General features: G+C 45.5%; 3 protein-coding genes across 7 annotated transcripts in view; 2 read left to right on the forward strand and 1 right to left on the reverse strand.

The window, feature by feature from the left end:
• LOC120937344 (armadillo repeat-containing protein 1-like) overlaps positions 1–2,518 on the forward strand; it is a 26,618-nt gene extending 24,100 nt beyond the window's left edge. Inside the window, exon 6 of the mRNA XM_040350487.1 lies at positions 1,462–2,518. Coding sequence (XP_040206421.1) covers positions 1,462–1,653 — 192 coding nt within the window. The 3' untranslated portion in view covers positions 1,654–2,518. The remainder of the gene's footprint in view (positions 1–1,461) is intronic.
• Positions 2,519–12,317: 9,799 nt separating this feature from the next.
• Positions 12,318–70,759, reverse strand: BCLAF1 (BCL2 associated transcription factor 1). 5 transcript variants are annotated; one of them, XM_040350491.1, is made up of 13 exons: positions 70,628–70,718; positions 64,242–64,286; positions 61,747–61,860; positions 59,568–60,479; positions 57,281–57,907; positions 57,026–57,195; positions 48,915–49,020; positions 45,862–45,952; positions 43,023–43,195; positions 37,812–37,947; positions 22,675–22,824; positions 21,469–21,663; positions 12,318–12,777 (listed from the first exon to the last, which is right to left on the reverse strand). In XM_040350491.1, exons 3-13 carry the CDS (start codon positions 61,836–61,838, stop codon positions 12,772–12,774), a joined length of 2,658 nt encoding a protein of 885 aa, XP_040206425.1. In that variant the 5' UTR covers positions 61,839–61,860; positions 64,242–64,286; positions 70,628–70,718; the 3' UTR covers positions 12,318–12,771. The 5 variants fall into 5 exon arrangements, with proteins under 5 accessions (XP_040206425.1, XP_040206423.1, XP_040206422.1 ...); XM_040350489.1 differs by lacking the exon at positions 64,242–64,286 and having other exon boundaries at positions 22,675–22,821; positions 70,628–70,758; XM_040350488.1 differs by lacking the exon at positions 64,242–64,286 and having other exon boundaries at positions 70,628–70,758.
• Positions 70,760–123,386: 52,627 nt separating this feature from the next.
• Positions 123,387–144,179, forward strand: part of LOC120937346 (vacuolar protein 8-like) — a gene marked incomplete in the record, with an annotated part of 68,156 nt that continues 47,363 nt past the window's right edge. Inside the window, 1 exon segment of the mRNA XM_040350493.1 lies at positions 123,387–123,837. Within this exon segment, the coding sequence (XP_040206427.1) occupies positions 123,612–123,837 (226 nt within the window).

Here is a 144,179-nt window from a genome sequence, read left to right on the forward strand (position 1 = left end):
GAGGAGGGAGAGGTGTGTTTCCTCAAATGCACAAACTCACTCACTGGACACTGGGTAGCTTTGTGTGCCCATTGATGGCATAGACATCAGGTAGCAAGCTTTGTGTGTCGGAGTGCAACTGTAACTGAAGACGGCTATCTTCATGGATTGAATGTCGACCTATTCAGCATGGACCAGGCGAGAGTTGTTCCATCTATGGGCAGGCTGATTGTACCCAAGTCGATCTGTCAATCAACTTGGGTCCAATCAGTCTGTCAGATTACCGCAGGGGCGGCTATAGCCACTAACACTAATAATTGCGTTCTGCCAGTCGGAAAGGCCCCAGCCCCTCCCCTGGCGGGAGAACATAATAGCACTGATTGACACTGTTGATGGCAATTTCCTTCCACTCATTGTGGAAGGAAAGAAAAACAAATTGTTTATAGGTTGCTTAACTGTGCTGGGGTGTGAGCTGTGTGTGCTGGAGGGAAGATCTAACTGGTGGCAAGGATACTGGAGTGTGTGTTGTGCACCGAAGTGCTGGTGTCTCTAAAAAGCTCAGGCTGGACTTCTCCTTTAAATTGGTTCTGATATTGCTGTTTTACTAACCTGACAGCTTATTCTAAATAGGAAACCTTCATTTTGTTTGCAAATCTTAAAGATTCTAACCACCAGCAAGAATAATTCCTTGCATTTAAAGAGCACCTGTCATTTCAGATCCATCATGGCAGTGCCTGCTAGCGGGCATCCACTCACCTGCTTCCGCCACATCCCTCACCTTTGTGGTGTCATTGCCTCATCACCAGTCATCCCATTAAAGTGAATGGGACTGTCGGTGAGTCAACAGCAGGTCAGAGGAGGAGCAACTGTGGGACAGATGACAGTTGCTCATTAAAAATTATGATTTAAAGTGGAGTTCCACCCTAAAAATGAACTTTCTATTAATGGCTTACCTTTTAATGGTAAAAAATGTTTTTTACTCACTTCTATCTGGCTGTTGCTAGGCAGATTTCGTGATCTGCCTAGTTCCTGGTCCTAGGTGGTTCAACTTCCTGTCTTAAGACCCCATTGCTTCCTGGGAAATGACGACACTCAGTTCCCAGGAGTCTTTGGGCATTACTGTGCCTAAAAATCGCCCAGCATGCACCTCTCCCTGAAAACTAGGAAGAAAAAGGAACTGGGCTTCACATGCCCACACATATGATGGATACGGTCACAACACGAGCTGGAGGATATAAGGCAAGTGTTTGCAATGATTTCTGGAACGATTGGGGAGCTATTAATATGTTTTAGGGACTATTTAATGTGAATTGTTTTAGCTTGCAAAAATAATTATGCCCAGAACCCCGCTTTAAATCAAGCCTTTTTACTAGTGATTTAAATGAAATCCACTCTGCACAGAAGTACCTTAACATTCTTAATTTTGTAGTGGAGCCATTCCATTTTAGCTAACATATGGTATGTGATGCTTTGTCTATATAGGTATATCTCCCAATGCCAAGTGAAAGTATTCCAGTTGAAAAGAATTCATGCTTGCCAGACTATTTACCAGAAGAAGAAAGTCCTCAGAAAGATGTAGAGAAAGCTTTAGCTCGGCCAGCATCAAAGGAACAGAACGGTGGAAGCTGGTTTAATGCGGCAGCAAATTTCCTCAGTAAAACATTTTACTGGTGACGCTCAAATCTAGATGTTATCTCGTGTCTAAAGTATTTCATTGATCATGTCTTGTCTCTCTACATTTCCTCTGATATATATGTACACAAAGTCCGATATAATAGAACACTAGTTTTGCAAAACATCATATGGTATTCGTGGGTTTAAAAAGAAAAGAGGAAGAATAGCATACAGTTCTGCCTGTAAGGGATATAGTGGAGGAAGCCTTTTGAATTTTTCATCTTCATTACCCTGGTGAAAACCTCTTTACTACTCGTAAAGTAACATGGTTTCTGTTGTTAAAAAGCAATAACAGCCATAGATTAATCAAGTTTAGTGATTTAAGAAACTGGTAGGTTATATGTTGTAGATGTGAGGTATTTCTGTCAAGAAAAAAGTAAACTGTAATTTAAAGATAATCTTGCCGAAAGGACTTCACATTGGTTAGCGAATACAGTACAAAATGGTTTACTAAAAAGCTTCTAATGCTATAAATAATAGATCTTTTCATGATGCCAGAAGGGTTTTGTGAGGAGGATTAAGCAGACCAGGTCTAATTTAAGCCAAAATGCCTTGAATTCCAGCTTATTTAGTATAGGTTTATCTTAAAGCGGATATCCACCCAGAAATTGAACTTCCGTGGATTAGACAACACCCCGCTCTCTCTCCAGTACCACATCTGGCACCTTTTCAGGTAAAGAAAAGATAAGATAGGCTGCAATCACTTCACTGGATGTATGTGAGGGTGTACAACCACTTTAAATGTTGTGTCGCAGTCATAGAACAGAACATCAGCCTTCTAAAGTTGGTGCTGTTTTTTTTTTTTTTTTTTCTTTTTCAATAATAATTTTATTGATCAAAAGTTTGTGCATACATAACTTAGTCATCCAAAACAGGAAGCAATTAAAGCGTAGTTCCACCTAAAAATTTAACTTCCGCTTAACCCACTCCTCGCCCCCTTACATGCCACATTTGGCATGTAATTTTTTTTGGGGGGGGGAGTGGGGGCTTCAGGAGAAGGGGACTTCCTGTCCCACTTCCGTCGAGGAGCTGGAAAGGTGATTAGCTTAATCGCCTTTTCACAGCCCCTCCCTGTAGGCGAGCGCCTGTCCAATGGAACCGCGCCGCTCGCGCATGCGCAGTGGGTGCCCGGCCGTGAAGCCGAAAGCGGTCACTGCCGGGTGCCCACACTAGGAATGAAGACGCTGGCCGGCGAGGGGGGGCGAGGAGCGGAGCCCCGGCCGGCGCGTTGCTGGAGCCGTGGAGCAGGTAAGTGTCAGTTTATTAAAAGCCAGCAGCTACACTTTTTTTGTAGCTGCTGACTTTTAATAAACTTAAAAAAAAGGTGGAAAACCCCTTTAAAGACAATATAGAAAGAAGGCACATTAACATTAAAACAGGGAGTGTTCAATATCTTACTGTGATCCGCTATATCAGCTTGTCTATTGTGTTTTTTTTTATTTTATTTATATCCCCTTCTGGCACAAGACTGTTGTGCCTGCATGTCCTTGAGGTCAATAGCTCCACTGCAAATGCTCATGCCGTTTTTAGGGGGGGTTGGAGGAATCTGTTCTGTCTACTGCCAACAGTCTAATTCTCTGCCTTCTTCTGGGAACTCTGTTAGTCCTTCGGTTACACACCCTTCCTTCCACCTATTTAGAAAGGAATTTTCTGCCTTGTCTGACTATAGGGGCAGGATCTCGGTAATTTTGGAGTCCATGGATTACAGGTGTCAGCTGCCTCTTTAGTCTCTGCCCCTGAGTCAGTCTCTTACTTTTGTTCTTGCGGCTGAGGAGGAGGTAGTCGAGGAAGTGCCCCTTGCTACCCCTGAGGAATCGAATGAGATCTCATCAAAGCTTCCAGTGCTACTCTTATTGATGCGGTATCATCATATTTAGCATTACAGCAGCCCGAGTCTGCTCATCCTAAGGTTTAAAGCATGGGCTCTGTAAAATTGCCCAACCCTGCCAAGACATTTCTAGTCCACTCACTTTTAGAGTCTATCCGACTTGCCTTACCCTAAAAAACTTTTCCCCTTCTAAGCATTTTGCTTAACAATATCCTTTTGAGGAGGGGTTTTGTGCAGAAATGGACAGTTCCTGTGGTTGACCCAGCCACTTCTTGAAGTGTCACTAAACTCGCATCATAAAAAAAAACGATCAAATGCTGTATTAGATGCGGTCCGTACTCTGTCACTATATTTGATTTCTGTAGAACACCTGATTGATCCTGCTGTTCTGTTTCCCCCTGTATGTTCAAGTCCCCAATGCAGCTAGGGATTTTTTTTTAGAGTAGTGTTGGCAGCTCTGCACAAGCTGTTTTCAGTGAGTCTCTCTGCTGAGCATTTCCTCCCTAACACATCTAGGCCATGTGACTATAGAGCCACACATGTGGGCATATACACAGTAGTATAGGACTGCCCCATTCCCTCCCTGCCTGTGACTGGCAGAAATCCACCCACACAATGTTATTTCCACAAAATAATAAAGATTTGATTTAAAAAAAAAAAAAAAAAAAATGTCCCGCGATCGGTGCCTGGAGCTGAAGAACGGGGAGAGCTGTGTGTAAACACGGCTTCCCCGTTCTTCACTGTGGCGGCGTCATCGATCGTGTGATCCCTTTTATAGGGGGACACAATCGATGATGTCACACCTACAGCCACACCCCCTCTCCGGCTTCACTGCCCGGTTCCCTACGGCGCATGCGTGAGTCGCGCTACGTCTGCCGATTGGCTCCCGCTGTGTACTGGGAGCCGAGTGTTCCCAGAACACAACGGGAGGTGACGTCATGCCCGCAGTTTACCCGAGCCTGTGTGGCCGGAAGTGGGTGCAAATACCTGTCTTTAGACCGGTATCTGCACCCCCCTCCCCCTGAAAAGGTGTCAAATGTGACACCGGAGGGGGGGAGGGTTCCGATCAGCGGGAGTTCCACTTTAGGGTAGAGCTCCGCTTTAAGCTCCCCTGTCTGGAGCACACTTTTGTCAGAAGAGATGGACCTTTAAACCAAGTCTGGCTTCAAACCTTCTTCCTAAATGAAAGTAATGCTCTACATGCCACAGTGGAGAGGATGTTTTTCAGCCTTCTGGGCCCAAGATGTTTTGGGTCTAGACTAGAGTGTCATGTCCAGGGTTTAAAAACTGGAGTTTCAGACTCCTTCCTGCTTTAGAATTTGCCTTCTTTGCCACAAAGATGGGTAGATCTTCCTACTGCTTGTTAAATGCTCCTCTCTAGGGGAAACATTACCCTAGTTCCACATGAGGAACAATTTTAAGGTTTCATTTTAAACCTGTTCACAAAGCAAATGAAGGTCCTGCCCATTCAGCTTTCCGTGCTCGCACTTTCAGTGAAAATTCCTCAGTCATGCTACACTGATTGAATTTTTTATCGTTCTGTTCACACAAATAGAGCTTTATTTTCGTGGTATTTATTCACCACTGGATTTTTATTTTTTTGCGATTTATGAGGGAATTAAAAAAAAAACTATATTTTCTACTTTCTGTTTTAAAAGAAATCAAATAAAATCTAATTCTGTCAAACTTAGGACAGAACGTATTCTGCTACGTTTTTGGTAAAAAAAAAAAAAAAAAAATCCTGATAAGTGTATGATAATTGGTTTGTGTGAAAGCTAGAGTTTACAAGCTATGCTACGTATTAGTGAATATTTATCAATCCTGATGTAATGACTGCCTATCTCATTTCTTGAGGCCCTAAATTGTCAGGACAGTACAGAACCCCCAATGACCGCTTTACCTAAAGATGACAGTCCAAGGTATTTAGTAAGAGGCATAGTGAGGTTCCAATTTTTTGCCCGCAATAGTTTGGAAAATTAATATCCCTGCCCCACAAAATTGTCATATTAAAGCGGGAGTAAACCCAGCGATTTTTAACAGTTTCAAAAAGCAATTACATTTCCGGGATTGCTAACTGTCACATTGGTTGTGCTCTCAACCAAACTGTCAAACCATCCAATGACTGGTGTCATAACTGATCACATGTGCAGCACCATGGCAGTTGAAAATTAAACACAGGCCAAGATGGCAGCTTCCTTGGCTGAAAATGATAGGTGGGTTTACTTACACTTTAAGTTATTTTTCACACACGGTATAGATAAACTTGCAATTACACCTCAAAATGCATTCTGCTACTCCTGAGTAGGGCGATACCACGTGTGAGACTTTTACACAGCCTGGCCACATACAGAGGCCCAAAATGCAGGGAGCACCATTAGGCGTTCTAGGAGCATAAATTACACATTTAGTTTCCAGACTACCAATCATATTTTTTTTTGAAGGCCCTGGAGCACCAAAACAATGGAACCTCCCACAAAATGACCCAATTTTGGAAAGCAAACACCCCAATGTATATTCTAGGAGGCATAATTACTCTTTTGAACATGTCATTTTTTTTCCCACAAGTTTTTGGAAAATTAATTTTTTTATGTATTTTTTTTTTTAACATAAAGTTTATCCATTTAGAAGATATTTCTAACACATAGCATGTACAAAAATGACGCCCCAAAATACATTCTGCTACCACATGTGTAAGACTTTTACACAGCCTGGCCACATACAGAGGCCCAACATGCAGGGAGCACCTTCAGGCATAAATTACACATTTCATTTCCTGAGTACCTATCACATTTTTGAAGGCCCTGGAACACCAAAACAATGGCATTAGATGTGCGCCAGATGATCACGATCAGACAGATGTTTAGTGGGACAGGTGTTGGTGTTTGGGGACACTAGCTGGGTGATCCATGTATAAAAAGCTGTTAAAAAAAAAAAAAGAAACAGCTCATACACACTGATCCCCAGCTTGCAAATCTGCTCTCCTCACTGACTGTGTGTGAAAAGTAGAGCCGATTGCCTGGCAGCAGTTCTCAGTTTACACTACATGAAGGCTGTGATTGGACATAGCCATCTTGTGATCAGGAAGGCCAATCGCGGAGCCCTCCTGCAGAGCAACATTGCCCTGTCTCTGGGGGGACACAGGCACACTGGGGCTCCGCGGGCATGCGATCCGCTTCTTGTGATGTCCCCCTAGGCTGTGATTGGACACAGGGCCCTCCTGCCAATGCGAGATGCAGCATGTCCGGAGGACACACGCATTCGCACGATCCAACTCCTGAAGGACGTTCAGGAATGGATTACTCAGGATGAAGCGCCCACCCAGCTGTTTATGTGCAGTGGCCGGCTGGGAAGCAGTTAAAGAGATCATATTGAAAAAAAAAAAAAGGGATGCATTTTATATATGAACAGTTAGATAATAAATTGAGGAAATTGCTGCGTTAACTTCACTTTTTTTTTTTTTATAAAAAACACTGTAAAATAAAAAATGAGTATATATATTTTTTTAAATTGTAGTATACTCTATTGGGCAGGTTTGTTTACCAATATCGCTATGTGTCTTTCTTTGTCTGTATTGTTTCCATGTTGGAACACCTGTGAAAGTTGTAAGAAACCTTTGCTTGAATAAAAAAAAAATACAATGTTACAGCTGCAGCTCTTCACTTATATGATAGATTGTACTAGCATTACACCAAAACAAACCTGTATTCCAATTGTTTCCTTTTTACGTAAGAGACCTGCCTAAGAGCAAACCACGTAATGCCTGATATTTAGTATTTCTTGAATAGATTCCACCAACTGCTGTCCCTTTATTAAGGCTGCCACTGTGATCCACACAAACAAAAAATAATCAGTTCAGGGCAGAGAATGTATGCAGACAGCCCATCTAAGCAATTGTGTGTGTATTCACTTCAGACTGTATCAGGGGTCTCCAAACATGTTAACCACTTTAGCCCTGGAAGATTTTACCCCCTTCCTGACCAGAGCATTTTTTGTGATACGGCACTGCGTTGCTTTAACTGACAATTGCATGACTTGTACCCACACAAAATGTATGTCCTTTATTTTCCCCACAAATTAAGCTTTCCTTTGGTGGTATTTGATCACCTCTGCAGTTATTTTCTGCGCTATAAACAAAAAAAGACCAACAATTTTGAAAAAAAACACTAATATATATATATATTTATTTATTTTTTTACTTTCTGCTATAAAACACATCCAATAAAAAAATCAAATATGTTCATCAATTTAGGCCAATATGTATTCTGATACATATTGTTGGTAAAAAAACTAAACAAGCGTATATTGATTGGTTTGCACAAATGTTATCACGTCAACAAACTATGGGATAGATTTATGGACTTTATTTTTTACTACTAATGGCAGCGATCAACGCTTTTTAGCTGGATTGCGGCAGAGAATTCCGACACTGTGACACTTTTTGGGAACCAGTTTCACCAATACCGTGATCAGTGCTAAAACAAATTATATGCATTGTCCTTTTATAAATGACACTGCCAGGGAAGTGTTAACATCGGGGCAATCAAAGGGTTAAATGTGTGACTAGGGGGTGCTTGCTGTGTGGGGGGGATGGTTTGATTGGAGGAAGAGAGAGATCCTTGTTCCTGCTTAGCAGGAACACCAGATCTTCCTCATTGAGGACAGCGATCTGCCTTGTTTACATTGACAGACCACCGTTCTGCCTCTCTACAAACAATCGCTGGGTTTCTGGTGGTCGCAGCATCCGCTGGACCCACTGTGTCTAAACACAGCGGAAATGGGTCACCGGGAAGTGTGCCCCAGACTTCGAAGAAGAGAACAACATACAGATGTGGTGAGTGGTCTGGAAGTGGTTAAACACATGGTCAGCTTACTGTCCTTCAGATTTTAGTAGAGCCAGTGGGCATAAAATAAATAGTGCCTGTGGTCAGTAGGAAGAGGCACTGCACCCCATAATTGGCAATAATAGGAATAATGCCCCACCATTGGTGACAGTGGGAGAAATAATGCCCCATCGTCAGTGGGAGAAGTGGTGCCCCATCATTGTTATCACTAAAAGGAATACTGCCCATCATTGTCAGTGAAATAAATAATGTTTCACTCATATTATTGGGAGTAATAGTGTTTTAAATCTGTAGGCGGAATCCCAAAGGAGACCACTGCTCTATATGACCATATGCAGAGGTGAATTCAGCAAAAAGAATGCAAGTATGTGCTGCTGCAGATGGCTGCATTAAAGTGAACACATTGCTTTGCCCGTATTAATGCCAGGCAACTCAAAAGTATAACTTTTTATTTTTAAAAACAGCCTTTAATATAATCTGTAAAGGAGAAATTACACTGGACTTTTTTTTTATTGTTAATTTTATGTGAAAATTATACTATCTGATAAGAAATGGATTGCCCTAATCTTGAAACTAACATTTGCAGAAGTTAGTTAAAATAATCATAACCAAACCCACTTCAATGTCCATATGGCTTGATAAGGCACTAAGAAAAAAAAAAAAACTGTTCCTAACTTTCTTTTTTTTTTTTTTACAAAAAGAGTTCTATTTTTCCTCTTCCATCCCCAAACAATATTTGGAATGTTTTTTTTTTTTTTAAAAAACAGGCAACTACCCATTTCTGGCAGGTACCTGTTGCCACTTCTGCTTGGCTCACCTAGGCAAACCAAAAATAAATTTGCTTGCCTCCAAGCAACCAGAGGATGTGGGTCCCTTCAGAAAGCACCGCATGAAGAGTGTGTGGGGGGGACTCCTTTTACTAAAGGGTTCCTTCACCCCCCTTCCTGCCCAGGGCAATTTTCAGCTTTCGGTGCTGTCACACTTTGAACAACCACACAGTCATGCAACACTGTACCCATATTAAAATGTATTTATTTCCCCCTCACACAAATAGAGCCTTCTTTTAGTTGTATTTAATGCTAAACAAAAAAAAAAGTTAGTTTGTTAAAAAAAAAAAAATTGCAAATAATCAAACTTTCTTCATAAAATTTAGGCCAAATTATAGTCTGCCCAGTGAATATTAGTCTGTGTTAAATCTATAGAGTCCACAAAACTATGATATATAGTATGTGTAAAAATAAATTATATATATACAATTATGTAAATGTATCAATCCTGATGTGCACCCTCACCCATTTCTTGAGGCCTGAAAATGCCAGTACAAATATCCCCAAATGTCCCCTTTTTAGAAAGCAACGTCTCCAAGGTATTTTTACATACTGTCACCAGTGCAGTACAGCATCAGCATATAACTGGTGAGGTGGTAATCAGGGACACACCGGTGACCATATGTGAAAAACATTTTAAAAAGTTATTTTTTCTTGCATTTCAACATTTTTTAACATAAACACACTGTGACCAGAGCAATACAACGTTACCGTAGTCAGGATATTATTTTTTTTCAAATGCACATGATTGCTTATACCAGGGAATTTTACTGTTATAAGCAAGGATGAGCTGAGGTGCGTTCACAAAGCCCACGTGCAGAGCCAGTCAGGAAGTTGGCGCTGCGCTAATCACAGGTAGTGAGACATTGTCCCGATGCGTGGCTGCAGAGATCGGGAAATATTTCACTACCTGTGATTAGCGCAGTGCAATGGTGAATTCCTAGCGGGCTCTGCACATGGGCTTTGCGAACACGCCGGAGCTCATCCTTGGTTATAAGCAACCATTTTTACTGAATGAAATTGACAGTGTTTACCATTGTAGTTAGTTGTGACTGGCCCTGTCTTTACCATGTTATCACTGTGACTAATCAACACAATTAATGAAATGAATCAAAGACATTCATGGTGTGCAATTGTCATCTGAGCTGCTGTGTGTGGTCACATCGATCACATGGTAGTGGCTGGTACACTGATCAGTTATCTGCTGTGTCCCGTGGACACAGCAGATGACAGATCATACTGCAGTGCGGCCCGTTCTAGAAGGAAATCATATGTCCACCTACAACAACTAATGTCCCATCAGTCCATCATTTATCTATAGGCTGGGCAGGAACTGGTTAAACCCAGATCTTTCCCAATTCTTTATATCACCATTTCTACTGTACCATTTCATTCTTAGTTTGTGTGTTTGTTGTAATATACAGTTGTGTTCAAAATAACACCAGTCCAACATCACTAACCAGATCACTGTTTTTGGTAAAAATTATATTTGTACATGACATTGTAGAGTAATAGCAAACCAACAGACCCAACATGCCTGCTGCTGATTCTGTGTAATTGAATCATTAATTGAAAAGGGGCGTGTTCAAAATAGTGTAGAGTTCAATTAATGAGGTTATTCAGGCTGTGAAAAAACAGAAGTCCAGCCTGAGCTTTTTAGGCTGGGTTTCTCCTCTGGGTCACAGGAGTGCAATTCATTTTGCACTCCCGTGACCCGTGTTCAGCAGAGCGGTCTGAAGTCCCGCTCTCTGCTGACGTTACTGCCACCAGTCGAGGCAGCGCGTCATCCTGACTTCCAAGTCTGGATCCGCCAGCTGCCTTGATTGATGGCAGTCTCAGCAAGCCACTGAAATGGCCGCTCCCCGCCCCTCCACAGCTTAGCGCTCCAATGAGGGCTGAGAAGTAGAGCAGAAGCTCTGCTCAGGGAGGAGTGACAACCGAACCCTCGGCGGTGTTTAGTGGCTCGGTTCTCAGTGCAAAGACCCTGGGGGACAGATGCAGCATGCTGCATCCACCAAGGTATGACTAGCAAAAAAAAAACATACTTCTCTTTTAAGTACGAAGGCAGCAAATGTTATACATTCTGGGTATAGCGCATTTCTCTCTGAAAATAAGAGTAAAATGGATGTTCCAGACATGGTTCAGAAGATCAGCGCACTTTGATTAAAAAGTTGATTGGAGAGGGGGAAACGTATAAAGTAGTCCAGAAACTGATAAGCTGCTCAGCTAAAATGTTTTAAAATGGCAACCAAAAAAAATGGAAAACGACCATTCAAATGGATTGAAGAATAGCCAAAATTTTAATTACTTTGCCAATGATCAGTGCCAGGGTGATCAAAAAAGGTCTAAAAGTTACCTTTGAGTACTGTAACATTCATAAGATCCCTACGTGGAAAAAACAAAGCCCCGTAGTCTAGGGGCCACAGTGTGCCCGACTACCCCCCAAACACTGAATTCAAGCCACTGTACACTGTGAAGCATGGTGGCACACGCATCAGGATATGGGGATATTTCTCATACCAGGGATCCATGGATCAGTTTGAATACATCAAAATACGTGAAGAGGTCATGTTACCTTATGCCAAAAAGAAATTGCCCTTGAAATGGGTGTTTCAACAAGAAAACTACCGCAAACACAACAGAAAGCGAGCATCTTTGTTCCAGAGTAACAAGATTAGCGTTGTGGAGTGGCCAGCCCAATCCCCAGACCTTATTCCAATAGAAACTTGTGGGGCGACATCAAAAATGCTGTTTGAGGTAAAATCAAGAAATGTAGAGGAATTATCCTGGGCTGGAATACCTGTTCACAGATGCCAGAAGTTGGTCAACTCCATGCAACACAGATGTGAAAAACAGTGCTTATACAACCAAATATTAGTTCAGTGATTCACAGGAAAGCTAATTCTTCAAGCATTTTTGAGTTTCTACAGTAAATGTTTGAGTTGGTAAAAGAAAAATGCAGACACTGCTATTTTTTTTCGGAAAATGATAATATTCCTTTTTCTTCACTTTCTGTAAAGTAAAAACAAATTTGAAACATATTTCTTCATGTTTTGATTAGACACTACAGTGTTCCCAATGCATTTGCGTGTATGGAAACAAAAGCGATTATAAGGATATTTTAGCTTTACTCACACTATTATTTTTAAACCCAACTTTATACTTGTATTTTTTTAGGCATCCAATTTTATTTTTTCAATACTTAAATATTCAAATCACAAAAAAAAGTGATGCAAATGAACATCCATACGTCTAGTGCATATATTTTTAACAATCTTTTTCAATTACAAAGTCTGTAATTGTTTGCAAAACAAAATCTTTACTCTAAAAGAATTAAACATAGAAGAGAAAAACTGCACAATGTGCACCATAATCCATGGCAGAAACAATCAACAGACACTTAAAAGCAGATTCTTAAAAGTGGACACGGATTAAACAATTAGACTGATCAGTTTTCCTTCTGGAGCCTTGGTGTACAAATTACACTACAGAAAAATGTCTTTTTAAAATGGTGTTGATTTATCACGTGGCAACAGAATAAAAATATGATTTATTTTCTGTTGATCACATAGACTGCAAAATAAAAACATCTTGTGTGGTACCAACTCTTTGTCCAAATACATCACTCCTGCAATAAATAAAAAATACATAGCATTAATTTGTTGTCAGCTTGTATTATATAGAATACAATATATTACAATAAAAAAAAAAAGTCTACTGGACATTATACATTTGTAATCCATACCCAGGAAAGAGAAAGTTACAAAACACATACTGTACATGCAAACACACAGCAGGGAGAGTTCACCACAATGTTACTAGTATTATGTTCACAAATTATTTTGTGCTGTTTTACTTGCACAGTTCACACAAATTGAATTTTTGAGCCAACACTTATATAAGCTTTAGTTGTCAAATTTCTACAGTTCTATAGTTAACAGAAATGAATGCTATATTGTGATCTTCGATCATCTAGATTGATGTATACCATAAAAAAACGATTTTCGAATTCCGAAAGATCTCCTCGATATATGTGCAAAACTAATTTTATATATATATATATATATATATATATATATATATATATATATATATATATTACAGAGAATATACATAAAAATAATTATATATATAAAAGTTTAATTATTTTTATGTATATTCTCTGTAATTATATATATATATATATATATATATATATATATATATTCTCTATATATCTAGATTAGAAACATTTCCCAGCACCAGTGACACCTTAATGAATTGTAATGATTTTTAATTATTAAATTTTTTATTCTTATTTTTATAAACATCATTTTTATATGCATATTAATTAGAGGTCTTTTTATTGATAAAGATGTATCTCTTTTTAAACATATTATAATATATATGTAATTATATATATATATATATATATATATATATATATATATATATATATATATATATATATATATATATATATATATATATATTATTCCCCCATTATGTTCCTTTATTGCCAATGTTCATATTCACTCCTATTATCATAATGCGGTATTGTTCCATAGGTCTGCCATCCTGGAAAAACGTAGGATAAAAGCTTTTCTTTTTGTCCACTAGATGGCAGACTGTCTCTAGTATATATAAATGCATTCATTTGTACAAGTAGGGTTGCCACCTGTCCGGGATTCACCTGAACAGTACGGGTCTTGAATCATGTGCACAGGTTTTGTACTGCTTGACACCCGGACACATTACTCAGCGCAGACTAGGGATAGACCATCTGGGCAGGGGGAACATTAGAACACCTGCCACTGTGGAGACAGCAGAAGAGGTATTTGTTCCAAATACACAGTGCCTGTGGGGTGTGTTAAAAACCCGAAGCTCCTTTCTGTCTCTCTCCCCCCCACCAGTCTCCTGCAGGTAGAGTCTCTCTGATCTCTGACTGAACCCCCCCAATCACCAGTGCGGTGTAGTGAGAGAATCGGGAGGCGGAGCTCACTGTAATTTCTGTCGGGCTGGCTGCTGTTCACACTGAATGCAGGGAGGTGAGCTGGGTTTTTTGTGACAAGTTTCCATGGATGGAAAGTTGTAAACTTTGATGATTTGTTTCACTGATGCATTGAAGGGTTAAGATGCCATTAGAATCGGAAGAGATAGTGAGTGTGTGTGGGGGGGGAGGGGGGAGTCTGCAGCCCAAACACAGCTGACAGTCTATCTCCCAAGCCTGAACACTTGTCTGTACAAACATCCCCAAATCCTCAGCCCAGATAATGTGAAGTCATTTATGATCATTCATGTAACCTGTGTGTATGTGGTCTGATTGTACAGAGTGACTCTGAGCTTGGATAACACAGTGTTGCATGAATGGTCATCCATTAACTTCACATCATCCAGGTATACAGAGTGCTAGGAGCTGGATTACAGTATATAGATATATACTTCTTATACCAGATTGTTTTCATTATAGACATCGCTATCTGACCACTTTTCTTAGCCCCCCCACTCCCCCCAGCTTACATCACCCCCAGACCACTTCATACAGACACCACTCAGAGCTGCTTCCTACCCCCCCCCCCCATCTGAGAGAAGACCTCATTCCATGGTCACTTACCTTCCCTTCTCTACCCAACATCGCTCCCTGGTAACCCCATAGACACTGCAAGAAATCCCTCTCTATACTGCCCCCATCATACCCACCACATTCCTCTCCTGTAAATACTGCCCCCATCATACCCACCACAGTCCTCTCCTGTACGTACTGCCCCCATCACACCCACCACATATCTCTCCTGTATGTACTGCCCCCATCATACCCACCACAGTCCTCTACTGTACATACTGCCCCCATCATACCCACCACAGTCCTCTCCTGTATGTACTTCCCCCCCCCCATCATACCCACCACAATCCTCTTCTGTAAATACTGCCCCCATCATATCCACCACAGTCCTCTCCTGTACGTACTGCCCCCATCATACCCACCACAGTCCTCTCCTGTACGTACTGCCCCTATCATACCCACCACAGTCCTCTCCTGTACATACTGCCCCCATCATACCCACCACAGTCCTCTCCTGTATGTACTGCCCCCATCATACCCACCACAGTCCTCTCCTGTAAGAACCACCCCCATCATACCCTCCGCACTCCTCTCCTGCAAGTATTGCCCCATCATACCCTCCGCACTCCTCTCCTGTACTTACTGCCCCCATCATACCCACCACAGTCCTCTCCTGTACATACTGCCCCCATCATACCCACCACAGTTCTCTCCTGTACGTACTGCCCCCATCATACCCACCACAGTCCTCTCCTGTACGTACTGCCCCCATCATACCCACCACATTCCTCTCCTGTAAATACTGCCCCCATTATACCCACCACATTCCTCTCCTGTAAATACTGCCCCCATCATACCCACCACATTCCTCTCCTGTACGTACTGCCCCCATCACATATCTCTCCTGTATGTACTGCCCCCATCATACCCACCACAGTCCTCTACTGTACATACTGCCCCCATCATACCCACCACAGTCCTCTCCTGTACGTACTGCCCCTATCATACCCACCACAGTCCTCTCCTGTACGTACTGCCCCTATCATACCCACCACAGTCCTCTACTGTACATACTGCCCCCATCATACCCACCACAGTCCTCTCCTGTATGTACTGCCCCCATCATACCCACCACAGTCCTCTCCTGTAAGAACCACCCCCATCATACCCTCCGCACTCCTCTCCTGCAAGTATTGCCCCATCATACCCTCCGCACTCCTCTCCTGTACTTACTGCCCCCATCATAACCACCACAGTCCTCTCCTGTACATACTGCCCCCATCATACCCACCACAGTTCTCTCCTGTACGTACTGCCCCCATCATACCCACCACAGTCCTCTCCTGTACGTACTGCCCCCATCATACCCACCACATTCCTCTCCTGTAAATACTGCCCCCATTATACCCACCACATTCCTCTCCTGTAAATACTGCCCCCATCATACCCACCACATTCCTCTCCTGTACGTACTGCCCCCATCACATATCTCTCCTGTATGTACTGCCCCCATCATACCCACCACAGTCCTCTACTGTACATACTGCCCCCATCATACCCACCACAGTCCTCTCCTGTACGTACTGCCCCTATCATACCCACCACAGTCCTCTCCTGTATGTACTGCCCCCATCATACCCACCACATTTCTCTCCTGTAAATACTGCCCCCATCATACCCACCACAGTCCTCTCCTGTAAGAACCACCCCCATCATACCCTCCGCACTCCTCTCCTGCAAGTATTGCCCCATCATACCCTCCGCACTCCTCTCCTGTACTTACTGCCCCCATCATAACCACCACAGTCCTCTCCTGTACATACTGCCCCCATCATACCCACCACAGTTCTCTCCTGTACGTACTGCCCCCATCATACCCACCACAGTTCTCTCCTGTACGTACTGCCCCCATCATACCCACCACAGTCCTCTCCTGTACGTACTGCCCCCATCATACCCACCACATTCCTCTCCTGTAAATACTGCCCCCATTATACCCACCACATTCCTCTCCTGTACGTACTGCCCCCATCACATATCTCTCCTGTATGTACTGCCCCCATCATACCCACCACAGTCCTCTACTGTACATACTGCCCCCATCATACCCACCACAGTCCTCTCCTGTATGTACTTCCCCCCCCCCCATCATACCCACCACAATCCTCTCCTGTAAATACTGCCCCCATCATATCCACCACAGTCCTCTCCTGTACGTACTGCCCCTATCATACCCACCACAGTCCTCTACTGTACATACTTCCCCCATCATACCCACCACAGTGCTCTCCTGTATGTACTGCCCCCATCATACCCACCACATTTCTCTCCTGTAAATACTGCCCCCATCATACCCACCACATTTCTCTCCTGTAAATACTGCCCCCATCATACCCACCACAGTCCTCTCCTGTATGAACCGCCCCCATCATACCCTCCGCACTCCTCTCCTGTACATACTGCCCCCATCATACCCACCACAGTCCTCTACTGTACATACTGCCCCCATCATACCCACCAAATTCCTCTCCTGTACATACTGCCCCCATCATACCCTCCAAATTCCTCTCCTGTACATACTGCCCCCATCATGCCCACCACAGTGCTTTCCTGTACATACTGTCCCCATCATACCCACCACAGTCCTCTCCTGTATGTACTGCCCCCATCATACCCACCACAGCCCTCTCCTGTACGTACTGCCCCATCATACCCACCACACTCCTCTCCTGTACATGCTACCCCATCATACCCACCACACTCCTCTCCTGTAAGTACTGCCGCCATTATACCCTCCACACACCTCTCCTGCTGTGCATTGCTTTGTACAGCGGTAATACATTAAACATACTACAAAAAAAATGGTGTGTGCTGCTGAAGTGTTCGGGTTTGGCTTGACGAAAAAGGTGGCAACCCTATGTACAAGTCCCCTATGCTCGAAAAAGGAGCGCACCTAGCAACCTACGGTGCATGCTCCAAAACGTTGTCGCTCCCTGTGACATCATCGCGCTCCCACGCTGTTTGTGTCTGTGTCTCAAGCCTCACTCTTTTTTTTTTTTTTCAAAATAACAATTTTATTAGACACAGGGTAACCCCCGAGTCTTAGAGGAGACAATACAAAAAGAAAACTTCAGAACATTAGGAGAAACAGTGCATATGGTATTGCAGCACATTACAAGGCAGACATCAGGGGGGAGCTCGGCGGCTCCCCACTTAAGCGGCTAAACCACCAGCACATTCTGCCGGAAGTCGAAACATAGCACACAAAAAAAAAAAAAAGAAAAACTCTTGAATAGTAGAGACAGAAAATAGATAAAGGGAAGGGATCAGAAGGGAAACGAAGAAAGAACAGGTAGGGGAACTGCAGACGCAGGGAGGTAGGGAGAGAGAAGGCGGGGGAGGGGTGAGGGGAGGCTCGACCCGTGGCTCAGGGCGGATCCTCGTGGCGATGCCATTCCTCCCAAATCTCGTCATGCTTCTCCAATCTATCCTGCAGCCTGGCTGTCATTTTCTCCATTAGCTCGACATCCTTAATCCTGGCGTACAGGTCAGTTTGAGAGGGGGGGGACAGGCGCTTCCAATGGAGAGCGACCAGGCACCTCGCGGCCGTTAATACATGCCTCATCAATTTTTTGGAGGGTTTGGGGATCTGCAGGGGTGACACCCCTAATAAAAATAGTTTTGGGGACCAGGGGACCGGTACTCCCAGGAGGCGAGACAGCAATTGCTGGGTTTCCGTCCAAAACGGTACTATCTTGGGGCAGGTCCAATATATGTGATACAAAGTACCCTTGGCTCCCTGACAACGCCAACACCTATCGGAGCTGGATGGATATATAGCATGGAGAACATCCGGTTTCATATACCAAAAATACAGTACTTTATAGGCGTTCTCCTTGTACAGCGTACAGAGAGAGCTTTTAGCTGCCTGAGACCAGATCGTCTGCCATGTCGCCTCCGGGATCTCCTCCCCAAGCGCCTTTTCCCAACGAAGCATGTATGCATGCTTACCCATAGAGGGGAAGGAGCGAGAGTTTAACAGCCTATATATGTCTGATATCAACCCGCGGCGAGCAGATCCCTCCAGTACCAGTTTTTCGAAGGGTGTTGGCGCCGAAAATTGGAGCTTTGGGGCAAATGATTGCGCATAGTGTCTTATCTGCAGATACCCATAAAACACCTGACGGGGCAAGTTAAATTTTTTTTGCAAATCAAAGAATGAGCGCAGTTTGCGGGTAATAGGGTCCACTAAATGGCCAAAGTGGAAGAGGTCACGCGTCGCCCAAGGAGATGACATCTGGTGGGTCAGACTATCAGGCATCCTGGGGTTGAACAGGAAAGATGTCAGAAGGGACCTCTCCGAGCTCAAACCATACGCCAGGGACAGCCTACGCCAAATCGTCCTGAGGTGGAGCATGGGTCCTAAAAGTCGGCCTGGGTCCACCTCCGCGCCCGCGTTCCACAACAGGCTATTCGGGTGAGTGGGGGCCAGCCATATTTTCTCAATTTCTGTCCATTTGTTATAGGAGCGCTGGGGGAACCAAGAGGTAATGGCGCGTAATTGGGCTGCCTGGTAATATTTAAGCAGGTCGGGGAACCCCAATCCCCCGTCGGTGCGGGATTCAAGCCTCACTCTTAGTGCACACATCGCCCGGACTTCCTAGTTTCCCAGCTGACGAAGATTCCAGGGGATAGTTCAACATCACAGCCTACATCTGCAGTGGATGATCGCCACCTACGGGTCAGCAAGCACTTGTACGCCGAATTCTCTCATTTAAAATGTAAGTGGATAATGCACCTATTGTAAAATTAAAATCACATTGTTCCTGACCTGGTGGCGCCTTCTTTCTTTTGTTTTATAAAAAAACAATTGGCTGAGAAAATACTAGTTTTGGTTTTGTGAGCCAGGCATGTTTGACATTGTACAAGGGTTAAAATGCTTGGTTTTTGCCTACTACATCAGGAAAATATCTAAAGTCTCATACACACATTTTCCGCAGACAAAGCCTCAGACTTTTTTTTTCGAAGGGCGTTGGCCAAAAACTTGTCTTGCATACAAACGGCACACAATTGTTGGCCAAACAAACACGAATGTAGTTACGTACTACATGGTTTTTCCGAGCATGCATGTTTGTACTTTGGACTTTTGTCCGACGGACTTGTGTACACAAGCTCGGGAAATCCAACATTTTAAAGCCTGCCATCCAACATTTGTCTGCAGAAAATCCGGCAACAATTGTCTGATGGAGTGTACAAACGCCTATTTCTGACATTTGGTGTTTACAGGTTAAAAAAATGCGTATTTTTTGCTAGAAAATTACTTAGAACTCTCAAACATAATATATATTTATCAGAGAATCTAGAGAATAAAATGGCAATTGTTGCAATATTTTATGTCACACGGTATTTGTGCAGCGGTTTTTAGAACGCAACTTTTTGGGAAAGAGACACTTTGATGAATTAAAAAAAAAATGTAAAAGTAAAAGTTACGCTGAGTAAATATATACCAAGCATGTCACACTTTATAATTGCACCCACTCGTAGAATGGCGACAAACTACAGTACCTAAAAAATCTCCATAGGCGACGCTTTACATTTTTTTTTTTTTACGGTTACCAGGTTAGAGTTACAGAGGAGATCTACAGCTAGAATTATTGCTCTCGCTCTGACAATCACGGCGATACCTCACGTGATTTGGACACCGTTTACATATGTGGGCGCAACTTCCGTATGCGTTTTGTTTGCTGCACAAGCTCACGGGGACCTTTAAAACGTTTTTTTTTTTTATTCAATTTATTTTTGTAATATAAAATTGTGTTTTTTAAAAAAATATATGTTTTTGATCATTTTTATTGCTGTCACAAGGAATGTAAACATCCCTCGTGACAGTAATAGGTGGTGAAAGGTCCTCTTTATGGAGGGATCGGGGGTCTAAAAGACCCCAAATCCCTCCTTTGCACTTCAAAGTATACTGTGTATTTTTTTTAAACCGGCGCCATTGGCAGCCGAGTAAACAGGAAGTGACGTTGCTTCCGTGTTTACACTGAAGAGACTGGATCGAAGCCATTCGTGGCTTCGTTTCAGTCTCTTGCTAGGCACTGGGGGCAGCAGATCGTAGAACGGGTCTCCCGGTGGGACAGGAGGCCCGGTAAGAGCGACGGAGGCGGGGATGTCCCCTCCTGCTCCTCCGGGATAACAACCGAGCGGCTTTTAGCCGCATCGGTTGTTATCCCTGGAAAGCCAAATAGCCGGCTCTACAAAATGATACCGAATTGATGCCTGCAGCTGCGGGCATTATCCTGGTATAACCCCCAAAAGCCGAGGATGCATATGTGCGTACGCTTGGCGGGAAGGGGTTAACTATACAAAAACATTTTGCCTTTCATTTTGATTTTAAACTGAATGGGTTGTTTTACAAGGTGATCATTTACAATCACTTTAAGTGAGTAATTCAGTCTTAGAAGCACCTTTTGTGTCCCTTGTCCCCAAACCTTCACTACTCACTGATCTTTACCTATCCTCACAGGACTTTAAATGTCATCCTTCAGTACTGTCCCCATTACAACATACCAGTGCCTTTTTTACATTTGATCTTTGCCAACTTGGTGGGCCCACGATTGCTGATATTTTTACGTCCTAACAACCAAGTTTGTACCTTAATTATATTGATTGTGCTGTGATTTGCACAAATCATTCTGTTGTGTACGATAAAAATGTAAAATCTCTAAAAAAACTATCTTTAAAAAACAAAAGACACACAACTCCATGATAACCTACCTTCTCCTCTTTATGCCCATCTTCCAATACTTCATCTTCATCTTCTATAAGACCATCTCCTTGGAATTTGTCATGGGTCCATTTTGGACTGCCTCCAGACTTTTTGAAGGGAAATCGTCCCCTTCCACGTTGGAAGTTGCCACGACCCCTTGCTCGCCTTGCCCAATAATCCACTCCATCATCTCTGTCATCATGCTAGATGAACAAGCCAAACCCAGATTATTATGCAGCCTTAAAACCAAGCCTACAACATACATCCAAACCTTATGAAGCATACAGTCATGGTCACTAAAGTACTTTTCTATATATTTTACACAATGGAAGTACTAACGGATTAAGGAATTGTAGAAAAAAACATATTTTAAGCCCAGCTGACATTGCAGTTTATATCAGTATTAAATACCAGGATCATAAAAACAAAAGATGTTCAAAGACTCAGTTTTTTATTTTATAGAAAGCAGCCACAGCCGATCAGAAATGCCTGCCCCCTACCAGAATGGGGCAAAGAACAACCTTTTGCTGCACTCTTACTGCAGAGGTTTGACACACTGCCTGAGTCAGAACAATAGCTCTGCAATTAGAAAAGGCTCATGCCCCCTGCTGACTGGTGAGCTCTAGCAGGGGAAAAGTCAGACCTCTGCAGAGAGGCCATTGTTTCCACACAGACAGAAAAGGTCATTGTCTGCAGCATGCTGATAGGGGGCAGACTTTTCTACTTGGGCTTCTTTCTGAAGAAAACAAAGACGTGGAACACTTTTGAAGCACCTGGAATGTATTTAGCGAATTTAAACATAATTTGGGCTTTTACATTAGGAGTGTTTATTTCTTGGCTGAAAGTCTTGCACTGTGCTGCTCTGAGAACAGGATACCTACATGTTTGGTGTCAGCAATAAGAAAGGAAAACAATGCATTTTATATTACATTGTTACGAGTAACAAATGCTAAAGAAAAAAGGTTCTGTACACAGACTGCTTGAAATGGACACCATTTGAGACCAAAGTTTTTCATCCCCAAAATGTTTGATCATATCCTTTCAATGATTATTAGCTTCAAGCTGGACAATCCAATAATTTTAATAAATACATATCAAAGTTACTGTCCTCTAGATTTAATAAAGTCTGAGCTAAGACAGCGGCTCATCCAATATTAAAACGCACTGCATTTTGGCTAGTCTGTTCATGCAAAGGTAAAGCCTCAAACACCCACCAGGAAGTATTTCTTGCTTTTAGGGGTATATTCTGGATCCCACTCCTCCTCTTTAGGACGCTTTTGGAAATTTGGCGTTGTATTCACAGGAGTAGAACTTGTCCCAGCAAACACCCCTCGTGCACGACCTCTGCCTCTAATTCGAAACTGCTAAACAATTGGTTTAATTGGCGGAGCGTTCAAAATGGGCATAGACAAGTTTGGTTGATTTACTCATCACAATATACTGTTTGTTGACAAAAAAAAAAAAAGACAAAGAAAAAAAAAATGGATGCACCAATAATTTCCTCTATAGAAATGGTATGCGTTTTTGCACTTTGAGCACAAAGAAAATTTTTTTGGTGCACACATTTTATTCTAATACCACAATTTCCAAATATAAAGCCTAGCAAGTTTTGTGTTTAAAAAACACAATTTTTATACCTGCATACCTCTCTACACACTGCAAGTAATGCTTTTTTCACAATAGCCTACTGCGTTTCTCCCTCTTAAGCGGGCCGTACACGATAGAAAAAAGTTGGAAAAAGCGTTCGATGCGCTTGATCGTGCAACTTTCAAGATGTTAGTGGGCTAACTTTGAATTGTCGAAATGCAATTTTTTATGACAAAAAACATGTCAGATTTTTTTGCACCAAAACAAATAATTTTCAAAACAGTAGTGGAAACAAATTGAAAAACACCTGCACGTGTTTAAATGTAGCCCCAGATTGTTTAATTGAGTGACCGCCTATGTTATCAATTGATATGTCGATACTTGGGCGACATCTATTGATACAATGATGAAGTTATTGCATGCACGGTCCACCGATCTTTTTTTACTGACTGTATTTGTCTAATGATCTTCTAACTGTATATGGCCAGCATTAATCTGCTTTGAAACCTCCAAAAGCACTCTGCATGATGTGACTCAATTGGAAGATGGTTTAACCACTAGAGCACCAGCTGTCCTCCTAAAACGGCACTGGAAAAGTGGCTTTTTGCCCCAGTGGGGTTTTAAAAAAAGGTAAATAATCCCAGTGGCTACTGCTGGCCCCTGCCATCCTAGTGCTGCAACCTCCGGCTGTCAGTGGCAGCCAGGGTTCATTGCCAAATCAAGGAGCTCCGGGACTTCCGATTCTTCATAGCAGTGCAGTGCAGAAGCAAACAAACACTTCTATGTTACGTATACATCAGGAATGTATGGAAATTTTGAGTTGCGTCACCTGTCAGTACAAAAGCTTGGGCAGAACGGTTAGGCCTCTTTCACACGGGCGGACCGATTGGGTCCCCCTGTCAGTTTTTACAGACTGACCCAATTGGACCCTCCATTCGCCTCTATGAAGCGTCATATGTAAACAGACACCTGCCAACATCCAATCCGATAAAAACACAGTTGGATGTAAAAGGACAAGCAGTCAGTTTACACCGACCACCCATAGAAGAGAGCAGCTGTGTGTGTTCATCATGAGCGGACACAGACCAGTTATCCGCCTGCTCAGCAGGGATCAGCGTACAAATTTCCAACTGAGCAGGCAGAGTCATCCATCCCTTCCCCCACCAGCGGTGAAAGGGGCCTTACGATTCAATCCTGCTTCTCACTACAGCAGCAGATATATCCCCAAGTTGAAACAATGATGTTGGATGATCTGACAGATTGCATTTACTGTGCAAGAATTAAATGCTTGTGTAGGGGAGGGCAATGTCATTAACATTTTTTAATCAAACAAATCTGGTAAAAAAAATAGTTGCCATTGTGCTATTCTGTGTCCTCGTCAACAGCCTTAGGCCCCTTTCACATTGGGCAGTGGAGGTGCAGTGACGGTATAGCCGCGCTATTTTTAGCGCTGCTATACCGTCGTATTTACCGCTATATTTGGCCGCTAGCGGTGCGGTTTTAACCCCCGCTAGCGGCCGAAAAAGGGTTAATACCGCCCGCAATGCGCCTCTGCAGAAGCGCATTACGGGCCGTATTACCGCGGTTTCCCATTGATTTCAATCGGAAGGCGTGGTATAGTAGCGATAAACACCCCGCTCCTATACCGCTCCAAAAATGCGGCTAGCAGGACTTTTGGAGCGGTCCTGCTAGCGCACCGCTTCAGTGTGAAAGCCTTCGGGCTTTCACATTGAAGCCTGCAGGGCATGATTTTTTCATGCGGTATAGCAGCGCTATTTTTAGCGCTGTACCGCATGAAAAACGCCTCAATGTGAAAGGGGCCTTAGGTTCCTTGCACACAGGGCCATCCCAGCTGTAGCGCTTCCCTCCTGGCATTTTAGTGCGCACAGGGGGGGGGGGGGGACAGGTTGCAGCATCCAGCCCCACCGCAGGTTGCAGCTGAACACTGTACAAGTGGTACTGGCATTTAGGCACCATTAAGCCACTTAGAAAGAAGGAAGCCCTGTTTAACCATTTGACCTCTTGTACCTTTTCACACCTTATGGACCAAGCAATTTTTACATTTGCACTATGGGCCTTTTTATTTGATGATATTTTCAATTACTTAAAGCTGAACCATGACAAACTAAAAGTCCTCCCTTGCAGTGGGGCTGCCCCCACACTTCAAAAGTTAACTGCATGTTAAGTTTAGGGAACAGAAACAGTATTTTTACTTATCCAATTTTTCGCTCCCTCAGCAGACATCACTCCCCTCCGCTCCAGCAGTGCGCTGGCCCTCTGCGTATATCCAATGCAGGCTAGTGTCCCTGAATTGGTCTTAATGATGTCAAAAGGACCTAAGAAAGCTGGAGTGCAGGGAACGGTCAAATAGCACAGTGGAGGCTGCAGAGAATCGGGCAAGTAAAACTGCATCTCAAAAAATGTGAATATCATAAAAATTACCAGTTACACTTACTGGTAACGGTGTTTCTAGGAAATCTTCCAGGACGGCACACCTGAGAGATAACTGGTCTCACCTGACAGAAAACACAAACAATAGAGGTTAAAAGCCCCCGCCCTTCCCTCTGCTCCTCAGTTGTGACAAAGTATTCACCAACACCAGTGCAAGGGTAAATTCTGTGAGAATTCAAGATCACCAAACAAGGTTTGGGAAGTATGCCTGCCATTCTGGAATAGTTCCTAGAAACACTGTTACTGTAAGTGTAACTGGTATATTTCTCCAGTCATCACTCAGAACCAGGCACCTGAAACGATGAGCAAGAAGCTCAGGCCTACTTTAGGGTGGGACCACTAGCTGTAGGATTTTCCTGCCGAACACCAGGTCCTGAGGCGACAACAGCTCCACCCTGTAGTGCCTCAGAAAGAAGTTTCTTACTTGTCCATGTGGCTGCCTTGCAGATCTTGTCAATAGATGCGCCCGCCTTCTCTGCCCAGGATGTCGCCAGATATCTTGTAGAATAAGCTTTAATGTGACTTGGGACTGGTTCACCTGACTGCTTGGTCTGTTTTATCCATCTTGGTATGGTTGGTTTAGAGGACTGGAGACCTTTCCTCTGGCCACAAAAACCAAGCAGTGGTTGGATTTCCTAAAATTCTTGACATTGTCCAAATAAACTAATAGACACCGTCTAACATCTAATGAAGGTTGCCTCATTTTCATTCTGGGGGTTCTCACAAAATGAAGGGAGGATGATCTCTTGTGACTTGTGGAACTGTGGGGTCACCTTTGGTAAGTACAGGGGATCCTGCCTAAGGATAACCCTGTCTTCTAGAACAAAAAATGCCTTTTAATCATCAGAGCCTGTAAATCACCTAGCCTTGCTTCTGGCAGTTCCGTCGGGAAAACTGGTCGTGTGTACGAGGCATAAGAGGTGATAAATAGATCAGGTTCTAAGGCAATACAAACCTTGAAAGATGGAGGCATTTTCAGGGTTTCCACCACCAAAAGAAAAAGATAACTCTCTCCGTGAGAAATAGAAACTCTTACCGGAAGGAGTGGACCTCCTGTTCTAGCGAGGTCATCTGCAGATATAGCCCTCTGTGGGGTCTGGGATGGATCCTGGTTCCAAAGTGTATACGTAAGCTCTAAACGTCCTCCTCACTCAATGGCCACCACCATCCATCCCCCTTACTCCAAGGGACGATCTCCAAAATGAACGCGGAGCATATAAAAAGGACAAAGGCTCCAATACTGTGTTATCGTTTTTTCAAACACATCCCTGCTGGATGTCCTCAGACATAAAAATTGCTCTGAGGAGTCCCTGCATGTCCTTGGCTGTAAAGGCGTTTCCCAGGCCTAACTTCCTCCATATCTTGCCTGTATCGGGGTCTAGGTCTTTCCCCTCTTCCAGAAAGCTCTGCTCTTGAGACTTTTGCCTCTACCTCGTTGGAAAACAGAGGCAGAAGCTCTCTGGGGACCCCCGTGGGCTACCTTCCGAGGTCCCCTCCCGAGAGGAGGAACCCTCCCTACCTGCGACTTGCTTTACAGGACTGGAGTGTCGCAAGCATTTCCGATTGCAGTGAGAAAATATTTCATAACTTGCGAGGCCTCCTTGCCTGCTAGTTTATGGATACACTTGAAGGCTTAGTGTGGTCCTGCGGGAGCTTGTCATTGCAGTACCAACACCACTTAGACCGGGAGGGAGCTTTGGATTTGGACCTACTGGCAATCCCTTGGGCCAGGCAACCTATTTCTGAAACATAGAAACACAACCACGTTAGCCCCCTCTAAGCCCTCTGTAGTGTTCTTTGCGGGGGGGGGGGAGTGAGGTATAGGGCCACACCTTCCCTTATCCCCCCCCCACCAGCTTGGTAGACTCACCCCCTGTGGTCATCTCTGGTGCTGCAGTCATTTCCGGCCCATCCTCTGTCTCCACCTGTGCCAGGAAAGCCTGCAGGACTCAACCCCTGTCGCCCGCCAGCCGTGGAAGGAAAGGGATGTGGACCCCCGCCTAGCTGCTGTGATTTGGTCTGCTTCGGCATGCCTTGCTGCACATGGTCTGCACCATCTGGCCAGAGTCCCCAAAAATTAAGTTTGCAGACATGACGTCACACCTGGCGCAGCTTCTTTAGCAATGACCTTATTTGACTTACCCTCTTGTGGAGGGTGTCAATGACTGTCTTCTGGACAACTGTCAAGTCAGCAGTCTTCCCCATGATTGTGTACCCTACTGAACCAGAGACCATTAAAGAAAGGCTCAGGCAACCCTTACAGGTGTTTTGAGTTAATTGGCTGATTAGAGTGTAACACCATGGGTCTACAATATTTAACTTTTAACCAATCTAAAAAAAAGTCTGATACAGAATTTTGGGTTTCAAAAGCTGTAAACCATAAAGAAAAGAAAGAAATGCTTGAATTATATCACTGTGTGACAAATCTATATACGTGTTTCACTTTTTGAATTGAATTACTGAAATAAACTTTAAAAATATTCAAATATTCAAATTTTGAGATGCACCTGTAAGTTAACCCTTGCAGCATTTTTATTTATGGCACTTGGCCTTATACATTTTCTTTTTTAGGCATCTGGAGAGAGAGAATAATGGCTACACCTTTGATTTACATACAACAGAGACTATTTGACTATTTAGAAGGGTCATTTTACACAGAACATTTTAACAGACTCTCCCGTTGTGTACTACATAGCAATTCTTATCTGAGGGAAAGGAGCATGTTGTAGGAGGAGTCTCAGAGGCTTAGCCCGGGTTTACACTTGTGCGAACAGAGACATTGCTGTGTTCGCACAAGGAGTAAAAGTGGTTGTAAAACTAAAAAATGCTCCTGTTCCTTTAAAGCATGATCTACAGCAATGTTTCGCAACTCTAGTCCTCAAGTACCCACAACAGGTCATGTTTTCAGGATTTCCCTCAAATGAAATGGCTGGGGTAATTACTAAGGCTTTGATACTAGAGGCCGACCGATATGGGTTTTTCTCTGGCCAATGCCGATATTTAGAAATTGGGGTGGCCAATGCCGATATTTAGAAATTGGAGTGGCCGATGGCCGACATATGTTGCCGATTTTTGCGGCTGATATTTTAGGCCGATTTTTTTTTCCTTCATCTCAGAAAATCTAGGGTGGAGAGGAGGTTATTGTTTAGGGTGGAGAGGTGGGGTGCAGCCTATCAGTAATCCCATCATTGCCACCTCATTAGTGCACACAAATTCAGCCTGTCAGTGCCACATCAGTGCCCAATCGTGCAGCCTATCAGTATCCATTAGTCCCCACCAGAGCAGACTGTCAATGCAACCTGGTCAGATTCAGTGCCACCTCATTAGTACCCACCCGTGCAGCCCATCAGTGTCCATTCGTGCCTGTCAGTGCAACCTCATCAGTAACCACCAGTGCATCCCATCAGTGTCCATCAGTGCCACCTCAATAGTGCCTACTAGTTCAGCCTGTCAGTGCCACCTCATTGGTGCCCATGACTGCCACCTCACCAGTGCCCAGCTCAGTGCCAAGCTCACCAGTGCCAAGCTGTCATTCAGTGCCCACCATTGCCAAGCTGTCACTCAGTGCCCACCAGTGCCAAGCTTATCAGTGCCCGCCAGTGCCAAGCTGTCATTCAGTGCCCATCAGTGCCAAGCTAATCAGTGCCAAGCTGTCCATCACTGCCACCTCATCAATGCCCACCAGTGCCAAACGCCAAGCTGTCACTCAGTGCCCACCGGTGCCAAGCTCATCAGTGCCACCTCATCAGTGCCGAGCTGTCATTTACTGCCACCTCTTCGGTGCCCACCAGCGGAGCGCTCCCGGCCCGTTCTGTCCCCTCGCATGGCAAAAGACCACTCCATTCGTCCCCCCGACAGGCTGCGCGGCTTGCCTCTGCCTCCAGACTACAATCCCCAGAATGCAGCGCGGGCGGGAACAGCCAATCGGCGGCCGCCGCTGACTTCTTCCAAAAAGTCAAGCAGCAGCCGTGATAGCAGCCGTTTAAAATAGACGGTGGGCGTCCGGCCGGGGGGGGGGGGGGGATATTCCACCCAGCACACCCCTGCCTCAGCTCTCGAACAATCGGCCTTTTTTTTAGATGATAATGCAGATTTCTTTAAAAAAGCTAAATATTGGCCGATATATCGTCCGACCTAATTAAAACTGATCAAAACACCTGTGCAAAATAAAGAGATTTTTAATACAGCTTACCTGTAAAATCTTTTTCTTGGAGTACATCACGGGACACAGAGCGGCATTCATTACTATATGGGTTATATGGAGTACCTTCAGGTGTAGACACTGGCAATCTCAAACAGGAAATGCCCCTCCCTATATAACCCCCTCCCATAGGAGGAGTACCTCAGTTTTGTAGCAAGCAGTATGCCTCCCAAAATGGTCCTCAAAAAAGAGGGGTGGGAGCTCTGTGTCCCGTGATGTACTCCAAGAAAAAGATTTTACAGGTAAGCTGTATTAAAAATCTCTTTTTCTTTATCGTACATCACGGGACACAGAGCGGCATTCATTACTATATGGGATGTCCCAAAGCAATGCTTACAATGAGGGGAGGGAGAACATCTCCAAGACAAAAGGATTTAATTTAGAGATATACTCAAATCATAATAAATCCAACTTAGTTGAGAAAAATAATCTTAAATTTTTAAATTTAACTCAAACAAGAGGAGCCCCCGGAATCCGAGGGTCTCAAACTGCAGCCTGCAGCACTGCCTGCCCGAAGGCAGTATCAGTATTCCTTCTTACGTCCAACTTGTAGAATTTTGTAAACGTGTGGACAGAAGACCAGGTTGCCGCCTTGCAAACTTGAGCCATAGAGATCTGGTGGTGTGCTGCCCAGGAGGCGCCCATGGCTCTAGTAGAATGAGCCTTTAATGATACTGGAGGAGGCAACCCTTTCAAGCCGTAGGCCTGAGTGATTAATTGCTTAATCCACCTAGAAATGGTGGACTTTGCAGCTGCCTGCCCCTTCTTGGGCCCATCCGGTAGAATGAACAGCACATCTGTCTTCCGGATCTTCTTTGTAGCTTTAAGATAGGCCTTCATGGCCCTGACAATATCCAAGGTATGCAGCAACCCTTCCTTTCTGGAAGTAGGTTTAGGGAAGAAGGATGGTAATACCAAATCCTGGTTCAAATGAAAACTGGATATGACCTTCGGTAGGAAGGAAGGATGAGGGCGGAGAACGACCCTGTCCTTATGAAAAACAAGATATGGTTCCTTACAGGATAAGGCTGCCAGCTCCGAAACTCTTCTTGCGGAAACTATGGCAACCAAAAATACTAACTTCCTTGTCAGTAGAACCAAAGGAATATCAGCCAACGGCTCAAACGGTTGTTTCTGTAAACTTGACAGAACAAGATTTAAATCCCACGGACAAAGCGGGGATTTAACTGGAGGTCTAATACGTAAGACCCCTTGAAGGAAGGTCTTAACCAGCGAGTGGGTGGCCAGCGGCCGCTGAAACCACACTGACAGAGCAGAAATCTGTCCTTTGATTGTGCTTAATGCCAATCCTTTATCCACTCCTAGCTGGAGAAAACTTAATACTCTATCGATGGTAAATTTGCGAGAAAGCCATCGCTTGGACTCACACCAGCCTACATAGGCCTTCCAGACCCTGTAATAAATCACCCTAGAGACCGGTTTCCTGGCTCTGATTAGGGTAGAGATTACTTTCTGAGACAGACCTCTACCCCTGAGAATCAGGGATTCAGCTTCCAGGCCGTCAAATTTAGATGCCGTAAGGCAGGGTGGAGGATCGGACCTTGCGATAGCAGGTCTGGCCGTAGAGGAAGAGTCCACGGGTCTCCCACTACCATCCTTAAGATTAGTAAGTACCATGCTCTTCTGGGCCATGCTGGAGCTACCAGGATGACTGGTATGTGCTCCACCCGGATCCTGCGCAGCAGGCGGGGTAGTAACTGGAGCGGGGGAAACGCATAAAGAAGTTTTAACTGATGCCAAGGGCAAACCAACGCATCGGTTCCGCAGGCCATCGGATCCCTTGAACGGGATATGAACCTGTCTAGTTTCTTGTTGAGTCTCGATGCCATGATATCCACGTCCGGCACTCCCCATCTTTGGCAGAGTGCTTGAAAGACTTGTGGATGCAGAGACCATTCCCCCGGCCATAGAGTCTGGCGGCTTAAGAAGTCCGCCTGAAAGTTGTCCACTCCTGGAATAAATATTGCCGATATGCAGGGCACATGAGCCTCTGCCCATAGGAGAATCAAGCTCACCTCTCTCTGAGCGGCTTGACTCCTGGTTCCCCCTTGGTGATTTATGTATGCCACGGCCGTGGCATTGTCTGATTGAATTCTCACCGGGAACCCCTGCAATTTTGACGTCCAAGCCCTGAGGGCTAGTCGAGCAGCTCTGAGCTCCAAGATGTTGATGGGCAACTGCTTCTCTGGCTTTGCCCAAGTACCTTGGCGAGTGCAACCATCCAAAATTGCTCCCCAGCCCGTCAGGCTGGCGTCTGTGGTCACTATCTTCCAAGCCACTGGGCTGAAAGACTTCCCCTTCAGTAGATTCTGAGGGTCTAACCACCAACACAGACTTTGTCGGACTCTTGATGAGAGCGGCAACGGGATATCCAAGGCCTGTGGCCTTCTGCTCCATGCTGACAGGATGGCTGCCTGTAGGATGCGAGTGTGGCTCTGGGCGTATGGTACCGCCTCGAATGTGGCCACCATCTTGCCTAGTAACCTCATACATAGGCGAATAGTCGGTTCTTTCTTGCTTAGAACCAGTAGGATTAATTCCTTGATGGCTTTTACCTTCCTCAGAGGTAGGAACACTCCTTGTTGTTCTGTGTCTAATCTCATGCCGAGATATTCCAACTGCCTTGTGGGCTGGAAAGCTGACTTTTCTCGATTTAGGACCCAGCCGAACCTCTCGAGGTATTGGACCGTGAGGGCCACTGCTCGCTCCAAGCCGGGAGACGAGTGATCTATGACTAGGAGGTCGTCCAGGTATGCTAGGATCGTGACCCCTTGGATCCTTAGTTTGGCTAGGATTGGAGCTAGGACCTTCGTGAACACCCGGGGGGCCGTAGCCAACCCGAAGGGAAGCGCCACGAATTGGAAGTGACGCGAAGCCACCATGAAGCGTAGATATCTTTGATGTGGCTGATAAATTGGAACATGAAGGTAGGCATCCTTTATGTCTATGGACGCCATGAAGTCGTCCTTCTGGAGTGTGGCAGCTGCTGACCGCACGGATTCCATCCGAAATGAGCGGATCTTTAGATATGCATTTACCATCTTTAGGTCCAAAATTGGCCTGACATCTCCATTGGATTTTGGGATGATGAATAGGTTGGAGTAGAAACCCAGCCCCTGTTCCAGGACTGGTACCTCTACTATTACTTCCTGGGAAAGTAGATGATCTAATGCCGATCTTAATGCGGCTCCCTTTTCCGGATCGTTTGGAATCCTCGACTTCTGGAAATGAGGAGGAGGAAACCTTAGGAAATCTAATTTGTAGCCTGTGGCCACGGAAGACCGTACCCACTCGTCGGGAATGCTGGCTTCCCAAATCTCTGAAAAGAGTCGCAGCCTTCCCCCCACCTTCGTGGGTGGGGGCGCCCCTTCATAAGGTTGGCTTGGGGGCTGGTTTTGCTGGTTTGCGAAACCACTGCCTTTTGCCTCTAACAGCCTGTCCTTGTGATCTGCTGTTGAAGCCGAAGTTTGCTTTTGCAGGAGGCCGTCGATACTGCTTGGCATTAGAGGGCCCCTGCCCAGGGGAATACTGTCGTTTAAACGCAGGTCCCTGAACCTTCTTCTTAGTTGGCAAGAGAGTACTCTTGCCGTTTGAAATGGTCTGAATGTATTTATCTAGGTCTTCTCCGAAGAGTCGTCCTCCATGGAAGGGGAACCCTACCAGGAGCTTCTTGCATGGGGGCTCAGCCTCCCAGCTTTTTAACCATAAGAGTCTTCTCATATGGATAAGGGATAACGATAAACGTGACGCTTGCTGGATAGAATCCTTGATTGCGTCTACCGTAAAACATATGGCCTTAGGGACATCCGAAAATTTTTCTGCCTGCTGGGCCGGAATAAGTTTAAGCATCTGCTTAAATTGATCCGATAATGCTTGAGCGACCCCAATCGCAGCCACAGCTGGCTGTACTACTGCCCCTGCAGTAGTGAAGGAGTTCTTAAGTAGTGCTTCCAAGCGCTTATCAACTGGATCCTTGAACACCTGTATGTTTTCTACAGGGCATGTTAACGATCTGTTAACACATGAGATGGCTGCGTCCACTGCAGGAGTAGCCCATCTTTTGGAAAATTTTTCTTCCATGGGATATAGGACAGAGAACCTTTTAGGTGGTAAGAAGATCTTATCTGGCTTGTTCCAATCTTGGAACAAAATTCCCTCTAATAGAGGATGGATCGGAAACACAGCATTGCTTTGAGGCGCCCTCAGTGAGCCCAAAGCTGAAACCGTCGATACCTGGAGATCTGGTACTGGCAAGTTGAATGCCCTATGGACCAAGTCCGACAATCCTTGAATCCACCAGCTCTCCCTCAGGGAGACTGCCCCAGACTCCTCTGTATCCGGATCTTCGATCCCTGAACCTACTTGGTCCTTGTCCAAGAGGTCGTCCAATTCCCCTGAGGAAAGGACCTCCTCTTCTGAGGGTCCGCGCTCGGGCGACGGAGATCTATTCCGCTTACTGCCCCGCATAGCTGCGGCTATCATTTTACCCATGCTTTTCTGCATCTCTTTTAAAGAGGTGAGTAATACCTCCTCCGTGACCATCTTAGGGTTGGACTGACCCGCGTCAGCTCCAGCCCCAGATCCCGATGGCCCCAAGGCTCCCTGTGGGGAAAGCAGCGGCATAGCTTTGTCTGAGACCTCAGACTCTCTGGGGGAATCCCCACCTCTTGTACCCTCTGACCCGGATGCCATGGTACAATACCGAGGTACACCTGCTACCTATTGGTATTTGGAACTATAAAAGTTAATTGCCCAAACACCTGTTTGGGGGATAAAAAATGCTTCCTCTCCCCTAGATGACTTTTTTTTTTTTTTTTCGTTTTTGTTTCAAATCCAGGAAAGAAAAAACATTCTGTCCCCCTGAGTAGTATTGCAAAGAAAAACTATGAGATGGAAAAGAAACAGCCTATTTCTAGGCTTGAAAAACAGTCCTCTGAAGACTGCAATATCCTTTCTGGCCACTGTGTGTCCTCGGCGCCCCGTGCTGCCGCTCTGGTCTTTCTCCTCAGTTCCAAAGTATTGAATGGAACAAACAAGGAAGGGCCGCCCCTTCCTTTAAGCCACTGACCCGCCCTTCCCCCCCAGCAATCTCAAACAGGAAATGCCCCTCCCGACAGGGGGAGGGGGGGGGGATTTGGGAGGAAGGGACCTCTCTGTTCCAGCAAACTGCAGCCTGGAACCATGAGGAGGTCAGCGTTTTGCCTGCTTGCAGGCTCTGAGGAGGAAGACTGAATGGAGCATCGCCTGGAGGCTTGCAGGTAAGCAAAGCTCTCTGACACACACATATATTTTTATATAACACAGGCCCCACTCAATGCTTTTCCAACACTACAAGGGAGGTCACATCTTATGGGGAATAATACATAGAGAGCCATCCTATCTTTATGATATGTGACTAGTTTGCCAGATGCAGTGCATAACTTTAGGCATGTCCCCTGTGACCCCCCAGAAAAAAACCTGCTAAGAACCAAGTTCCGCAAGTTTTCCCCTCACTTACCTGCTCCATGCCGCAGGACTTTGCCAAGCAAGAGGCCCAATCTTCCCCCATCTCCGTGGGGATGTCTAGACCTTCAGGCCCTGGGTTCCTATGAAGGATCCACTGTCCTGGGCCCATATAGCACCCTGGCAACAGAAAACTTTAGGTACCCAAAGGTTTCTAAGTTCTGGGCCCAGGGTCCAGCTCTCTAAAAAGAAAAGCATTATGGGCTATACCCCAAGGGTTTGGGGTCCGGTTACTGACCACTTTAGCGCTGAGGCTTTTTTGGACAGAACCGGTAGCTCACCTAATCCCAAGGATGCGGAGGCAAGCTAAACCATGACTAACACCTAAGACACTGGCGTAAAAACTGAGGTACTCCTCCTATGGGAGGGGGTTATATAGGGAGGGGCATTTCCTGTTTGAGATTGCCAGTGTCTACACCTGAAGGTACTCCATATAACCCATATAGTAATGAATGCCGCTCTGTGTCCCGTGATGTACGATAAAGAAAATGGGAAGCCTTAAAACATGACCTGGGGGTACTTGAGGACTGGATTTGAGAAACGCTGACCTATAGCATAGTGCTTGTGCAGTGCAATTTGTCCCATTCTATGCTGTAAAATACCTGGTTCATCCTGCCTGTTCCTGTGTCCCCCATTTGTACTGACCACAATAATCATGGCTTCTGATCCATGATACCATGATCAGTTTACATCCCTCCGTCATCCTACTGTGTGATCAGTCTGTCCCTCTCCCCATCAGTTCAGTAGTCTGAGCCAATCTCCTCCCCACCTGCTGCTATTCTACTGTAGCTGTAAAGTAACGTATATAAATCACATGCATCGGTTTTATGAAGATATAAAGCACAGTATGTCAGGTTTTTATTTTTATTATAATTCTAAATACCTTTCTGCAGTCACGTGATCTCCCTCTGCTGGCTGGCATACAGAGGGGAATCTCTGCTCCTGCTGCTCTCCTTAGATCAGGAAAGAAGAGTGGAGGGAGGTCACGTGACTGCACAGCAGAGCTGTGCGAGAAGGTATTTAGGATAAGATTTTTTTTTTAACCACTTCAGCCCCGGAAAACGTTGCCCTCTTAACGACCAGAGCATTTTTTTGCGATACGACACTGCGTCGCTTTAACCGACAATTAAGCAGTCGTGTGATGCTGTACCCAAATAAAATTGACGTTCTTTTTTCCCACAAATAGAGCTTTCTTTTGGTGGTATTCACAGAGGGGAAGTCACACATGTCTAACTCATGTTTGAAATACATTGCCATCTAGTTTTAATATATGAAATGTCATTGTAGATAGGAACAATTGCAGATTTATGCGTTTAAATATTGCGTGGTTCTGCTTAATAAAAAAAAAAAAAATGTTGAATAAAAAGGTTATGTGTATTAAGCCTGGGGTCAGCTCGGGCGCTGGGAAAACCAGAGAATATGCATACAACACAACTTTAAAATATCTGCACCAGATGTATGAGGACTTATTCACGTTGCCCACATACTAAATGCTCCATTTTAGTGCGCAGCCAGCTGTCATTTTAATTTTTTTGTTGCTGCATTGAACTGTGGTGAGGGTGCAGTAGAATTTGTGTTTCAGCACATGACACGGTTTACTTTTTCATCCAGGTTTCCACACAGCAGTCCTGTGCCTTCCTGCACGCTGCAGCAGAAGACTGCTTGTTGGCTGTGTTGCAATGTAAACAGGGCACATAGAAAACAATTGTTTTCCATGTGCCCTTTAAGTGATGTTTATCCAGCACTGAAAAGCACCACACTGTGTGAATGAGCCCTTAATTCCTGACTTTTTACTGAAAACAAACATGTAGGAAATGGTCAGGTGTGTGTTTGTGCCACACTACCTCAGAATGAAACCATTAAAAAGTTGGTCTTAAAAGATAACTAAGCCCAAAAACAAACATATATATTGCAGCTTATCAGACCTTTGCCATTGGGGGTACATTCGTTTATTTTTTTTCCAGGCTAAGAATATTTTTAGTAAAAACAGAGATTTCCTATTAAAATTCCTATTCCCACTTTGGGTGGTTTATTTCCAAAGAACGAACAGCTCTAATATGACACATACTGCCGTGTTATTTGTGACGTGAACGCATATACACATCTTGGGGGTTTCTAAATAACAGGGAACAGTTTTCGTCTATAACTAGAAAGAACTTCTGCAACAAAGCACACAGTTTGTGTATTGTAATGCATTAACAGTCTGTCTTCCAAGCAAGGTCAGAAGTAGCTTTCTCTGCATGACAGGAAGCCAACCAATGAGAGTGCAGGGTCTCAAACACATCTGTCCATGTTAGAAGTTTTGCTTTGACAAACCTTGCAGCAACAATGTCTTCGATAAGTAAATGATCTGCACTACTAACGCAGTTAAATGTATAACTTGATTGATACATATACTGGTGTTCTATCCCCTCACCACAAAAAAAAAACACAACTGATAAAAGCATGTGTAGATAATCATCTTAAAATACCCATATCCAACTTATCATAGCTGTCAACCGCTGACTTCACAGACCAAAAAATATTTACGAATACACAATTTGTATATTAAGCCTTTATAGCAGTATTACAGGTTCTCTGTTAACTTACAAAAGTTCCTCTGGGCCTGCTGATGCCTTGAAAACCTGCATATTCTTTGGGATCCAAGGGACCTTTGAACTCTTCATCCTTGCTTTCCTTCTTACTGTCCTTATCATCTGAGGGCTCATTCTCTTTTCTCTTTTTGCTGCAATAGAAAAGGAAAATGCACATACAAAAGCAAATCGTAAAAAGTAAAAAAAAAAGAAAACATACTTATAACTACATATAACACAATACAGGCAGATGTATACATTATGCACTTTAACATTATCTGAGCTCCAGTAACTTACTAGACCTAACCTTGTGCCCCGAGTCAATCCAAATAGTTTGCATAAATAAAAGAATAAATGAACAAGTTCAGTAACAGGCTAGGGCACAGTCTCCATTTCTCCCCAGCAATTTTTACCTGTATTTTTAGGGATTGGGATTATTAATTTTCTTTAACCACATGCAGACTGGCTCACGCACATATACATCAGCAAAGTGGCTTGTTCCCGCGTATTGACATACCCGTACGTCAACACCTTTAACTGTCATAGCAGGCACGCGCACCTGATGCGCGAGGCCACCCGCGATCATGGGCACAAGAGCCAAAACAGGGATTTGTGCGCGTAAACACAAAAATCCTCATTATGACGAGAGAAGAGACAGATCTGCTGTTCGTAGTTATTACATTTACACAGTAATCAGTGCATTTTTATAGCTCTGATCGTTGTATAAATGTCAAAAGTGTCTGGTCTGCCGCAATGTCACAGTCTAGCTAAAAATCGCAGATCACTGCCATTACTAGTAAAAAAAATAAAAAATCTGTCTACCTACCTATTTTGTAGACAATATAACTTGTGCGCAAGCCAAACATTTACAAAAAAATATGTAAAAGAATACATATTGGCCTAAACTGTTGGAAGAATTATTTTGGATGTAGCAAAAAGTAAAACATTTTTTTTTCAAAATTGTCAGTCTTTTTTGTTTATAGCACCAAAAACAAAAACCGCAGAGGTGATCAAGAACCACCAAAAGAAAGCTCTATGTGTAGGGGGGGGGGGGAAGAACGTCAATTTTGTTTGGGTATGTTGTACGACCGCACCATTGTGATTTAAAGCAATGCTGGGCCGTATCGCAAAAAATTGCCTGGTCATTAAGGGGGAAAATCTTCTGGAGCTGAAGTAGTTAAATCACACATTTTAATATCCAATTTGAATAGACCGTTTTCCAAGTAATTTACAGTAACAAGGGCTGTAGAAAGTCAGCTCTGAACTGTACTACACGTAAACTCAAGGCTGCAAACACAAAACTCTGCCTCTTAGTTACAAAAGTATTATCACCATTTGATACCCTGAGACCTTTGAGATGTCCACATAAAAAAGTAAACTTAAAAACATTTTTTTTGACACAATATTAAAATTGTATTTGGCAATGTGGTGTCATTATTAAGCATTGATAACCCCAGCGGTCTGAATGTACCAAAAATGACAAAAGTGCAATCAGCCTGTAAATCAGCTAGCTACACAAGACTAATAGGCTTCCTAATATGTTGTGCTTACAGGCAAATTGTGATGGAGTTTCAGAGTGCATATGCATTTGTATATACAGTAGTTACTTTTTAAATGAAACTAGAATAAGTACCTGAACTTGTAACTGCTTGGGAGGGGCAGAAGTAAGGCTCTGTTAACATTTGTGCAAAGCAGTAATGAAGTGACTTTGTGTGCTGATTCTTTATTGTTCAATTAGCAGGATGAAGGCCAGGAGGCGACCAAGCTGTATTATTTCATTGTAGCAGAGAAAAGTCATTCACTGATCTGAGTAGTTCTGCTCTATTTAGCAATTTGAAATCCGCTCCAGAAACTGCCACATTGTTGGTGAAAACTTTAAAGTATAACTAAAGGCAAAACAGTTTTTTTTTAGTTTTGGAGAGGGATCAGAACCTGTCTGTCAGGTCTAATTGCTGTCGGTGAGAGGTTCTCTATTTGTCTTGTTTACCATTATGATTGAAAGTTAAAGAAAATCCTCAAATTTTGGTTTGTACCCAGAAAAGTAATAAAGGAAAAATCTTCCAATGTGGACACTAGTTCTGGTAACCTGGGGGTCTCCAAGGGATTCCCTTAATTTGCAGGGATTTCCGCTCACTTCCTGTTCGGCTATGGGATAGGAAGTGAAGTGAAATCTCCGTAATTGGAGACACATGGGTTATAACCTGCTCTTACTCTGTTCATAATAATAAAAACAGTTTTGCCTATAGTTCTACTTCAAAGTGTGCATCAATGTTATGTAGTTTATCCGGCATGCTGTATCAAGGATGGCAGGCTGACTGTGATGTTGCATAGAAGGGCTAAACAGTGCCTCTGATTCCTATCTAACCTTTGCATTTTTACTAATGATGTCATTATCGGACCTTTACATAAACCTTAGCAGCCGATTTAGCAGGATATTGAAATACTTTGAAGAGGAGCGTTTTCCTTGTGACTGACATTTAAAAATGTACTTCTGTTAAATCTTGTTGGGCTAGACCAGCCATTCTCAACCAGGACTCCTTCAACCATTTTCTATCGGCAACGTGAGCACTTAATTTCTGACTCTCAGATAAGTAGCCACTGACACCCGTGATCTTTTTAGCTATCTGTAAAGGAGTAAATCCCCAATAACAATCACACTAATGTACCAAGAGCTATAGATAGCAATCATTAGCTGGCATATCCTGGGAACAAAAAAAGGTATTTCAATGGTTTCTACAGTATAAAAAAAAAAAAAAAAGCTGGGGTTGAGTCTCCATTTCATTAACATTGTTTGGTTATACCTGTGCTTCCAATTAGCCCTGATAGACGTGAGGGGCAGGAAGGACTGGCCACCATCTGACCACTGTTTATAATCTCACGATCGGAATCCGCTGGGCCCGGCTTCCGATTTTTATTCTGGACTGAGATGCGCTGCAAAAACGCACTGCAAGAGCATTACAAGTGCATGTAAATGCACATGCAGAACTGTACACAATGCAGGGCTTGTGGTGTAAACTAGCACTTACTTTAAAATCAAATGTGATGCCAGCTCCAGATAGGAGAGCTCCTTTTCCTATTCATGTTACACACTTTCCAACTTTGTACTAAAAGGAGTTCCTCTTATCTCAAAAGTATGCAAGCAAAAGATCACAGCTCTGCCATACCCCAAATTTATGAAACCCAAAGAATATACATAAAATAATTGTTTAAACCCACAAGTGTTTTTTTTGCCACTTCTATGCTTTATACTGGCTTTAAAAAAAAAATGCAATAATTTAGAGGATGGATTACATATTTAGTGTAGTACAGGATTTCTCAAACAAGGGTTCCTCCAGAGGTTGCTAGGTGTTCCTTGAGCATAAGCGATATCTGCCTCTCAGATAAGCGACCACCAATACCAATGACTTTTTAGCCATCTGTAGCTGGTGAGCTCTTCCCAATGACCACAAAAATAAGGAACATTCTTCACACTGACCATCACACTAATGTATTGTCAGCTGTAAATAGAATTAGTAGGGGTTCCCTGAAGCCAAAAGGGTTTTTCAAGGGTTCTGCCATATTAAAAAGGCTGAGAAAGGCTGGTGTAGTATAACATCTTTCGTATAGTAAATATTTAGAGAGGTCTTTAGATCAGATCAAAATGAGGGTCAACTGAGGAGGAAAGTAGGACAGAGGGATTTAATTCCAAAATAGTGACAGTTCTGAGTCATGATGTAATCAGTTGCCTATAAGGGTACACTCAATGGACTAGGTAAGTGCAGTCTGTAAGGTTAGACGAATTCTGGGAGGCAGGTAACCGATGCTCACTTCATAATGACCACTGGCACCAATTTTACAATGATTTGTGGAACCCAACATAAAATACAATTTGACCATTACCATCTACTGAAAGAAATGCTCTTAGCTCAAAGCTGTATAATTTAAAAGTGATCCTGTCAGGAATATTATACTGAAGTTGAAAATGCAGGCATGCCTTTAAAAAGGTACAGGTCCTAGGGCTGACAACCTAATCCTTCCTTTACTATTCTGTAAAATGCATATGTATATAAATGATTCCAACACGGATATACTCAAGTTTGTTTCAACATCTGAGTCACCAAGTAGTTATGTTAATGGAAATTTTTTATATATTACCTGTCAACTGTATATCAGAGACAGTCACTGCATCCTTTAATTGATAAATTACATTTTATTTATTTAATTTTGTATAAATAAAATGTATTTTTGATAAATGTTGTGTGTTGTTTACACACCTTAAAATCCCATCCAATTTCTTCATGTATAGTTATGTTAATGGTTGGGGGAGTAGTAGTCAGAATGCTTGCACTTTTAAAAATAAGTCAGCTCTTATATTAACTGTTCCCTTTCAACTTTTGATTTTCTGTATACATAGTACATACCAGCATCTATGGATCCTGAAGTCATCCAAACAGTACACTGTATAAACTGAGGTCTACAGCTTAGAATTACCCCATATTCTGTATATTTATGAAAGCATGGTTTCTATTCAAACTCATCTTTAAATGCAAATCACAAAAAAAGGGAATAACACAAAAATAAATATGAACTGGCTGTTTATGGTCTATAAAAGTCCCTAGTTTAAAAACAATGTTGATCCTGGTCCAATTCACACAGCATTTGGCCCCATTCAAATCTGTGCAGTGGTTGCTGAGCAGCATGGTCAGAAAGCTCTGGGTTTCAGCCAGGAGTGGAGCTACAGCCAACACAGACAAATACAAATATAATTGTATTTCAAAACCACTGCACAGATTCAAACAGGACTAAGTGCTATACGCACTGGGTCTACCGGGAGATTCAACAACAGTTTTAAATGTCTGGAGATACTTATTTAAACAAGTCGCAGAATTCAAGGCACTCGTGTTGCGTTTATAAACATCAGCAATCGGTTATTCGCACTGTGGTGTCATGAGTGGAAAAAGTGCGGAATCAAGCATAACGAACCAGAGTTCTTACACAGAGTTCTAGAAATGTACAGCATTGAAGTCCAACTTCCTGATGTAGCCTGGACAATAGGACATAATAATTTGTCATTTTTTTCAGTTAGCTTGCTATTCCAAAGTTTTTGTCCTCATCCACCATTAGTCGTGTAAAAGACAAATACAATTTTGCTGTAAAACAAACAATTGTGGTTGTTGCCGTTAAAAATCTTTTTAGAATAAGAAAGTAAAGCATTTACAGTTTTAGGTATGAAAGACAATGAGCCTACCTCTCTTCCTTGAAGATCTTAGATTCTTTAAGATCTTTCTGTGCCTTTTCTCGCTTGCGAGAATCACTCGATTCCCGAGAGCATTTTGATTCCCCTCGTTCTTTACTGCGCTCCTTCTTGCGATCACTTCTTACATCAGTTGAGTTGTCATGTCGCTTTAGCTTTTTTTCTACCTGTAAAGTAAAAATGTAAGGATTTACGTGATCTAGTACCAAACATATGGTTTGATTTATAGTAGAAAAGTGATCCAGCAAGTTACATGAACTTGTACAAAGGGGAGGTGGGTAGAGCTATGGCATTTCTCATTGTTGCCAACTGTGCCCAGTTTGCCTAAAAATAGTGACAGATTTTAGAAATAAGTTGCTGGTAGTTTTCACTTTTGCTGGTTCTTTAAAGCGGATGTGCCATGGGAACAACATATTAAAAGCCAGCAGCTACAAATACTGCAGCTGCTGACTTTTAATATTAGGACACTTACCTGTCCTGGAGTCCAGCGCCGATCGCAGCAGAGGACGAGCGATCGCTCGTCTCTCTGCTGCTCCCCCCGCCATCCACGCTGAGGGAACCAGGAAGTGAAGCGCTGCGGCTTCACTGCCCGGTTCCCTGCGGCGCATGCGCGAGTCGCGCTGCGTCCGCCGATTGGCTCACACGCTGTGTGCTGGGAGCCGAGTGTTCCCAGCACACAACGGGCGACAAACAGGATGTGACGGAATGCCCGTCTTTTGCCCGTAGCGTGTGGCCGGAAGTGGGTGCAAATACCTGTCTTTAGACAGGTATCTGCACCCCCCTCCCCCTGAAAGGTGTCAAATGTGACACCGGAGGGGGGGAGGGTTCCGATCAGCGGGACTCCACTTTAGGGTGGAGAACCGCTTTAAGCATAATCATGGTAAAGTCAGAAGAGTATTTAACATACAAAACTATATATACATCTAGTGTAGTAAACATGTTACTATAGAATGCAATGCTTCAAGGATATAGAAGGCACTACTAATATCTCTATGGTTGGTGTTTATGGTTTGTCTAATTTTTACAGATGTTATACACAGTATTTGAATTTAAACTCAATAGCAGCGATTAACTACATATGCAAAACAACAATGCTGATAGAAAAAGAAAAAAAAGATGGGAAATTACATACACAACTACGTATGTGAAATAAAACCTCTATTGTGGCATCTCTCGCCTTGACTACTACAACTCCCTCCTCATTGGCTTATCTTGAATAGGCTAATCCCCCTTCAGTCCATCATGAACACTGCAACCAGGCTCATCCACCTTACAAACCGCTCAGTGTCTGCTACCCCTCTCTGCCAATCCCTCCATTGGCCACCACTGAACCAACAAATTTAATTAAAAATACTAACAATAACTTACAAAGCCATCCACAACCTAGTCCCCAGCTACATCACTAGTCTAGTCTCAAAATACCAACCTAATCGTTCTCTTCGCTCCTCCGAAGACCTCCTGCTCTCTAGCTCCTTGTCCCCTCATCCCATGCTCGCCTCTACAATCCTCTGGAATGCTCTAGCCCAATATGTTTGACTATCTCCTACTTTGTCTTGTTTCAGATGAAAACTCATCTCTTTAGAGAAGCCTGTCTGACCCCCACCTAACAACTGTACATTTCCCCCCCCCCCTCTTAGATTGTAAGCTCCAATGAGCAGGGACCTCTGATTCCTATTGTATTACCTCAAGTTGTAAAGCGCTGCTTAAACTGTCGGTGTTACATAAATCCTAAATAATAATTGGGTATGAACTGTCTTATTAAATTTGTAATTTTACCCATTGGCGCTTCATTATTTATTTTTTAATGGACACTTCTGGTGTACACATTAGGGCCCTTTCCGTTTATTACAAGTCCGTTTACGGACTTGTAATGTATCCCTATGGGATTGCAGACGTTAGCGGATGATGCATCCGCTAACGTCCGCAACCATCCGCGTCCGCAAAGATCCGCTTTTGCGGACGGAAGAAAGCCCTATTTTTCTTCCGTCCGGCGGAACGGATCGGATGAATACGGACACACGGTCCGTATTCATCCGATTCCCCATAGGGGAGAGCGGAGGAGAGACAGGGCGTTCTCTGCACAGTAAGCGGGGACCGCCCTGTCCGCCGACAGCTCAGCGGGGATTAACGGAGGAATCCCAGCTGAGCCAAACGGGCTAACGGAGCGGATCAATATGGATCCGCTCCGTGTGAAAGAGCCCCAATATAATTATAGTACCTACAGACCCAAATATTCCCCCTTTCTCTAAACTAACCATGAACTACTCATAAGAAGATTGCCAGGAGCCGCACAAATATACCTTAGGCTTAGAGGTCTTCTGCTTTCCAGTAGATTGCTACCTTGAGGTCTGAGAAGCAGCTAGCATCAAGAACAGAGCAAGTGAATCAAGGTCCTACATCAACGATAACCAAGACCTAGAAGCAGCAAATCAGCAGGAAAGCAAAAGTCTCCTGGCTACTGTAAGGTTTGTCTAGCATTTGAGATGAGAAAGTCACAGGTACGCTGTAGTCCTTGAAAAAGGAAAGCATTGTCTGAATTGTGTTTTTTTGTGGCAAATTTTAATAAACTGACATTTATGTGATCCTGAAGTTCTAAGCAATATACTTAATACAAGAGAGAACTTGTATTTTAGGCCTCTTTCATACAAAAGAAAATTAAAATAATATAAAAACAATTATATATATTTTATTTTTATTATTTTTTCCCCCTCACACCGACAGTCTCACTATAGTTTTTAGCCCTCTGCCACAATCTCCAGCATACGACTATACAAAGCTATTTCTCTTTCAAAATGAACAGACTCATGGTTAACAAAAATTCACAAATGTATACCTTTACATGCTCTTCCTTTACAACCAAGGTTTGTTCTTCATTCTGAACACATGTCTGTCTTCTCTGGACCATGGGAGACAAATCTATCTTCCTGCAGCAACAAACCGATACATAAAAAGAAAATTCACATAAATAACATTTAATCACAACATACCCAGGCTCTATCAGCCTGGCATTTGAGAGAATTTTTTTTACGTTTTGGGCAGAGTGAGGTGGGATTTGATTCCCTGTCTAGTCTTTACACCTGTCCATGGTCCAACCAGGGAAATCTACATTCACCCCTTCACGCACTGTAAAAAAAGTATTCCCACTGAACATAGAAAGAAAATGCTAAGCAATGTAAATAGAATGTATTCAAATTAACATTTTCTTATTCCCATTTGAACTATTTTGGGGAGTCTCTGAAGGGTTAAATTATAGTTTATTATATCTCTTGGAGACTTCAGTGGTAAGACTATGCTCGAAATTCCCAATGCTGCAGTGTTACTGGATACATCTTTCATCTTGATAGGCAGAATAAAACAGCGGTGTGGAAACAACTCAGCTGTCAGCAACAATGTAAAAGAGATGGGGACCCCAAGACAGATATCAGCAGTCAACAAATGACTCTGTCCACCGGACCTCAACAAAAATCACTCATTGTGGACTGATTTTTAACAAGCATTTTTTTTTTTTTTACAAAACCCAAAAAAGGGTGTATTTGTGAAGACATATTACAATGTTAAAGCAAAGTTCCACCCAGAATGGGCAGCGCGACTCGTGCTTGCACAGTAGGAAACAGGTTGTGAAGCTGCAAGTTTTCACCTCCTGTTCCCCTTAGAGCCCATTCACACCTAGGCGTTTTGTCGCCTGTAGTGGGACGCCCGCTGCCGCCCCGACACGCCAGAGGGATGATGTAACATTGCCCTCTATGGAGATGGTTCACATCTCCACGCCGAACGCCTGCCGCCTGAAAAAAAGTCCTGGGCCTTTTTTTCAGGCGTCTTTCAGCGTTCGGCATAGGAGATGTGAACCATCTCCATAGAGGGGGTGAAGGCTGCATTAAATCGCGGCACAAAACACCGCTATTTGTCGCCGCAATTCGCGGGACAAAACGCCGCGATTTAGTACGCGAGGTGTGAATGCAGCCTTAGTAAGGATGCCAGCGCCTGCACAAGGAGCCAAGGGATTTGGTCGGCTCAGGTTGGGGTGCCAACATCGTGGGCTCCTTGGAAAGGCATGTGTGCTTTTATTAAAAGTCAGCAACTCCAGTATTTGTATCTTCTGACTTAATTTTTTTTCTCCCAGGTGCAACTCTGCTTTAAGGTCAACAACTGCAAAGTTTCACAAAGCACTCAGTTGTTTTGAAAGTGATCTAATACCGGCAAGAACTAAATGGACAAATTAAACTGTAGTTGGGGGGGGTTTCAATGAAAACATGCTGCCTGTAAATATAAATTGCCCAACACACATAAATAGGCTGATTATCCAAAACAAAAATACCATTATGTGCTAAACCGCATCTTTCAACAGACTGGCTACCCTTTATCTTCTGTAGCAGCTCTAGTCAGGTGACCACTTTTCATATGGATTTTTCATGAACACTTCAAGTCTACACACCTTCTGAAAGAGAAACTCCCTGTCCCCAGCCGTATGCTTCTAAACCATATTCTAGTAGGTGGCGATAAAACAGATGACATTTATGCACTCCTCCCATTGCAACATTAAAAGCAGATGATTCGCAATGCAATCATGGGCGTTGCGCTGCGTGAAGACAACCCATTCTTTTTAAAAAGGGGCTTGCAGTGCAGCTTAAAGTGGTTTTAAACTCTCATATACCCAGTGAAGTAAATGGCCTTAGAAGATACATAGATATGAAACAAATCCTCCTACATAAGTTTTACTTGTTAATCTGCAGTCATAACAGAAAAAGCAGCAGAGAGAACACTCAGAGCTTTGGAGACACAAGTAGGCAAGTAAACACTACAGATATACATGCTTTGTTATGATTTCATGACTGAGGCTTAAAAACACTTTACTGTGTGAAAACCCCTCTTAAAAAAAAAAAAAAAAAAAAAAAGGCAAAATTACAGTGTGTTAGGGTGTCTTTCAAAATGAAAAGCACTGCAGTTCACACATGAATGCGTAGCAACCTGCACATTTTATCACTCATTATAGCAAGACAAAAGTGAGTGGCCGTCACTGTATTTTTACAGAGTGGTCCCAAACTTCATTAAATTCTTGACAAAACAACTCTATTACTAGTATATAATGAAGTTATATAAAAATGGCCCTGTCTTATTTCTTTAAGGGGAACTGAACTTTGAGGATCCCCTCCCCAAAAAGGGAGGAAGAGGGCAAAGAACTAGTCTCCAGTGTTGTCTGTGGTCTCCCTGCAGCAGATCTTTTCCCCATTAGTGACGTACAATGCCTTGTTCTTCCCTGTGTCTATATCGAGGTGGCCATCTTAGTAGATGCAGGTTTTTTTTCTCTAATGTCAGAGCCTCCAGCCAGAATAGTGAGCAGCATAGCAGTGACATCTCCTGAAACTGGCAGCCATGAGTAGCCATGCTTAAAGCCAGCTATAAATTGAAATTTGTCTGGTTCAGCAGGGATCGGTCAAATATCGATACATGTATTGACACTTTGGTTGTACACAAGTGGATCTAGCAATCGACTTGTGTGCAACCACCAGCCTTTCGGGTTTTTCCTGAAAAATGTGTGCCACCAGCCACACTAAGTGTCCTGTCAGCAAGGAAGGCCTTTCTGCCAGCAGGATATAATAGCGCTGCAGGAGGGATTCCCCCATCAACTCTGTGTTGATGGGGATATCGAGCCATATTGGAAGGAAAGAAAATTGCATAATCTATGGCTTGCTTTAGATCTGACACTGCAGATAGAGGCTGTAGGTATTCTCCAAATCAGGAAATGCACCATTTTCAATTCAAGACAAAAACATACAGTTCTTGGGGTACTACTTAGGCACAATTAACACTTCTATATTGTTCTCTATACATAGAAAATGTTCACTTTTGAGTTACGTTCCACTTTAATGAGAATAAGTACATACATACCTGTGTATTTCAGGACTTTTTGGATGGGCCACACGTTCCTCTGTGCCGGTCTGATACTCTGCAAACCTCTCATTGAGGGTCTTTCCGTTACCTTTGAAATAATGCTCTGTTGGTTTTAGAGGAGAAATACTATCTCATTAGTTACCGACTCCCAAAACACAATTCCACATTCCTTACAGTGTCACTTGTAGATATATTGTACCTTAGTAACAAAAAATAAATAAAAACGACACACAAAGGGAAAAATCATTATATTAAAACATAAAAAGTATATCCCATTTACCTTACAGTTTCAAATGTTTGTTATACCAGAGTAAATAGGGCTTACTTAATGGTTCATAGTTATTTTACAAGCACCATGTTTACAAAGCAACCATATAACTGGCTAGGTTCCATATGTAAAGACTACATTGCAGTAAAGAGACCCACCTCCCCCAAAAGAATAAAAACAGATAAAACCACAAAGAAAAAAACACACCTCTATAGGTATTATACAGTGTATGCTCCCTTTCAAAATACTTATTCAGTAAAGCAGGGCAAAGGGCACTTTGTTCTATTACCCAAGTACAATAATATCAATAGATTGACCTTGACAGATGTTTTTGTCATGACCAGCAAGATGAATTTCAAATACCTTCAGTAGAGAGAGATATGATGTATTTTTTAGAAAGATTGTTGGCAACAATCTTTAGTTGCGACCACTGCTTTTTATGGAATCTTAGGAGCGAGTAGGCAATTCTTGTTATCCTTCCCTTCCTCTCTCCTGACTACACAAACACTCTCCCTCATTCTATATTTTCACATGTAAATAAAAGGAAAACTCTCCTAACAAAGTGTTGAAGGCTGTCATTGTTAAAGTGGTAGTAAACTCAGTTCTACCAGTTAAACCTACAGGAAAGCCTATAACCTGCAAGTCTTAACCTGAAGGTACTATGAATATCTCCTAAACTTGCACAATTTAGAAGATACTCAAAGTGCATGCAGCCGGTGACATTACCGACTCATACGTTCTGAAGGTCCGGCATACAGTACCAGACCTTCAGAGCCTGTGCCGTAAACACTGGCGCCTGCACGATTGCTCAGAAGTGAAACAGTAAAAGGCCGGAATTCTGCTTTAAGGAGGAGATTGACAATGGCAGGCCCATGTGTCTCTAATGGAAGAATAGGCTGAGACGGCCAACCCCTTCTTGAAAATGGCGGGTACCTATCATGCTTTCACGGCTTCAAAGCTTTGACTCACTGATTCTGATTGACCTCTGACTTTACCGTGAATGAAAAATAATTTGTTTGGGCCAGGCTGAGTGCGCTATATAAAACTGTATGTATCCTTGGTTAAATACAGTGCTGTGCTGTGAAAAGGGAAATAAGAGTCAGGTTGAGCGCTCTCATCAAAAGGTGTGGGTTCTGAGGTTTATCGCAATGGTGATGTTACTTTGTACATGAGACTCGGAACAAGCATGCAGTTAGTGAAGTCTGAATTTGTAGTCTGCCCACTTTCTCCTCGTTAGTGACTAGGTAGTATAGCAACGATGACAGTCCCAGAACTTTCAAACGCATTACAAAATCTCACAGGTTAACTTTAATGTAAAGTGAAATATGGGGGCTAATCTACATTTGTAACAGTCATGCAAGAAATTGTTGTAGCTTGAACGGCAACCTTACTATGGAGGATGCCACTGCGGACTTCTAAAATGCTAGCTGCCTGGCTGTCTTGCCAACCCTCTGGTTCAACACATTTAGGTAATTGACCTGGTTAAAGTATTCAGATTAGGAAAGTTGGAGAAAAGTCAGGGGCCCTTTCTGGCATACTTGATCTGAGATTGTGACTCAAAAATAATGAAGTTAGATGATTCCGAATATCTGCAGTTTAGCAGGAAGAACTCTTGGGCACTTCTGCAGTCTACTTTTTACGAATGAAAACATAGAATGTACGCCACAGTGTGGAGTCAATTTGTGATTAGTTCCCCAAGTGTCCCATATACCCCTCCATCTAAGTAGTATGCCTTTCAGCTTAAAGCGGTAATAAACCCAAAACCAAAAATGTAATTGATGCGGTGGCTGCATTAATTTTCACCTGGTGATCTGGCCAGTAAACACCTGTATTAGAGTCCCCCCTACTCTGGATGAATGAACACGGGGGGGCACAGTAGACAGGAGCATTGTTGGATGTACTAGCAGATTTAGATACACTAACAAATTGAAGCTGAACTCCAGCTTATACAGCAGTTACACAAGTAAATACAGTCAGTTTTATTTCCTTTTGGGATAAACGATTTACATGAATAAAAGCGGATCATTGTAAGCACCCCTGCCAGTGGTAGTTTGTCTGAGCTACACTATATTGTCAAAAGTATTGCGACGCCTGCCTTTACACACACAAGCTTTAATTGCATCCCAGTCTTTGTCTGTAGGGTTCAATATTGAGTTGGTCCACCCTTTGCAGCTATAACAGCTTCAACTCTCCTGGGAAGGCTGTCCACAAGGTTTTGGAGTGTGTCTATGGGAATGTTTGACCATTCTTCCAGTGCATTTGGACAAAAAAGCTTGGCTTGCAGTCTGTTTGAATTCATCCAAAAGGTGTTCCATCGGGTTTAGGTCAGGACTATGTGCAGGCCAGTCAAGTTCCTCCACCCAAAACTCGCTCATCCATGTCTTTTTGGACATGGTTTGTGCAGTGTCATGTTGGAACAAAAAGGAGCCATCTCCAAACTGTTCCCACAAAGTTGGGAGCATGAAATGTTCCAAAATGTCTTGGTATGCCGATGCCTTAAGGAGTTCTGTTCACTGAAACTAAGGGGCCCAACCCCTAAAAAACAACCCGACACAATAATCCCTCCTCCACCAAATGATTTTGGCCAGTGCACAAAAAAGGTCCATAAGGACATGCATGCGTTGTGGGTGGAGGAACTTCACTGACCTGCACAGAGACCTGACCTCAACACAATAGAACACCTTTAGGACGGCGAGCAAGGCCTTCTCGCCCAACATCAGTGCCTGACCTCACAAGTGTGTTTCTGGAAGAATGGTCAAACATTCCCATAGACACACTCCTAAACCTTGTGGACAGCCTTCCCAGAAGAGCTGAAGCGGTTATAACAGCAAGGGTTGAGCAAGCTCAATATTGAACAATGCGGATTAAGACTAGGATGCCATTAAATTTCATGTGTCAATACGTTTGACAATAAAAGAAAGCCCAAAAACAAAAAATGTATGCAGCTATCTCATCTAAGAATTGGTAAGCTGCAATATAATAAATGTATTCTTTTGGATTGAATACCACATTAAAGAGTGTGTTTTGTTCAGTACATAGATATGCATACTGTCCCTTTGCTATCCATACAGTAAATAAAAAAAGAGAGACATAGGTTTAGGCTACAGTGTACTACATTGTCCTGACAAATAACATTTTTTGTACATATATTGTACATTCATAATAATCACATTACTAAAAATCTAATTGTAAGAACAAATGAAAGACTTGGTTCAATGCAGAAGACACATATCATGAACTATGAAATACAAAAAACGTGAAGCAAGCTTTCCTCTTTCAGATAATACAAACAGCTTTTTCCACTTACCGCCCAGCATCCAGCAAAAGTCTCAATATCAAGTAAAACACCTGGAAAAAGCCACTAAAAGGCTAGGGCTTCAAGCTTAATTCCAGTATACTCAGGAAATGTTTGGAGCTAGCAATTCAGAATGTTTGGCCATTTTGCATTTTTTTTTGCATCAGCAACAGTATACTTTATTTGGTTATATTGTGCCATTTCAAAACATTTTCCAGGACCTAGTCATAATGAAAAAGAAATCAACACTGGGCACTTCTAGGTCATGGTCAACAAAATGGTTTATATTCACACACAAAATAACAGTGAACAACAGCTGTGACTACCCCAGGTTATTTAAGAAAAAAAATTCTATGGATCCACAGCATGAGGGGATTTTATTAAAACCGGAGCAGATGTGCATGGCAACCAATTGGCTTCCGTCTTCCATTTTCAAAACTTAGAGTGGTTGTAAACCTCAGACATGAAATATGATCAAAGCATCTCTCTCTCTAGTGTGCACGTGTCTATATCCAGAGCACTAACTGTTATGTCATTCCTGACACCAAGAGAAAAAAGACAACAGGGGAGGGATCTCAAGTAGATTGACACCCTCAGCTCTGTTCCTGTGTGCAAGTTGGCATTCCCTTCCCCTCTACCAATCGGCTCTCAGAGCTCTTCTCACTGAGCTCTGCAGAGTGTAATTTCAGCTCTTCGCCCCCTTTTCTTGAACTCTTAGACAAGCTTTATAATTCAGCACGTTGAACAGATGTAGAGAAGAGATGGCTGCAGATAGACAGGTACAATATAGAGATAGACACATTTTCCTACATATTACCTGAGGCTAGTCACTTGGTATATGTAAGGTATTTAAGGGTTCACAACCACTTTACTTGACCAAGCTGAGGATAGAAGCTGACTGGGTACTATGAATAGCTGCTGCTCCAGTTTCGATAAATTCCCTCCACGTGTTTCAGTGCAGTAATCTAAAGCAGTGTTTCTCAAGTCCTCAAGGCGCCCCAACAGGTCATGTTTTCAGGCTTTCCATTATCTTGCACAGGGGATTTGATCAGTGCCTTGGTAATTACCACAGTTGTTTCATCCGAAGGAATTTCTGAAAACATGACCTGTTGGGGTGCCTTGAGGACTGGAGTTGAGAAACACTGATCTAAAGTAACAAGCAATCACTTTACTTGGGTCAAACTGGATTCTCACCGTTTGCTATGGGCTCTGCCCATATTTACTAAAAATAAAATTAACATTTGAGAGCATGTTGGTGCAGAACTTTATCTATAAGGCCTCATTAACATGAGCGCACACAGTGTGTTCTGGGCCGTTCACCCGAACGTCTGTTAAATTAGGAAGAGCCATTGTGTCCGTGCAGTTTTTGCATCCCTATGCATGCCTTAACACAGCACCTGGCAACTCACGCTGCGTAAACCCATGGGCCATTCACAGTCTACAGGCCTCAGCACCCATGTGAATGAGGCCTAAAACTCAACTGAACTTTCAGTTTAAATTCTAAAAACATTCCCGGTGCATCAAAGTAAAATAAGGTGTTGAACATCTTATAGTTTATTTTCTTCAAGAAGAAGCCACAGCCTGAGTAGAAAGCCTTCCCCCTGTGAGAAGTTGCAAAGAAGGACCCTTGCTCTGTGTTGAAGTAGAGGTAAAAAATCTTCAACCAGCAGGAAGCATAAGCTTTGCCCGAATGCAGAACCTTAACCACTTCACTACCAGATCCATTTTTTATGCACACATCATTAAAATTCACATTTTAGATTTTTTTTTTTTCCCCTAAAAGCAAAGACACTGGAGAATAAAATGCGATTTTTTTTTTATGTCACAAATTAGTGCATGTTTATCAAATGCAAATTTGCATTAAAATGGTGAAGCACAGGTCCAAGCCAGAACAAACTCAATTCCATAATTTTGTGCTCCAGGGAATACCTGCATCTTAAATAGTGTGATGTGGCACCTCTAAGTGACTTCTATTAGGAGAAACCCGTACAGACACTGCCATAGATTCAGTACTTTCAGAGTCACTGACCAAGTATGCAGATTAAGAGCGCCGACTGATGTATGCTTGTTGCAGGCTAATGACAAAGTATTGAAGCCATTTGAAAAAAAAAAAAAAGAACCAGGCAACTAGCATTTCCAGGTCAGGAGGGCAACAAGAAGCTAGGTGGTCAGTAATATACAAGCTTCCAGAGAGTTCAAAGATGCTTTAGTAAACACAGGTTTACTTTAAGTTTAATCCAGTTTGCGACAGATGTCTGTGTCAGAAACACTGATATACAAATCTGAACCGTTTTCAGTAAAGATTTTGTGCCCTGGATGAGATTTTGTGCAGCCGAAGTCTCACTTTGAGGTTTTAGGCAGGGAGCGTCAGAAAGGTTGGGATGTTTTTTTTAGGTTATTTTCTCATGTTTTTCCATGGTAAAGGATTAGAGCCGGTAACATTTTACTACGGATCTGAAAATACATCTTAATTAAAACTAAAGCTTAAACTACCAGTAGTATTTTCCACAGCTGTTGCACTCAGGAAACCAGCTTATTCTGCATCAAGAAAGCCTTAAATTGTTCTCTAAACCATATTCTCCAAAATTTAGCATATAACGGCAATACAGGACCTGGCATATTCTTCTACCCGATGAGAGGATAGCATTTATTACATTTGGCCATTTAACATACCATTAACATACATATAAAAAGAAAATGTCTTCTATTTAGATCAATTCATAGGGAATAAAAACTTCACACTTCTAAATGTAAAGTATCAATAGGTAATTTGTTTTGCAGCACACACTGTAGATGGTTTTGTTGATTAGTAAAACTGGAGCATATGTATAAAGCAACTAGTCTACCTTTTGTCAGTGGGAATGGAAGTTCCTAAACATGCCACACATGTATAAGGTTTGCAGAGCAGGCAGTACATCACAAACTGTATTTGCTGACTAATCTATTTCCAGTGCTGTGTTCCTGAAGCTGGTTCTACTTACCACTGCCGGTCCCCAGCGCAACCATCCTGGATACAGGAGCCAGATGTTGCTTCCTGAGGAAACACAGCCGGATCCCAGAGGCACACAGTGAATGGTCCTGCAGCCTCCTGGGGGATTTGACATGTCCCAGGAGGCTGCAGGGAGGGGGTGGGGCTTGCAAGGGGAGTAATCCTTGCCCAAGTGAGAGCGCTCACCAGTGTTAATTTTGGCAGAACATTTTGATTCAGTCTTAGGACTAAAATGGCATTTTAGTTTTAGTCCCATTTTAGTCTTCTGCAATTGTTTTAGTCGTATTTAGTCTCCAGTACATTTTAGTCGTCTAAAATCTAATGGGTGTAATTAAATTGTAATGAAATTTCCAAAGTCATAATATACTGCTGGAAAGAAGAATCCAATAATGTTATTTATGGTATTGAGGTATGAACATGCACTACAGACCAGTGGTAGTTTTGAAGTCAAATTTAAATTTAGTCTTAGTCTTTTGACTAAAATGCCATTTTAGTTTTAGTTGTATTTTAGTCACCTCAATTGTTTTAGTCGACTAAAATCATATTCATTTAGTCGACTAAGATGTTTTAGTCATTTAGTAGACAAAATTAACACTGGCGGTCACCAGTAAAAATCTGTAGCATCCCCACCCCCCAAAAAGCCTGTAGCTCAGTTAGGGGCTGGGTGGGGTGCACAAGTCGTACTTCTTTGTGAATGGACGTCCGTTTTAAGGTGGGATTAACTCCCAAATGTTAGCATTATTGAAATAAATGGTGTCATACAATACTTGCTGCACAAACCCTGGCAATAATATTGGGGGGAGAATGGATATAAAAAAGGTTAGATCCATCGCCGATATGGCTTTAGACAGTGCCTCCTGATAGCCCACCCTCCCCCAAAAAAATACTCATACTATACTACATCCCTCTGTAGGAGTCCACCCCAAGTATGCTCCAGTGTCATAGCTTACCCAGTTTAAAGATACCTCAACCCCTCACTTGAGTGTTCTGGTCTGCAGTTTCGCCACTCAGGCTTGAGCTCTGTTACATGGGGGAGGTCATATACTACCTCCCTAAGCCTAGGTTAACATTGATGCAATTTTACGATTACAAATTGCATGCCAAATCGGCAGCTATTGTCGGCAATAACAGCGCCCCAAATCGGTGCGGCGCCGCACCAATTCCCAAAAGTAGTTTCTGTACTACTTTTGCTGACTTTGGGGTGCAATTTATAGACATCTGTGCAGGAACCCGCACAGATGTCTCTAAAATCGCTCTCGAAGTCGGACTGACATGCAGGAATGAAATTGTGCAAGTTCACCGAACTCGCACAATTTCAATCCCGCTGTCAGTGTGAACCTAGGTTTAAACCAATATAAAAAAAGACCGACAAGGTGGGAAGGCAGCAAGAAGGTGCCAAAAGAGAATATTCTCCTGGGGCGGGGTGTGCTATTCTGAGTGAGGTAAGTGTCAGTGTTTCAATAGAAGTATATACATAAGTGTAACATTAGCTGCCATCATGATCACTGAGAATATTTGAACAGATAGTGATTTATATGCCAAGCAAATTTTCTTACCTTTGACAAACTGCACTAAAGCCACAACATGGTAGATAAATGATTCAGGAGATGTTTTGCTGGAGAAGGGCACCTTCATATGGTCAAAGATGGATCTGAAATCTTTCTGTCTCCTGACTGAATGCACAAGAGTACTGGCTAGCAGGCGATCACTGGCTAGCGTTGAAGGCCTTTATCAAAAGGCAAAAAAGGAAACAATGCTTAGCTTAAAGATAAAATTAAAATCAGTCCACCTATAAAATCAAGTCTTATTACCTGGCATCATCAAGTGGTACAGCCGTTATCCGAAGCTTGACCTCAGGGCGTGGAGACTCGGATGCTATCATCTTGAGCCTAAGTGGACTTTCCTCCCTAAATAATATATTTTCTTTCACTTCATCACTCTGCTGTAATGAAAGACTGTAACTAAATGGATCTTTTACCTTTTCAGATATGACTGGATCAGGTGACTTGGAATCTTTTTTACCCAAAGGCCTATCATCTCGATCATCATTTTTATGTCTGTCTTTAGAGGACACTTTGTGCCCCTTACTTTCCCTAATCTTTTCCCCTTCTTTAGCAACCTTTGTCTGAGTCTTGGACTTTAACTTTGTCCCTTCCTCCTCAGAAACCCAATGAGATGCAGAGGAAATACCCTTCCCTTGATCGGCCAGCACGGCCTTCCTAAACTGTCTATAATCCTCCACTTCCTCTTCATTTTCAGAAGTTGTTAGGAATTGAGATTTAACAGGCTCTTTTTCAAAGAAGTCTAGAGCATCAGAACTGCCCCAGCTTCTGGTTGTTTCCGTTTTAGGCTTCTCTAAAACCCTTTCCTTTTGACTGTCTCTCTCTCTAACATTTACTCGTTCAATAGGAAATAACCTTGGTTCTTCATCGGTATACCTGTAAAACATTAAAAAAAAAAATATCCTGTTTATTGGCAACTTTATTGGACAATAAAAAATATAAAATATCCAGAAGTCCAACTCCTGCAACTTTAAAAAAATAAAGACATACTTGCCTTCAACTCCCACAACCCCCCCCCCCCCCCAATGAATAATAATTAATAATAAAATAATAAATAATTTTTGCAAGAGGATAGGGGAATACACAGTAACTCACCTTAATGCACAGTCTCACAATCTTGCTCCCCATTCTTCATACTGATCTCCAATTGTTATTCCTGGTGGCCCTCTTGTCAACATCATTTCTGCACAGATCTGGAGGGGACCTGGTTATTGGTAGGCATGTCTGCCCACATTCCAATACTGCAGAGCGGAGGATCATAGCACAAGCTTTCATAGGACTGTGGTGTATGGGGTGAGTATTGCTGTTGGCTTATTTTCTTGCAAGAGTGAGCTATGTGCAGTTTTTGAGCAGGGAAAAGGAAGAGTTGGTGGGGGCGCGCTTTTTTAGGGGCAAGAGATCCACTTTGAGAACACACATTTAAAAATATGCAAGCAAATCCTAAAACCATACAAAGCTAAAATTCAAAAAAAAAATAAATACAAAAAATACAAAAAAAAAAAAAAAAACTTAGTCTAGCTGTGGATTTCTAATTACCTAATAAAAAAATATCTGACTATATCTTGATAGCCGTCTCCTACCATTTCCTGCACAATAGTACTCAAGACATGCGTGTTTGTACTTGTGTACACACGATTGGAAAATCCGACCAGACACATTTGTTGGCGTAAAATTTTAATACATGCCATCCCACATTTGTTGGCGGAAAACCCGACAATTGTCCGATGGAGCGTACAAACGGTCAGAGCCAGCACTAGGATAATCAGGCTCTGCTGCATGTACATATACTGACAGGTGGTTGCATGCCGGCAAAGGGAGGAATGCATTTCTCAACTAAGAGAGAAAGTGAAGTCACTCTCCAAGCTCTGCTGTCTGCCAGAAATAAAAATACAGAAGCCACTAGACAGAAATGTTGATGGGATAAGATCAAATAAGCACTTCAACTGTTTGGAGGCGATTGCCTGAAGTTCACCTTAAATGGGACACTAAAAGGTTCATTTTTTTTTGTTTAAATAACAAACATATTATTATTGCCTTCACTGTGCAGTTCGTTTTGCACAGAGTGAAACCGAACGTCCTTTCCTGGGGTCCCTCGGCGGCTGTCTCGGCTCCTCCCCGCAAGAGCTAGCTCCCTCTGGGAAGCTCTCTCCCTACGGGGTTGCCTCCTGTGTTATACACTCAACTGGCATAGCCGCTGAGTGTATGACTCTGCCCTGCACCCTAGCAGCCGCGTCATTGGATTTGATTGACAGCAGCGGGAGTCAATGGCTGCGCTGCTATCAATCTATCCAATTATGAGCTGATCAGCCATAGAGAGAACGACGCGGGATTGCACCCACGGAGATTCGGGGCTCAGGTAAGTAAAAAGGGGGCTCGGGGGAGCCAGAGAGTGCAAGGTGTTTTTTTCACCGTAATGCATAGGATGCATTAAGGTGAAAAAACCCGAAGCTTTACAAACCCTTTAAATTCCTATATTATTACAATCATGACAAAATATTCAGTGAGGGATTATAGCCGGCTGACATTTATTCCTCACCTTTTAGGTATCTTTGTGCCTTTAGAAGTCTCTTGTTCTCCTTCATCAGTATACACAGAGTAGTGGGAGTGCCCCTCGTCACGTAAAGGCTGCGGTGGTAGCACAGGCTTTGCTGGACTCTTTTCAGAAGGGATGTCAATTGGGCTGTTCTGGGAAGGGCTGTAGCGTGTTGAACTATTGCCAGCAGATCCCGAGACTGATCTTTCAGGGGTGTGGGCAATGGAATGTGAATTCTGAGACAAGGTATCCTTAACCGAGTGGACCACACTTAAGATGGGACAGTCAGACTGGGAAGAGCTCTGGCTGGGTGGTGAGGCAACCTGGGATGGACTGCTAGGAGACCTTGGACTGTTGTCATATGCAGACAGGCCTGCCCAGCTCTCACCATGCAAATCAAGTTTGCCAAGTTCATCTATTGGTTCAGAGGGGTCAAATGCATCTTTATGCTCATCACCAGATTTGTCATTTGTGGGACTTTCTGATTTATCAGCCCCTGCACTTTTTGGTCTTGTTTTCTCTTGAGAAGTACGAGATTTTGTCACTGGCGACTTGCTATAACGGGAAGAAGAACGGGACGTTGATGACCTTGGTGAAGGCGAGGACTTGTAAGATTTCTGAGATCGGCTTCTAGATCTTTGAGATGATGCAGATCTCCTCTTTGGACTTCTGGAGCGAGACCGTTCACGCTGAGGACTCCGAGAATACCTACGGTTCCAAGTTGGCCTGTAACCACCACGATGATATCTGCCACCACCTCCTTGGTAATAACCTCTTGCCCTTCCCCTGAAGCCATAAGGGCGTCTCATTCCTCTATTATTTCTGTAATCTCTACGGAAATCTCTGTTGTGATCTCTGTTGTAAACCCTTTCTCTGCTCCGTGATCGGGAGTATGTTCTTGACCGAGATCTGGAACTTAAAAGTTAGATAGAAAAAAAAAGGTTCTCAGTTTAAAAAGTAAAGCTAAATGACAAGTATATTTAGTCAAACTTCTATAAGTGAAGTAATGTGGTGAAAGGAAACAACTCTACAAAACTAAAGGAGCATGAATTCAGGCACCTGTTATCTAGTGTGCGCCAGAACCCTAAACAACCGAGGAAAGCTTAATTTTGCAGGGGCCAGAGCACTATCTTTGGGGCAGCTTGGAAGCGCTATAAATAGCGCTCCCAAAAACGCCCCTGTCCATTGCAATGAATGGGCAGCGCTTCCAAAGCGATTAAAAAATTATGTAAAACTTGACTTTTTACCTGTTTAGCAGCGCAAAAGTGCTGCTAAATTGCCACTAAAGCACGCCAAAAACGGCCGGCGCTTTAGCAGTGTGAAAGGGGTCTGAAGGTTGTGCTAAAGCCCACCATCCCTACTCCCCTAGTCTCCCTATAGTCCATGAAGTGAGTATAAGGGAATCAGTTGGCATCATTAATGCATTGGCTACTGTTTGCAAAAGAGCTCTTCTGGGTCATCTAAATTAATCAGGCATGTACCTATACGCCTGGAAATACAAGATATAGATTTTATACAGGTTTTACTATCCTGGTGTGCTTTTTGGGATATTTTTGTTCAGAAGTTTAGTGGGTGTAGCAGTCCGTGTCAGCTTTTTTATTTTTATTTTGGGTAGCCCAGTATATTTCTGTATACCGGCGACTCCCCTACAATTATTTTGCTACAGAAAAAGAATATACATAAACAAGGCCTTTGAGGATTTTATCCGTTTTGTTTGAGTTTATAATTGCCTGCTCTGTTTAATGATAATGCACATAGTGGTCCTGCCTCCTTAGCATGCAGTGTACTATGGGGTCACCCGTATATGAGCGCTCACGAGCCAGGCGGTAGGCATCCATAGCACCAGAAAGCCAAGCCCCTGCTCCCTCCTCACAGGCGTTTTAACAGCAGCATCAGCCTATGGCTCCCACTGCCCTCAGTAATCTATGATGAGACCTGGAAGTGATTGGATCGGCGCTGCAGCAAGGACAGCACTGGAGTAGTGAGAGGAGTCAGGTATGCAGTTAGGAATATGGGGGTGGGGAAATAAGGAAGATAGTGGGGAGTTTGTTTTACCCTAATGCATTAAAACGTAAAAAAAAAAAAAAAAAAAGAGGATTTTAGAACCACTCATACAAATAAACCACTTAGCGGATGTGTTCTCTAGAAATATTGCTAGATTGTAAGTAAAGCCCAGATTTACCTGTATCTTTTCTTCCTGGAATGCGACCTTGATCGAGAAGATGACCGAGATTTTGATCTTGAAGAGCGGGACCCTGAATTTGATCTCCCCATTTTTTTAACAACCTTGCTAACCCTGCAAACAATAGATTAGGAGTTTGTATTCTCAGAATAGTGGATGCAACTAAACTTCACACATTGCTTTGCAAATATAATCTGGCAGACACAACAGTAATTGGTAAAATATCTTCGTTTTTAGCTCCCATATGTGCTACTCCCCATTGTGTTCTCCTTCAGGTCTGAAATAGTTATGGATGTAGGAGTACACTATGTCTGACCACTGTGGGGAAAATTATCCTACAACAGTATTTTCAGATTACAGCCTCTCTTCAATAGAAAAAAATAAAAAACAGCTCCAATCACAATACCAACAAAAGCAATGGGTTTGGGGTTTGGGATAAAAACCTTATGCCGCGTACACACGACCATTTTTAATGGTCTAGAAAAAAAAGTATTTTTCGTTTTGATTCTTGTCAAGCCTGCCTTGCCTACACACGATCATGAACAAAAAATGCTCGAGCAAAGTGCAGTGACGTACAACACGTACAAGGGCACTATAAAGGGGAAGTTCCATTCGGATAGCGCCAGCCTTGGGGCTGCTTTTGCCGATTTTGTGTTAGTAAAAGTTTGGTGAGAGACGATTTACGCTTTTCAGTCTGTTACAGCGTGATGAATGTGCTATCTCCATTACGAACGCTACTTTTACCGAAGGTGCGCTCCTGTCTCATAACTTGCTTCTGAGCATGCACGTTTTTTTCACGTCGTTAAAACCAACACACGACCGTTTTTCACGAAGTGAAAAACGACGCAAAAAAATAGAGCATGTTCTAAATTTTTAATGCCCATTTTTCACGTCATAAAAAATGCTCTGGAGCCCACACACGATCGTTTTTAATGACATAAAAAAAAAAAATTCACGTCATGAAAAACAAACGGTCGTGTGTACGCGGCATTAAAGTGGAACTGAAACCTAACACCAGCTCCAGATTCCATAACAAGTGAGCAGTTGCTGCAGGGAAGGAAGCACCAGTCAGACTATGGGAGTCTATGGGCTCCCAGGATTATCAGCCGCTGTCGCAGCTATGGGATCACATGACCATACCAGAGCAGGTTAAAAATGAATACACACAACTATTTTAATACAGGTTAGGCAATATATGTAGAAGGGGGAGGGAACATTTTAAGAATAGTTTTTTCTTCCACTTTAACTATAGCACTGTAAGTGTGTTAGGCCAGGAGTATTTTACCTGTCAGGTGGATATGCATTTGGGTGGCTACGCTGCTGCCCATTGCCTACACGCTACTAAATTTACACCCAAGCACATAAAATATCCTCCCAACAAATAGAGCCCCCCACCTCACCCCCACATATAGGCACATACGAATATAAACACATACGTCAGAGGCCCCCAACGCATGAAACCGTCGATTGCGATACAAGTTACATATCGTCACACACACAAGAGCAATAATTCCAGCACAAAACCGCATCCGTAACGCTAAACCTATTACCTATAGGGGCTTTTGAAGTGTCGCCTATAGAAAATATAGGGTACTGTCTGTCACCATTTAACGGGCGCACACAAATTTAAAGTTTGACATGTTGGGTATCCATGCTTTAACTCAGGGGTCGACAAATCCCGGGCGCCAGGTCGCCATGGCGACTAGAAATAGGGTCCTGGCGACTTGGCTTGGAAGGGGGGGCAAAAAAAAAAAAAAATTTTATTTTTTTTTGAGCTGGCACCATCTGGTGGTGAGCCGTTGGTATTACAAGTTATTACCACCAGATGTGTAAGCTGGCGCCATCTGGTGGTGGCCGTTGGTATTACAAGTTAAGCATTACAAGTTAAACAGCAATTCTAATGTAATTTTTCACTGCCATCTTCTTCCCTCTAATTAGAACCCCCAAACATTATATATATTTTTTATCCTAACACCCTAGAGAATAAAATGGCGATCGTTGCAATACTTTCCGTCATGCCGTATTTGCGCAGCGGTCTTGCAAGCGCACTTTTTTGTGGAAAAAATTACACTTGTTTTAATTAAAAAATAAGACAACGGTAAAATTATCCCCATTTTTTTTAATAGTATGAAAGATAATGTTACGCTGAGTAAATTGATACCCAACATGTCACGCTTCAAAATTACGTCCGCTCGTGGAATGGCGTCAAACTTTTACCCTTTAAAATCTCCATAGGCGACGTTTAAAAAACTCTACAGGTTGCATGTTTTGAGTTACAGAGGAGGTCTAGGGCTAGAATTATTGCTCTCGCTCTACCAATCGCGGCGATACCTCACATGTGTGGTTTGAACACCGTTTACATATGCGGTCGCTGCTCACGTATGTGTTTGCTTCTGCGCGCAAGCTCGTCGCGACGGGGCGCGTTTTCTGGCTCCTAACTTTTTTAGCTGGCTCCTAGATTCCAAGCAAATTTGTCAACCCCTGCTTTAACTCACCTTTTAGAGCTTGACTTCTATATATACTTATATATTGACAATCATCTGTAAAAAATAAATATAGTAATATGAACAATCTCCCCAAAAAAATGTTTTTCTCATTCTGCATTGCAAAACGTTGCTTCTTTTGCAGTCTTCTTCACTTACCACAAAAAAACAAACTAGGAAACAAATAATGCTTTCAACTTCGGCATGCATGTTTTATAACAAGGTTCAAGGGTCATACACAAATATTCAACAATCCAACTCCAAGTAAAGAAAATCTGTTGTAAATTTAAAGGGGTTGTAAAGGTTCGTCTTTTATTTTCTAAATACCTTTTCCTTCAATTTCCCTTCTAAATGTTTTTTTTCTCTGTTTGTGAGTGAGGTGCCACCAAAGCAGAAAAAGGAAATCTCACAATTGGGATACTTGTATCTGTGATCACTAATGCTGGCCATACACTATACGAAAAATCGTTCAAACACATTTTCGGAAAATTTGGCTGTGAGAGCAAGTGACAGTGCATGTAAAGGCCCGATAAATCATTCAATGGGCATAAAGGAATCCGTTTGTTTGTTTTTTTTCACATATACCTAGTGCAAACAGTTTGGCTGGAAAACACAATAACCTTTAAAATTATCGTTCGCAGAACATTTCCAAACTTGTCCTTCGTTTTTTCGGCTCAAAAAAACTTCCCAACCGATTACCGATTTGTGCCCATTAATTGGCACCGGCCACATGGAAGAAAATTGTGCCAAGGACTGTGGGGTCCACACGGGTGTAAACGATTTTTTGAAGGCAATGGCTGGCGTTAGCGCTTCAATCACCACGGTACAATGCTTGATATGGTGTCAGGGTGATTGAAGCGGATTATTTCTATTATTATTATTACATTGTAGTAATAAATGAAATAGTTCAACTCACCATAATGCAGAATCGGTGGGAGCCCTGAGCATGTCACTTGCCATATCACCTGTCACCGGATGTGGAATGTCACTTGCCATGCTGCCTGCCATCACTGCATTGGTGGCAGCACTGGTCCATTTAGCACAGAGGCAGGCCTCTGTGCAGTGGTCGGTTCTAAATGCGCCTTTCCCTGTTCAGAATAGCATCAGCGGTTTTGGCTGTAGAATGGAGAGGAATATGGAGATTGTCATTGCTCATTCTGAAAATGCCAGGTGCCTGGCTGCCATACTGGTCTGAACCCCCCATGTAGATCTGAAGCTGTGCCGTCACTGGCTACACTCTGCTCCCAGGCACAGAAGATCAGACCCCAGGGACAGCCAGACACTTAGCATTTTCAGTGTGATCACTGACAGACACCCAGCAAGCACTGTCAATGGAGCCCCCCTTGTAATATGTCAGGCAGACAGCTGAGGGGGGTGAAATACAAGTCCTAGCACACCCCACCTGTACTCCCACACACAGGGAGTCACATCTCTGTGGAATTGCCCCTCTGTATGTAGCAGGATGTCTCCCTCCTCATTCTGCAGCCAGTCTCACCTGGAAGAAGGTGTCACTCTCAGGCTCCACCCTTGGCCATTCCTGATTATCTGTCGGGGGGGATCTGCTCCGCTGAACAACAAGAGCTCTATGCTCCATTTTCTCACAGCGAGAAGCTGCAGGAGAGCGGTGATGTGGGGCAGGCAGTGAGAGATGATGCAGCACCTCCGACACTGAGGCTGACAGAACACTGGCTGTGAGGGCGGAAGAGTGGTGATGTGGGGGTCAGAGAGAGATGAAGTCATCTCTGCTTGCCCAACCACTTCTTCCATCAAGCTCTATCATGCCAGTTGCTTGGTTCTTTCATGCTGCCTGCCCAGGTGAGCCATGCCAGCCAGACGCCAGCCCCGGCTGCAGAAAGGCCGCGGCTCAGGGGTCAACGACCCCTGGTCTAAATGACAGAATTTCAGCAGATTTTTTGTATAGTGTATGGTCAGCATAAGAAGTGATTTCCCTCACATTGTAAGGATAGCCTAGAAAGAGCGAGTCTACAGGACAGGAAGTGAAGGGAAACCTCCCTAAAAAGAAAAGCAGACAGCGGATTTAATGTGGATTTCTAGGTTTTGATGCACTTTAGTTTCTTTGGGCCACAGTTCACATTATATGCAAATCAGATGCAGTTAATAAAGCATCAGATTTGCATATATGTGAACAGAGCAGCTGTGCATAGTAACCAATCAGTTTCTAGGTTTTATTGTCAAAGCTTAAAGTGGAAAGTCACGCTCTCAATTATCATTGGCTATTTGTAATACTCATGCTACTAGCCTTAATATATAGGAAATTAGGGTTCAGCCTGCCAGTGCTCAGACCCTCCGCTGCACACTGCATCAAATTGGTCTGTATGGCTGTCATCACAGAAGGAAGCCTCTTCTAAAGATGATGCCCAAGAAAGCTTGCAAACAGTTTGCTGAAGACAAGCAGACTAAGGACATGGATTACTGGAACCATGTCCTGTGGTTTGATGAGACCAAGATAAACGTATTTGGTTCAGATGGTGTCAAGCGTGTGTGGCAGCAACCAGGTGAGGAATACAAAGACAAGTGTGTCTTGCATACAGTAAGGCATGGTGGTGGGAGTGTCATGGTCTGGAGCTGCACGAGTGCTGCCGGCACTGGGGAGCTACAGTTCCATTGAGGGAACCATGAATGCCAACATGTACTGTGACATACTGAAACCAAGCATGATCCCCTCCCTTCAGAGACTGGGCTGTAGGGTAGTATTCCAACACGATAACGACCCCAAACACACCTTCAAGATGACCACTGCCTTGCTAAAGATGATAGTAAAGGTGATGGACTGGCCAAGCATGTCTCCAGACCTAAACCCTATTGAGCATATGTGGGGCATCCTCAAATGGAAGGGGGAGGAGCGCAAGGTCTCCAACATCCCTCAGCTCTGTGATGTCATCATGGAAGAGGACTCCAGTGGCAACCTGTGAGGCTCTGGTGAACTCCATGCCCAAGAGGGTTAAATATTGACACTTTGGTAATTTTCACTTAGGGGTGTACTTACTTTTGTTGCCAGCGGTTTAGACATTAATGGCTGGGTGTTATTTTGAGGGGACAGCAAATTGACACTGTTATACAAGCTGTACACTTACTACTTGTCAAAAATGTGAGATACTGTATATATTGGATTTTTTTTAATATACTAATATACAGTAAGAGCTGTGAAAATGTGGAACAGACTCCCTCCAGAGGTGGTTCTGGCCAGCTCAGTAGATTGCTTTAAGAAAGGCCTGGATTCTTTCCTAAATGTACATAAAATAACTGAGTACTAAGATTTGTAGGTAAAGTTGATCCAGGGTAAATCCGATTGCCTCTCGGGGGATCAGGAAGGAATTTTTTCCCCTGCTGTAGCAAATTGGATCATGCTCTGCTGGGGTTTTTTGCCTTCCTCTGGATCAACTGTGGGTATGGAGTTGGGTGTATGGGATTGTATTGTGTTTTTTATTTTGTTTGTTTATTTTTTTTGTGGTTGAACTGGATGGACTTGTGTCTTTTTTCAACCTGACTAACTATGTAACTATACTAGTAATAGCAGCAATTAGCGACTAATAGCAAAACTGCGATAGTATGGCAGGCAATCTGACACTTTGTGGGAACCAGTGACACAAATACAGTGATCAGTGCTAAAAACCATGCACTGTATTAATGATGCTGGTTGGGAAGGGGTTAACATCTAGGGCGATGAAAGTGTGCCTAAGCAGAGTGTATACGGTGAGGTGCTTTCACTAGGGGATGTGTTGGTTTTAATTCCTTGCTTTGCAGGGAGACAAAAACAGACATCTCTGCTGACAGGACAAAGCTCTGTGACCTGCCTTCTTCCTCGCCGATCAACAGGTGCTGGCGCCCTCTGATTATCTTGTGCTGCCAGGGCATGCGCACGCCACCCTACCAGGAAAAGATATATATATATATATATATATATATATATATATATATATATATATATATATAGTGAAACCTTGGATTACGAGCATAATCCGTTCCAGGGGTATGCTCGCAATCCAAAGTAATCGCATATCAAAGTGAGTTTTCCCATTGAAGCCCATGGAAATGAAAATAATTTGTTCCCGCATTGACTTCAATGGGATGCAATACCGCATGCGGCCAGAGGTGGGGGACGCCGGAGAGCCTCGTAAACACTAGGGAAGTGTCGAGGACACCTTGGCTGAACTCGGAAAGGATCAGGAACGGAGTATACCCAAGATTTTCCGAGCAGCTCCAAACGGCGTAGTTCGGCTCTGGAGCCCCCCCACCTTAGGCCAAACGCGGTACTGCACACCACTTTGCTTTGGCTTGAATCCTGCTCGTTTTGCAAGACAACACTCGCAAACCGTGTCAGGATTTTTTTTAAATACATTGCTCGTCTTGCAAAATGCTTGTTAACTGTGTCACACAGGAACCTCGGATTGTGAGTGTGTGTATATATACACACAGTGTCCGACAAACCCAGAGCGCCACAGCTGGGGTATCCTGTGCCTCCATGCGCCGCTGACACCGCCCGTGCGATCATGTGCCTCCGTGCCAGCAAATGAGGCCGCGGCCTTCTGCAGGCCTATGCTTCCTTCAGTGATCTAGCGCCATCTTGTGGTGGCCGTTGGTATGACAAGAAGAAAACCAGCAATGCTAATGGGACTTCCTGCCTGTTTTTACTGCCCGTCCATCTCCTTCCAAAAGTAGAGAAGGAAGTGTTTGCAGCCGTTATCTGGCGCCTTTAGCCTAATGGTGAGTGTGGGGTGGCTGGTTTAAATAGCTTCATATAGCCTTTTCTTGTAATGGCTTTTATTTTATTTATTTTTCAAGAAAAAACTGTTTTTTACATTTATTATAAGCCATCTCCCTGCTTGGCCAGTTTCACACGGGCTGTCTGATCAGGTTCGCCTGTCAGTTTTTCAGGCGGAGCTGATCCGACCCTTAGACCTTTCACACTGAGCCGCCCATAGCGTCGTCGGTAAAACTCTGCTATTTTTTACCGCCGACGCTATGGGTGGATTTGCTGCGCATTTCGTCCGCTAGCAGGGCGCTTTTAAACGCGCGTAAAGCTTTGTCGCTCATTAAAAGAACCTGATTGGTGACCATGCACAGTTGCACCAGATTCTGAGTGCTCCAGTTTTAATAAATCCCCCTCCCCCAAGTTAGGAAAAAACAAATCAGCATGATGCACTGAAATACACAAGGTACTGCACATACCTGCATGGTAATACCGTTCAGGCTAGTGCGAACATAGCCTAAAACTCTGCCGTGTTGCAGATCTATAGTCACTGCAGTCATGTGCTCTTCCAGATGTGTGTTATACATGCTCCCTCACCACAGCACTGTGGTTCCTCCTGCTGACTCTTCTACTAAGGTAGGATCTGGTGGAGGGGAGAATGTATACAACACATCTGGAGGCGTCACATTACTGCAGTGACTATAGATCTGCAACACTGTGGAGTTTTAAAGCGGAGGTTCACCCTAAAAACAAGTATATAACATTACATTCTGCATACTTCCATTTACAGTATGCGTTTTTTTTTTTTTGCTGTACATACCGTATTATTGCATTTTTCCACCCGGCTTCCGGGGTCAACACACTCCCGCGGGAGTAGGCGTTACTATGCAGAGGCGCAGTGTCATGTGGGACTTCGCCCAGATGATTGACGTCTTGAGAAAAACTTCCCCCTCTGCAGATAAGGCGCATCACGATTTTCCAAAAGTAGACGAACTGCGAGTCGGCTCTATACGGCGCCTGCGCACCGACTAGGAGCCGTGTAGAGCTGACTGTGCAGGCGCCGTATAGAGCCGACTCGCAGTTCGGCTACTTTGGGAAACTCGTGACGCGCCTTATCCGCCGAGGGGAAGTTTTTCTCAGGACGTCAATCTGGGTGAAGTCCCACATGACACTGCGCCTTTGCATAGGAACGCCTACTCCCGCGGGAGTGTGTATGCGGAAGCCGGGTGGAAAATAGCAATAATACGGTATGTACAGCAAAAAAAAAAAAAAAAACAGCATACTGTAAATGTTGGAAGTATGCAGAATGCAATGTTATATACATGTTTTTAGGGTGAACCTTCGCTTTAAGAAGATAGTTACTGGAAAAGAATACCTCATGGTCACACATAGGCTCAGTGTCAGTGGGTACACTTGTACATAGGGGCGCACTAAAAGGCAGCACTTGATGTGATACGGCCCGTCTGTAAGAAGTATGACCTCTGCATGGAAATGACAGACAAATCGTGAGAGAAAACCAGCGACGTTTAATCACTTGGGCTGCATGGGAGTGTGAGGGGAGAGTCTGGGCTCAGCATACAACCCGTGTACGCTGCTCGTGAGGTGGAGGCCTATATACTAGAAGATGGCTGCATACAAAGCCCCATGCACAGCGCTCATCCTAAGCAGGAGAAGAGAGCCTACACACCTGACAGACGTGCGCACCTCACACCCGCTCCCGCAGCCAATACACCGCCATTCCTCTTCTAAGCTCAGGCCCGATAGGAGGCCAATGTGAGAGGAACTCAGAGAACCGGAAGTAGAACAGGTGAGGGGGCGGGCACCCCATGACCTGGACAGGAAGGAGCTGTGTTCTGTTCCCATTGCAAGCGGCGCACGGCGTGCTGTCATGTGACTTGGTGGCAATGTCTGATTGGATTCTGATGGTTCTAGACGTTTGAGGATTCTTCTCGCTACCTGTTACAGTTGGAGTTTCCTGTTCACGGGCCAATAGGGGCACAGGATGGTGGTCACATATCAAAAATGTCACACTGCTGTAACTGGAAATATGTTTTTTAGAAATTCAACATATTACTACTGGTCTGAGAGAACATGGACCAAAAAGCTGCAGCTGTTTGTACCTACAGTTTGTGCTTGCATACTTCTTTAACGGCTTCAGCCCTGGTAGGATCACCCCCCCTTGATAAGCAGGCCATTTTTTGCTATACAACACTGTGTTAATTTAATCACTTAAAGGGGAGTTCCAGCCTTTTCGTGTTAATTAAAAGTCAGCAGCTACAAAAAGTTGCCTCTCCGGCCAGCGCCTCCATTCATAGTGTGGGCACCCGGCCGTGACAGCTTTCGGCTTCACAGCCGGGCACTCACTGTGCATGCGCGAGTCGCGCTGTGCTCTATGAGTAGACAGGCGATCTCCTGGTACCTGTCACATGTCCCTGGAGATCGCCTAAAGGGAGGGGCTGCCTAAGGCGCGAATAGAAGTCGCCGAGGCAGTCCCTGGGCGGAAGGAAGAAGTGGGACAGGAAGTCCCACCCCCCCCCCCTGAAAAAAAATGACATGCCAAATGTGGCATGTAAGGGGGCGAGGAGTGCTTAAAGCGGAAATTCCACTTTTGGGTGGAACTCCGCTTTAAGGGCTGGGCCTATTTTTCAAACTTGTTTACAAGTTAAAATCATTTTTCTCTTTTCGTCCATGGACGGGCAAAGCCTTCTCAAGTCTTGACATATGGGTTATGTTCCGTCTAATAGGAGAGGACTAGGCAGAACATGTTAGATATTTAAATACATGTCACTTTAACATAGTTGAACAGCCCCGCCCTGGGGGCGGTCCCTCTGGTCATAACCCCTCACCATGCAGTCAGCAACTCGTTTTTTTCTGCCTAGTAGAGGAGTAGGACCTGGCTCCCTTTGGGCCCAGGGTCCTGAAGACTTTTTTCTTTTTTTATTATTTTGAGAAATCTTCTATCAACTGCCGGCTGGGTGACAGGCTGGATATTATAGATCCTTGTTGTCCCCCAAGTCCGGCCATCGAGCGTGGGCAGACCTTATCTACGTGCTGGGTCGGCCACGACGGACCCCATGGCTCCTGTGGTGGCCGGTGGGCTATATGCTCCAGGGTCCACATATGACTGGGCTGCTGTTGTCTCAGTCACAGTGGACCGGGCCGACAGCTACTCCGTACTGCTCGGTTGTAGGCCTGTCAGGTACGCGCCAGCTGGTCCTCGTAAGTACGATTCCTCCTGCCTCGGCAGGATGGAACAGCTGGGCATTCCTAGGATTAAGGGGTTCTCCTGTCCTCCCTTTCCCTGCCCTCTGTCACCTTTGCCTCCTGCCCTCGCGAGCTTGCTGCGACCGGAGTATACCTGTGGGGGGACTCCAGGTTCCGGTTGGGGACTGTGGGGGTGTCGGGGCCCGCTCTCCTGGGGGGAAGCATCAGCTGCAGCTTTCTCGTCCACATTGTGGTGTTTGGGTGCCATTTTGGTAGCGCTGACGCCATGTTTTCCATGCCTGTTTTTTAACATTGAATTTTCCATTGGCGGCCATTTTGCCATGGCCGCGCTGTGACGCAGGTCTACATTGCAGGCTGCCATTTTCTTGTGGTCCGCGCCCTTTTCTCTGAGGCGTCGGCGGCCATTTTAGATTGGGTTTTGGCCTCTAGCGCTGGCTGGCTTTTTACACGGCGCGAACAGCGCAAACTCACCTCACAGGATTCCTCAGACACACGCTGTGTGCGGATGGAAAGCGGGCAGCGGCGCTGAACGGTCTCTAGCTGGGTGGTGAGTTCCCTGGGTAACCCCCCTGGTCAGTGCAGCAAGGAGGGTGGATTTTATTTTAGTTAAGGTGTCTTGACTTAGTCCCTAAGGGCTGTCAGTGGGCAATATGGAGTCAGTAGCTGGCTTGTCTTCCCCAAGCATTCCAGAGGCAGCAACCAGTGCCCCTGCACCTGCGTTTCCCATGGATACTTTGTCGACTGTCCTGGAGTCATTTGTATCTCCTGGCTTCTCAACATAATCTCAAGGTGTCAAGGTTCGTGTCCAGGTCCAGAGATCCCTGGGCAGACGCGTCAGACGTGTTGGTGGCCTGTGGGGTCAGTATCGGCTAATTTATGCCTTTCCCCCACTGAAATTGCTTCCTCTTCTACTCCGCAGAGTAGAGGCCGAGGGGATCCCAGTGATTCTAATCACTCTGGATTGGCCCCGGTGTCCCTGGTATGCCGACCTTTTGCGCCTAGTGGCGGATGCGCCCTGGTGGCTACCAAAGCGGGAGGACTTTCTGTCTCAAGGTCCCATACTTCATCCTGCTTTACAGTCGCTGGCTTTAACGGCATTGCTATTGAAAGCCAGGTACTAAGGGACTGAGGTCTGTCGGATTCGGTCATTTCAACCATGCTAAGCGCACGAAAGTCATCTTCCCGGAAGATCTACCATCGCACTTGGAAGGACCCAGATCTCTATGTGCGAGGAGATAGAGTGACGTCCACGGGCATATTCGGTTTCCAGGGTCCTGCTGTTTTTAAAGCGCAGAGTGGATCAGAAGCTTGCCTTAAGCACCATTAAGAGACAGATTTCAGCCTTGGCGGTTTTCTTTCAACGTCCCTTGGCGACCCATTCACTGGTGGGTACGTTTGTGCAAGGGGTTTGACATGTGATCCCCCCAATTAGACCACCTCTTCTTTCATGGGATTCGAATCTAGTGCTCTCGGCTCTTCAGGAACCTCCTTTTGAGAACATCAGAGAAATACCTCTCTTGACACTCTCTCAGAAAGTGGCCTTTCTAGTGGCCATTACATCTGTCAGACAAGTTTCTGAGTTGGTAGCCTTGTCTTGCAAGTCACAATACTTGGTCCTCCATAAGGATAAGGCGGTGCTACGCCCGCAGCCTTCTTTTCTTCCAAAGGTGGTTTCAGCTTTTCGCCTAAATGAGGACATTGTACTTCTTTTCTTCCTTGTGTCCTCGTCCGTCGCATCCCAGAGAGGCTGCGTTACATACTTTGGACGTGGTACGTGCTCTGCCGGTGTACCTGTCTGCTATGGCTCCATTCGGGAGGTCAGACTCACTGTTTGTGGCAGTGTCTGGCCTGCAGAAGGACCTGGCGGTCTCGTCGGCCACCATTTCTCGGTGGATCAGGCAGACCGTCATTTAGGCCTATAGCAGACCAGGACCTGCTCCCCCCACAATCTCCAGGTACTGACTATACCCCCTTGGCCCCGGCCGCCTCTCCTTCCTCCACTGAGTCCTTACTGGGCAGGGCGGGAGCCGGCTTCCCCACTACTCCCATGATGGATCCACATACAGGCCTGCTTCTGTCGGTCAGTGAGGCACATGAAGAGGCCCCCATCCCCACTGACTTTCCTTCCATGATGGCTGCTTTCTCCCAAATGCTGTATAAAAACCTTGCACTGAATGCTGCACAAATTACATCCTCCATCCATGCAGATTTGCAGCAATTGGGGATAAGGATGGACACTATTGAGCAGAAAGCTGATCAAGCTGTGGTACGGATTAATCAGAATTCCACCAGGCTACAAGATACAGGATCAATTGGAAACAGCTTTTGCGAAGATCGATGACCTCGAAAATAGATCGAGACGCTACAACTTTAGGATACGGGGGCTCCCGGAATCTGACAAAGAGGTGCAAGTGGCACTGAAATCCCTCAAAAAAGCCTCATCCCTGATATTGCCGAGTACTGCCTTGAGCTGGACAGAGCTCACAGAGCCCTTCAATCTCCCCGATCAGATGGCCTGCCCAGAGACATCATTGTGAAACCGCACTACTATTCAATCAAGGAGGAGGTGATGAAAAGGTCTAGGAACTCTGACAATCTCACTTTGCATGGACACAAAATTCAAATATTCGCTGACCTTTCTCCATATACGGTTCAAAAGCGGCGTGCACTCAAACCGTTACTGCAGGTCCTTGAGGAAAAGGAAATCACATATAGATGGTCCTTCCCTCTCCGCTTGAACTTTTCCTACAAAAACAAAAGCTTTGGTTTCTCCTCTTTTGCGGAAGGGGAGAACCTGCTGATACACCTTGGGCTGATCTCCCTGGATTCTCCAGCATCACAGGCCAGCAGAGGAACCCCCGCTTCCATGAAGTGACCATCGCCTGCAAGCCCGCTGCAACAAACCTGGCTGAAACAAAGTTATAAGCGTTCCAAAGAAAACCTTCCGTTCTGAGGATCAAGCACTCCTGTCTTTCCTTCTCTCCATTGATTGCCCGTCGAAGAACTGACTAAATTTTGCATTATTTCAACAGTTGTTTGCCCTCTTGTTCTGTTGGTTTAGGGCAATTGATTCGGACTTGGGGGGAGGTGGGCATCAATAGCCCCTGCACTCCTGCGGGAGTCCTTACGGCAGGTGTTCTACCAGGTTTCAGTAGTTTTCTCAGTTTATCATTCCAACCCTAGTCAGGGACCTTGTTGCACTGCTCTACCTGGTGGATAGACTGTTACAGTAGCCGCAATGGCCCTTTATTTTTTTATTACAAGTTCTCTTGCTTACTTCTCGGCATAACCGACATAGTGAACATCTCAGGTTAGACTGAGGAAAATGTATATATGATGGGGATGGCATTCCCAGTTATTAGTTACTGTTATTAGATAACTCCCCGAGAGGGACCTGCTTGCCCTCCTGATCCTTCTGCACTTGGGTTGGGGGTAGGCAGGGCCTGCATAGGGCACTCAGTGAGATAGTTCAGTTCAGTCTCCTCTTTCCTAATGGGGCGCTCAGTAATTTGGGAATCATAGGCTCTTTGTTAGCCCTAAGTTATGACTGTTCTGAGGTGGTGGGCTTGTGGTGGACCCAGTGCACCTCCATAGGATCAGAAGCACTTTTGGTGCATCTAGATCCATTTCCGGTTTCCCTGTTGTAGGGATATTCCGATCCTCTAAGGTTTTTGGGTAGGGGTTGGCTTGTCCACTTCGCCCCCAGGGGTGGGAGGGGTCGGGGGACCCCGGGGTTCTGAGTATGCACTGTTTTTTTCATGTATGTAAGGATTTTACATCATGTTTACATTCATAATATCGTGTCTTCTCTCTTCTTCTCCTTTTTCATTTATTTTCCTCTTCTTTTTACTCATGTACCTTGGAGTGTTCATAGGTTCCACAGCGGGTTCCAGTCTACCATCCTAGGTCCTGGGTCCAGGCTTCTCCGATTCTCTGAGCTTACCAGGGAGTACTTCTCACACGGTCAAGGTAGGCTACAGTTACCTGGTATAGATTTTTCCCCTCTGATCCATGACTGATGCACACCCCCCCTCACCATCCCTCAAAATTATCTCATATAACACTCAGGGCCTCAATTCCCCTGTCAAACGCAGGAAACTCCTCCAACTCTATCACTCCATGCACGCAGATATCCTCTTGCTGCAGGAGACCCACTTTCCATCCACCTATAAACCAACATTCCTCCATTAGCGTTACCCACAATTTTTTCTAGCATCCGCGGATTACAAAAAAAAAGGGGTGGCTATATGTTTTGCTAAACACTTTAACCTCTCTCCTTTGGAGACGATAGTTGATCCGCAGGGACGCTATATCCTGGTATCTGGCCATATAGACGGGGAGCTGTACACATTTGTTTCTTACTACACCCCCAACAAGGGACAAAGATCCTTTTTTGACTCCTTATTATGCAAGCTGCAAGCTCACCTTAAGGGGACGGTCTTTATAGGCAGAGAATCTAGCACAGCCTTTGATTTCTCACTTGATAAATCGGCAGACGGTATATCTAAGCCTAAGCGCCCTTCCAAACAGAGTTCTAAAATAGCTAAACTTCTTCACTCTGCAGGGTTGATAGATATCTGGAGAGAGGCCAACCCACACACAAAACACTACACACACTTTTCCGTGCCCCACAAAAGGGGTGGCTATATGTTTTGCTAAACACTTTAACCTCTCTCCTTTGGAGACGATAGTTGATCCGCAGGGACGCTATATCCTGGTATCTGGCCATATAGACGGGGAGCTGTACACATTTGTTTCTTACTACACCCCCAACAAGGGACAAAGACCCTTTTTTGACTCCTTATTATGCAAGCTGCAAGCTCACCTTAAGGGGACGGTCTTTATAGGCAGAGAATCTAACACAGCCTTTGATTTCTCACTTGATAAATCGGCAGACGGTATATCTAAGCCTAATCGCCCTTCCAAACAGAGTTCTAAAATAGCTAAACTTCTTCACTCTGCAGGGTTGATAGATATCTGGAGAGAGGCCAACCCACGCACAAAAGACTACACACACTTTTCCGTGCCCCACAACCCCTTTGCCAGGATCGATCACATATTCACCCACGCCACAACGATCCCTTTAATCAGTAATTCCAGGATTGTAGATTCTCCTCTTTCAGTCCACTCCATGGTTACCTTGACAACACAGAGACCCACGGGACCTAGAGGCCCCCCTCGCTGGCATCTGCGGGAGTCTCTCTTGAGCGACCCAATACAATGCTCCTTACTGGAGGAGGCCATTAAAGAATACTTTCTTATTAATGCAACGAGCGAGGTATCCCCATCTACAGTCTGGGCGGCGCATAAGTCGGTTCTCAGGGGGAAACTAATACAGTTGGCAGCTAAACTTAGGGCGGAACATAGGGCAGACACACTTAAGCTTACAGAGGAATTTCGCACATTAGCAAAAGCTCACAAACGTCATCCCACGACCGAATCTCTTGCTCAGCTAGACAAAGCCTGTGCCCTCCTTAACCTGTCCCTGACGACAGCTGCCGAACAACACCTTTGGTGAATCAGGGATAAATTCTACTCCCAAACAGACAAAATTGGCTCACGTCTAGCTACGAAGCTGAGTCCCAAACAGCGCTCGCTAGCTTTTCCTAAAATCCGGGCGGCCACGGGGGAACTGACGCAGAATCCAACTAAGATTATGGACACCTTCCTACGGTTTTACTCTGACTTATACAAACCAAACCGCACTCTCCCCTAGTCGACATAGGATACATTTTTGGATGATCTCCCATTACCTTTGCTATCTAAGGACCATAGGGATCGCCTAGAGAGCCCATTCACACAGGAGGAGGTTCTAGATACCATTAAAGCCCTTAAACTAGGTTCCTCCCAAGGACCGGATGGATTCTTCACTGGTTACTATAAGAAATTTGGTGCATGTCTGGCCCCTCATTTGACACGGATGTTTAACTCTCTCAGGGATGGAGCCCTTCTGGGTGCGGACTTAAAGGGGTTGTAAAGGTAAAAAAAAAAATCCCTAAATAGCTTCCTTTACCTTAGTGCAGTCCTCCTTCACTTACCTCATCCTTCGATTTTGCTTTTAAATGTCCTTATTTCTTCTGAGAAAGCCTCACTTCCTGTTCTTCTGTCTGTAACTCCACACAGTAATGCAACACTTACTCCCTGGTGTGAAGAAAGCCTCTTGAGGTGGGAGGGGGTGAGCAGGAGGGTCAGGTCGCTATCTACTTTGCAGATAGAGAAAGGAGCTGTGTGTTAGTGGGCGTCCTGACACTCCTACTCGCCCCCTCCCCCCTCAAGAGGCTTTCTCCACACCAGGGATAAAGTGTTGCATTACTGTGTGTAGCTACAGACAGAAGAACAGGAAGTGAGGATTTCTTAGAAGAAATAAGGACATTTAAAAGCAAAATCGAAGGATGAGGTAAGTGAAGGAGGACTGCACTAAGGTAAAGGAAGCTATTTAGGGGGGAAAATGTTTACCTTTACAACCCCTTTAAATTCCTCGTATATCTCAGTGATTCCGAAACCGGATAAGGACACTAGCGAGGTATGAAACTTTCACACTATTTCCCTGATTAACAATGACATTAAAATCATGACCAAAATTCTATCAAACAGATTATCGAGTTTCATCTCATCATTTGTTTACAAAGATCAGGTGGGCTTCATCCCTGGGAGACAGGGTACGGACCAGATCCTACGTGCCATTGATGTTATCTCCCTACTTAAATCGCAATGGGATGGGGAACTTCTCAGAAATGTTTCTTACTGTCAATAGATCTACACAAGGCCTTTGATTCAATAGATTGGTCATACCTGTTTGGTATGCTGGGGAGATGGGGCTTTGGCCCTAGCTTCCTTAGCCTTATCAAATCGCTTTACTCAAGCCCCTCTGCACAGGTACGCCTAATGAGCAGGTACTCAGGCTCCTTCCCCATAGGCAGGGGGACCAGACAGGGATGCCCGCTCTCCCCTCTCCTCTTTGCGGTGGCCCTTAAAGACTTTGGCAGTAGCACTGAGATCGAATCCTGACATTAAGGGTGTGACCTGTGGGCCTCAGGAACACAAATGTGCGTTATCCAACGATGACCTCCTTCTCTTTGTCACCTCTCCCCTAACTTCCACCTGATGATACTTAAGACACTACGGGTTTTCAGTGGGATTCCTGGCTTGCAGGTTAATATGGGCAAATCGCTAGCTATGAATATTTCCGTTCCCCCGGATCTGCTTAAACAACTTTCCAGTAATTTCACCTTCGCTTGGGCTCCCTCGCAAATTCCATACCTGGGAATCAAATTAACGCCTGATATCAATGACCTTTTCAAAGCAAACTACACCCCTATGGTCCTTAGATGTAAAGGAGACATTGGACGTTGGTCCAGATGAGGTTTGTCCTGGTTGGGCAGAGTTCATGCGGTTCAAATGACCCTTCTCCCACATCTTTTGTACTTATTCCGCTCTCTCCCAATCCCGGTAAAGAAACAATTCCTCAGCAAATTCCAATCGGATATAGTCCGCTTTGTTTGGGGTAAAAAAGGATATAGATGTCCCTCTGGTATACTTTTCCTGCCTGAAAACACAGGGCGGACTGGGGCTTCCTAACCTATGGGGTTACGATCAAGCAGCTCAATTGGCGCTACTGTCGACGGTCTTCTCTAGGGGCCCGAAACCTGATTGGCTCGCTATGGAACGACAAGCCACCCCTTTAAATACCATTGATTATCTTCTGGGGTGTGACCCCAAACGTAGACCAGCCATAATGTCACCCACACTCTCTCACTCCGTAAGCCCTCTTTTCCAAACTTTCTGCTCTACACACCCTGATATCCCCCTTGAAGCCCCTAACACGTTTCTAGCCACCCCCTGGCGATCACTCCCCGGAGCTGAAGAACGGGGAGAGCCGTATGTAAACACGGCTTCCCAGTGCTTCACTGTGGCGGCTGCATCGATCGTGTCATCCCTTTTATAGGGAGACACAATCGATGACGTCAGACCTACAGCCACACCCCCCTACATTTGTAAACACACACTAGGTGAAACATAACTCCTTCAGCGCCCCCTGTGGTTAACTCCCAAACTGCAACTGTCATTTTCACAATAAACAATGGGCTTGATTCAGAAAGATCGGCGGATCTTTCTGCTAGTGTAACGTATCTTATTAACGTTACGCCGCCGCAAGTTTTTCAGGCAAGTGCTTTATTCACAAAGCACTTGCCTGTAAAGTTGCGGCGGCGTAGCGTAAATCGCCCCGGCGGAATTCAAATTCGGCTGGTAGGGGGCGTGCATCATTTAAATGATGCGCGTCCCCGCGCCGAACGAATTGCGCATGCGCCGGCCGCGACTGAATCCCAGTGCGCATGCTCCAAATGACGCCGGCAATTCGTCATGCTTTCGACGTGTACGTAAATTACATCCATCCGTATTCGCGAACGACTTACGCAAACAACGTAAAAAATTCAAATTTTGTCGTGGGAACGACGGCCATACTTAACATTGGCTGCGCCTCATAGACCTAGGGGTAACTATACGCCGGAAAAAGCCGACGTAAAAAAAAAGCGCCGGGCGGTAGTTCGTTTCTGAATCGGCGTAAATCCTCATTTGCATATTCCTCGCGTAAAAGTACGGAAGCGCCACCTAGCGGCCAGCCTGAAATTGCAGCCTAAGATCCGACGGTGTAAGTCACTTACACCTGTCGGATCTTAGGGATATCTATGCGTAACCTGATTCTATGAATCAGGCGCATAGATACGACCGGTCGAACTCAGAGATACGACTGCATATCAAGAGATACGCCGTCGTATCTCTTTCTGAATCTGGCCCAATGCAATTTAAATGCATTTTTTTGCTATGAAAATGACAATGGTCCCAAAAATGTGTCAAAATTGTCCGAAGAGTCCGCCATAATGTCGCAGTCACGAAAAAAATCGCTGATTGCCACCATTAGTAGTAAAAAAAAAAAATGCAATAAAACTATCCCCTATTTTGTAAACGCTATAAATTTTGCGCAAACCAACCGATAAACGCTTATTGCGATTTTTTTTTACCAAAAATATGTAGAATAATATGAATCGGCCTAAACTGAGGAAAAAAAATGTTTTTTTATATATTTTTGGGGGATATTTATTATAGAAAAAAGTAAAAAAATATTGATTTTTTTTCAAAACTGTCGCTCTATTTTTGTTTATAGCGCAAAAAATAAAAACCGCAGAGGTGATCAAATACCACCAAAAGAAAGCTCTATTTGTGGGGAAAAAAAGGACGTCAATTTTGGTTGGGAACCACGTCGCACGACCACGCAATTGTCTGTTAAAGCGACGCAGTGCCGAATCGCAAAACCTGGCCTGGGCATTTAGCTGCATTTTGGTCCGGAGCTTAAGTGGTTAAAGTGACAAGAGTCCTAAATGTTTAACGTTAATGGATTAATGGCACCCTGGACCTTTCCCATACCACATTCAAGTTAAAATCCCCATAAAATACAAAAACAACAATTCCATTGACTGTTCTCTGACTGCGAGTGGCTGTTACAGATGCTGGATGCATGGCTGTTTTGCTGGAATGTCTCCTGCCTGGCTGCACACACAGGGTGAACCTATTTAAATCAAGCAGCTTCTACCAGGGTAGCTCTACACATGTATTCAATCATAAAGCCCTCCTGGCTGAATTTACCAGAACTGAAGATCTGCAGCCTTGACATGATCCTTAAACTGACCAAGCCAATATTCAACATTTCTGAATACAATGGTCGAGGCTATAGCTGGCTTAAGATTAGCTAAATGCGAGTCCCATGCCTTTTTTAGAAGGGAATCCACCTATTTATCTATGGCAGGGATCCTCGAACTACGGCTCTTCAGCTGTTGCGGAACGACACATCCCATGAGGCATTGTAAAACTCTGACATTCACAGACATGACTAGGCATGATGAGAATTGTAGTTCCTGAACAACTGGAGGGCCATATTTTGAAGACCCATGATCTATGGCATCCTTTAAAATGCCTTTCTCTTCAAAAGCCAGGCCTGTATGCCTAGAAACTTGAAAAAAAGCTGCATCTAATCTGGGATTTTTGTTCCAAACTTGAGATTCATCCTTATCGAAAGGGAATGTTCTCTTGGGTGATCTAGAGGTAAAAAAAAAGGAGCCCTCTTCAAGTGGTCTCTCTCTCTTTACTGCCTCTAAAAAAACTTTATGTACCAGAAAAACCAGACAGTTTACTTTGTCCAGGCCTTGATACATATTGTACAATCCTGTAACGATAACTGAATTTTTTCCTCCTGAATCTCCAGGGTAGCAAAAACAACTTGTCAATTACTTGCAGGGACAACTTGTACCTAAAAGATCTTCCTTCTCCTCGTCCTCTGAACCTTTCTGAGAGTAGGACAGATTTACTCTTCTGAGTCGCTAACTTTCCAAGGAGCTTAGGTGGACAGCAGAGGGCTGGATGGCACATTATGCTGAATGTCTGACTGTTTTGCAGAAAACTTCTCTAACAAAGAGCAGAAAGAGCGAAAAGTATATGAAAGCTCCTGCTTAATAGGAGCGACAAGTCCATTGCACTTCAAAGAAAATTTCTGTTTCACCAAACTCGCTACACAAGCCTTGCATAATAGCTTGAATCAGGAATCCCTGAGGGTGGTTTTACTGGAGGGACATCTGCTTTTTGGTGGAGGAGGGGAGCGTTTAGTTTTTTCCATGGCTTTGGCCTGACAAAACACAATCAACAAACAAACAATCCATGAACCAAGGGAAAAAAGAGTCACTCCTAGCTCCCCTTGCACCGTCACCCAGACAAAACATCTGCCAACAACACTGCACTCCCCAGAGAAGCAGTGATGGCTGTTTTTTTTTTGAGGGGGGGTTAAACAACCTCCCCCCCTCAATGCGGCACCCCAACCCCCCCCCCCGCCTGTCCGCTTGCTTTCTGCCGGTCCAGCGCTTGCCCCATTTAGGTTGCAGGCATCTGGGCAGCATGTATTTGTGCAGTGGGCATCCATGCAGCCGGTATTCATGCAGCCGAAATTGTGCAGCGAGCATCCTAGGCGTTCAATAAGATCGTCTGTCCTTTCAGCCTGTCATGGATCTGCCCGACCACTAGGTGGCGCTAATCGCTTATCAGCGCACAATCACGCATCAGTGCGCACGGGAGCGCGCGCTCACGGCACGTCGGCGCGCAATAGCGGCAACGGCGGGCACGCGCAATAGCGGCAGCGGCGCATGGGCACGTGATGACGCCATTTTGACGCCAGTTGGGCTATTTAATGGGGCTCATCCCATAGCCTCTTGCTGCTCAGTCAACAGCGTTCCTGTTACCTTACCCAACTTCTGTCACCTGATTGTCTCCTGCACCTGTGAACCCGGCTTACCTTTGGACCCTTCTGATCTCCGCCTGCCCTGACCTCCGGCCTGTCTGACTCCTGCCTCCTCCTTCCAACGGTCTGCTGCCCGCCTGTTACCGACCCGGCTTGAATCACGACCCTGCCTCTGCCTCCTCTCTGTACCTGATCCGCCCGCCTGTGTTTGACCCGGCCTGCCTGACTCCGCCAGCATCTGTACTACAGTACACCTCCCACCTGCTGCCTGCTTCCAGCCATCTGCACCAAACTCCTGTCGTCTGCTGTCTGATCTTCCCAGCATCTCCGCAGTTCCTGCACAGCACCATACCAGGCGCTTGTGCGACTCTGAACTCTTGCGCTCCCTGTCTGCTCTATCAGGGGTTCCGGAGTCAGAGGAACAAGAGTTGCCACTCCCCGCACGTCAGGCTCTGCTCTGTACCAGGTACGTGACAGTACTGAGCAGCCATGTCTGAGCCTGCGCAGGGAGTGGATCCCATGACGGAACTTTGTCGCCACCTGGATGGCCTTACCCAAGCAGTCAGAGCCCTGCAGGAAGGCTATACCCGACTTGAAAATCGTGTCCAGGAACTGTCTACCCCATCCACTTCTTCTTCTTCTTCTTCTGGCGCATCCGCTTCACCTTCAGTTATTATGCTGCCTCCTGAGCCCAAGGTGCCTATGCCTGAAAGATTTGCAGGGGAACGAAGCAAGTTTAGAGCATTCCGGAATGCCTGTGAGCTCTACTTTGGACTTCAGCCACGGACTTTCTCATTAGAAGCCACCAAAGTTAGCTTTGTTATGTCCCTCCTTTCAGGTGAACCGCAGACATGGGCCCATCGCCTGATGGAGCAAAAGGACTTATCTCTTGACCGTTTGGACACGTTCTTTCAGGCTATGTCCCTGTTGTATGAAGACCCCCATCAGGCCGCTACTGCGGAAGCTGCTTTGCATTCCCTCCTGCAAGGTCGCAGACCCGCAGAGGATTATGTAGCTGAGTTCAGGAGGTGGAGTGCGGACACTAACTGGTCTCTCAGAAACTCTCAAGGATGAATTTGCACGTGTAGGGGTCCCTGACACCTTGGAGGCCCTTATCAACCTAACCATCCAAATTGACAGACGCTTGAGAGAACGCAGGACTGAACGTGCCACCGGTCTGAGTCGCCCAGCATGGATGTTGCCTCGGGTACCTGCCTACCCTAACCCGATTCCTCCAACCCCAGTCACTACCTCTAGAAACATTCCAGAACCCATGCAGCTGGGCCTGATCCGCCCTTCCCTCACTTCTGAGGAACGACTTCGACGCCGGACAAACAACCTTTGCCTCTACTGCGGAGAGCCCGGCCACTATGTGAGGACCTGCCCAGCAAAATTCCGTAAGTGCACCTTCATGTCATCTGTCCCCTCACCCGTTGTCTTCAACAAATCTGCTCATCTGGCTGTTCCCGTTTTATTGCAGCTTCCAGGAAGGGATATACGGACCAGCGCCATACTTGATTCTGGGGCCTGCAGCTGTTTTCTGGACTCTACCTTTGCTACTCATCACCACATTCCGTTGCGCCCTAGGGCTGTTGGACTGTCTGTACACTTGGCCGATGGGTCCGTCTTGAAATCCGGGCCAGTTACTCAAGAAACCTTGCCCATCGCCACTACCATCTCGGACAGTCATCGAGAACTTTTATGCCTGGATGTTATTGAATCCCCTCTGTTCCCTATAATCCTGGGCATACCCTGGCTCCAGGCTCACAACCCTCAGATAAATTGGACTACTGGTGAGATTCGCTTCTGTTCCACCTACTGCCAACAACACTGCTTACAGGCGATCTCATCTTCCCCCTCTTTGCTCTGCATGGACTCAGACGTTGAAATTCGCCAATCTGTCCCCGAAGTGTACCATGAGTTCCTGGACGTCTTTAGCAAAAAGGGGGCTGACACCCTTCCCCCTCATCGGCCATACGATTGCCCGATTGAGCTCCTCCCTGGGGCCGAAATTCCCTTCGGACGAATTTTCCCTCTAACTGAACTGGAGCTTGACAATCTAAAGACGTATGTTGACGATAACCTCAAGAAGGGGTTTATCCGCCCTTCTACCTCGCCAGCAGGAGCAGGAATTTTTTTCGTCGAGAAGGACCATTTTCTTTCCGCCCCTGCGTGGATTACCGCAAACTTAACAAGGTGACAATAAAGAACCGATACCCCCTTCCGCTGGTGCCGGAACTGTTCCAAAGACTGGGAGCAGCGGTCATTTTCACAAAACTGGACTTGCGGGGGGCCTATAACTTGGTGCGAATACGGGACGGCGACGAATGGAAGACTGCCTTCCGCACCCGCTTCGGCCATTATGAGTACTTGGTGATGCCCTTCGGGCTCTGCAACGCGCCTGCCACATTCCAGCACTTTGTGAATGACGTCTTTAACCACTTCCATACCAGGCACTTACGCAGCTTCCCGCCCAAGCCAATTTTCAGCTTTCAGCACTGTCGCACTTTGAATGGCAATTGCGCGGTCATGCTACACTGTACCCAAACAAAATTGGCGTTCTTTTTTCCCCACAAATAGAGCTTTCTTTTGGTGGTATTTGATCACCTCTGCGATTTTTTTTTTGTTGCGCAACAACTAAAAAAAGACTAAAAATTTGGAAAAAAAATTACGTTTTTATTTTTTTCTGTTAATTTTTTTGTAAATAAGCTTTCTCTTTCAATTACGGGCACTGATATGGCGGCACTAATGGGCACCGATGAGATGGCACTGATGGACATCGATGAGGTAGTACTGACGGGCACAGATGAGGTGGCACTGATTGGCGGCGCTGGTATGCGACACTGATGGGCACTCATAGGCGGCACTGATGGGCACACATAGGTGGCACTGATGGGCACACATAGGCGGCACTGATGGGCACACATAGGCGGCACTGATGGGCACACATAGGCGGCACTGATGGGCACTCATGGGTGGCACTGGGCACTCATAGGCGGCACAGATGGGCACTCATGGGCGGCACTTATGGGTGGCACTGATGGATACTTATGGGTGGCACAGATGGGCACTGATAGGTGGGCACTGGGCATGGATGGGCACTGTGGGGTGGCACTGATGGACACTGTGGGGTGGCACTGATGGACACTGGGGTGGCACTGATGGACACTGTGGGGCAGCACTGATTTTGCCAGGTTGCCAGTCAGTGCCCATTTGTGGGCACTGATTGGCATCTTTTTTTTTAATGCTTTTTTTTTAACTTTTTTTTTTTTTACTTTTTTTTTTTTTTGCCCACCCTGGTGGTCCAGGGTGGGCATCCCTGGTGGTCCTGTGTGGCGATCCGAGGCGGGGCTGCGCTGATAAACAATCAGCACGAACCCCCCCTGTCAGGAGAGCCGCCGATCGGCTCTCCTCTACTCGCGTCTGTCAGACGCGAGTGAGGAAGAGCCATCGACGGCTCTTCCTGTTTACATCGTGATCAGCCGTGATTGGACACGGCTGATCACGTGGTAAAGAGTCTCCGCCGGAGGCTCTTTACCGAGATCGGAGATGCAGGGTGTCAGACTGACACCCCGCATCACCGATCGCCGCGATGCGCGCCCCAACGGGCGCGCGCGGCATGAAATCCTGCAGGACGTTCTCGAACGTCCTGTCAGGATTTCATAACCACTTCCCGGACGTAAATTGGCTATAGGCCGGGCGGGAAGTGGTTAAGGACTACCTTGACCTCTTTGTCGTAGTCTACCTTGACGACATCCTCATTTTTTCCCCTTCTATTGCCAAACACCGGGAACACGTCAAAAATGTGCTCAAGAGACTCCGAATGCACGGATTATACGCCAAGCCTGAAAAATGTAAATTTGAATGCGAAAGCATACAGTTTCTGGGACTAGTTATTTCAGTAAACGGCATCGAGATGGACCCACAGAAGGTTACGGCAATCCTTGATTGGCCTGCACCCACAGATAAAAAGGGCATCCAACGCTTTATCGGGTTTGCCAATTTCTACAGGAAGTTTATTAGGGGGTTTTCCAACATCATCGCCCCCATAACCACCCTAACCAAACAAACTGTCCGTTTCCGTTGGTCCCCTGAAGCCCAGGGAGCTTTTGAGGCTTTAAAGAAGCTGTTTACGTCTGCACCGGTCCTTAGACACCCAGATGCCAGCCTGCCCTACATCTTGGAGGTGGACGCTTCGGAGACAGCAGTTGGGGCAGTGCTGTCCCAAAGACAGGGGCCGAAGGCCCTTCTGCACCCGGTTGCTTTTTTTTCCCGCAAACTGTCGGATGCAGAAAGGAACTATGACGTGGGTGACCGAGAACTTTTAGCAATCAAGGCAGCGCTGGAGGAGTGGCGGTACTTATTGGAAGGTGCAGCTCACCCAATCTTGATCTATACAGATCACAAGAACTTAGAATACCTGAGAGTAGCCAAGAGACTAAGACCTCGTCAGGCCAGATGGGCGCTTTTTTTTACCAGGTTCACCTTCCATATAACGTACAGGCCAGGGTCGAAGAATACCAAGTCTGATGCTCTTTCCCAGATGTACTGCAATTCGCAAACCCCTGCTCCTCCGGACACCATCCTTTCTGCTGGAAATTTCCTGTTACTTCAAGATGACCTACTGTCCCGGATTAAACAGGCCTCTGCAGGAATGGCCTTCCCTTCGGATACAAATTTGCAACTTACAGATGGCTTGTTGTGGCATGAGGACAGGATCTTTGTGCCAGAGGAGTTACGGGTCAGTGTCTTGGGTCTCTGTCACGATCATGAGCTGGCCGGCCATTTTGGAGTACAGAAGACCTCGGAACTCTTGCAGCGCATGTTTTGGTGGCCTCAGCTTATGAGAGACTGTAAGAGTTATGTGGAGTCGTGCACCACGTGTATCCGAAGTAAAGGGAGTAAATCCAGGGCCTGGGGACTGTTGAAGCCTTTGCCCGTACCAGAGAGACCATGGAGAAACATCTCCATGGATTTTATTGTTGAACTCCCTCCTTCTGAGGGTTTCACTACCATTTTTGTAACAGTGGACAGACTGTCCAAAATGGCACACTTTCTGCCCATGAAGGGTACACCCTCTGCTCCTGAAACTGCCAAAGTCTTCATTAAGGAAATAGTACGGTTACACGGCGTTCCTGTAAACATCTTATCGGATCGTGGAGTACAGTTCACTTCCAGGTTCTGGAGAGCGCTCTGCGAATCCCTCAAGATTGAGCTGTCCTTCTCATCTGCTTATCACCCACAGTCGAATGGCCAAACTGAAAGGACAAACCAAACTTTAGAACAATACCTACGCTGTTTCTCTTCATTCTCTCAGGAAGATTGGGTCTCTCTATTACCACTGGCTGAATTCGCATATAATAATTCAATCCACTCTGCTACCAAACAATCCCCTTTCTTTGCAAATTATGGCTACCACCCGCTATTCCTGTCCAACCGTGTCCCGGAATGTACGGTGCCCGCTGTCCAAGAGACATTAGACTTCTTCAGCACTAACAACAGGCTACTCCAAGAAACTATGGCAAAGACTCAGGAGCATAATAAGGAGGTGTTTGATAAAAGGCGGAGAGGAGAACTTAGTCTGGAACCCGGAGACCTGGTATGGTTGTCTACTATTAACTTGAGACTTACCTGTCCGTCCAAGAAACTGGGGCCTAAGTTTATGGGGCCGTTTCCAATTAAGAGGAAAATCAACAGTGTGGCCTACGAACTCGAATTGCCGGATTCTTTCCGTATCCATCCGGTCTTCCATGTCTCCCTCCTGAAGCCTGACGTCGCTAACCCCTTTCCGGGGCGAAGCACTGATCCACCCGAACCGGTCTTGGTTGACGGCGAGGAAGAATTTGAGATTGAGTCTATCCTTGATTGCAGAAAGAGGCACAATCAGGTTCAGTTCCTGGTGAAGTGGAAGGGCTACGGCCCCGAGGAGAACTCCTGGGAACCTGAACGCAACATCCATGCTAAGAGGTTGATTCAGTCCTTCAAGAACGCTCATCCACTCAAGATGTCCCGATTGGGCATCCGGAGGCTGCCCATTGGAGGGGGGCAATGTCATGGATCTGCCCGACCACTAGGTGGCGCTAATCGCGCATCAGCGCGCAATCGCGGCAATAGTGCATCAGTGCGCACGGGAGCGCGCGCTCGCGGCACGTCGGCGCGCGCAATAGCTGCAACGGCGAGCACGGGCACGCGCAATACCGGCAGCGGCGCGCGGGCACGTGATGATGCCATTTTGGCGCCAGTTGGGCTATTTAATGGGGCTCATCCCATAGCCTCTTGCTGCTCAGTCAACAGCGTTCCTGTTACCTTACCCAACTTCTGTCACCTGATTGTCTCCTGCACCTGTGAACCCGGCTTACCTTTGGACCCTGATCTCCGCCTGCCCTGACCTCCGGCCTGTCTGACTCCGCTCCTGCCTCCTCCTTCCAACGGTCTGCTGCCCGCCTGTTACCGACCCGGCTTGAATCACGACCCTGCCTCTGCCTCCTCTCTGTACCTGATCCGCCTGCCTGTGTTTGACCCGGCCTGCCTGACTCCGCCAGCATCTGTACTACAGTACACCTCCCACCTGCTGCCTGCTTCCAGCCATCTGCACCAAACTCCTGTCGTCTGCTGTCTGATCTTCCCAGCATCTCCGCAGTTCCTGCACAGCACCATACCAGGCGCTTGTGCGACTCTGAACTCTTGCGCTCCCTGTCTGCTCTATCAGGGGTTCCGGAGTCAGAGGAGCAAGAGTTGCCACTCCCCGCACGTCAGGCTCTGCTCTGTACCAGGTACGTGACACAGCCAATCGATTGATGGGTCTCAGACCCGCTTCCTGATTGGCCAGGACGAGAATCAGTGTTACAATAGTGAAAATTCACCCATGCCACATTTGGGTGGGCTGGGAGCTCACTCTCTGCGCCCTGAGCCCACCCTGTTGAAGCCTATTAGAGCCTCTGGCTCTAATCAGTGCTTCAAAAAAACACTCCCACCATAGGAATTCATGCGCCCGGCGTCCTGCGAGGGGCCCGACTCAAGGTTGGGGGGGTGCCTATGCATTCTCAATGGACGGGTTGCCCTTGCAGAGAAGTACACCCCTGCCCTCTCTCCCTCCAAACAACACCCATGGGAAGGGGGGGTGGGAGAGAGAAAATAAACTTTTAGGTAAAAGAAACAAGGCACCCCTGCATTTTCCTACCTGGGCCTGGCTGGTGCTTGTGGCTCCTACTCTAGCCACTGCTGCTGGTTCCACTGACTCAATGCTTACAGAGGGCGCATCGAAGATCCTGAGGCAAATTTGAATTTCCTGTCAATTATTGCTGCTGCAAGGACCTGAAATAAACACCAGCTGGAAACCGGCCGTTCCTCCTGCTCTCCAGCACCCCACTGGAAGCCTGCCTCTCCTGACGAGTTAGGAAAATGTGAGTGTTTAGAATCACTTAAACAATAATGCTGTCCAAGGATGTCTCTGTTGCTGCTCCTCCATCCAGAGTGAAAACACTCAAAGACAGGCATGGGCGTCCGCTGAAATTTTTTTCAGGGGGGGGGGGGCACTTCGGCAGCAGCGATACACAGTCGCATTTTACCCTTTCTTCTACCGCAAGTGGGGGTTAAAAGCGCGCATTTACGTTAAAATGTAAAAACACCCCACTGTGCCCCCTGCATCTTTCAATATCTCTTTGTCAATACTGTGTACCCCCTCTCCACAACTGCACCTCTGGACCCCTTTACATTACACAGCACCTCACAGCTCTGGACCCCTTTACGTTACACATCACCTCACAGCTCTGGACCCCTTTGCATTACACAGCACCCCACAGCTCTGGACCCCTTTACATTACACAGCACCCCACAGCTCTGGACCCCTTTACATTACACAGCACCCTGCATCACTGGCCCCCTTTACATTACACAGCACCCTGCATCACTGGACCCCTTTACATTACACAGCACCCTGCATCACTGGGCCCCTTTACATTACACAGCACCCTGCATCACTGGACCCCTTTACATTACACAGCACCCCTTTTCCTTGACTGAAACACTACACTATATTGACAGTAGGGATGAGCCGGACACCAGAACCTTCGAACGGACCGAACGTTCGCGCAAACATTTAGAACCCCATTGACGTCTATGGGACTCGAACGTTCTAATTCAAAAGTGCTAATTTTAAAGCCTAATGTGCAAGTTATTGTCGTAAAACGTCTTTGAGAACCCGGGTCTTGTCCCAGGGAACATGTATCAATGGAAAAAAAGTTTTAAAAACGGTTGTTTTTTCAGGAGCAGTGATTTTAATGATGCTTAAATAAAAAAAAAATAATAATTAAAAATTCCTTTAAATATTGTACCTGCTGGGTGTCTATAGTATGCCTGTGAAAACGTCTTTGAGAACCCGGGTCTTGCCAGTTTGAGACCCCTGCAGATAACTCCAACTTCGCAGAATGTTTTATTGAAGATCCCGTGAATGAAGACAGGCTCATTGAACCGCTGATATTGAGGCCAAGAGAAGGTCTAGAGTCGTCATGGCTGACATACTGTTCTGAATTTGTTTCATGGCAGCTTGAATTTTCTCTATTTTTGTTCTGGGATAAAGATTTTCTCTTGAACCGAAGTGATGGTATACCCCATAAACCTCAACACCTGGGCAGGGACTAAATTAGATTTTTCTTCATTCAGAAGCTACCCTAAACTTTCTAGATCAGGGGTAGGCAACCTTAACGAGGTGGAGATCTACTTGAACAACATGGGAAAAGGCAAAAGTCACAGGGCACAGTGTCGCCTCCTCACACCTGATTTAAACCTCTAATTGCCATAATACTGTGCCACATTTGTGTGCATTGCACGGCAATCATGGGTTTAAATTAGGTGGTGAGGAGGCAACATATCCCCTCCTCACAATCAAAAACAATACGTAATTTACTGCAACACTACACCTTTATTGATCCTACATGCAAAAGACATCATAGACAATGTGGGGTACAGTAAGGCCCCGTACACACGACCAAACATGTATGCTGAAACTGGTCCGCGGGCCAGTTTCAGCATACATGTTCGGTCGTGTGTGGGCGCGAGCGGGCCGAATTCCAGTAAACATTTGCCCGCCGGGCCTTTTCCCAGCAGACAAATATTCCTGGACGTGTTTTAAAACCGTCCGCTGGAATCCTGCCCGCTCGGACATGTACGGTCGTCAGTACAGACCTAGCGTACATGTCCAGGCGCCCGCCGTCCCTTGCGTCGCGGTGACGACGTGGACACGCCCCGCGTATTGTTTACGCGCGGACTTCTGTACGATGGTGTGTACAACCATCGTACAGAAGCCCTCTGGCAGACATGTACGGTGAAAACGGTCCGACGGACCGCTTTCACCGTACATGTTTGTTCGCGTGTACCCGGCCTTAAAGTTGTCACGTTTCATGTTGTGGCTAGCACTTACTTATAACGTTATACACAAATGTACAATAAATCAGCCTTATAAAGCCATAGTTGCCAACATTGCAAAAAAAAAATCCGGGACACTTTTGTGCATGTAGGCGAAGCCTTGCTATAATTAGGGGGCGTGGCATTCGTTTGTAGGCATGCCACACAGTAGTAGAAAAAATGCATGGTTTACGCGGGTAGTGGGCGTGGCTTAAATAGGCGTGGCTCAAAGAGGGTGTGGTTCGAGTCTGAGATGAATGAGGGATGGAGGGTGAAAAAGAAGGGGAGAAATATAGGGAGAAAGAAAGAGAAAAAGAAAGAGGGAGGGAAGGAGAGAGAAGGATGGATGGAGGGACAGCAGGCCCAGATCCTACACCACAATAGAAGATGGATGGAGGGATAGCAGGCCCAGATCCTACACCACAATAGAAATCTGTGTATTCCAGAGTTTAACAATCAACAGATAAAGATACTGCAAACACCTGGTGTTAGAGCTTCAATCATCCCGGCACCATGGTTGTTATGGTGTCAGGATGATTGAAGTGCATTATTTCTATTATTACATTGTAATATAGAATGAAATTATTCAACTCACCATACTGCTGAATCAGTGTTAGCCCCGAGTATGTCACCTGCCAGGTCGCCTGCCACCAGATGCCATCAGGTGTCCCCAGCGCAGTGCTTCCTTACATCAGGTGCCCCCAGCAGAGTCTGTCCTTACATCAGGTGCCCCCAGCGGAGTCAGTCCTTGCATCAGGCATCCCCAGTGGAGTCCCTCCTTACTACCCAGCGGAGTCCCCCCTTACATCAGGCATACACAGCAGAGTCCGTCCTTGCATCAGGCATTCCCAGCAGAGTCCCTCCTTACATCAGGCATACCCAGCAGAGTCCCCCCTTACATCAGGCATACCCAGCGGAGTGCCTACTTACATCAAGCGTACCCAGCGGAGTCCCTCCTTACATCAGGCCTATCCAGCAGAGTCTCCCCTTACATCAGGCGTGGCCAGCTGAGTCCCTCCTTACACCAGGCATTCCCAGCGGAGTCCCTCCTTACATCAGACCTTCTGAGCAGAGTCCCCCCGTACATCAGGCGTACCCAGCAGAGTCCCCCCTTACATCAGGCATACCCAGTGGAGTCCCTCCTTACATCAGGTGTTCCCCCCTATTGGAGCCCCTCTTAATCAGGTGTGTCCCCCATTGGAGCCCAGCTTAGTCAGGTGTCCCCCCCCCCATTGGAGCCCCCTCAGGTTTCCTCCCCATTGGAGCCCCCTCAGGTGTCCCCCCCCATTGGAGCCCCCTGAAGTGTCCCCCTATTGGAGCTGTCCTTGCATCGCTGTCTTTAGTACAATAGAAAATAAAACTGCTGCGGCGCTGCCCACCCCGACCCTTTCCATAACAGACGAACCTGCAGCGGGGCGGGGGGTGTTTGGCGCCGCAGCAGCAGCTTTATTTTCTATTGTATTGCCTCTGCTGGCCCTGAACCTCTAGAGGCGGCGGGAAAAAAACGGGAAAAAAATGATTTCCCAGGACATTCCCCGGGACAGTTGGCAAGTATGATAAAGCTCTATACCACCATGAACCCAATTACACCACTGGTCACTGCAGCTAAAGGGGGTGGAGGTGATAAAAACTAGCGAAACGCGTAGAGGCTGTTTGGACACACACATTGAGGGTGCAGCACACCAGCGCGCACGGACCCCTTGTAGCAATACATGCGGAGCACAGCGGGGCAAGCACACCTCTTAGGACGCCACTTAAATGCTGGTCAGCGGCTTTTAACGGTTGACACTGCCAAAGACACTCAGTTCCGGTCAGAGGCACTTTATATTGTAAGTGTTATATTTTTTTACCTTTTTTAAATAAATACATATTTTAATATACTACACCATGATGAGCCCCTTGTTTTTGAGGAATTGATGACACCTTGTAAAAGGGAAAAGGAGGCAACACCCAATGACCGACAAAGAAAAGACACCACTTTGGAGCCTAATAATATCTGGGGTCTGGTGAGTGTTGATTTTAACCATTGGTGATGGTGGCACATCTTTGTCGGGTGGAAGAGATAGCGGCACTTTCCTGTACACAGCATTACCAACATTGAACCTTGTGTTTGCTGGAACCTATTGTATAAGAGCAAGATTGCCTGTCATTTGGACTATTTTTAAGTGCAGCCAGCACATTGCACATTTGTATGGTTGTTTGATAATTATTTCACTTTTATTGATATTTATTTTATTTTGTTCCAATATCGGTTATTGGACAACTCACGGTGCAGTTGGCATACTGCATATTGGGTTTTTACACACACATATATATATATATAATATATATATATTTTTTTTTTTTTTTTTGTAATATCTTTCGTATTGTTTTCACTATTTGGTTGGTCAGTAGCAGCAACAGCCATTTTTCTCATAGAAGCACTGTGGTATAGGGATTGTATGCTGACACACTGATCTAGATATATGATTTAAGTTTGAAATCACTGTGTCACATTTGTATGACTCATATATTTCTTATATTTTTTATTGTTTGTATTCAGGTTATTCACACTTAAGATTGGGTACATTGTGGCCCTGATATTTCACTTATGTCCATATTCCCAGAGATTAAATACCTCTGGATAATTAGATCAGCGCAGTAACATTTTTCTTCTCAGAGCACTATTGACCCCCACTAAGGGCACACAGTACTGCAGCAGATCACAGTTCACATTTATTTATTTATTTATTTCCTTTTGCGCAGGTGACACTCACAACCAATTATTTTCTATTGTATTGCCTCTGCTGGCCGTGAACCTCTAGCGGCGGCGGGAAAAAAACGAGGAAAAAAATGATTTCCCAGGACATTCCCCGGGACAGTTGGCAAGTATGATAAAGCTCTATACCACCATGAACCCAATTACACCACTGGTCACTGCAGCTAAAGGGGGTGGAGGTGATAAAAACATGTCTTAACTATGGGGTTTTACCACCAGCCAAACTGCAAATGAAAATTAACCCTTACTGTTCTATGTTTTCACACTTTTGAGCTGTGGTTTACCTGTATCGCAGATTCAGCGCAGTGAATCTGCAACTTTCCTGTTTGCCATGCTTAGCCATATACTTCTATTATATCCTGCAAGTGTGGTTCACTTTTTGAAAACGCACCAAAACTCTGCAATATATGATTGAAGTCTAAGCACAGCAAACCCCCAGGAAAACCGCAGGTACAGTGCGTGGGTAAAAAGCAGTCAATTAGAGGAGTTTTTCCCTCGCGGGGCATGCTGAGGGAGAGTATATCTGTGGCAGACGCCATTTTCTTTGGTTCTTCGTGGGTTCCAGGTGCGGCACCCACCTTTAGGGTGTGCGCATCCAACAGACCCCGGCGATATGGCCTACCAGGCTGGGGTCGCATACTACGCAAAGCTCCGTGTTGCTGAGAGGGGGCCAAGTGACTTGCTGGGTCCCCAGCTTTTTTGAAGAGATCCCCAGCTGTGTGCTGTGCGGTGGGGGGTCGGCTCAAGGAAAACCCGGAGGCAGGTTATCCGAGGGGCTTGAACGAACCATCCGGGATCCGGTGACCGGGACATTGACAGGTACACTTCAACTGTCACCCGGTGACCCTAACCTAATCTACTGGGAGGATTCGCTCAATCCATTTAGCTCATCCAAGTACTAGGCCTGTGGCAGAGGTCCGTAGAGCCAGGTCTGTGGCAGAGACCTGTTCCTCCCAGCAACCATAAAGTGGCGCTCCGGCTGCCAGGCTCGTGGCAGGAGTCTATCCGGAGGCACTTCACCCATTCTGGCTAGAGTGGCGACGAATTGTGTCTACTACTACTGAGAGCAGGATTGTTCTTTTCCTATCCAGGCCTGATACTGCAAAGTTCTCTCTCGCTTCATCAACCTTTTCTCTTTACCTCATGTTGATGTTGGTCATGTTGGGCCGAGAAATAAAGCATTCGGAAAATCTCTTTCGCTGATTGGACATTCGTTTACTGCTCTACTCACTACAATCACCCTAGACAACGATAAGAGGTAACTTAATACGCCGATCCCAAAACAACTAGCGTCTCCTGAGGGGGTAGCGCTACACACAAAAAACCTGCTTAGATGTGTAGCACTAACCCCCGAAGGAGCTGCTGGATATTTTCGGGCGGCGTGTTACCTCTATCTTCTCGCTGTCTAGGGTAGTGGATGAGAGTTGAGAAAGTTCAATGTCCACACTGTACACTTCTTTTTCTAAGATTTATTTGTAGAACTTGGTAAGGAAAGAAGGAGTGATTGAAGAGGTGGAAGGGTAACAAGTAGATTCAGTTCAGGTGCATTATTTCAATCAGGAAACACTCCTGCTTCCAGTAACACAGTTCTCATCGCCACTCCAGCCAGAGTGGGTATTGCGCACCCGGATAGGTTTCTCTCGCTAGCCTAGCAGCCGGAATGGCGCACGGAATAGGGTACAGTCTCTGCCACAGACCTTTTCACAGATGGAGACACTTTCGGTCCAAAATCCTCGTAGCACAGGATCAGCACCCGGATCTCTCCAGATTAACGTCTTGCAGAATTTAGAACTGACAGGCGATCACCATCAAGCCTCTCAGTAACGGTGCATGCTTCGATGAAGTTCAAGGCCTCCTGAGATACCAGCCTCATGCTAGATCCTTTCCAAGATAGGTCCTTCATCAAGCGGCTTCCTCCCTCCAGGACGGACAGCACAGGATCACCTTTGAAAGCGTAAAACCCAGTCTGCTTACTGTGCCTACTTAGACAGGTGTCCGAACCAACGTAGTCCCGGAGCCAGGCTTGCAGGAACACGCACCCTGCGCCAGGAGGGACACACACGGGGTGGTGGGACGACAGACCAGCGATCAACGACCCGTCTCCAATCACGTCTATCCCTTAAGTACCACTGCCCAGCATGCACAGCGGGACGATCAACCCCCACTGATTGGCTGCCGAGGGGAGACACCCAAATCACCTTGACCTAGCTGCTGCCACCCTTGGCCTGGGGTGGTAACGACACCCCAGGCGAACAATAGTGGTCACTCACAGCACAGCCATGACTGGAACAGAGGCCCAATTTGCTCAAAAATCATACATGTCTGAGTCAACTCTCAGACTTCCCCTTAAATTTAAAGCAGCGCCAGCCCAACAGGAGCAGGCCGCTACAGATGCATTGCTGTGAATTCCAGCCTGTATCCTTGAGCCATTACAATCCACACAAACAAACTGGACATCGCACTTACATTGTGGAATGAAGGAGTGAAGCCCTCCCTCCCACAGGCAGGACACTCTCACTGACACTTTTGGACTGCTCCGGAGACCTGAACAGAATCAATGCTTTAACTCAACCCTTCTGAGGATTCTAAGTCTTCTTCTGGACCAGATCCTTTGTGCCCTAGGCTTGCTGAAAGGTACGAAAATGTTTCTTTCCCATAGGCATCTTCTTTTTCTTAGCAGTTCTGTCTAAAACTGTCTCCAGACCAGGACTAAACAATAGGTCCCCAGAAAAAGGAACAATTTTTAGAAGCCAAACTACCCGACCATGTGTAGCACCCTGCAGGTACTAGTGTCTGTAAATGGTACATCTTCTTGCTTTTTGGTAGACAGTGCAGACCAAGATGGGCTGGCTTTGCGGAGTCCCACTCAGCAGCCTGGGTAGAAATTTGCAGGATTTCCCCAGGGACTGACTAACCGGAAAGAGAGTCACTGCTTGGCAGTATTGTGGGAGTCCTGGCCAATCCCAAGCTGAGAGCTTGATTGAGGTACCACATAAATACTGATGGGGCCTGCCATGTGGGAGTCATGTGGAGAGATGAAGATGTACTGAGCCAAGACACCCCCCCCCCCCCCAGGGTGGAGCTGCCTGGCTGGATGTGTGGATGAGGTGACCACTGCTGTTCCTGCTCCACAAACAGGACTGGCTGCTGGCAATCTTAAGGCTGGTGAAGAGCAGGCACCTCACCACCGAGCTGTACTGTGAGTAACCATCCCCCTTAGAAAAAAGGATCAGTGAAAGTGGGGCATCTGGCAACCTCTATAGCCAGAAGTGGGGATAGAAGAAGCCAGGCACAGGGTCCAGCTAGTTTCCAAAGATCCCAGGAGGAATCACACCCATTGCTATAGGAGGTTTGTGCTGTACTGCATTCAGAGACCGTGAGATGTGACGAGGAGTGGAAATACAGTTGCTGCAGTGTATGTGAAGTTTTGCTGTGAAAGAGACCATACCACATAATAGAAGCTTCTCTTTGGCAGCCTGAAGATTACTTAAAGTGACAGAGTCCTCAATGTATAAAGTTAATGGATTAATGGTGTCCTGGACCTTTCCCATACCCCATCTAAGTTAAAATCCCCTAATAAATACAAAAACAACAATTCCATTGACTGTTCTCTGACTGCGAGTGACTGTTACAGATGCTTGGCTGTCAGGCTGGAATTCCAGCCTTTTCAAATCAAGCGGCTCCTACTGGGGTAGCGCTACACATGTCTTCATCTATAAAGCCCTCCTGGCTGAACTTACCAGGGCTGAAGATCTGGTTGACATTCGTCAGGAGCGTGGGGAAGGTTTCTAACAGATCTTTTGCCTCGCACACACGATCGGGTTTCCTGGCTGACTTTTTACTGCCGGGAAAGCCGAGAACCGGCTCGGCAGCTTTTTCCCTCTACACTTGGCCAGTTTTCCTGGCAGGAAAACTGCCATGAGAGCTTTGGCCGCGAAAAAACGCCGGGAATCCCGGTGGGAAAAAAGGAAACATGTTCTCATTTTTCCCGTCGGTTTTCCTGTCGGGAAAACTGCCATGGAGCATACACACAGCCAGAGAAATCTTCTCTTTGGGTGATCTAGAGGAAAAAAGAGCCCTCTCGAAGTATTCTTTCTCTCTTTACTGCCTCTGGAAGAACTTTATGTACCGGAAAAACCAGACGGTTTACTTTGTCCAGGCCTTAGTACATACTGTACGATCCTGCAAGGATAATTAACTTTTTTTTTTCAAATATGTATTTTTTAATTTAGTGCACAGAGAAGGCAACACTCAAGTACAACAATAGCATAGAGCAGTCACAGTTACATTTACACTTACTGTTATCATGCTTGTGCAATCAATGAGCAGTGTTAATTTTGGCAGCAAATTTTTCATGTCATGCTAAAAGACTATGTTTTTCACGACATGATTTGTCGTGATTCCTCTCAAGCCTGCCTTGCATACACACGTTCTTGAAAAAAAATGCTCTAGCAAAGCTCGGTGACGTAAAACACGTATGACAACACATACAACGGCACTATAAAGGGGAAGTTCCATTTGAATGGCACCACCCTTTGGACTGCTTTTTCTGATTTTGTGTTAACGCGTGTTAGTAAAAGTTTGGTGAAAGATAATTCGCGCTTTTCAGTCTTCGTGCTTTTCAGTCTGTTACAGCGTGACGATTGTGCTATCACCATTACAAACGCTAGTTTTACCAGAATGAGTGCTCCGTCTCATAACTTGCTTCTGCGCATGCGCGTTTTTTCCCCCCTTGTTAAAGCGTACACACGACCGTCTTTCATGACGTGAAAAAGAACGACGTGAAAAAAAAGGGGAAAAAATAGAGCAGGGTTCTAAATTTTTAACAGGCATTTTTCTCATCGAGAAAAATGCTCTGGAGCATACACACAACCTTTTTTCACGACCAATTTTAAAAATTAAATTTTTCTCGTCATGAAAAACGGTCGTGTGTATGCGGCATTAGTCTTATGCCGTGTACACACGGTCGTTTTTTGGCATGAAATAAAATGACATTTTTTTCCCCTCCTCCCAATCATCGGCAGCAAGGGTTGGCAGATCCTCCCTCCACTTATCATACAGCTTGGACCCTCCCTCCGGCCCCCCACAAGACAATCTAAGGCCCCATACACACGATAGAATCCATCCGCTGAAAAATCCCAGCGAATGGGTTTCAGCGGATAGATCCTATGGTGTGTACACTCCAGCGGATCTGTTTCCGCTGATATTTATCCCCTGGGATGGATTCCAGCAGATCAAATATTCGCTGACATGCTAAACAAATCTATCTGCTGGAATCCATCCCAACGGATGGATCCGCTGGTCTGTACAGACTCACCGGATCCATCCGTCCGAAAGGATCCCCCGCATGCGTCGTAATGATTCGACGCATGCGTGGAATTCCTTATATGACAGCGTCGCCGCGTCATAATCGCGGCGACGGCGCGACACGTCATCGCCAGAGGATTTAGGCGCGGATTTCAATGCGATGGTGAGTACACTCCATCGCAGAGAAATCCGCTGAAATCCTCGAGAGGATTTATCCGCGGAAACGGTCCGCTGGACCGTATTCGCGGATAAATCCTCTCGTGTGTATGGGGCCTAAGATACAAAGAGGAGAGAATATGATCCACCCCTCTGGAAGTTAGAAATGACTCCACTCTGTGTGACCGTAGCTCAATCCCCCCAGGAAACTGGGCCTGCACTGCGTGTCTTAGCTGTAGGTAGCGAAAGAACATCTTGGGGGGCAATTTGAAAGTGTCCTTCAACGCATCATAGGGTAAGATTCTACCCCCAGACATAACCTGACGTATGACCTTGATCTCATATCGAGCCCACAACGCCATATCAGGGATTGTCTGCAGATGGGCCAGCCGGGGATTACCCCACAGCGGTGTGTGTGGGGAAATGGTATTAGGGCCACTAAGCTTAGCCGTGATCTGTTCCCAAACTCTGACGGTTGTACGCATAGGGGTCATCATCTCAGGGTGTGCCTTAGGTCCCCTAAACACCAAATAGTGCCGAGTAGGAGCCAAGCACAGCCGCCTCCAGGTTGACCGCAGGGTTGGTCCGCGGCTGGGAGAACCACCAGCGCACAGTCACAACCACCGCTGCCCAGTAGTAGAGTTTGAAGCAGGGGAGCGCCAAACCCCCCAACGAGAGAGGGAGCTGTAGGGTGGTTCGGGCAACCCTGGGGGCCTGCCCTCCCCACACAAACATGTTTACCGCCTGGTCAAATTTCCGAAAAAAAGAGTTGGGGATGGGAACCGGGGTATTACGAAATACATAAAGGAATTTAGGGAGGAATGTCATTTTAAGGAGGTTGATTCTCCCAACGGGTGACAGGGGGAGGGACCTCCAGGCCTGGAACCTGACGGTCAATTAATGACATTTTTAAAAACGTCATTTAAAATGATCGTGTGTGGGCTTGTTTCCGTCTTGTTTCCGTCTTCTAAAAAACGACCAAAAAAATAATTCGAACATGCTTCAATTTTTTATGTCGTTTTTGAAAATGTTGTTTTTTGTGTTGTAAAAAATTATCGTGTGTGGGCTAAAACGACGTTTTAAACCCGCGCATGCTCAGAAGCAAGTTATGAGACAGGAGCGCTCGTTCTGGTAAAACTACCGTTCAGAATGGAGTAAGCACATTCATCACGCTGTAACAGACAAAAAAGCACGAATCGTCTTTTGCTAACAAGGAATCAGCTAAAAGCAGCCCAAAGGCGAATAGAACTCCCCCTTTCGAGTTCCGTCGTATGTGTTGTACGTCACCGCGCTTTGTTCATCATTTTTCCAAAACGATGGTGTGTGGGCAACATCGTTTTTTATGATGAAGTTGGAAAAACTTCATTTTTTTTCATGATGAAAAACGTTGTTTTCTTTCATGAGAAAAAGTGATCGTGTGTTAGGACTAAAAAAGGAAAATTTATATGAAATACTTACCATAATTTTCTTTTCCTGATGGACTCCATGGCAGTCTACGTGTGGGTTAATCCCGCCTCTCATACCTCATAGGACCCTACTCCCATAAAGCTTTGCTTCCGGCCATAGACAGTGTTCCGTAATATAGCCTACTCCAGCAAAGGGAGGGAACTCCTGCTGCCATGGAGTCCATCAGGAAAGGAAAATTACGGTAAGTATTTCGTATAAATTTTTCTTTTTCCTGACAGACTCCATGGCAGCCTACGTGTGGGAAATGACTAGACATACACACCCGGGTGGGCAATTGCTGGTTAAAGAAAAAAGATTTAATTGTCAACAGATAGTACATTTAAACCAAAATTAACCGACAATAAGGAAGCCGGTTCCACGCAATAGTGCGTCATAAACGTGTTTAAGGACGACCATGAGGCCGCTTTGCAAATCACTTCAGGGGAAACATGTCGGGCAGCCGCCCATGATGTAGAGATGCTCCGAGTGGAATGAGCGGTTACCGCTTCAGGAGGAGCCAACCCTTTTGCCTTATAAGCCCTTTGGATAGCTTGGACGATCCATGCTGCGATGGTTCTGGAGGAAGCACGCATCTTGAGACCATTCATGTGTGCAGCTGACTGCTTCTCAGCCAGGGGAGTGGTGGGCCCACTCACAATTATGCCTTAGAAGAACACGGCCATGAAAAAATGGTACAAAAACATCCTCAGGCTCCGAGTAGAACTTCTCCTAACCATCTAAGAACAGTTTGGTGATGAACAACAATGCCTTTTCCAGCTTGATGGAGCTCCTTACCATAAGGCAAATGTGATAACTAAGTGGTTTGGGGAAGTGGGAACAAAAAACAGAAATTTTGGGTCCATGGCCAGGAAATTACCCTGACCTTAACCCCTTTGAGAACTTGTGGTGGACTGGTGATCATGGCTGGTGAGTGTGAGTGAACCCCAAAAAAATACAAATTCTGACAAGTTGCAAGCATTGATTATGCAAGAATGGGCAGTGCCACTGCCAGCGACGGTGCCAGATAAGTCAGGAATCAGGATGTGGCGCAGAAGTTGATTGACAATGACAACATGCTACGATGCCAGGCCCAGGGCGAATTGCAGCAGAGGTCTTGAAAAAGAAGGGTCAAGTTAACACTGCAAATATTGACTCTTTGCATAAACTTAATGTAATTGTCAATAAAAGCATTTGACACTTATGGAGTGCTTTATCAGATACAATGATCTGACACAAATGTCAGATCATGTATACCAGATACATCTGACACAAAAAGATCTAAAAACACTGAAGCAGCATTATCAGACATTGTCAAAATGTATATTGTTGTCATGTTGGCCATAGCTGTACATGGCCGAGTACAGCACACACTGACAGCATCAGAGTAGCAGACTGCGCAGGCACTGTTACTGCCAGTCTGGCACAGCACAATAAACCAAATCTTGAGGGTAATGCCTATTTCTACAATAAGAATAAGTTTACTGTCAGTTTATTTCAACAGTTCTAATTCTCAGATACATTCAAAGACAACGTGCACAGTCTACAATAATGCCATTAGTGTGTGGATTTACTGGATTAAAACAGTCACCACTACACTACACACTGACCACTACACTACACACCACTACACTAAACACTGACCACTACACTACACACCACACTAACCTACCTGATTGCTATACTGACCACTACACAACACACTATACACTACCCACAGTCCACTACTAAATACACTACATACTGACCGCTACACAATACTCCACCCATAGACCAATACACTACACACAATACACTTGTAGCGCCCTGCTACTGTTCATAGCTGGTGCTGCTGTAAATTTAGAGAGTGGCCAGAGAGTTAGTTGCCTCTGACCGTGTTTATTTGGCTAAATTCAGGGCCTCTGTTCCAGCTTTGGCCGTACTGTATGGGCCAGATTCACGTACGAGCGCGTAACTTTCTGCGGGCGTAGCGTATCCTATTTACGCTACGCCTCCGCAACTTGGACGGGCAAGTGCAGTATTCACAAAGCACTTGCTCTGTAAGTTGCGGCGGTGTAGCGTAAATGGGCCGGTGTAAGCCCGCGTAATTCAAATGTGGAAGAGGTGGGCGTGTTGTAAATCAATCGTGACCCCACGTAAATGACGCGCCGATCGTACGGCGCATGCGCGCGCATGCTCAGTATCATGTTCAATTTACGCCCTAATATACGCCAGGCCCAATGCCTGTGATGTGAACGTAACCTACGCACAGCCCCATTCACATACGACTTACGTAAACAACGTAAAAAGATATGCTTGCCAACGTCCATACTTTGCATTACTTATGCCTCATATAGCAGGGGTAACTTTACGCCGGACGTAAGCCTTACGTAAATGGCGTTGCGGCTGCAAGTACGTTCGTGAATCGGCGTATCTACCTAATTTACATATTCGACGCCTAAATCTACGAAAGCGCCCCTTGCGGCCAGCGTAAATATTGCACCCAAGATACGACGGCGTAGGAGACTTACGCCGCTCGTATCTTGGCCAAATCTATGCGTAACTGATTCTAAGAATCAGGCGCATAGATTCGACGGCTCGGATTCGGACTTACGATGGCGTACGTAGAGATACGCCGTCGTAAGTCCATCGTGAATCTGGCCCTATGTGTCCACTATCCTTGTCTGAGGAGCCTCACACTCCAGACCAACAGATGGCAACAGTAAAGTCAGGGTAGTGTGGATATTTCTCCTCGGCAGCCAATTAGAAGGGTTGATCGCCTCGCTGTGCCTGCTAGGGAGGGGTATTTAGGGGCAGACACCATTGGTTCGAGGTCATCTTTGCCGCCATCTGCCTGGGCAGTCGTCCCACCACCCTCGTGTGTGGCCCTCCTGGCCATGGTGTGTGTTGCAGTGTTCCTGGCTCCGGGACCACGTTGGTCCAGAGCAAATAATCTGCTTTGTGGGCTCAGTGGGTAGACTGAGTCTGCGGTTGCAGAGTTGTCCTGTGCTGTCCGTCCCGAGGGAGGAAGCCGACCGATGAAGAACCTGTCTGAGGGAATACTGAGCACGAGGCTGGTACCTCAGGAGAGGCCTACTGCTTCATCAAAATGCACATCGTTTCTGAGAGGCTGGATGGTGGTCGCCTATCAGTACTGAAATAAAACAAGCTGTTCAAGGGAGATCCGGGTGCTTACTGCTTAATCCAGTGTTGAGAAGGATTTTGGACCAAGAATATCTCCACCGTTGGGAAGGTCTGTGGCAGAGACTTTGCTAAAGTTCCGAGTGACACTCTGGCTGCTAGGTCGGTGAGAGTGGCCTATCCAGATGCACTATACCCACTCTGGCTAGAAAGTTGTCATTGGAAGCAGGACTGCTTCCGAAACCCAGTTACACGCCTGAATCCATTACCTACCACTTTTTTTTACCATTTTTACCCGTTGGGTAATAAAGCACAGAAAAAGATATCTACAATGTGGGCATTGACTTTCTTACAGCTCTCATCCAGTACCCTATACGGCAGAGAATTAGAGGTAACATGCCACCCAAATAAAACCAGCAGCTCATTTAGGGGTAGTGCTACACACTATACACTACTCACAACACTATACACTGACTTTCTGGCTGCTCCCTCTCCCAGATCATATCTATTCCCCCCAGGGCAGCAACAAAACTCACAAGTGAGACTCTTACCTTTTTTTCTTCTATCTGCTCTGCCTCTACGCAGCCGCCTGTCACACTGCCAGACTGCCTGTCCTGACGGAGACATGATCATTGACCCGGGCTGGGGAGCAGGAGAAGACGGTGGCCACAGACTTCCTGCCCCGACGGGGACATGATCGGTGACCCGGGCCAGAAAGGAGTAGGAGGAGGAGAAGACAGCGGCCACAGCGAAGGCCAGCCCCTCTCCTATAATTGAGGACAGGCCCCACCTGCCGCACATGACCCCTTTCGCCGGGGCCGGCCTGAGGCTTAAAATGCCGGCCTGAGAGCGGGTTCACAGAAAATAGAATTTAGAAATATGGAGCGAGGGTGACACATACTGGCGCGGGATTTCGCCCCCCCCCCCAAATGTTGCACCCGGGGCCTACGCCCCCCTCGCACCCCCACGCTACGCCACTGTTTCCATCCCATGTTGTTTGCGATTTGGCAGACCCACTCTTTCAGTTTGAGGAGTCTTGTGATCGAGTTGAATGTACTTGACCAGTGTGTGAGGCAGTCATTTAAAAAAATAAGGCCACAATGTCAAATAGCTTCTGTGTAGCAATTGAAGACTTGCGGAAGAGATTCACTATTGATCTTGCTTTATCCAGTATTCTCTTCACATTTGCCTCCTTATGCACCATGTGAACCACAATGTAAGGTATGCACCACACATGGTGTCCAGTCCATGTCAATCTGTTGGTACCTAACAAGTGGAACACACAGCCTAATAAGCATAAAGTATAGAAAAGTTTTCTGTTCCATTCTATTATTTTAACACTTAACATCTCATGGAAATAATTTCCATAGATTTGCCATAAGATGTCCACAAGACTACAAATAAAGTGGAAAAATAACAAATGTGCACCCCGTAGAGTAGAGCAGATTGCGCTCCCAGATTAGTCATGGCATAGCCATGTGATAATTGACTGGTGTCAACCATGTCATCATGTAAAATAATAAAAATGGATCATCAATTTCGGTCTCAGCCTCAGAGTCACTTTCCGTCATGGGGGAGTCTTCCTCGCTAGAGCTGGGTGGTTCTGCTGCTGCTGTGGTTTGTTTGAATGCTGCCACCATATTGCTCCTGTTGTCTGTTATCACTGCAAGGATCTTCTTTGGTATGTCCCACTCTTGCAAGCATTTGTCCACATGATTTGATTGACTGTGCAATGTGTTGATGGTCTACTTGTTCAAGGGCCAACAATATGTATTCAGGTTTATGTTGTTCAACACAAAAGTAGCATGTACTTATGGCAAGGAATGAAGCTGAGAGTCCCTTTTTGGTCCACAAATCATTAGAACACTGTTAAAGTCTATGGGACTCCAACGTAAGAAATCAAAAGTGTGAATTTTAAAGGCTAATATGCAAGTTATTGTCCTAAAAAGGGTTTGGGGACCCGGGTCCTGCCCCAGGGTACATGTATCAATGCAAAAAAAAGTTTTAAAAACTGACGTTTTTTCAGGTGCAGTGATTTAAATGATGCTTAAAGTGCTTAAAAAATAAAAGAGAAATATTCCTTTAAATATCATGCTTGGGGAGTGTCTATAGTATGCCTGTAAAGTGTCACGTGTTTCCCTTGTTTAGAACTGTCCCTGCACAAATTGACATTTCTAAAGGAGTAAAAGTCATTTAAAACTGCTTGCGGCTTTAATGTAATGTGTGGTCCCGGCAATATGGATGAAAATCATTGAGGAAAACGTCATGGGTTCCGCCCCATACAAGCCCATTACCAGCCCATTTGGGTCTTGTATGGATATTAAGGGGAACCCCGCACTCAAATTAAAAAAATGAAAAGGCGTGGGGAAAGGCCCTATATACTCTGAACAGCAGTGTACAGGCTGTGCAAACAAGACAGGGGCCCGGATTCAGATAGCTTTGCCTATCTTTAGGCGGGCGTAGCGTATCTCAGATACACTACGCCGCCATAAGTTTGAGCAGCAAGTTGTGTATTCACATACAACTTGCAGCAAGTTGTGTATTCACATACAACTTGCGCTTAAACTTACGTTGGCGCAGTGTAACTGGACCGGCGTAAGCCCGCCTAATTCAAAATAGGCTGGTTGGGGGCGTGTACTATGTTAAATAGTACTGACCCCGCGTTTTTAACGAACGGCGCATGCGCCGTCCGTGGACATATCCCAGTGCGCATGCTCCAAATGACGTCGGCAAATCGTCATGCTTTCGACGTGAACGTAAATTACGTCCAGCCGTATTCGCAAACGACTTACGCAAACAACGTAAAACAATTCAAAACTCGTCGCGGGAACGACGGCCTGCCCTATGTACTCTGCAGAAATTTGAGCCTTAGGAGTTGGTGTTGCCACAACACTGTAAGCCCTCACAGCTACTCTTGGTGGGCGCTGGAACGCCCTGCTGTGAACTATTATATCAAGAATTGTAATTAGATGCCACTGTTGAACAGTAGCAGAAAAATTGGGCCTTTGGTGGTGGTGCTGGTGCCACAACACTGTAAGCCCTCACAGTTACTCTTGGTGGGCACAGGAATGGGCCCTGCTGTGAAATATTAAATCAAGAATTGTAATTACATGCCCCTGTTGAACAGGGGCAGAAAAATTGAGCCTTTGGTGGTGGTGGTGGTGTTGCCACAACACTGTAAGCCCTCACAGTTACTCTTGGTGGGCGCAGGAATGGGCCCTGCTGTGAAATATTAGATCAAGAATTGTAATTACATGCCCCTGTTGAACAGGGGCATAAAAAATGGGCCTTAGGCACTGGTGCTGGTGCCACAACACTGCAACCCCTCACAGATACTCTAGTTAGAGTGCAGGAATGAGCCCTGCTGCAAAGTATTACAGCAAAAATTATAATTACACGCCCCTGTTAAACAGGGGCAGACAAATTGGGCCTAAGCCACTTATGCTGGTGCCACAACACTGCAACCCCTCACAGATACTCTAGTTGGAGCGCAGGAATGAGTCCTGCTGTAAAGTATTGCAGCAAAAATTGTAATTACACGCCCCTGTTAAACAGGGGCAGAAAAATTAGGCCTTAGCGGTGCCCAGAACCAAAAAATGTCTTACAAGCTATCAACATGAACATTGAGGAGAAAGAGGATAGTCACTCAGCATAACAGGATAGTCACTCAGCATCAGCATAGGCAATCTTGAAGGGATCTCACATTCAAAAAAAAATATTCGGTTACATCAGCATCAGGTGCTTGGTAGCTGGTGATCCAAGACTGATTCATTTTTATAAAGGTCAGCCGATCGACCAAGTCGGTGGATAGGCACACCCTGTGATTGGTTACCATGCCTCCAGCAGCACTGAATGTGCATTCCGAAAGAACGCTGGATGCAGGACATGCCAGTAGCTCAATTGCATACTGTGCAAGCTCTGGCCAGCCTCAAGACCCAGTAACCCAGAGGATTTTAGGTGGGAAAGGTGTCCAAGTCTGATCTTGCCCCTAGGTATTCCTGCACCATGTGAACCAGACGCTGGTAATGGTTGCTGGAACAGATCATACCTTGGGGTTGCGGACTAAAAAATTGTCTGAACGTATTGGTCAGACGGCCCCCTTCTCCACCGCTCCTTCTGTGACTGACCAAAGCCTCAGCAACACGTTGTTCAGGACCAGGAATTTGTAACCTCCCAGGCTCTGGAAACACATTGCACAAACTTTTCTGCAAGGCCTCCCGAAGATGTTTCATCCTCTGCTCCCTCTGCGACAGCTGGATAAGGTCCGCAACCTTACCCTTGTAACGTGGATCAAAGAGGGTTGCCAGCCAGTAATTATCCCTCTCCTTGATACCACGAATCCGAGGATCCTTTTGCAGGCTTTGCGGGATCAGGGAGGCCATGCAGCGTAGGTTTGCTGAGGCATTCGGTCCGGAGTCCTCTGGATCACTAAGGACAACATGATCCGCAGCCACTTCCTCCCAGCTATGTACAAGTCCATGGGTTTCGTTTCTGGGGACTGTAAATGATCCATTGAAGACTGCTGCTGATGCTGAGTGCTAGGCTCCACCTCCATGCTGACACAATCCTCCTTCTCCTCGTCCTCTTCCTGTGTGATCGTCAGATCTGTAGAAACACTGTCTGGATAAAGGGGGACTTGAGAGGTAAGGAAGTCCTCCTCTTCCTCCCTCTGTTCTGTCCATTATTCCATGCAGCGTGTGCTCCAACAGGTGGACAAGAGGGACAGTATCACTGATGCATGCACTGTCACTCCTCACCATCCTCGTGGCCTCCTCAAATAGTGACAGGACAGTGCATGCATCCCTGATCATGACCCACTAAAATGGCAAAAAATCAGGCTCCCCTGACCCTGTCCTGGTGCCATAGTCTCACAGGTACTTATTGATGGCCCTCTGCTGCGTGTGCAGCAGCTGCAGCATGGCCAACGTTGAGTTCCACCTGGTGGGCATGTCACAGATTAGGCGGGTTCTTGGGCAGGTTAAATTCCTTTTGCAGATCAGCCAGCCGAGCACTGGCATTATATGAAATTCACACAGACTTTCGTGGCCTGCCTCAGGACATTCTGTAAGTCCGGGTACCTGCCCAAGAACCGTTGCACCACCAAGTTAAGGACGTGAGCCAAACAGGGCACATAGGACAGCTGTCCCTGTTGGAGGGCGGAGAGGAGGTTGGTGCCATTGTCGCAAACCACCATTCCTGGCTTAAGCTGGCGTGACGTCAACCACCTCTAAGCCTGCCCCTGCAGAGCTGACAGAATCTCTGCACCAGCTCCTGTCCCCCAAGCACACCAGCTCAAGCAATGCATGGCATCTTTTTGCCTGCGTACTTGCTCAGTCCCTTGAATGCCTACGGAGCACCGCTGGTTCCGAGGACAAATCAGCAGAGGAAGAGGCCATAGAGGAAGAAGAAGAGGAGGGGGTGGAGGAGAGAGGTGTGTCAGAATCACCACTAGTAGCATTTTGGAGGGGTGGTGGTGGAACAACCTCCAACACTTTTGCACTCTGTCCTGCATCCTTCCCAGCTGCCAGCAGAGTCACCCAGTGTGCCGTGAAAGATAGGTAATGTCCCTATCCATGCCTGCTGGACCATGAGTCAGCGGTAATATGCACCTTACTGCTGACTGCCCTGTCCCGTGAGGCATGGACATTGCCTTCCACATGCCGGTAGAGAGCCGGAATCGATTGGGAACCTGCCACTGAGGTACCGCACATTCCACAAACTCACTTAAGGGGGCAGAGTCTACCAACTGAAAAGGCAGCAGTTGAAGTGCTAGCAATTTAGCCAAGCTAGCATTCAACCGCTGGGCATGTGGATGGCTGGGAGTGAATTTCTTTTGCCAGTGTAGCAACTGGGGCAGGGAAATTTGCCTGGTACAATCGGACGTTGGTGTACCGATAGCAGATTGCCCGCAAGTACTTGGCAGTGTCACACCTAATTCTACACCTTCATGCCTCTCAGTGCAGGGTTCTGAGAGGACTGAAAGTATAGTGGGGTTGGAGATTCCAGCTGATGAGGAGCAAGGAGAGGTCTGCTTTGTTCTTTGGTGTAGGTCTTTTATGTATGCTTGCCAACAAACTTCATGGCAGGTCGACATATGTCTGTTCAAGCATGTGGTGCCCAAGCAGCTGGTATTTTGGCCACGCTCAGACATATGTTGCAAATAGCAACGGTGCGATCTGCTGCACACATCTGAAAAAAGGCCCACACCAAAGAAGTTTTGGAAAAAACGCACAGAGTCAGCAGCGCCCTGCACATGCGGAGCTCTGCGGTGTGATGCAGTCGGTTGGCTGTCCTTAAGCTGGCCCCTGGAGGGCATCCTGCCTCGTTGGAGATGTGCCTCCTCCTCCTCCTCTCTCCTATCAGGCACCCACGTAGAGTCAGTGACCTCCTCATCCCCTCCCTCCTCGTCACTGGAGCAAATCTGGCAGTATGCTGCAGCTGGGGGAACATGACTGCCAGTTTGTTGTCTTTCTTGGGCACCCCCTCTGTATGGGCTCACGTTACTGCCTTCCTCAAGCTGGGTACCATCATCGAAGCCTTCAAAACCATCATCGAAGCCTTTGCATCCTCCTGCAGCATGTACCCAACACTGTGGTCAAACAGTTCGGGGGACTCCTCCGTGGATGATGGTGGGGCTAGGGAAAGAGTAACTGATGACCTTGAGCCAATTGAATAGGCTACTTTGCCACCTGCATTGGCAGCCAAAGTAGCCTGGGTGACAGAGGATGAGGACGGCTTGTCTGCAGTCAGCTTTACCTGCACACTATCTAAGCTGAATACAGTGTATATATATATATATATATATATATATATATATATATACACACAACACCTGGGATGCATATACAGTACAGACCAAAAGTTTGGACACACCTTCTCATTCAAAGAGTTTTCTTTATTTTCATGACTATAAAAATTGTAGATTCACACTGAAGGCATCAAAATTAAATATAAAAATAAATAAAATATATTTCATATTCTAGGTTCTTCAAAGTAGCCAACTTTTGCTTTGATTACTGCTTGGCACACTCTTGGCATTCTCAACATCAAGAGGTAGTCACCTGGCGCAGCACCCCATCACTCTTCTTCTTGGTCAAATAGCCCTTACACAGCCTGGAGGTGTGTTTGGGGTCATTGTCCTGTTGAAAAATAAATGATGGTCCAACTAAACGCAAACCGGATGGAATAGCATGCCGCTGCAAGATGCTGTGGTAGCCATGCTGGTTCAGTATGCCTTCAATTTTGATTAAATCCCCAACAGCGTCACCAGCAAAGCACCCCCACACCATCACACCTCCTCCTCCATGCTTCACGGTGGGAACCAGGCATGTAGAGTCCATTCGTTCACCTTTTCTGCGTCGCACAAAGACACGGGGGTTGAAACCAAAGATCTCAAGTTTGGACTCATCAGACCAAAGCACGGATTTCCACTGGTCTAATGTCCATTCCTTGTGTTCTTTAGCCCAAACAAGTCTGTTCTGCTTGTTGCCTTTCTTTAGCAGTGGTTTCCTAGCAGATATTCTACCATGAAGGCCTGATTCACACAGTCTCCTCTTAACAGTTCTAGAGATGTGTCTGCTGCAAAAGGTGGTTCTTTTGAAGAACCTAGAATATGAAATATATTTTCAGTTGTTTCACACTTTTTTGTTATGTATAATTCCACATGTGTTAATTCATAGTTTTGATGCCTTCAGTGTCAATCTACAATTTTCATAGTCATGAAAATAAAGAAAACTCTTTGAATGAGAAGGTGTGTCCAAACTTTTGGTCTGTACTGTATATACTAAATACACTGACTGCAGCTACCTGAATCGCCTGCCTGCTCTATCTAACTGAAATGAAATGACACCCTGACTCTCTATCTCTCTCACAACGCCGCAACACACTACACAAGGCCGACGCGCAGGCGGCCTTATATATTGTGGGGCGCGTACTTAGTCCCCCTGAGCCATGATTGGCCAGAGGCATGCGATAATAGTGCATGCTTGGCCAATCATCAGCCAGCAATGCACTGCGACGACACAGTGAATTATGGGCCATGACGCGCCACTTGAATTTGTCGCGAATGGCCCATAATGTTCGAAATTCGGCGAACGATCGAACAGCCGATGTTCCAGTTAAACTCATGTTCGACTCGAACGCAAAGCTCATCCCTAATGAACATAGTCTCCACATTTTAGAGTGCTTTTCCTGTTTATTTTGTGCCGTGAGGACTAAAGCCTCGTACACACGGTCGGACATCAAACAAACTTTTCCTTGGATTTTTGTCCGAAGGGATTTGTCCGGTCACACCCATAGCATACACACTCTTTGACTTTTTCAGCAACTAAGGCCCCGTACACATGACCGAACATGTATGCTGAAACTGGTCTGCGGACCAGTTTCAGCAGACATGTTCGGTCGTGTGTATGGCCGACCGGACAGGTTTCCAGCGGACATTTGTCCAGCCGACCGTTTTCCAGCGGACAAAAATTTCTTAGCATGCTAAGAAACATGTCCGCTGGAAGCCTGTCCGTCGGACATGTTCAGTCGTCTGTACAGACTCACCGTACATGTCCGCTCGGCCGTCATCCCTCCCATGCGTCGAAGTGATTCGACACATGCATGGAAGCATTGACCTTCCAGGGCCGCGCACGTCGCCGCGTAATCATCGCGGCGACGACGCGGCCACATCACCGCGTATCGTGTACGCGCGGATTTCTGTCTGATGGTGTGTACAACCATCAGACAGAAATCTCCGGGTGGACATGTCCGCTGAAAACGGTCCGGCGGACCTTTTTCAGCAGACAGTCCGTCCGTGTGTACGAGGCCTAACACTAACGTAGTGACGTTTCAACGTACTGACGAGAGTTTAAAAGAGGAAGTTCAATTCTCCGGCGTCACCCTGCTAATTGAGAGTTAGTAGAGGTTTCGTCTGTGTGCATTTGCGATTTTCAGTTTTGTGCAATTTTGTTCGTTTTTGAACGTCCGTTCATCAAGCAGACATGTTGCGCAATGGGGTTGTGCTAACTTGACCCACAAAAAAATATATAAAAATATGTTTGATTCATATAACCAAAATACACTAATCCAAAGTAAAGACATTTGTTTTTACTCCGTCAGTATCACCTGCAAAGCAGCTTTTAGTATTATCACATTATAAAGAAGAAGAGAATGTGCGCTGCTTTTCTTGATTTCAGAACTTGCCGCGTCACGAATGTGCTCTTTCAAATACGAACGCTAGTTCTACCAGACAGAACGCTTCTGGCTGGTCTTTGCTTCTGAGCATGCGCGTTTGTACTTTTTACAAAAGTCCGATTGCTTGTTGTACACACGGTCAGACTAGGCACCATCGGACTTTTGTTGACGTAAAGTTTGTCTGTTTGCAGACCAAACTTTTTGTCCGATGAAACCCGAAAAGGTTTGTCCGATGCAGCGTACACACGGTCGGAACAATTTTGAAAACGTGCTAATTTTGAAGTTTGTTGGCAAAAAGTCAGACCGTGTGTACGGGCCTTTAGTCTTCTTTTTTTTATCTTTTACCTTACGCAGCCAGGTACCAATAGGGAGGGAGGCATCTGTTGCTTCCAGAATAGGGGAATACAGGAATTGGCAGCATTCAATAATAAACAAATTGTTGCTACTGTTCATAAAATGTTATAGTTCACGTGAGGAGAAATCCTTACCGCTATACGTGACAATGTCAGGATGTTTTGTGACCATTCTTTGACATTGCATTTCATTATTTATGTAATCTCTGGAATGTGCTTGTTTTTTTTTTTTGCTGTATGGTTTGTTGATCTCTCTCAAACTTTTTCCTAAAGCTGCGTACACACAACCATTTTTAAAGTCCTAGAAAAAAACGACATTTTTTTCGAACACGTACAATGGCACTATAAAGGGGACTTTCCATTCAGATGACGCCACCCTTTGGGCTGCTTTTGCTGATTTCGTGTTAGTAAAGGCTTGGTGAGAGATGATTCGCGCTTTTCAGTCTTTGTGCTTTTCAGTCCGTTACAGCGTGACAAATGTCCTATCTCCCTTACAAATGCTAGTTTTACCAGAACGAGTGCTCCCTTGCTTCTAAAACATGCACGTTCTTTTCATGTCGTTAAAGCCTACACACGATTGTTTTTCACGACGTGAAAAACGACAAAGTGAAAAACGACAAAGTGAAAAACGACAACGTGAAAAACGACAAAGTGAAAAACGACAACGTGAAAAACGACAAAGTGAAAAACGATGAGAAAATTTAGAGCATGTTCTAAATTTTTAATGGCTATTTTCACATCAAGAAAAGGGCTCTAGAGCCTACACACGATCGTTTTTAATGACCATTTTAAAAAATGGCATTTTCACGTCATGAAAAAGGGTCGTGTGTATGCGGCATGATTAAAAAAAAAAAGCAGCTGGTAAAAATGATGACGAAAATATTTTGACGAAATTAACATTGGTTCACACCTGAGCGATGCTACTGCATTGCGTTTTTGGAGAGGCACCATGGAATGGGCTTCCCTCTGCTCCAAAAACACACTAAAGAAGCTCATCTACCAAATTTTGTGCATTTTGGAACAGGCGTTTTGCTGTGTGGAAAACACGAGACTGCTACCTATGTTTGTGCAAGTGCATTGCTTGTTTTCCCAAATTCTTCATGCGTTTGCAGAAACGCACACAGGCCCGGATTCACAAAGCACTTACGCCGACGTATAACAAGTTACGCCGACGTAAGTGTAAATATGTGCTGTCGTATCTGTGCGCAAGACCCACAAACAGAGATGCGCCTAAAAACAGGCTACACCCCGCCGACGTATCTTGCTTACACCGGCGTAGAGTGGGTGCAAATTTAGGCTGGGAGCATGGTGCCGCTCCCATTGATTAGTCATTCAAACATGCAAATGAGGGACATACGGTGATGCACGAACCTGCGTGTGCCCGACGCAGGCTACAAAAGGTGCGTGTAAGTTGTACGTCCGGGGGCGTGGCCAAGATGGCAACCGAGCTGGACGTGTAGGAGCGGAGCTCTGCTGAAACGGAGGGGACACTATCCTGATTGCCCATTCTGCTCTGGCGGGGGCACTCCTTATCCTGCCTGCTGGTGTTGGCCGATGGTACAGACCCGGAAAAAGCACAAGACCGGGTCCCGGGCGGCCGCAAACAGCCGGTCGTCTATTCCCCCTTCGGCGCACGTGGAGAAGACCTCCAATATGGCGACGCAGACTGCTGAGGCTGGCCCGGCTCTCACAGCGGACGCAAACTTCTCGGCCCTGATGCAAGCCATCAACGGCTGCCAAGCTGCACTCACAGCCAAAATCGATTCCCTTCAGGCGGAGATGGGATTGATGCGGCGGGACCAGGACAAGATCCGAGGCCGTGTGGCGGAGACGGAGCGCCGTGTGGGGGATGCCGAGGATGAGCTACGGGACCATGCTGCCACACTTCACACAGTGCAGGTCAGACTTAAACATCTGGAAGCCAAGTCTGAAGACGCCGAGAATCGGAACCGGCGCAATAATTTGCGTATTGTCGGCCTCCCGGAGGGGTCTGAGGGACCGGACGCGCCTGCCTTCACTGAGCGGCTCCTCCGCGGGCTGTTCCCTCAGGCCGCGTTCTCCGCGCATTTCGTTGTGGAGAGAGCTCACAGGATGCCGGCTGCCCGCGGTCCCCCTGGTGCCCCCCCGCGCACATTCATCTTTAAATTACTAAACTTTAGAGACCGGGACTTGGTTTTGCGGGAGGCGCGAAAGATTGAGGCTGTCCGGTTTGAAGCCACCAAGATCATGTTTTTCCCGGACTTTGCGGTGGATACGCAGAAGAGGAGGAAATCCTTCGATACGGTGAAGCAGTCCCTCCGAGCTAGGAACATGAAATACAGTATGATGTTCCCGGCCCGCCTACGGGTGGTGGATGGCGAGACCGTTCGGTTCTTCACTGTACCCGAGGAGGCTGCCAGATGGATTGACACCCTGCCCCGTGGCTGAGCCGATGAAGATCTGATGACCCTGTGAGTACTACCCTGGCTGGCTTTTTTCCCTCCTTTTTTTTCTTCCCTGTTTGCTGCTGACTATGCCATTTTATGCTGGGAACTTTCTGCCCTGACGCTCTCGTGTCCCCCTGCGGGGGCCTGGACACTGGTGGGTACCTCCTGTTGAGGAATGGCCTGGCCCGTTCCCCCCATATTCTGATTCACCTGCTTGAACTCTGCTGTCCCTGACCTGGGGGGGGACTTTGCCTCTGATGGGGCCTGGTTGTCGCCCCCTTCCCCCTGGGCGCGGATCACCCCGGACACATGTTTTTGGCGCTTCCTCCATGCATTGGGGTGGTGTGGGCCCCGGGGCTCGCTCTGGTGGAGCGGGGGGGGGGGTGACCGACTGCGTGGTCCTGTAGGGACATGAGGGGCTGATGGGTGTTTCTCTGCTTTTATGGATCGGGCCGGGATACAGCCAGGGAACTAAGATACTCTTAATCGCCGAGGTGGGCTCTGCCCTTGTGCTGCCTATCAGCGTGTGACTGTTACGGATCCTGACCACGTGCTGCAAGAATCCATTTAAGAACTGTGCCCCTGGCCCAGCCAGGAGACTGCTTAATTCTTTTTGAGTTCCGCTCCGTTGGCGGCATCTCTGCTACTAACCTGTGCACCTTGTGCTCGGACTGCACTTGCCTGCTTGTTTGATGTTCACGACCCTATGTGGTGTATAACCACTTATGTTGGGGGGATCCAGGTGCATTCTGGTTCTGATGAATGTACAGGGTGGGGGGGAGTTGGGGAGGTTAACTTTGTAAGTTTTCTTTTGATTTTCTTTTTCTTTGTTTTTCTGATGTTTGAAGGAATAGATATGCTTACGTTCAGATATGTGCTTGTGCATTTGGGGGGTGGGAGTGGTGGTCCAATGATGCTGCCTGTCGGGGTGACTGTGCCCGGGGCTCCAGATGCGGGTCTCTGCTGCCTCCCTGTCCTGTTTTGCTTTGTATTTTTATTTTTATTTTTTCTAGTTTTACCATGGCCTCCCTATCAGTGATCTCTTGGAATGTCCGGGGGCTCAACTCCAAAATTAAGCGGGCGTTGGTTTTTAAATTTCTTCAACGTTACTCCCCGGACATTTGTATTCTGCAGGAGACACATCTAGTGGGTGGCAGGATTCTCAGCCTGCGTAAACCGTGGGTAGGGCACTACTACCACGCCACTCACTCCAGTAGGGCCAGGGGGGTTAGCATCCTTATCCGCAAATCCCTACAGTTTACGCTGCTTGACCTGCATCTTGACCCAGAGGGTAATTACGTGGTGGTACACGCCGTGGTAGCCGGCATGCCGCTGGTTCTGGTGGGTTTGTATAATCCGCCCCCTGCTGCTATTGGTCTCCTCAATAAGATTGTTCAGTTAGTGGCGTCCTATTCAGCCGCTGCAGTCCTCTTAGCCGGGGATTTCAACATGGTGCCCTGCCCTAACTTAGACAGGATGTCCTCTGACTCTGCGGAGGACTCTCCGCTCTCGAGGTGGGCGGAGGCCGTTGGCCTAACGGATGTTTGGAGGTGGAGGAATCCAGGGATTAAAAGCTTCACGTGTAGCTCGGCCACTCATGCAGCCATGTCGCGGATTGACCTCATGTACGCCAGCAGCCCTATCCTAACTAACGTACAGGAGATTTCTGTGCTCCCTAGGGGGATCTCTGATCATGCCCCCATTCTACTCCGGCTGCGCACGGGTCTGGCCCCGAGTGGGGGCCTATGGCGCCTCTCGAGGTATTGGGTATCCGATGATAGGATAGAACCCGAAATGGAAGCCTGCATAGCCGACTATTGGTCTTCTGACGCCCCGGGAACTGAATCTCCGGAGCGCTGGGAGGGGTTCAAACTTCTGGTTAGGAATAAATACCAGTCCCTCATACAGTCTGTTCGTGCTTCGTCCCGGGCCGCATTGGCCCAGGCGGAGGACAGAGCTCAGTCGCTGGAAACACAGTATGCGGAGGCTGGCGGGGAGCAGCGGAGGGTGGAACTCCAAGTGGCGGTGAGGGAGGTTCAACTCCTTAGACTGACGGCTGCTAAGAAGCAACTCTTGTATCAGTCTCAGAGGGTGTTTGAACAGGGGGAAAGGACGGGGCGGCTGCTAGCGTGGATTTCTAGGGACCCGACCAACTCTGTTCCTATTGCCAATGTCCGGAATGTGTCAGGGGAACTAGTCTCGGATCCAAGTGGGATAAACGCCTGCTTTGCTGCCTACTATGAAGGGCTGTACTCGTCCAGAGTTGACTATTCCCCTGAGGAGCTACACTCCTTCTTAAATGGCCTGGTCTTTCCTGCTCTTTCGGAGGGGGCCCGCGCGTCACTGGACGCTCCGATCACCCTGAAGGAGGTGCAGGGGGCGATTGCCTCTTTGCAGGCAGGGAAGACTCCTGGAGATGACGGCCTGCCGGCCGAATTCTTCAAGACGCACGGTGCCTCCCTGGGAGGGCGATATCGGGGAGCCCTGTTGACCTCCCTTCGGGGACACTCGCTGCCCCCCTCCATGCAGCGGGCGGTTGTCGTGGTGATTCCCAAACCTGGGAAGGACCCGGCACTCTGCTCGTCATATAGACCGATATCGTTACTAAATGTTGATGCGAAGATATTCACTAAAGTATTGGCGAATCGGCTCAGTGCAGTGATACTATCTTTGATTAACGGGGATCAGACTGGTTTTATGCCGGGCAAAGGGACGGACATAAATTTACGGAGGTTGTTCACGGTTATTGATCGGGTGGCTGGGGGGGGGGGTGAAGAGGTTATTGCTTCCCTTGACGCCGAGAAGGCCTTTGACTCGGTGGAGTGGGAATACCTGTGGGAGGTTTTAAAGAGATTTGGCCTTGGTCCGCAGTTCATCTCCTGGCTCAGGATGTTATACGCAAACCCGACTGCAAGGGTGCGGACGAATGGCTCCCTCTCTGCATCCTTCCCACTCCACCGGGGTACAAGGCAGGGGTGCCCCCTCTCCCCAACCCTGTTCGCCCTAGCCATCGAACCACTGGCCATTATGCTTCGATCTGCCTCCGAGGTCGCTGGTATTACGGTCTGCTCTGTAGTCGAAAGGGTGTCCATGTACGCAGACGACACTTTACTTTATCTTAATGACTCACGCAGCTCCCTGTCTGCTGCCCTTTCAATTATCAATAGGTTTGGCAGATTTTCGGGCATTCGGATTAATTGGGACAAATCGGTCCTTTTTCCTCTGACTCGGTCCCCCCCTCCCGATGATCTGCCGGCCCCGCTGCAGTGGGTTGACAGCTTTAAGTATCTGGGCATCATGGTTCGCAGAAACCTGTCTGAGTACATCGAGGCCAATGTGAACCCTGTTCTCCAGAAGTTTCTTCATCGGTGCTCGGCATGGAAGACCTTGCCTCTCACACCTGTGGGCAGGGTTAACTTGGTTAAAATGTCCTTCCTCCCCAAGTTTCTATATGTCTTTAGGCATACGCCGGTGATTATCCCTAAATCATTTTTCGACAGACTGGATCAGGCGGTGTGTGCGTTTGTTTGGCAGGCCTCGGTCCCGAGGGTGGGTAGGCCCATACTCCAGCTCCCCTTGTCGGAGGGCGGTCTAGCCCTTCCAAACTTTAGGAAATACTACTGGGCGGCTGTGCTGGTGTCAGTTAGGTGGTGGTTTACGCAGGATCGTACTAACCCGTCAGTTACCCTTGAAGCAGCTATATTAGGGTCCTATGCTGGACTGAGCAATCTGGTATATCGGGGGGTTAGGGCTAGCGCTGAGATTACCGCACCAATGAGGGCCACGGTTGTGGTGTGGGGACAGGTCTCGAGGCTTCTGGTTGAGCCCGGATCGGTCTCCCCCCACATCCCTCTGTGGGGCAACCCGTCCCTGCCACAGCTGGGGACCGTGCCAGATCCACAGCTGTGGGCACGGCATAACGTAAAAACCCTGAGAGATGTCATGCCGGAGGGTCGATTGCTCTCTTTTGGCGTCTTAAAAACTAAGTTTGGACTTCCCCCCTGGATGTTCTTCAGGTTTCTTCAACTTAGACATGCGATCCGAGCGCAGTTTCCAGACCCTGTTAAAGTGGAACCCCACTCGGTGGAGAGGCTCCTTACTTCCCGCGTGATGGACAGGGTGCTTTCCTCTATCTACTTTAGGTTGACCTGTGCCGGGGGGGCGGGGGCCTCACGGGCCTTCTCTGCCTGGCAGCGGGACTTGCCGGCCCTCACATCGGAGGACTGGTCGGAGGGACTGCAGCAGTACATTCCCCTCATGATATCGGCGAAGGAGCGTTTCATTCAGCTGAAATTTATCCATAGAGTCTATTATACGCCTCAGAGGCTGGCGGTTATTTACCACACTTCTGAGGATAAGTGTCCCAGATGTGGCCGAGAGGTGGGGAATTTTATTCACATGGTCTGGCTCTGCCCGAGGGTGCAGGAATTCTGGCAACGGGTGTCGGCAGAGATTGAGTCAATTGGTGGCATGGCTGTTGGGCTGAATCCCTTGATCCTATTGCTCGGTATCACGGATAACCTCCCTACCTCCAAACATAAGAAGCTTTTTATCTTCTACGCGGCATTTTATGCACGTAAGGCAATCCTACTCCACTGGAAGGCAGCTGACCCGCCTGGTTTGTCAACCTGGCGGAAGTTGGTGAATGACATCCTCCCCTTGTACAAGCTAACGTACATGGGACGTAACTGCCCCAAGAAGTTTGACAAGATCTGGGGGGATTGGGTGGCGGCCAGGAGACTGACGGTCTGAGGTATTTGGGTCTAGGTGTATGCCCCCTTTCCCCTCCGGGGTGGCCATGGTGCTCCCCTACTCACCCTGGGTCTGGTGAACGGGTTGGTGGAGCCCTCGCGCTTCGGTTCTGGTACTCACTCAATGTTCAGGACTCGCTGTGACTATACGTTGTACTGTATGCTGTGATTACTTGGCTATCACGTTTGGCCTGCTGGATGGGATGTGACCCCCTCCCCTTTCCTTCTCTCCCCCCCCCCCTCCTCCTTTTCTTTTTCCCTTTTTTCTCTCCCCCCCTCTCCCCCCCCTCCCTTACTTTTCTTCCTTCTTTCCTCTTCTTCCCCCCCTCCCCCTTTTTCCTTTTTCTCTTCCTCCTTCCCTTTATTTTTTTTTTTGTTTTTTTTTTTTTTGTTTTCCCTCTCTCATCCGGACAAGCTAACATGATGTTTCATACTGAAGATGGCTATCCTTGCACTGTCTGTAACAATTGTTTAGAGTCTTGCGGCCCTGTGTGTACTGTTTGGCCTGTATAAGCATGTAACCATCTGATTCTCTTCAATAAATATTCCTTCTGTTAAAAAAAAAAAGTTGTACGTCCGGCGTATTTTACGTTGGACGTGTGTCTGGCTGGGCGTAGGTTACGTTCATGGCGTACGCAGTGATCCGGCGTATATTAGGCAGTTATTCCGACGTGGTTGTGAGCATGCGCAGAGGGATGCGTCCACATCCCGCATGCAAAATGCACGGTGGCCACGGTGCAGCGTTATGTGTGAACAGGGCACATCGACAACAACTGTGAGACTCAGTGGATCTAGTATGAAGAAGCCTGTCAAGGACTGCTGTAATGACACACAATAAATACTAAATGGAAGCTCTTTTTTCCAGGACATGATGAAGCAGCAGTACATCTGTGTAGCTCTGTGCCTGCACTCCTCTATTCAGGGATAATAGAATGCTTGTGCTGTTCTCTGATTGGACACAAGCTCTCCTCATACAACTGGAACAGCCAGTTCTGTACAAGTCAAGCCTTGCTCTCCCATGCAGCCAATAGGCAGTATGTAGTAGGCGGGCCCTAACATTACCTCACTGTGTGATTGTGCAGAGGGATTCGGTGACTTCATTTCTTTGTCTGCCGTTTGCAGTGTACATAGCTCCTGGGAAGGAAAGGGGATGCTCAGTCAGGAGCGGACGGTTGTTATGGGTCTGTGAAGGCGGCATTGTGTGTGCAGGAAGAGCTCGGTACAGGCGGACGGTAGGGAAGGCTCCTCAGCTCACACGGAACAATTGACACCATGGGTCGCCTGTGTGAGAGATGCGCTCAGCTCTTCCAGGACTTTGTGAACTTTGTGAGGAGACTCTCATCCAGGATAGTGGAGCACATGAAGGAGTGTATGGCCATGCTCAGAGAATGCTGCTGCCTCAAACCTAAGGGCACCTCAGTCAGGGAGCTGTACCAGCCTGTGCTGCAGAACCATGAGAAGCAGGCAGCCCAGGAGTTCCTCAATCATATGGAGACAGGTCAGTAGGAGCAGTGTGTGCTGGTGGGGGGTTGTCAGTAGGAGCAGTGTGTGCTGGGAGTCCACTGACTGGGGGGGGGGGGTTGTCAGTAGGAGCAGTGTGTGCTGGGAGTCCACTGACTGGGGGGGGGTGTCAGTAGGAGCAGTGTGTGCTGGGAGTCCACTGACTGGCAAGGTGTCAGTAGGAGCAGTGTGTGCTGGGAGTCCACTGACTGGCAAGGTGTCAGTAGGAACACTGTGCGCTCGGAGTCCACTGACTGGGGGGGGGGGGGTCATTTCCCTCCATTGGACTCAGTAGCTGGGACTGAGGACTATAGGAAATGCATCCTGGAGAGGGGGAAGGGCTTGTGTTGTCAGTGTTTGTTTTGTTTTTTCTCTTGGCTTGCACATGTTTCTACTTCAGCTGGGAACTCACTTCCTCTGCCTTCTATTAATAGAATGGACACACTGCAAACTGTCACATCACTAGCTGCTGTATATTTTTAGCACCTTTTGGTAGTCAAGCTCCCCTGTACTGCAAGGGTTAATTGCTTATTTATTTTTTACCCAGGATACAAAAAAGATTTTTGCTCCCTTGTATTCCTCACTTCCCAGCAGCCAGCTCTGAGGTGGCGCTTGCGGTTTTTAGCTTTCCTCAAACATGTGTAAAAGCGCCTAAATTTGCAACAGGTGTAAGGGCACCCCAAATGATGCATGTTTGCATCAAATGCAGCCAAACACACGGTTAATAAAACACACAAAAACGCGACGCTCGGAAAGTTGCGTGAATTACTTTGCCATGCGAAATCAATGGGCTGCCCTATGCGCGTTGGGCAAAAACACTCACAATTGCGGCGGGCTTCTACACGTGTTTATGGAACACTAAGCGTTGGCTCACATTTTATGCGGTGTGGAAAGCGCAACGAATCCTGTGTGTTTCTCAAGCTGCATTGAAATCGCACTGCGTTCATGCAAACCACAGCGGTTGTCAATGTTAACGACACCCCACAAAGGTTAGCAAAACGCAGTGTGATTGAATCGGATTGCATAGGTGAAAACACCCATGAGATACGATTCTAGTGTGGGGGGGTCCTGCATCTTTTTTTTTTTGTGCGGTTGCGGAGCAATTTGATCCATACAAAATGAATGGCTCAAATCACACAGACATCGCATGTGATTTGCACAATAACGCTGTGCGAATTACATGCGATGTGCCGCACCGCATATATGTGAACCGTCACGTGAGTGTAAATGCGACAGCGAATGTCTTCTATCCGACACTCGGATAGAGGTGGCGAGCCCTGTCATCACTTAGGGCTCTTTCACATCTGCCTGCACACTGTAGTATGTGATGGTGTGCGTTGTGTAAGGGCAATGGGGGCTGAGCAATGTGTTACTTTACTTTTTTGTAACTTTATTGAAGTGTCATAAAATGACATTTGTTCAACTCTATGCGCCACAGCACATTGCATTGTGGTGACATAGAAACATATGAGGGACATCAGAAAAAGACTAAATGTCCCATCATGTCTACCACTTTTTTTTTTTTCTATTTGTAGAAATTCAGATATGCTGCATATTTATGTACTTATGACATAAGTACATAAATATGCAGCATATCTCCCACTGCATAAGTCTTATGTAGTGGGAATAGGCAACATATAGTAGAAAATAATTGGAGCTGTGCATGCTCAGTTCTGAGAGTCAGACATTTTTTACTGGCAACCAAGGGGGATTTGATTTAAATCAAGTTGATTTAAATCGCTAGTAAAAAGGCTTGATTTAAAGCGGAGTTTCACCCAAAAGTGTAACTTCATCTCATCTGATTCCCCCCCCCCCCTTCCTGTGCCACATTTGGCACCTTTCAGGAGGAAGAGTATAGTATCCTGCCCCCTCTTCCAGGAGCCTGACCCACAGCCGCCAGGCAAGCGCATCGGGTCACAAACGATGCCTAGATGGCCGGGAAGCCCAGGATAGAGAGATTCCATCTGTGGACGTCATATGACTATGGGTGGGTAGGGAAGTGGTTAATGGGGCAGCTGTTGATGCTGCAGTGACACCACAAGGTGAGGGACTTGGCAGGAGCAGGTGAGTGGATGCACACTAACAGGCGTTGCAATGATAGATCTGAAATGACAGGTGCCCTTTAAATGTAAAGACTCATTTTTGCTGCTAGTTAGAATTTTTAATATTTGCAAACAAAATTAAGTTTTCCCATTTAAAATAATAATTTGTCAGGTTGGTAAATATTCCCAGACTGGGTCTCTTTTACGGCCTGTTGCCATTTTGCTCTTCAAGGGAGAAATAACACACTTCAAGCTATGTGCAGAAAGATCACAAGGTTTCTAAGCTGCTTAGAATGTTTCACTTTCATTTTTACTGCTTACCCTTCCTCCTCATTGATGGTACAGATGCATTTCTCTTCAAACAATCATACAGTTTGTAGTGTACATAGATTTGCAAAACAATGGGTTAAAGGGATACTCCTGAACTTTGTATCAATGCAGTGCATGTTATCTTAGCTCCCGCTCTACAAGACTCTGTTATGGCCGCACCAGGAGTATGCTGTCCAGTTCTGGGCACCAGTCCTCGGAAATGATGTACTGGAAATGGAGCGAGTACAAAGAAGGGCAACAAAGCTTAAAAAAAAGGGTCTGGAGCAGGGCTGTGGAGTCGGTAGATAAATGTTCCGACTCCTCTGTATTAATATGCAAATGTATTTTATACATTCCTTGAGGGAAAGAAACGCAACCTACCACAGGACTACTGGCTGGGAAGCCAACAGTCTACTGTATTGCACAGTTTAAGCAAAAGACAAACACAATGAAAACAATCAAGTGACTGGATAGTAGCAGCAGGCATAAACATCAGGAACAGGATCTTTACCAGTTCAAAAATACAAACCACATTATTTGGTTGTTTTAGAACAAAAACAAAGCTTATCTATAATGAACCAAAAACAAAATCTGTAAAACCTAGAAATGGTTTATATTAATCTTGAAATGTAGTTCTAGGCTTAGCAAATGAAAATCAATTCAATGTAGAGTTCTAAGGAAGAGAATTGCCTCTGCCAGATCCTCTTTCATAGAGGCTCTTAAGTCAGACTTTATTATTTTTAGGGCTGAAAATAATCTTTCGACACTGACTTGGGTGGGTGGCATTGCAGTAACTATTCTGGCCACATCACTAACGATCTCTGCATAAACAAGGATGGCTTCTTCAACAGTAAGTTTTGATGAGCGATCATACTTTTCAACTTCTTTTAGTGCTTTATAAAACTCCTGTTGGAATTTTTTTATTTGGACACTTACTGGTTCTCTAACATGCGTTCCCTGTAAAAGCAGAACACAACACTATGGAAAGTATAAGTATTGCAGCTCCTAATTGTGCGTTGCGTGCCATATAGTGAAGCACATGAAAAGCATGCTTCATCACGGTCACTTAACGTGTTCGTTTTGCGGTTACGTGAGGCACTGCATGTATTGGTCTTTATTCTTACAGTAGAGAAGTCATTAAATATAACTTTTTGTGAATTGGGACATTTAAACTTGCTTTTTTTTTTTATTCCAATCTAAATTTAGTAGGAGTCGGTGCATTGTTTGCCGACTCCGACTCCAGGTACCCAAAATTTCCCCCGACTCCTCGACTCCGACTCCACAGCCCTGGTCTGGAGGATAGTTACGAGGAAAGGTTGCGAGTTCTGAACTTATTCTGTCTGGAGAAGAGACGCTTGAGAGGGGATACGATTTCAATTTAAATATACTGTACTGGTGACCCCACAATAGGGATAACATTTTTTTGCGGAATGGAGTTTAACAAGACACGTGACCACTCATTAAAATTAGAAGAAAAGAGGTTTAACCTTAAACTACATAGAGCAGGGATCCTCAAACTACGGCCCTTCAGCTGTTGCAGAACTACACATCCCATGAGGCATTTTAAAACTCTGACATTCACAGACATGACTAGGCATGACGGGAATTGTAGTTCCTAAACAACTGGAGGGCCATAGTTTGAAGACCCATGACGTAGAGGGTTCTTTACTGTAAGAGCTGTACCTGAACGACCTACAGGAATAATACTGACATATAATCACACACATAGGTTGGACTTGTGTCCTTTTTCAACCTCACCTACTATGTACGCTGCTGCTGCTGCTAAACGGATTTTAAGGGTAGTTGGGCATTTTTTTTAACTGCTCCTGAACTCTCCTCTGTTATCTTATCAGTACATGTACACTGGGTTGTTTACAGTCGTTTCTAGGCAGTTGAGTTTAGAGTCTTTTTTTGAAAAGCAAAAAATGGGTTCAGAAGCTTATGCCGCGTACACAAGACCATTTTTTGGGTTGTAACAAATTTAAATTTTTTAATGGTCTAGAAAGAACTACGTTTTTTTCAACCCGATCGTTAAAACGGCCTTGCCTACACACGATCGTGAAAAAAAAATGCTCTAGCAAAGTGCGGTGACGTACATCACGTACGACGGCACTATAAAGGGGAAGTTCCATTCGGATGGTGCCACCCTTTGGGCTGCTTTTGCTGATTTCGTGTTGGTAAGACGATTCGCGCTTTTCAGTCTGTTACAGCACGATAAATGTGCTTGCTCCATTACGAACGCTAGTTTTACCAGAACAAGCGCTCCCGTCTCATAACTTGCTTCTGAGCATGCGCTTTTTTTTTTTCTTTTTTTACGTCGTTAAAGCCCACACACTACCATTTTTTACAACGTTAAAAACGTTGTGAAAAATTAGAGCATGTTCGAAATTTTTAATGCCCTATTTTTTACATCGTGAAAAATGCTCTGGAGCCTACTTGATGACATAAAAAAAACAAAATGTAATTTTTTACAACCCGAAAAACGGTCGTGTGTAGGCAGCATTAGAGTTTATAGGCATTTCAAGTGCTAAACGCGGTAACTCCGCTTGATCGTTCTTATATGCGGCGGGAGGGGACGTCCCCGCTCCTGCCATCATCTGGTGCTTCTCCGGGCTCTCCAGTGCCATCGTGGGGGCCTGAAGAACGAATCAGACGGCGCTGGATGACGAGGATAAAGATTTCCAGTGATGGTCACCGGTCATTGGTCATTTCAATAAAGTCGCGCCCGGGTACCCAGAAGTAAACAAAGCTGCAATAGTGGCTGTCTGCATTAGATCTGTGAATTTTTTTAAATGTTCCCCCCCCCGATCTCATGCATTCACACTCAGAAGCGAACACACACGCAAGTCCCGCCCACATATGTAAACGCGTTCAAACCACACCTTGTGCGTTGGAGCGTGTGCACCAATTCTAGCACTAGACCTCCTCTGTAACCCTAAACTGGTAACCTGTAAAAAAATTAAAGTGTCGCTTATGGAGATTTTTAAGTACCGAAGTTTGGCGCCATTCCATGAGTGCGCAATTTTAAAGCATGACAAGTTGGGTATTTATTTACTCAGCGTAACATCATGTTTCAAATTATACAAAAAAATTGGGCTAACTTTACTGTTTTTTGTTGTTTTTTTTTTTTTTTAATGCATGAAACTGTTAAATAAAAAAAAGGCATTTGAAAAATGATTGCGCAAATACCGTGCGAGATAAAAAGTTGCAATTACTGCCACTTTATTCCCTAGGGTGTCTGCTAAAAAAAAATCTATATAATGTTTGTGGGGGGGGGGGGGGGGGTTCTGAGTAATCTTCTAGCAAAATAATTATGATTACATGTAGAAGAGGAGCACCAGAATTGGTTAACCACTTCCCTACCCGCCCATAGTAATATGACTTCCGCAGGAGGGATCTCCCATCCTGGCGGGAGTCATATGACAACCTGAGCTTCCCGGCCGTTTAGGGGTTGCGTGCCCGCGGCGTCACTCTGCCTAGAAATTACTATAACCCCTTCCTGCCGAGCGTACGCATATATGCGGCCTTGGTTTTAGTAGGTTATACCGGGATGATGCCTGCAGCTGGGCGGTCAGCTTTCCAGGGATAACAAACGATGCAGCTAAAAGCCACTCGGTTGTTATCCCGGGGGAGCGGGAGGGTACACCCCTCCCCCTTCCACCACTCCTCCCGTCCCACCGGGAGACTCGATGCTTGATCTGCCACTTCTGGCAGGTAGAGACAGACTGGCATGAAGCCGGAAATGGCTTAGTTCCAGTCTTCTCTCTGTAAACGCAGAAGCAACGTCACAACGTTGCTTCCGGTGTACTTGGCTGCCAATGGCGCCAGTTTAAAAAAACAATACAGTTTCTCTTATCGTCCATGGATGGACACAGCTCCTTAAATCTTGACAAGTGGGTTACGTTCCCTGTTTACAGGAGAGGACTAGGCAGAAACATGTTAGATAATTAAATACATGTTACATTAACAGAGTTGAACAGCCCCGCCCAGGGGGCGGTCCCTCCAGACATAACCCTCCTCCCGGCAGTATGCAGCCTCAGTTTCGTTCTGCCTAGCAAGGAAAAGGACTTATGGCTCCCTTTGGGCCCAGCACCCTGAGGAGAATTTTATTTTTATTTTACTTTTTCTTGAATCTTCTTTCAACTGTCGGCTGAGAGACAGGCTGGATAAAATGGATCCTTGTAGTCTACTCAGTCCGACCAGCAAGCGTGGGCACACCTTTGCGAAGAGGCTGGGTCTGCCACACCATACCCCATGACTCCTGGGGTGGCCGGTGAGCTTTGCTCCGAGGTCCACATATCACTGGGCTGTGGTGTTGTCTCACAGTGGACCGGGCCGACAGCTACCTCCATTGCGGTTGTAGTTCTGTCAGGAATGCGTCAGCGGGTCCTCGCTCGGACGGGTAAGTACAGTCCCTCCCGCTTCGGTGGGTTGGTAAGGCCGGGCATTCCTGGGGTTCGGGGGTCCTTTTCTCCTACCTTCCCTGCTCCTTTCCCTTTGCTGCATTGCTAACCTTGTCGGGGGAGGGGGGGGGGGGGTGGAGGGGAGCCTTCCTGAGGGGACTGTGTTATCTGGCTTGTGTTTTTTTTCTTTTTGTATGGGGCTTTCCTGTGAGGGGTTTTTCACTGTTAAAAAGGCCTAGGAGACTTTCCTGTTTAAACGCAGCATTTTGCCACCATTTGGCTGGCGCCGTTTTTTGGGAGGGTTTTCAATTACATTGAAAACGCCTATTGGCGGCCATTTTGTCGTAGCCGCGCCATGGCGCAGCTTACATTGCAGGAAAAGGCATTTATGGGTGCGCTTCTCACTGCTGCAAGGAACTCTCTTAAGCTGGATAGTGCAGCTGGGTTTCCGCTGAGTGCTCCGTCTTTTTTGGATCACACAAATCAGACTGCTCTGTGTAGGTTTCTTTCCTTCTGTGCCCTTCTTTGTTAATTTCTAAGATACTGAATGAGAAAAGCCGCTGAGGGCTTTTGTAGTCCCTCACCGCCGGGCGGTTCAGTGCCCCTTTGAGGAGAGCCTTTTCAAAGGGCGGGCTTCTTCTCCAGTGATGGACCCTCCAGATGTCATGTATAGGTGACCACTCTCCCTATTGCAGGAACCCTGGCTTGTATGGATCTGACTTATCAGATCCGAAGTACTGACCCGTTCCATGTTTACCATGCTGGGGCCTATTGTGACCACTACTCTGGGGTCTCAGTCACTCACGGAGTGAGCATTTTGCACCAGACAGTGGAGGAGCACCGACTCTCTCCTGAAGTTATTAGGCTAGCGGACCAGCTGGTCCAGGGCCTTGTATAGGTCTGTGATGCTTCATGGAATGCTGTGCCCTTGTTATCCAGGGCTTCTGTTTTAGAGATAGTTTTATGCACACGGTGGTGTAGTGGTAACTCCATTACTTGGCAAAAAGAGTCATTGGTTTGAATTCGGACACTTTCACCAGTCTGCCTGGAGCTTGCATTGTCGCTCCCTGTGTCTGCGTGGGTTTCCTCCGGGTATTTCGGTTTCCTCCCACCCTCCAAAGACATGTGTGCATACACCTACATATAATACATACACACTATGTGTATGTATTGTTAATGGACCACCCTCCTAGGCCGACAAAGGCTCAGCTGGGGGACTAATCCGTCCCTGGGAGCGTAAGCCGATCACGCCGGCTGGTAGGTTCACAATTCCGTGAACCTCCCTGCTCTCCGACCAGTGGGTCTGCGAGGTGGTCTCTTTGGAGTACTAGATAGGGTTTTTTCCTATCCACAGAACAGAGTTCTTTCCTCGTGTCTTCCTCTCCCGGCTCGTCGGTCTGCCTTGGGCAGTGTGGGACTTGCTGAGCTGCGGGGTAATTTTACCTTTCCTGCAGGACTAGAGGTTTGGGGTTTTCTATGGGCCTCAGGCCCTGAATACCTTTGAACGTCGGGTAGTTCCGCATGGAATCTATTCGTTTGGTGGTAGCTGCGCTCCATCCGGGGGACGTTCTGGCGTCCTCGGACATCAGGGACGCATACATGCATGTCCCGTTTTGCACAGGTCAGAGGTTTCTGTGCTTCGTGATGGGGGAGGGCCTCTGTCAGTCTGTGGCCCTCCCTTTTGATCTGGCGTCAGCACCAAGGGTTTTCACCTAGGAGCTCGCACTTATCCTAACTTTGTGGGACAGCGAGGCTTTGCCTCGTGGGCTACCTAAACGACTTTCTTCTGAGAGCAGCTTCTGTCTCGGACCTAGGTATACCGGCAGGCTCACTACTGGAGTCGCCGGAAGTTGGACCAGGGCGACTGGTCTTTGTGCTTGGGGGTGTTTCGGCTCCCTTGCCGGAGGTGAGTCTCACAGGGCATGGATCTCCTGGCCGCTCGTCTCCACCGCAAGGGCGTCAAAGTTAGTGGTCTTGTACAGACGCGTCAGTCGCGCTGGTGGCCCTGTGGGGTCTGTATCGGCGGCCTTATGCCGTTTCTCCATTGTAGTTGCTTCCTCGGCTGCTCCAGGAGTGGAGGCTGAGGGGATCCCGATGATTCTAATCGCTCCAGATTGGCCTCGGTGTCCTTGGTACGCCGATATCGGGCGCCTGGTCCTTCTGTCCCGAGGTCCCATACTTCCTCCTGTTGTACAGTCACTGACTTGCTCAACATGGATATTGGAAGCCAGATTTTAAGAGACCGGGGTCTGTCCGACTCTGTCATCTTAACCATGCTGTGGGCACGGTAGCCTTCTTCCGCAGGATCTACCGTCGCACCTGGAAGGCCTACATCTCTTGGTGCGAAGAGATGGAGTGACATCCACGGACGTACTCGGTGTCCAGGGTTTTGCTGTTTTTACAGCTTGAAGTGGATCTAAACATTGCTTAAATCACTGTTTGGGGGCAGATTTCAGACTTGGCTGTGTTCTTTCAGTGGCTTTTTGTGGCCCGTTCCCTGGTGGGTTCCTTCTTGTGCAGGGGGTTTGTCATATACTTTCCCCTCTTGGCTCACCTCTTCCCCCCATGAGTTTTGACTCTGGTGCTCGCGGTTCTTTAGGAACCTTCCTTTTGGAAACATCGGAGACATTTTTCTCTTGACACTATCTCAGAAGGTGGCCCCTTTAGTGGCCTTTACCCCTGTTAGAAGGGTTTCTGAGTTGGCGGTCTTGTCTTGCAAGCCGCCATGCTTGATCCTCCATAAGGATTAGGTGGTGGTGCCCCCGCAACCTTCCGTTTTAGGTGGTTTCGTTCATTTCACCCTAACGAGGACATTGTACTTCCATCCTTGTGTCCTCGGCCGGCGCATCCTAAGGAGGTTGCGCTACATACTTTGGACGCGGTACGTGCCTTGCGGGTGTACCTGCCTTCTACGGCTCCATTTCGGAGATCTGACTCTCTTTTGTGTCGATGTCTGGTCCACAAAAGGGCCTGGCGGTCTCGCCGACCACAATTTCTCGGTGGAACAGGCAGACCGTCATACAGGCCTATGCTCTTAGTGGTATGGTCCCCCATTTCCGTTCACGGCACTTTCGACCAGGGCAATTGGTGCTTCCTGGTTTTTTTTCCGACATCATGCGTCGGTCCCACAGGTGTGCGAGGCGGCGACTTGGTCGTCCGTTCACGCTTTTTCCAGAATTTACATAGTTGCTGTGAGTGCATCCTCTGATGCTTCTTTCGGCCGCTAGGTTTTGCAGGCGGCTGTTTAAAGTTGCACCTCCTTCGTTGAGGAGGAGCTCTGCTTGTTTTCGGGTGAAGTCAGAAGTGTTTAGAAGTGTGTGGCGCCTGAAACATAAGAATCTTCGGCATATGAACTCATTTTTTTGCCTCTTAAAAAATAAATAAAAAAAGGCCTATAAACGCAACTGCCTAAAAACGACTGTAAACGAACCTGTGTACATGTACACATAAGATAACATTGAATGAGTTCAGGGGCAGTTGAAAAAAGTGTCCAACTGGCTCTGAACGTCTGTTTAGCAGCAGCAGTGTACATGGGGCCTTACTGAAAGTACTAATTGGTTATTTGTCACTGACCTGCATATGTATGAATCTCTCCAGATCACTACTGGACAGATGAACAATAAATACATGTTTTAGTTTTTGGTGAGAAAGACATATGCAGTAATATTAACCTTGCTGCAAAATCTTTGTTTGCCAGGAGCATATGCTTTTGGAAACAGATTGTGTTTGGATAAAGGATTATGCTACCTTTCAAAACACTATGGTAACAAATATCCTGTCTTTTGCTGTTTTATAAATATTATAAAATATCTATACTTTTGTGTCAAATAATGTAAACATCATGCCTCAGTTGTACTGGACAAGTAGGCGACACCAGTGGCAATGTGTTAATTGTTTGACTACCACTTAAATATAAAGGTTAATTGCATGTTTTACTGAATAGAATATATGAATGTTTTTGTTAATGAACTGCTCGGTTAATAAAGGCGATCCCTTTTGTGTGCATCCTTGTATTTTGTAGAATGGAGGATTAGTGTGTGTGTGTGTGTGTGTGTGTGTGTGTGTGTGTAAAATATCTGCTAGTTCAGTATATTGCTTAGACTTGTATGAAGTGGCTGACCTTTTGACAAATGTCATTTTGCAGCAGCTTTAGCATTAGATCAAACCTCTTTATTTTATTTGGCTGCTGATAAATATGTTCTATTTCTAAAAAGGTTGTTCTATGTGTGTTGCATTTTTATTTTATTTTATGCACATTGTTATACTCCTGCCATTATCCTATAATTAAATTTACATGCAGTACCGTAGTTCACATTAAGATGGCTGGCATTTTATTGAGCAGATCCAGAATTAGAAGCTACCACGGCCATTTTTTTCAGACATAATGAGGCATACATGCATTGTAAACCAGCTTGATATTGTGTTTAGGATTTACAGATGATCTTCCTTGATGCTAGAATTCAGTTCTGAACCAGATGGACACAAACTTCACAAATCAATAGTGATAAAACTCCCCCCCCCTCCCTCTGTCATTGTATAAATTGTTAGGCTTTTGCATCGTATTTCTTTTTGTTTCATCAGTCACGTAGGCTTGTTGGGATTCATATTATTGAACGCTAGGATAACCGATAACAATTGTATTTTAGTTGCTAAGTGAATGTTTGCTCGCTCTACACATAGTAATCCTTATCGTAAGAAACAGATCGTAGACACTGATGTAGTTTTCCTTCTATATAGACTAATGCCGCGTACACACAACCGTTTTTCGGGTTATATAAAATTATGTTTTTAATGGTCTAGAAAAAACAATGTTTTTTTTTTAACCCGATCGTTAAAACAGCCTTGCCTACACACGATCATGAAAAAAAAATGATCTAGCAAAGCGCGGTGACGTACGACGGCACTATAAAGGGGAAGTTCCATGCGGATGACGCTACCCTTGGGGTTGCTTTTTGATGATATCGTGCTTTTCAGTCTGTTACAGCGTGATGAATGTGCTTACTCCATTACGAACGCTAGTTTTACCAGAACGAGCGCTCCCGTCTCATAACTTGCTTCTGAGCATGCATGTTTTTTTCACGTCGTTAAAGCCCACACACCACCATTTTTTTTTTTACGATGTTAAAAACGACAACGTTAAAAACGTCGTGAAAAATTCTCTGGAGCCCACACAGTCATTTTTTACAACCCGAAAAACGGTCATGTGTATGCGGCATAAGACTTGCTTTTACATGGAGTTCTCTCTCAAAAAAGATGTATGTGATTTTGTTTTTAATCAGAATCGTACAGCTGTCCTTATGAGTGCCAAATTTAGTATTAAAGCCGGACCAGGGCTGCAACTAACGAATATTTTTATAATCGATTAGTTTGCCAATTTATTGTTTCGATTAATCGGATAGCTGCTTAGTCAGTGCAGCAAGAGCAGAGCACAAGCTTGTGCAACCACAGTTGCAGACCTTCAGCAGCAAAAGGTTCTCTGACTTCACCTGGACCAAGCTGTGTGTGTCAGGTCAGCTGGAGGCTTCTACCCATCTGCCAGTGCTACATGGACTACTGATGTTCCCAGCAGAGGGGAACCTTGTCTGAAACAAGGGACTTTGTTCGGGACTTGAACTAGTGAGGAATAACCAGCCTGGGGACTCTATCGTCAGCATAGTATCCATTCTCTTTCCATCCTCCTATCTCATAGAGGATACGATGATCGGTTGATGTACTACTCTGCCTTGGATCGTATATGACATCAGTCATTATAAGCCTCCCTTGACTTTCGGTGGCATATGTCATCTTAAGTCAACACGCTCCGGTAAGCCTGCATTGCTTTCGGTGGTGGTTTTATCACGTATTTGAGAAGTCACTCATCTCATCCATTCACTTTTTCACTAGATTGATTTTGTTTTGGTTTATGTGAATATTTTCATCGAACTATTGTTAATTATATCACTTTTTGCGCTTTGGCACCAACCAACAGGCGCAACAGTTCACACTGCACCACGTGCCCAGCGGCACCATATTTATTTCCTGCAATATGGGACTTGTATGTTGTTGATGCACATTCTGTTTATAATTGTTATGTGTTTCACATTCTTTGGCAATTGATTTTCATTATTGACAGTCTGTTTGAGCGCTACACATTTATTTTCCTTTTCACTTTTTGCTTTTTATTCAAATGGCATTTTCCATTCACTTATTATTGGCAGGGTATCCACCTTTTTTTTACTCGATTAATCGGATAAAATCATAAAAAAAAAAAAAAAAAAAAGTAATAAGCACCTTTTTCTTGAATTTAAAGTAATAATATAAATGATGGGGCGGCACTATTCCTCCCGGGAACACCAATGACGGTGGTGGCACTATTCCTCTCGGGAACACCAATGACGGGGGTGGCACTATTCCGTCGGCGAGGAGGAGAGAGGCGGACGTGCCTGGTCACATGAGCGCCGCTGTATTCTCATGAGAATGCAGCGGCGTCGCTGGCTTGTACACGGATTCTAACATTGGGATGGAGGCTGGACTGGCAGGGAGAAGGGTGCGCGTCGTTAGACCAACTAATCGATGATGAAAATCGTTAACAACGATTTTTATTATCGGTTTTATCGATTAATCGCTTCAGCCCTGAAGTGGACGTTGCATCTAAAATGCAGTCAACTTTTTTAGTGCCCCCCTCTGCATTTTTCTAAAATACAGAATTAATATTTAAAGCGGTTCCCTCCCCCCCCCCCCCCCTTAAATAAAAAAGATTTAATACTCGCCTAGTCTGTGCAATGGTGTTGTACAATTTGGTCCCTTACCTACTTTTCTGGGGTTCCCCTCCTGCGCTCTTTTCTTCTTCTCTTTTCCCAGTGCCGCCTCAGCAAGATGTGTTCTGGAGGGGCACCTGTAGGGGTGCGCTCCTGAGCCAGGCTGTGTGTCCATGCAACAATGGGCAATACAACTACTGGGGTATGAGTGCTCAACCTGAGGCAGAGGCATGATAGGACTTGGAGTTTCACTACAGCTGGAGGGCCAAAGGTTGAGCACCCATAACAATATTTTACCTTAAAGTGGATGTAAACCCAAAAAAAAATGTTTTTTTGTTTTGCTGTCACAATGTAGCGTATAAGATTCCCTATCATCTGTGCCCAGTATTGCCACACAGAGTTAATCCTCTTTTAATGTTCAGTGAAAATTAACAGAATTCCAGATAAAAACTTGCCAAATTATAAAGTCGGTTTCTCTGTTCTTGCTTTGTGTTACAGATTATTTACATATCTAGAGCTTGGACATGTTTATTATATGTTATGTTATGTTTATCATAATATAAGGTGATCCAAAGTTCATTGTATATTACCAGGATATGTAAATAACCTGTAACACAAAGCAAGAACAGAGAAACGGACTTTATAATTTGGCAAGTTTTTATCTGGAATTCTGTTAATTTTCACTGAACATTAAAAGAGGATTGCTCAGCGCTGGATTAACTCTGTGTGGCAAGACTGGGCACATATGATAGGAAATCTTATACTCTACATTGTGACATCAAAATTTGATTTAATGTTTTGTTAAACCCAGGACCCTGCATTCGCTATATCTGGTCTTCCACAGTACCCAGAACATGGAAATTAGCATGTGTATAGAGTAGTCTGATTGGTTTTACTGTCAGGGTTTAGTAACATTTCCCCTTCACACTGGAGCATTTTTACAGCGTTTTAGTATTAAAAATGGCGCTCTTAAAACGCTCTCAATGGACCTTTTCACACTGAGGCGTTGCGCTGGCCGGTCATTGAGAAGTCCTGCAAGCAGCATCTTTGGAGCAGCTTTTGGGCGTTGAAAAACTGCTCCAAAAAACGCCCCTCTTCGTTGAAATGTATTGTTAGCGCGATAGCGTCTATAATCCTCTCTGAGCTGTAGAAAAGTCTCATGCGCTCCCAAAAAACGTAAACATGCAAGCAAAAAAAAGAGCATCTACAACAGCAGGACTGAAATTGCTCATGCTTCAATAACTCTGTTAAAATGCCTGCAGCATTGCGTTAATTTTGCCGCTATCGCCCTAAAAACGTGGTAATAGCACTAAAGGCGTGAAAGGGCTCTAGAGGGGGGTGTGTGTGTGTGTGTGTGTGTGTGTGTGTGTGTGTGTGTGTTTCTTTTTTTTCTTTTTACTATTATTACTCTCTGGCTTTTAGCAAGTGGAAGGTGCCGGGCACTTAAAGCGGAGGTCCACACAAAAATGGGTTTTTGCACCCACTTCCGGGCATAGACCCTGCATTTTCTGCGGGAGTCTACACCGCGTCTGGTGCCCCCTGCTGTATTCTGGGAGACACACGGGTCCCAGAAGACAGCAGGGACTAGTGGCATTGTGCAGCGCGAGTTGCACATGCATAGTAGGGAACCAGGAAGTGAAGCCGCAAGGCTTCATTTTCTGATTCCCGTTTTGAAAATGTCAGCACGGCTTCGGGTGCCGACATTGCGGGCGCGCTGGACAGGTTAGTGTCCTTGTTTTAAAAGTCGGCAGCTGCTGACTTTAAAAAAAAAAATTGGCAGACCTCCGCTTTAAGTTGATTCTACACTAGTAGAATTTAGTTGGAAATGTTTTTCTTTTAAGAAACTTTGTTCCATTTTCCAATTGTTAGTGGGGGTCAAATCGACTTTCATTTTCGACTGCATTGAAGAGACCATTCAAAGGCGCAGCATGAAAAATTGTGTTAAAAGCAAACAAAATTTTGAAGTACTTTTGTATGACATTCGTCCAGTCTTTGACTATACAAAGAATATTTGTACAAGTGTTTATTGGAAAATCTGCTAATGTATAGCCAACATTAAATAGTGGGTCATGCACATAGTGCTGTGCATTCTATGCCTTTTTATTAAAGTGGTTCTAAAGTCTAACTTTTTACCTTGTGCATTCCCTGCATTCAGGTAAAAAATAAAATGGCCCACTAACTAACTGTTCCATGCTTTCCCTCACCTCCTTTGTTCTGGTGCCCACACGGTCACAAGGTATAAATGGGGCAGTTTGTACTGTTCAGTTCATGCCATTGTTCACCAGCTGAGTTGGTGGGCCCTGAAAATAGGACATGCTGCATTTTTACACAGTGCGTGCCAACTCACTGCATTGCATAGAAATTGCTGCTTTTTTTTTTTTTTTTTTTTTAAATTTCAAGGAAGTTATAAAGAGTGTAAACATTGCAATGATTTGAAACAATGCGTTGCATTACCCCTACACAATGCATATGTGAGAATGCATTGAGAGAATTAGCATGCTCACTGGTATTAATGGGGCCCCAAAAGGTTTACCATTACTTGGTGACCATTACTAATTGCTCTAACACCGTTTTTTATAGTTTCCTATTTAAAATGTAATGTTAACAGCATGTTATATAATCAAAAATATTTCTGTTAGTTATTTGTAAGCATAAACAAAGACTAATTATATACCGTATATGTAGTATAAACACACCCAAGCATCAGAATGTGCGGTTTATACATAGCATTGCAACACCTGGTTACATTCAGCATCATCCAACAAACTCTTTGGGAGTGGTTTGGAAGGAGATGACAGGAAAACCGATGCTGAATGCCCATGGAACTTTATATTTAAATGGATAAAATGCATCACAAATCTTAACATCTTTTTGTTAACATCAGTTCACTTCATCAGGACTGGATGCTACTGACAGGGTATCTATACAATGAAAGTTTAACAAATGGGAGTAATAATAGTAATAATACAATCATAAATTCATCCACCTGAGGAGGATACTTTTTCCCTCATGGCAGGTTGGAAAAGTTATATACTTACAAATAGAGGTCGACCGATATATCGGCAGGCCGATATTTGGCCGTTTTGGAGAAATCGGCATCGGCCGATTTTCATCCAAATTAGGCCGATATTTAACATGGCCGCTAGCAGTGCCACGGCTCCGGAGCTAGGCCTAGCTTGCCAGTGTCACCTGTTAGTGCCATCTGCCAATCAGTGCCATCTGCTAGTACCATCTTTCAGTGCCACCTGCCAATCAGTGCCTTCTGATGGTGACATCCAGTGCCACAAAAAAAAAATCGCCCTAAAATATCGGGCGCAAAAATCGGCATTATATATCAGCCATTGGCCGCCCTGATTTCGAAATATCGGCATCGGCCAGAGGAAAAACTTATATCGGTCGACCTCTACTTACTAATCATCTTTAAAAGGAAATGAAGAGCCCAAAAACTTTTTGGGCGGTAACCACCGAAGGGTGTCTGTACCGAGAGCTTTGGGAAGAGCCGACATCACTTCGGCCTTATACCCACGGGGCACCGAAACATCGAATTTTCTATCATTTATTTTGTATTGATGCAAATCGCACCGCAAAGTATCGGTACTCGTTATTGGTGAGTACTTGACCGAAAGAATCGTCACTCGCGGTTATAAAAACAGTATCGGTGTAACCCTAGTAGCCAATCGGCTTTTAATTTCAGCTAGTTCAACTAAGCTTTTGATGAAATATATCTGGAATCTGATTGGTTTCTGTGCAGAGATGCACCAGACTTTGTACTAGTTTTAGTACTCAACCCCTATGTGTCTGAATGTGTTCAGCTTTCAAAGTCTTTGCCATGGTCTGTCTGTCTTAACCACTTAAGCCCCGGACCAATATGCTGCTAAATGCCCAAAGGCGTTTTTTACAATTCGGCACTGCGTCGCTTTAACAGACAATTGCGCGGTCGTGCGACGTGGCTCCCAAACAAAATTGGCGTCCTTTTTTTCCCCACAAATAGAGCTTTCTTTTGGTGGTATTTGAACACCTCTGCGGTTTTTATTTTTTGCGCTATAAACAAAAATAGAGCGACAATTTTGAAAAAAATGCAATATTTTTTACTTTTTGCTATAATAAATATCCCCCAAAAACATAAATAAAAACATTTTTCCCCCTCAGTTTAGGCCGATACGTATTCTTCTTCCTATTTTTGGTAAAAAAAATCGCAAAAAGGGTTTATCGATTTGGTTTGCGCAAAATGTATAGCGTTTACAAAATAGGGGATATTTTTTTTTTTTGCATTTTTATACATTTTTTTTTTTTTACTACTATTGGCGGCGATCAGCGATTTTTTTTTTTTTTTTTTTTTTTTTTTTTTTTTTTTTTTTCGTGACTGCGACATTATGGCGGACACTTCGGACAATTTTGACACATTTTTGGGACCATTGTCACTTTCACAGCAAAAAATGCATTTAAATTGCATTGTTTATTGTGAAAATGACAGTTGCAGTTTGGGAGTTAACCGCAGGGGGCTCTGTAGGAGTTGGGGTTCACCTAGTGTGTGTTTACAACTGTAGGGGGGTGTGGCTGTAGGGCTGACATCATCGATCGAGTCTCCCTATAAAAAGGATCACTCGATTGATACGCCACCACAGTGAAGCACGGGGGAGCCGTGTTTACACACGGCTCTCCCCGTTCTTCAGCTCCGGGGAGCGATCGCGACGGAGCGTCAATAAACAAATAGCCGCGTTGTCGTCCCGGATCGCTCCCCGCGGGAATCCGCCCGCAGCGGGGGCGGGGGGTCCCGATCTGACCCCCCACCCGCTAGAAGGCAAGGACGTGTATATATACACCCTTCTGCCTGTCCGTGCCATTTTGCGGACATAAATAGTCGTGCGGCGGGCGTTAAGGGGTTAACAACCAAACAGTTAATCATCGCCACAATGCTAATAAATTACTCCTATAAAGACATGAAAAAATCAAATGTACCCCTCTGAGTGTCTACACAGCTGCTGACACTTGGTGATACACTACACCTTTTGCAATATTTTGTGAAAATAGTGCATCTCTGCGTATCTAAATCTTATATAAACAAATAATTAGACATTCCATAAAACAATTTATGAAAAATAAACAAAACGGTTCATATGTAGGTTTCCAAAGCTGTCACCGATGTGTAAAATCGTATTTACCTACATATAAAAATCATAATCAGAGACCCTAGAGAATACAATGGTGGTCATTGCAACATTTTATCTTGCACGGTATTTGCGCAGCAATTTTTCAAATGTTAAAGCAGTTTCATGCTTTAAAATAAATTAAAACAGTAAAGTTAGCCCATTTTTTTTGCATAATGTGAAAGATGAAGTTACGCTGAGTAAATAGATACCTAACATGTCACGCTTCAAAATTGCACACTCGTGGAATGGCGCCAAACTTTGGTACTTACAAATCCCCATAGGCGACGCTTTAATTTTTTTTTTTACTGGTTACATGTTTTGAGTTAGAGGAGGTCTAGGGCTCGAAATTTTGCTCTCGCTCTAACGTTCGCGGCGACACCACACACCGTTTTCATATGTGGGCGGAACTTGCGTACAGTGGGGATCGAAAGTTTGGGCACCCCAGGTAAAAATTTGTATTAATGTGCATAACGAAGCCAAGGAAAGATGGAAAAATCTCCAAATTACAGATTAGACATTCTTGTATGTCAAAAAAAGTTAGATTTTATTTCCATCATTTACACTTTCAAAATTACAGAAATCAAAAAAATGGCGTCTGCAAAAATTTGGGCACCCTGCAGAGTTAATATCTTGTGCTGCCCCCTTTGGCAAGTATCGCAGCTTGTAAACGCTTTTTGTAGCCAGCCAAGAGTCTTTCAATTTTTGTTTGAGGTATCTTTGCCCATTCTTCCTTACAAAAGTCTTCCAGTTCTTTGAGATTTCTGGGCTGTCTGTCACACACTGCTCTTTTAAGGTCTATCTAGAGATTTTCAATTATGTTGAGGTCAGGAGATTGTGAAGGCCATGGCAAAACTTTCAGTTTACGCCTCTTGATGTAATCCCCCGTGGATTTTGAGGTGTGTTTAGGATCATTATTCATTTGTAGAAGCCATCCTCTCTTTAACTTCAGCATTTTCACAGATGGAATCAAGTTACCATCCAAAATTTGCTGAAATTTTAATGAATCCATTTTTCCTTCTACTCGTGAAATGTTCCCTGTGCCACTGGCTGCAATACAACCCCAAAGCATGATTGATCCAACCCCATGCTTAACAGTTGGACAGAGGTTCTTTTTTTTTAATTCTGTGCCCTTTCTTCTCCAAACGTACCTTTGCTCATTCCGGCCAAAAAGTTATATTTTAACCTCATCGGTCCACAGAACTTGTTTCCAAAATGCATCAGGCTTGTCTATATGTTCAAACGCTGATTTTTGTGGTGAGGACGTAGAAGAGGTTTTCTTCTGATGACTCTTCCATGAAGACCATATTTGTACAAGTATCTCTTTATAGTGGAATAGTGTACCACAACTCCAGTGTCTGCCAGATCTTTCTGGAGGGATCGTGCAGTCAAACGTGGGTTTTGAATTGCTTTTCTCACAATCCTGCGAGCTGTTCTGTCTGATATTTTTCTTGGTCTTCCAGATCTTGCTTTAACTTCCACTGTTCCTGATGACTGCCATTTCTCAATTACATTCCGAACAGAGGATATTGACATCTGAAAACACTTTGCTATCTTCTTATAGCCTTCTCCAGCTTTGTGAGCGTCAACTATTTTCACTTTCAGTTTTCTAGACAACTGCTTAGAAGAACCCATGGTGCTGATTGTTGGGGCAAGGTCAGATGAGTCTGGGCATTTAAAACCTTTGAGATTGACATCACCT

This window comes from Rana temporaria, chromosome 4 (assembly GCF_905171775.1).
Source record: "Rana temporaria chromosome 4, aRanTem1.1, whole genome shotgun sequence".
In the NCBI taxonomy this organism is placed as follows: Eukaryota; Metazoa; Chordata; class Amphibia; order Anura; family Ranidae; genus Rana; species Rana temporaria.

Bases quoted from the DNA above. Each gene is read 5' to 3' on its own strand.
- BCLAF1 (XM_040350488.1), bottom strand. From the start codon at position 61,838: ATGGGGAGATCAAATTCAGGGTCCCGCTCTTCAAGATCAAAATCTCGG. The intron at 49,021-57,025 runs GTAAGAAAATTT...TAAAACCAACAG, and splicing joins TTTAGTGCAGTTTGTCAAAG to AGCATTATTTCAAAGGTAAC. The intron at 37,948-43,022 runs GTAGGCTCATTG...TTTCTATTGCAG, and splicing joins AAGATCTTCAAGGAAGAGAG to CAAAAAGAGAAAAGAGAATG.